Consider the following 144,179-nt stretch of genomic DNA (forward strand, 5'->3'; position numbering starts at 1 on the left):
AATACAAATAAGAACCTCGGGAGGACCATCATCTTAATTGCTTGCACCCTGCCCGCCAGCGATAGAGGCTGCATGTCCCACCTCTTGAAGTCCTCCTCCATTTGTTCTACCAACCGTGTCAGATTAAGTCTGTGCAAGGTTCCCCAGCTCCTAGCGATCTGAATCCCCAGGTATCGGAAGTTTCTTTCCACTTTCCTTAGAGGTAAGCCTTCTATCTCTCTACTCTGGTCCCCTGGATGTATCACAAATAATTCACTCTTCCCCATGTTTAGCCTATACCCCGAGAAATCCCCGAACCCCCTCAAAATTCGCATAACCTCTATCATCTCCCCCGCTGGGTCCGACACGTATAACAATAGGTCATCCGCGTATAACGAGACTCGGTGTTCTTCTCCCCCTCTAATCACCCCTCTCCATTTCCTGGAGTCTCTCAACGCCATGGCCAGAGGTTCAATTGCCAACGCGAACAACAATGGAGACAGCGGGCATCCCTGTCTTGTTCCCCTATATAGTCGGAAATACTCCGATCTATGTCGACCTGTAACTACGCTTGCCGTTGGAGCCCCATAAAGAAGTCTAACCCAGCTAATAAACCCGTTCCCAAACCCAAACCTCCTTAACACTTCCCATAAATACTCCCACTCCACCCTATCAAATGCCTTCTCTGCGTCCATTGCCGCCACTATCTCTGCCTCCCCCTCCACTGGGGGCATCATTATCACCCCTAATAGTCGTCGCACGTTAACATTCAGTTGTCTCCCTTTTACGAACCCTGTCTGGTCTTCGTGCACCACCCCCGGGACACAGTCCTCTATCCTCGATGCCAGTACCTTTGCCAACAATTTGGCGTCCACGTTCAATAATGAAATGGGTCTATAGGACCCGCACTGCAACGGATCTTTATCCCTCTTCAAAATTAACGATATCATCGCCTCCGACATCGTCGGGGGTAGAGTCCCCCCTTCCCTGGCCTCATTAAACATCCTCACCATCAACGGGGCCAACAAGTCCACATATTTTCTGTAATATTCCACCGGGAACCCGTCTGGTCCCGGGGCCTTCCCTGCTTGCATGCTACCCAGTCCCTTAATAAACTCGTCCACCCCAATCGGTGCCCCCAGCCTACCACCCCCCGCTCCTCCACTTTCGGGAACCTCAATTGGTCCAGGAACTGCCGCATCCCCTCCTCTCCCTCTGGGGGTTGAGACCTATACAGTTCCTCATAGAAGGTCTTGAACACCTCATTTATCTTTCCTGCCCTTCGCTCCGTGTCTCCCCTTTCGTCTCTAATTCCTCCTATCTCCCTCGCTGCTGCCCTCTTTCGCAATTGATGAGCCAACAGGCGACTAGCCTTTTCCCCATATTCATACCTCCTCCCCTGTGCCTTCCTCCACAGTACCTCCGCCTTTCTGGTGGTCAGAAGGTCAAATTCCGTCTGGAGTTGCCTCCTCTCCCTGTACAATTCCTCCTCCGGGGTCTCTGCAAATTCCCTATCCACCCTTAACATCTCCCCCAGTAATCTTTCCCTTTCCTTGGCCTCTGTTTTCCTTTTGTGGGCCCCAATGGAGATCAGCTCTCCTCTGACCACCGCTTTTAGTGCTTCCCATACCACTCCCACAGGGACCTCGCCGTCGTCATTGACCTCCAGGTATCTCTCAATACACCCCCGCACTCTTGCACACACTCCCTCATCCGCCATCAGTCCCACATCTAATCGCCAGAGTGTTCTCTGCTCCCTTTCCTCTCCTAATTCCAGGTCCACCCAATGTGGGGCATGATCCGAAACCGCTATGGCTGAGTACTCAGCTTCTTCCACCCTAGAGATCAACGACCTTCCCAAAACAAAAAAATCTATCCGGGAGCACACTTTATGGACATGGGAGAAGAAGGAAAACTCCCTAGCCCTAGGTCTAAGAAATCGCCATGGATCCACTCCCCCCATTTGGTCCATAAACCCCTTAAGTACCTTGGCCGCTGCCGGCCTTCTTCCGGTCCTTGAGCTGGATCTATCTAGCCCCGGGTCCAGCACCGTATTAAAGTCCCCTCCTAAAATCAAGTTTCCTACCTCCAGGTCCGGTATACGCCCCAGCATCCGTCTCATAAATCCCGCATCGTCCCAGTTTGGGGCATACACATTAACCAACACGACCTCCATTCCCTCCAGCCTGCCACTCACCATTACATATCTACCTCCGCTATCTGCTACGATGTTCTTTGCTTCAAATGCTACCCGTTTCCCCACCAAAATGGCCACCCCTCTATTCTTTGCGTCCAGTCCTGAGTGGAACACCTGTCCCACCCGTCCTTTCCTTAACCTAACTTGGTCCGCCACCTTTAGGTGCGTCTCTTGGAGCATAACCACGTCTGCCCTTAGTCCTTTCAAATGCGCGAGCACTCGGGCCCTTTTTATCGGTCCGTTCAGGCCTCTCACGTTCCACGTGATCAGCCTCACTAGGGGGCTACCTGCCCCCCTCCCGTGTCGACTAGCCATTACCTTCTCTAGGCCAGTCCCATATCCCGCCTCCGCGCTCCCGCTCGCTCCCCCAGCGTCGCACACCTTCCCCGCCCACCCACTCTTTAGCCATTTCCTTTTGGATTTCCGCAGCAGCAACCCAGTTGTCCCCCCCCCCCCCCCCCCCCCCCCCCCCGCTAGATCTCTTTCTAGCATGATTGCTCCCCCCATATTACTTCCGTAAGTCAGCTGGCTTCAACTGACCCCGGCTACTCCTCACTCCTCGACCCCCCCGTGTGGGGAACTCCCATCCGCCTTGCGCCTGTCTTCCCGCTTTATTCTTTCTGGCGTGGGAACATCCCTTTACCTGACCCGCCTCTTATGGCGCAGCTCCCTTTCCCCTTCCCCTCCCCTTCCCCATTCTCCAACTATGTCTCGTCTTTCCCCCCTCACCGGCGCCCACATTTCCCCAATGTCTCCCCCCTTCCCAATTTACTTCTCAATTAACTTCAACCATAACATTAACAATAACATTTCCTGCAGCATCAGTCCCTCAGTTCCGATCCAATTTCTCTTCTTTGATGAAGGTCCATGCTTCCTCCGCCGTCTCGAAATAATGGTGTCTCTCCTGATACGTGACCCATAGTCTTGCCGGCTGCAGCATCCTGAACTTCACCTTCCTTTTATGCAACACCTCTTTGGCTCGGTTGAAGCTCGCCCTCCTTCTCGCCACCTCCGCACTCCAATCCTGGTATACCCGTACCACTGCATTCTCCCATCTGCTACTCCGCACCTTTTTAGCCCATCTCAGGACCTCTTCTCTATCCTTAAGGCGGTAGAATCGCACGATTATCGCCCTGGGTGGTTCTCCCGCTTTTGGTCTTCTCGCCGGGATCCGATGTGCCCACTCCACCTCCATGGGGCCCGCAGGGACCTCAGCACCCATCAGTGAGCTCAGCATCGTACTTGCGTACGCTCCACAGTCCACTCCTTCCACACCCTCAGGGAGACCCAGTATCCGAAGTTTCATCCTTCGCGTTCCGTTTTCTAGGGCCTCGATCCTTTCAGTACACTTTTTATGAAGTGCCTCGTGCGTCTGTGTCTTAACCGCCAGGCCCAGGATCTCGTCCTCAATATCTGTCACCTTCTGCTCCACCACGCGGAGCTCTGTCTCCTGGGTCTTTAGTGTCTCCTTGAGCCCCTCAATTGCCTGTAGCATCGGTGTCAGCACCTCCCTCTTCAGCAGCTCCACGCACCGTCTCACAATTTCATCCTGCTCAGGCCCCCATGTCGCCTGTGCTTTCTTCGCCGCCATCTTGTACTTCTCTCTTTCTGACCCTTTGGTCGACGATTCCTCGCGCTGCAGCCGCCACCGCCGGTTTTTTCCTCCTTCGTTTGGGGGGGCCTCCCTTCTCACACACCCCACACCGGGTTGCGTCGTCGAAAAATTCCCCGTTGGGGCTCTTAAAAGAGCCCGAAGGTCCATCGGAGCTGGAGCCGCCGAAACGTGCGGCTAGCTAGGCATCACCGCAACCGGAAGTCCATGGGAAAAAATTCTGAGGGACAGAATTATTCTCCACTCGGGGAGGCAAGGATTAATCAAGGATCATGATGGCCTGCCTCACCGCGCCGAGGTCCCAGGTTCGATCCCGGCTCTGGGTCACTGTCCGTGTGGAGTTTGCACATTCTCCCCATGTTTGCGTGGGTTTCGCCCCCATAGCCCAAAGATGTGCAGGGTAGGTGGATTGGCTATGCTAAATTGCCCCTTAATTGGAAAAAATGAATTGGGTACTCTAAATTTAGTTTAAAAAAAGGATCATCATGGCCTTGACAAGGGAGATCCAAAACTATTGATTGCATTTTTCGAAGAGTTGACTCGGTGTGTGTGCAGTTGATGTAGTCTACATGGACTTCAGTGACGCTTTTGACAAGGTCTTGCATGGAAGACTGGTCAAGAAGATAAAAGCACATGGGAACCAGGGCAATCTGGCAAATTGGATCCAAAAATGGCTTAGTGGCAGGAGGCAGAGGTTATTGGTTGAAGGTTTTTTTGTGACTGGAAGTCTGTGTCCAGTTGTGCTCTGCAGAGATTAGTGCTGGTTCCTTTGCTGTTTGTAGTGTACGGTAATGATCAGGACATGAATATAGGAAGCATAATCAGTAGGTTCGCAGATGACACAATAATTGGTGGTGTGGTAAATAGTGAGGGGCAGCATGGTGGCTCAGTGGTTAGCACTGCAGTCTCACGCCGCCGAGGTCCCAGGTTTGATCCCGGCTCTGGGTCACTATCCGTGTGGAATTTGCACATTCTCCCCGTGTTTGCGTGGGTTTCGCCCCCACAACCCAAAGATGTGCAGGGTAGGTGGATTGAACACACTAAATTGCCCCTTAATTGGAAAAAATTAATTGGATACTCTAAATTAATTTTTTTTAAATAGTGAGGAGGAAAACCTTAGATTCCATGACGATATAGGTGGGGTGGTTAGAATGGCAAAAGAGTGGCAAATGAAATTTAACCTTGAAAAGTGTGAGGTAATTGTGAGTCCTTTTGGAAGGACTCACAAGGCAAGGGATTATACAATGAATGATAGATCATAGAACATACAGTGCAGAAGGAGGCCATTCGGCCCATCGAGCCCTCACTTCCACCCTATCCCCGTAGCCCAATAACCCCTCCTAACCTTTTTCTTTTGGTCACTAAGAGAAATTTATCATGGCCAATTCACCTAACCTGCACGTCTTTGGAAAGTGGGAGGAAACCGGAGCGCTCGGAGAAAACCCACGCAGACACGGGGAGAACGTGCAGACTCCACACAGACAGTGACCCAGCAGGGAATCGAACCTGGGACCTTGGCGCTATGAAGCCACAGTGCTATCCACTTGTGCTACCGTGCTGCCCAAGGACCCTAGGAAGTATAAAGATCAGAGGCATCTTGGTGTGCATGTCCATAAATCCCTGAAGACAACAGGGCAAGCAGATAAGGTGCTTAAAAAGGCATCTGGCATTCTTGCTTTTATTAACCAAGGCACAGAATATATGAGTTGGGAAGTTATTATGGCGCTGCATAAAATGTTGGTTAGACCACAGCAATTCTGGTCGTCACACAATAGGAAGGAAGTGATTGCACTGGAGAGAGTGCCAAGGAGATTCACCAGGATGCTGCCTGGGCTCGAGTGTTTCAGCTTATCAAGGGAGACGGAATAGGCTGGGGTTGTTTTCCTTGGAGCAGAGAAGGCGGAGGGTGGGCCTGATTGATGTGTATAAAATGATGAAGGGCATAGATTTGGTGGATAGGAAGGAACTTCTCCCTTTAGAGAAGGGGTCACTAACCTGTGGGCATAGATTTAAGGTAATGGGAAGGAGGTTCATAGGAGATGTGAGGCAAAACGTTTTCACCCAGAGAGTTTTGGGAATCTCAAACTCATTGCCTGAAAGAGTGGTAGAAGCACAAGCCTCTGCAAGATTTAAGAGATATTTAGATGCTACAGGCTGGAAAATGGGACTAGAGTAAATAGGTGCTTGATTGCCAGCATGGATACGATGGGCCAAAGGGCCTCTTTCCCTGCTGTAAAAACACTATGATTCCATGTCACGGGGAAATTTATCCAAAAGTGTTAGCCACACCCATATGACATCATTTAAATACAAGGAAGCAGTCTTCTGGCAATTCTTAAAAGGGACAAGCAAACGTTTGGGACAGTATTGATTGTCCGTTTTCAGGCAAGTTGATACTTCTGCCTCTCCTCAATCCAATTGACAGTCAGCAGGTAAAACAGTAGAAGACAATTTCAGGGTCCCAAGTTGAGTAAGCTGTTAGAAACTAAAATTCCAACAGAGTAATTGGCTCTCGAGATTTGATGATTGCAGTTGTTTATTGATATTTGTAAAGCAGACAGATTTATTCAACGAGGTAATGTTGCAAAGATTCATTTATCCCATTTTGAAAAAGCAGTTAAAGTAACATTTCTCATTTATTCTTGTGTAACATTTGATGAAGATAAATTACTTTTGAAAGATAGTTAGTTATGCATTGAATTTAGCTTGTGTGTTCAAAATCCAATTTGTTTATCAGGACAGATGTGACTTTCGCAGCCACATTGTGTGATGTCAGTATACTTGTAGATTTCAGTTCCTCCGTCCTCACATTCAAATTCTGTTCTCTTAGATTCACTTCCTTTTTCTCTGCAGCATTCACAAGTATGCTCAATCTTGCCTGTTACGGTGTTAAACCTGGAAATTAAGAGATTGTCTGTTGTAGTGAAGTTAATGTAGGAACAATGCAACAACACTACATAGTTTTGATAACAAGTTAAAAGAAGGTAGACTTTGGTTTTACACTGTGCCCAATTCAGTCTGAAATATCTAAAATGCTTCACAGAAGATGAATTGTGCAATGGCTCATGCTGATTTGAAGAATGTATTCCCACATTCAGAACATGTTTAGATGGCACATGTCATTAGGATAGCTTACAGATACTTTAGAAAGAAAAGATATTGAAGGTTCAGGGGCTTATTTTATTTTTAATTCCAGACTTTTTAAAAAAGTATTTCAAATTTCACCATCTACTGTGGTAGGATTTGAACCTTGGGTCTCAGGAGAATTATCCTGCGGACTGCTCGGCCATTGATCGTACCGCAATGTCACCACCACCCAATAATGCATCATCTGATAATAGAGGTCATCTGTTTCCACTGCAGTCATTGCTGGTTCCATGACATGACCAAACAGCTTGCATGGAATGGCAAAATGTTGCAAAAAATTTCCAAACAGCTTCCATTTCACCACTTGCATCTTCCATAAAACACCAAAATGCTACGATGAGAGATTGGAAGCTACCATTTTTGGCTCTGTGTTCTTTGGTTACAAGAGACTTGAAGAACGTCCTTTTGCCCAGTTCTCCAGCAAAGCACTCAACTGGCCAAATGGACACTCTGAGCTAGAGCCATGGGAATCGAGGAGCAAGAACTGACTGGCCCCTCTATAGCTGACAGTCTTCCTGCTCCCTCCCCAAGCACTGCCCAGACCAGTGAAGCACATACTGAGGTAGCATAGTTTGAGTCAAGGCCATCATGGTCCATTGCCGCTCAAAGATATCTGAGCTATCTGATATTGTAACCACCCAGCTCTTTCTTACCCACAGTCGGTCCTTCCCGCTCAGCTGGGTCTCCTGGGGGAAGATTATGTCAGCACTTAGACTTTTCAGATGGGCTATGTTTCTGCATCTTTTCACTTGGCCATTGAGTGCTTACACGTTCCAGGTGACTCTTCTGATGAGGGCTTCTGTTCGCCCCTCCCCCACTCCTGTGGGGTCAGGCATACTTACCTTGTGGGTGTGCCCCTGCACTCCGGGGTTTCCCTTTGTTTGAGGGCCCTCTAAGATGGCTGCTTGAAGTGCCATTGTTTCTGTTGTCGCCATGTGCGATCTGCCGTTGCCAGCGTTTTACCCCCCCTTTCCACTCCTCAATTTTCTTTTCCCTTGGACCTGTCCACCACACTCCCACCCCACCCTCCCATGCCCCTGCGGACCTTCCCCCTCAGCTTCTTCCCCCCTGTTTCCAACCCCCTACTTTCCCCCCTTTAGAGTTTTCTTCCCCCCTGCTGCCAGGCACTCTGTCCCCATCGGAAGTTATGCCCCGTTTCTTCACCCCCCCTTTTTCCTCTGCTCACCTCATTTTGCCCCCTCCGTTTTGAGATTAATAGATGAAGATGAGGCAGCTCTATCCCACACAATTAATCTCTTTTTTTGAAATAGAGGAAACCAGAGTTTGAGTTCACTGCTGGTGTCATTGCCTTCCCAGCCCGTGTTTACGAAAGACACCATCTGCTTCTGCTGGTGCCTGGAAAGTCACAGAGTTTAGTGGGGTACAGCATCCCAAACTATACCTGGCTTTTGTATCGGGCCACCTTGGCTGTGTTGAATTTCGCCCAGCGCTTGTCCTGGTCTGCCCCAATGTCCTGATATACATGGATCGAGTGTCCCTCCCACTTTCAGGACTGTGTGTGCCCAATTCAGGATCTATTTCCGATTATGGTACCGGTGCAGTTTTACAACGATGGCCCACGGCTGTTCCCTGGTTTTGGGTTTTGGCCGGAGTGACCTGTGGGCTCTGTCCACTTCTGGGGTCATGGGGAAGCTTGTCCTCCAATCAGCTTGCCCAGCATCTGGGCCACATACTCAGTGGGGTTCCTGCCCTCGGTACCCTCCGGTAGGCCCACAATGCGGAGTTTTTGATGGCGTGAACGGTTCTCTTGGTCATCGACTTTTCCCTTCACTGTCCCTTTTGTCACCACCAAACATGCCATCTCCGTCTCCAGTGAGGTGATCCTGTCGTTCTGGTAGGTTGCAGCCTTCTCCAGCTCCCTGTTTGTCGCCTCCTGTGTCTCCAGTTGCCGCCCAGCCTTTTCCAGTGGTGCTTGAAAGGGAATAAGTGCCTCCATCGCCTTCACTGCTGCTATCATTTCTAATTTGATGACCTCTCTGAGCAATTGGAGCTCCTGTGTTAGGAGGTCCATCCATTTGTTTATCGGGGGGAGGGGGGTAGCCCGGCATATGCCCTGGCAGCCCATCCCTTTCCGTTGCAGCCAATTCCTCGTCCCTCCGCGTGTTCGTCGTCGCCTCAATCTTCCTCTCCAGACTTTCACAGATTCTGCCATCCTTTTGGCTCCTCAAGTTGCTGCCTGGCATGTCTCGTTTGTTGTGGTTGTGTTGGAGGAGGATGGTTTTTTTTTTCAGGTTAAACGGCCTATTTTGGGGCTAAAAGTGCCTAATTTCAAGTTTCCAGGAAGAGAGACACCTTTCATGCATCCACTCAGCACATCCATGTCACCGGAAGTCCCTTAATATCCCATCTTAGCCAGCATGGAGCCTCTTTAATGCCTGTAGACTGAGGGGTCAATGTGGCAATGAAATAGCAACGCTCATATACTAAAGGGGTCACGTGTGGAGAGGATGGGAGTTTAACCCGGGTAAAGTTGGCAGAGCACCAACATGAATTAGTTACTGAAGAGGCTAATGCAGAATTGTTGTTCACAAGTCCTTGGTCATATCGTATTGTGGACCCACAATGTCTACAATGCATGAAATATCCAGGGAAAATAGCCAAAATATACAGAACGAAGAACGACAAACACTCTAAATAGGTGAACTACATCAGTTTGGTTATGCAATCACCTGGAAGTTGTCAGCATTGAAGGGCTACTGAAACAATTATTGAATAACTTGTCAATGAACAGTTTGGATACAAGCAGAACAAAATCAAGGTGAGCAAACTACTCAAATGTGCATTTAACAGTGACTTTTTCTGTGCTACTGTAGCCACAGGATTTATATTTAGCCATTTTTAGTTGCACATATTGTGCATAAATCTGTATTTGACCAAAAGTCAACCTAAATTATTGCTAAATATGTGAACAATGGGCTGGATACTCCGTTGGCGGCATCCACCGCTTTGCCGGTAGTGCACTCATGCTCGTGGATTTCCCGACGGCATGGGGGTGCCTACAATGGGGAACCTCATTGGCCGGCTGCGGGGGCGCGCCGCACCAGAAAACGGGTGCAGAGAATCCTGCCCAATGTTTCTTGTTCCAAACTCAGAAAATTCCTGTTCATCGCTATGAAACAATATTTAATTATTCTTACTTAAATCACAGTTAAAAACATAAAAATAAATACTCACTCAGCTGATCCTCCACAAAAGCCTTTACAAATGGTCAAACTAAGTTGCCCTGAGCATGTTCTATTGTTCAGTACTTTTGTGATATTGAGTGCACTTTGCAGCTTTTTGCAACTGGATCCTAGAATTAATAAAACAACACTGATTAAAACTTAAGCTACAATTGAAAATAGAAATTACACTTATAAATTTACAATGCTAGGAACCTGGATGGTTCAGGTGCTGGTCGGTCATACATTTTCAAAGATTCATCCTGACTGAGTTAATTTTAATTTAGTTATATCCTCCACAATGTCTGTGCCTGCACAGTAATTAATACCACCAATTAGCTCTCACTGAAACAAAGATAAACCATTCAAAAGAATCCGTAATAACTCTTTGGCATTAAACAGAAACATTCCATGTGATGTTTTTTTTGTTCGTTCATATATTGCCCATCCCTAATAGCCCTTGAGGGGGCACTTAAGAGTCATCCACATTGCTGTGGGTCTGGAGTCTCGTGTAGGCTAGACCAGGTAAGCATGGCAGATTTCCTTCCCTAAAGGACATTAGTGAACCAGATGGGTTTTTATAACAATTGACAATGGTTACATGGTCATCATTAGACTTTTAATTCCAGATTTTTATTGAATTCAAATTGCAGTGGTGGGATTTGAACCTGGGTTCCCCAAAGCAATACTCTGGCTCTCTGGCTTACTGGTCCGGTGACAGTACCACTAATCCATCACCTCCCCAATTCAATACAATTTAACACTTTTAAATGAATCCTTGTGCTGGAGGTGAGAGCCTAAAGGGTTGGGGAACAGTCAATATAGATAACATCCAGGTCAAGTATAGGATAGATGGATGGAGGCAGAGTGAGTTTCTTACTACTTTGTGCCAACAGTAATCCTCTACAACTGTTTACACCCTGCTACACAAGTGTGATATTTTCTATTTTATCCTTTTTACATCCCAGCATTTTAAGTAAGATGGGCAATTTAGAGTGCTAAATTCAGATGGGGTTTCAGACGTGGCGAACCCTCTGAAACTGATTCCATGACACCATTGAGGAAGAACAAGATAATTTTTCCAGTGCCCTGGCCAAAAATTATTCTTCAACTCGTATCTAAAATGGATGATCTGGCCAGTAATTTCATTGCACATTTTGGGGCATATTGGCCGTGGCATTTCCTACAATAGAACAGTTACCACATTTTAAAAGTACTTAATTGGTTGCAAATGTTTCAGGATGTCCTGAGATGGTAAAGGCCACCATATAAACGCAAATGTCTTCTTTAGGTTAGAAAACCGGATTGTTCTGGGTTGGATGAGCCCAGATCTTAGAGGTAAATGTTTCCTGTGTGATTAACTGCATCACACAGCTCTCAGCACCACCCACTCCTGAGGCTTTTTAAAAGAATAAATTTAGAGCACCCAATTATTTTTTTTCCCATTAAGGGGCAATTTAGCGTGGCCAATCCACCTAACCTGCACATTTTTGGGTTGTGGGGGTGAAACCCACTCAGACACCAGGAGAATGTGCAAACTCCACACGGACAGTGACCCAGGGCAGGGATTTGAACCCGGGCCCTGAACACCGTAGTCCAAGAGCTAACCGCTGCGCCACGTGCTGCCCCCTCCTGAGGCTTTTTTAGGCGGAGAGTGAATTATTTGGATCTAACAATGGGTAATCTGTCAATACAGGGGCTGTTTAGCACACTGGGCTAAATCGCTGGCTTTGAAAGCAGACCAAGGTAGGCCAGCAGCACGGTTCAATTCCCGTAACAGCCTTCCTGAACAGGCGCCAGAATGTGGCGACTAGGGGTTTTTCACAGTAACTTCATTTGAAGTCTACTTGCAGTAATTTTCATTTCATTTTTCAATAAAGATTGAAATTGGAATTTTGTCTAAATTTGAGTCCACAAATCCCCCCCACAAATTGAACACATTCCAAAATACGATGGCTGTTTCACATTGTACAATCCCCAAGAGAGGAAAAGCGAACTAAATGATTTTCAGAAGTACGGACAATAGAAAATTATCCACACAACTGGAGCACAAGTCAGAGACTCCAAACCAAATTTTAACAAAAAGAAACAAAGAAAGTAGAGATGAACTACAAAAACCAGGGTGGTAGTGGAGCTGCTATAGTTGATCTTGGCACATCTGAGCATGAGGGAAAAATCAACTGGGTTTCCTGCTCGTGAAGGCTAATTAGTGACCTCTACTGGAACAAAACAAGGATGGATTGTGATGCACACATCATGACTAATTTAACTGATCTGTAAAATTAAATTCTTCTCCAAAGGACTGTACAAAAGTTGGGCACAGTGGGGAATGTGTGTTTGGCTGCTGATGTCTGTGATCGTAAATAAAGTTTAATCTCTTCACGATTGCTCACACTCTTTTCCTAAATGCTCCCTTCAATTACATTTTCTAGGTTTTCAGACTCATTTGCATTCCAGTGTTCCTTTGATGTGCTAAACCTCTTCATATTGTCATTGCACTCCACCCACTGGTCTGTGATGGTAGCTGTTTGTAGCCAGAATACTTGATTACATTCTCGGATAACTCACAATGGACCAAAGCACCAATGGGTGCAACACGAAGGACGTGCACACCTATTCTGAGAATGCCGGTTAATATGATACTTGAAATACTTGTCTAATGGGGCATTTATCTGTATGTATAAAATATTTCTCTATTTTTATATCTGAAAAAAAATGTTAGCTCGAAAATCCTAGGGCGATTAATTGCCTCACCATGCTGGGCAGCACAGTTTATACAACCTGAAGAGAAATAACCAGCACGGATATAAGAAGGAAGGTCGTACTACAGACAGTAAAACCTTAAACTCTGCATTTTCTGACTGACATCCACATAGCCCAAGACAAATCTCACTTGGCGTGGGGGCGGAGAATGGGCATCAAACCCGAGATTGGGTCCACGCCACTTCCGCTTGGGAATCGCCTCGAATCGCGCGCGTGCAGTCTGCGCGGCGCTGGTCGGGGGCCATTGAAAGAGGCCCCCGCGGCGATTCTCCGCCAACAACTGGCCGAGTTCCCGACGGCGTGGGTCTCTCATGATTCCAGTCCACGGATCCTTCTCCGGGGTGGCCTCCAGGATGACCAGGGTTCTAATCGGGGGCCACCGATCCGCAGGTCCGTGCAATCTGGGGGGGTGGGCGCTATGTTGTCGGTGCCGGTCTGTGGTGTGGGTCGGCCATGTCGCGCCGCCCTGCCGACCGGCGTGCGCATGGGCGGGCCCCCGACCGGAAGTGCAGGGCTCCATATCAGCAGCCGGAGCCGCGAGGAGCACTCCGGAGCCCTGTTTCCCCCCTGCAAATCGGAGGATCACCCTGGACTTTCTCCAGGTAAGTCCAGAGTGATTCGCGCGCGTTTGTTCGCGGACGTGTGGACATCGCCCCATTATTGGAGAATCCCGCCCCTGAACTTTTCTTGATCTATGTAGATCAATACTACACCGTGTGAAGCTTGTCTCATTAAGGATCCTTACTTTTATTTAAATACTAACTCATTGGCCAGAATTCTCTGGCTGTTGCGTTTCTCTTTTCCCGCTGGCAGTGCACCCCCACCCACAGGTTTCCAGGCACTGGCGTAGCTTTAATGGAAAATCCCATTGACAAGTGAGAGGAAAAGAGAGTCCCGCCGCCAGTGAGTAACACGCCACCGAAAAATATGGGGCTGGGGGACCGGAGAATACCGCCTATAATATACAAATAGATGCTGATTCTAAGTAGTGGAAAAATCGTAGCATAACATTTCTGGTTGTAAAACCCACTGTCATTCTGGTCCAATGGAAAAGTTCATTTACAAAGTGTCCACAGTTTTCTGCAATACCCGTCACTTCCACAGGTTTGCAGCATTGAGGTTTTTCACCAGTAACAATGCCAACGCACTTTTACTAACTTACAGGCGGAGATATGTTTCTAGACCCACTCCTCTTCCTTAAGGTTCTTTTCCCACTTTGTCTTCTCCACCCCTCAATTTAATCATGATTAACCATGTGCAACAACACAAGAGATCAACTAATATATGAATATTTTTAGTGTAACATAATTAAATAGTTACCTTGATTTTCACATGTATGGCAACAACGATCAGCATCCCATATTTTTTTAGACTAAGCAAAGAGAATAAACAGTAAAAAGTTAATATCGTACTTACTCTTCGAATTTACAATAATATAACTTTTGGGGCTGTAAGAATGTAGAGATGGTTATACGTGTTAGTGTATGACTAAAAAAAAGAAAGAGTTTAAACCTCCCATTTGCTTACTCACGTTTTTCTGAAATGCCTCAAGCCACATCACAAACAGAATGCTCAAGTTAAAATAAATTCTATGAAACATTGGCAAATCACTATCTTTTTTAACTGAGAATATCCGGCAGTTGAGAATCTTCTGTTCCCGCCGGGAGTGCATCCGCGTCATTGGGAAAACCCATTGACAAACGGTGGGAAGAAAGAATCCTCGGTGGCTGCAGTGCCGAACCTCACCCCGCTATTCACAGGCACTTTGCCGATTTTGAGGGACTCGAGGAATTTTTCCTGTCGAGCCCAATTGTGGGTTCGACAGGGAAAAACTCCTCGAGTTCCTAAAAATCAGCAAATTGCCTGTGTATAGCGGGGTGAATCTCGGCATTGCAGCCACTGAGAAACATCCTGCCAAACGCGGCCGAAAGCGGACTCAGATTGATTTCCACTGAATCACGCCTGTTATTTTATTATGTAAGCACGAGTGCAGTCCATCAACAAATGACAAGAACCTGCAGTTCTAACATTTGTGGTAAGTATAACAATTCAAAGTCCACAAACTGCATGGATAGCTTCATGAAAATGAAAATCGCTTATTGTCACGAGTAGTCTTCAATGAAGTTACTGTGAAAAGCCCCTAGTCGCCACATTCCGGCGCCTGTTCGGGGAGGCTGGTACAGGAATTGAACCGTGCTGCTGGCCTGCCTTGGTCTGCTTTAAAAGCCAGCGATTTAGCCCAGTGAACTAAACCAGCCAAAATCACTTATTATCACAAGTAGGCTTCAAACGGAGTTACTGTGAAAAGCCCCTAGTCGCCACATTCCGGCGCCTGTTCGGGGAGGCTGGTACGGGAATTGAACCGTGCTGCTGACCTGCCTTGGTCAGCTTTAAAAGCCAGCGATTTAGCCCAGTGTGCTAAACCAGCCCCTAAAGAAAGTTGTGAAGGGAAATTGAAATGAAATGAAATGAAAATCGCTTATTGTCACAAGTAGGCTTCAAATGAAGTTATTGTGAAAAGCCCCATGGTACTCATAAACACTTTGCAGTTATTATACTTGGTATTGAAATATATTATTAGCTTGCCCTGAATTACAGTGTAAGATAACAGTTCTGCATTGTCATAAGCTGAACAGAAAAATCAATTTTGCATCTGACAGCAATGTTAATGCTGACATTGAAGCAATGGCAAAGTAAACATTTCCTTTTGGGATATCAAAACATATTGGGTAGGCTGACCAACATATGGTGATATAACAAATCTGCATTCTATACATCCATATTTTAAAATATCTATATAGTTAAAATAGAATGTTGTGATACATATTTTGTTCCAGTTGTTCAAATATTAAATGCAAAATCTCATGCTAAATTATTTGCAGCATTTAAAATTATTTCACAATATCATGTTTTTTCATCATGTATTGATGCCTCAGTAATATTCTCTGAACAAAGTCAGTTTTAATTGAACTACTTTATCTGTACTTGATCAGGATTCAAGATGAAGAAACATCTGATAAAAATGAACAATATACGGTACAAACCTCAGTGCAAACAGGCTGAGAGGCACAAGTCTTGTTATGTAATGCAATATAAGGCTCATGACAATCGTAGGAAATACAGTTATTGTTGGGATCAAGCCAACGTTCACCATCCTAGGAATGACAAATGCAACATAACAAAACAAGTAAATTCAATGGATGTTTCCAAAGCAAAATAGTACAAATAGTTTAATGTCACCAATTATTGCATGAAGGGGGACATTTGTAGGGTTTTCTTAATCATGATAGTAAATAATCTCAATATATTTTAAAAATATAATAGACTTGAGAGTCCACAGGGAATGTATATCCCACCAAGACTTTAATTGTTAATTCTACCCAAGTTTGCAAGTTTAGGGATGGATTCCTTCAATTCCACACTCTTGCCACTAGATGTACACCTTGAGCACCCAGCCACTGAGGAGAACGGAAGGTTTACTCGCTATGCGGAGAGTTTTATATGTACTAAAGCTCTTCAGAGTTCCAGACCATGATCCTGATCCCGTATCCACTGTTTGGAATACCTGCTCTCATCAGCCATGGTGGCTGCCGATCCTGTCCGGCCTGAACTCTGATGTATAAGGCCCTGCCTTATCTTTGATCTACAAGAGTGGTGTTCAGGCACCGTCCCTTTACAAGGCCCAGCTAAAACCTTTGCACTCGAATGGGATTTGGCATAGTGAATCACCAGTCTAACTTCCAAATCTTCCAAGGGCCTCCTGCTGTATTTACAGAAAGGATGCGGATTTACGGGATCAATATCCTGGTTGCACACATCACAGCCATGAACAACTATTCAGGAAGGACTGGAATTATTAACCTCAAATAGTAAAGCAGAGTTAAAACTGATAGCTCTGATGCAAACGACCTTTCATACAATTTAGCAGAAAATTCTGCTAAATTTAGGATAAAGGTTAGAGAGAAAAGCACACAATATTGTACTATGTCATGTTAAGGCATGTTAATTTGTGAACAATTATACCTGTTGGCAAAAGCTAAATATAATTTCATTTTCATGTTTTGTCTCTTTATTTTGTTGTACTTAAACCTAGAAGAAACTAAACTGAGACATGTAAAGACTTAAAGCAGCAAGATCCAGACATTTCACCTGCAGCAGGCTAGTTTCTAAATTACCCCAGGTTCTCTCACCAGATGATGTATCTTAACATAGACATATTAACATAGAACAATACAGCGCAGTACAGGCCCTTCGGCCCACGATGTTGCACCGAAACAAAAGCCATCCAACCTACACTATGCCATTATCATCCATATGTTTATCTTCTCAACAAATCTGTGTGGATCAAAACATTGCCAATCTAGGCAATAAGTCCCTTGGTCTTACAGAACTTGATTATTGCTGAAAAAAGAGACATTCTATTGAAGCTATCTGCTTTCATCAGCACAGATGCAAGAATGCCAAATTTAAAAGGAAACTGTATGTTGTACTGCACGAGAAAAGGGTCCTGATTGGTTGGCAAGTCAGCTCTGATTGGTTGTGATGTTGCCCTGGCAAATGCACCAGGGCGCTATTGTCCTCATGCTTTGTTTATTCACAAAAGGTACAATGTCTGCACATATTCATTTTGCCTCCAGAAGGTATGTCCCTGTATGAGAATATATACAGCTTTGAGCAAGCATAAGTGAGCTACATTGTGAGCCCCACTGATAAACTTAAATTGGTTGTTAGTGTAATTCTTGGCACACTCCGGGTTAATCAGCAAATGCTACCCAAACGCAGAATGACACGTTCAACATCATGTTCTGAGTTTTGCAAGCATGGATTGGTTGGTTATGGTCAGTACTCTGCTTATTGCAAACAACTGAGGAAAGGTGCTCGTTTGATATTATCTGTCAGTCATTGGAATATAGAGCCTACTTACCTGGTATCACACAGATACTGAAATTCATATATTCAATTACTCATTTGTGTGGTATAAGCTTTTTTTGGCTTGATGGCAGCAACTTGTTAATGGAAGACACCACTCCTGTTGCACTCCATAGAAGCAATGTGAAATAGTTAGCTTCACCTGTTGCTCTAATATTTGAGGTAATTATCCTTCCAGAGTAATCTGAAATATACTGCATATATTTCAGTTCAGAAAGTAGTGGCTTTAGGTCCAGTGAGCAATGATCTGCTCAGCATAACATTAACCCTCAGGATAACTACATCCAATGGTCAAAAGACACATTGGAGTTCCTTCAGCATCACTTGTTGCAGAATTCACCTTAACACCAACCTTGTGAATAGGGCCTGAGCCATTTGCTCAATGTACACGTTTGGCGGTACAATAGGGCACATCAAAGCTATCCTGAGGGATAATGTTGCTGATCGGACCATTGCTTGCTAGGCCTAAGGCCACTATTTTCTGACCTGAAAAGTGTCCAGTCTACATCAAGTTACCCTGGAGATAAGGTATCTCATAAATTTGAGAACAGATGAATCTACCTGCTTCATGCTGCTGTTTCGCAGTGGCAACACAACAGGGGTTTGGTATTGGCAAGATGCTGCTCTCAAGTCAAAAAGCATTCTTCCTATAATACAAATTAGTCAGCTGGAGTGCCAGTACAATGCCTTTTATGTAGGCCAGACATCCCAACACATGGATCGTGTCAACAAGCATGTCCCTTCAGCTGTTCGCAACACGCAGAGTACTGATTACTCTTAACCAACCCGTGCTTCGAAAACTCAGAACATAATGTTCAACATTAGATATGATTGCATAGAACCATAGAATTCCTACAATGCAGAAGAAGGCCATTCAGCCTATCGAGTCTGTACCAACCCTCTGAAAGAGGCACCCTACCAAGGCCCAATCCGCTACTTATCCCTATAACTCCATAACCAAGCTAATCTGCACATTCCTGGATATCAAGAGGCAATTTAGGATGGCCAATCCACCTAACCTGCGCTTCTTTGCACTGTGGGAGGAAACTACAGCACCCGAAGGAAACCCACCCAGACACGGGAGAAAGTGCAAACTCCACACAGTTACTATAGCCTGGAATTGAATCCAGGTCTCTGGTGTAATGAGGCAGCAATGTAAGCCACTGTGCCACCCATGATTGGCAGGATTTGTTGAACAATAGTGAGTGCTAAGAATTACGCTATCAACCAATTTAAGATTATTAACAAGTATTGGTTACAATACGCTTTCTGGAAACTACATGTATTCAGATACAGAGACCTATCTTCTGCAGGCAAAAGGAATATGTCCAGGCATTGCACCATTTTGAATAAACAAAGGTATGGGGATCAATAAGTCCCTGGCTCATTCACGTGGTGATGTCTCAACCAATCGGAGCTGACCTGACAACTAATCAGCATCCTTTTCTAATACAATATAAATAGTTATTCACTTTGAACTTGACGTTTTGGAGTCTGCTCTGATGAGTGCAAGAAAACTCTTCGCCAGCGTCTCTTTTTTCCAGCAATAATCCAGGCAATAATGATACATAAAGAAGGAGTGTTGTACATTTTAATATAAAGAATTTGTAATCCGTAACTCGCACCCAAGTTCTTGCATTTTGAAAATCAAGACAATTGCTGCATTGGCGAGACCATGCAGACGCTGCGACAACGAATGAACGGACATCGCGCGACAATCACCAGGCAGGAATGTTCCCTTCCAGTCGGGGAACACTTCAGCAGTCAAGGGCATTCAGCCTCTGATCTCCAGGTAAGCGTTCTCCAAGGCGGCCTTCAGGAAGCGCGACAACGCAGAATCGCCGAGCAGAAACTTACAGCCAAGTTCCGCACACATGAGTGCGGCCTCAACCGGGACCTGGTATTCATGTCGCATTACATTCATCCCCCACCATCTGGCCTGCAAAATCCTACCAACTGTCCTGGCTTGACACAATTCACACCTCTTTAACCTGGGGTTACCCCATCTCTGGATCTGTAAAGATTTAATTACCTGCTAATGCTCGTATTCCAAGCATTGTCTGGCATCTTTGAATCTGTCTATATATATGTTTCTGGAATATACCTCTTCATTTACCTGAGGAAGGAGCAGCGCTCCGAAAGCTAGTGAGATCGAAACAAATCTGTTGGACTTTAACCTGGTGTTGTAAGACTTCTTACTTTAATTTATTGAACATACGAGATATATCTTCAGGTCATTAACATATTAACATTGGTTAAATGTAATAAAATGACACAATTCCAAAATACAGATGTTTACTTTGAGTCTGTTTTCTCTTCCAAATGTATCCTCTGTAGCCAATAAAAAGTCCTCGATGTCAATATTCCAGCGGAAGCAATGGAATGGTGAAACAACTCCATTCTCTGATATGACAAGTTAATTAAATATATTCTGCATAAAGGAGGTATCAAATTTTGAATCACTTACCGCTCTCCGTGTTCCATTACTGTCCAGGCAACCTGGTTTACAAGGAAAAGTTTAATCAGTTATATGATTTTATGTGATCCAGGATAAAAGATATTCATTAATTCCCATTTTTATCTGACTACAAATTATCAAAAGGATTGTAGATGGAGTGAAGGTAAATAAACTGACATATAGAAAGACATATGGTTTTGACTACAGTTAGTTTCTGCCCAGATTGCCAAGGGAAAGCACCCAGTCACAGCACCTGGTCTTTCAATTAATGATTTCAGAACAGCGGAAACCCCAGCAGAAAAAAAACAGACAGAGCACCAGGTCTTCCTAGAATCTCTTCAGAACAAAAAACCAGCCTCTTTTAAAAAGAAACTATGGTTATAAACAACACCTGCTCAATAGAGGATGCTCTTCTGAGGTAATGGATCATGAAGAGCTATAAAATCAAACAAACCTAAACCTCCTTTGAAATAGCCTGGACCTGTCAATTAAGAGCCTTGCTAAAGTTAATGGACCCTGAAATTTAACGTAGACAATGCAGTTCAAAGCCTTTTTAAAAATAAATTTAGAGTATCCAATTCATTTTTTTCTCCAAATAAGGGGCAATTTAGCGTGGCTAATCCACCTACCCTGCACATCTTTGAGTTGCGGGCGGGGGGGGGGGGGGGGGAGGAATGTGCAAACTCCACACAGACAGTGACCTGGGGCCAGGGTCGGACCCGGGTCCTCAGTGCCATGAGGCAGCTGTGCTAACCACTGCACCACTGTGCCTCCCCAATGCAGTTCAGAGCTTTTAGGCTTCTCAGCAAGCGATGAGGCTTGAAAAGGCTTGAGGGGAATGAAATTGAATGTGAAAAAAGCATTTCAAATGTTTCCAACACATCAAAAAGAATACCTTTACCTTAATTTTATATATCTTTGAAGTTGACATGCGAGGAGAGAGTTTAAAGGTAAAAAGGCTACAGATAGAAAACCTTTTCCTTCATCTGACAGATCGTTGATATGGACACGCTCGGAGAGACATCAAGGTTTTAAGGCTACAGAGAGATTTTAAAGATTTTCAAGGCTGCAGAGGGAACCCTTGCCACATGACCCTCATCCCGGGAATGACCCCCGATCTGGACCCCTCCAGCCCTGCCCAAGCCCCCCCTCTGGCCCTCACCTCCCGTGAAACACCCCCCCTCAACATCACCGAGGTAAGTATAGAGAGGGCATGCACTCCCTTGCTCCCCCTCATGGTCCACAGTGCTTGGACCCTGCTTTCAAAGACCGATACTGATTGCCAGCCGCGGGACTTGCAGCTGGGAGGGAGAATCATGTAAGGCCGCAGCATTCCACTTTAATTTTGCTAATGGGATTGAAATGGATAATGAGTTCTGATCAGATTCTCACTGTTTCTGGGTGAGAACCTGGTCTCGCCAGGGGATCGGGCCGGGAGACTCACAGCAGGCTTGACATCTGGCGAGAATACCGATTTGGTCCTCTCGCCCAGTTCAAGGGGCCATTGAGAATCACGGTTGGGGTTAGCGGACCCAGAGAGTCCGTCCCAACATGACTAAATTGACAACTGATACGTAAAATTATATTTTTGTCCAAAGGCCTGTCCAACCTTTGGGCACTGCAGGGAACGCTATGCTTGACTGCTGACGTCTGTGATATTAAAATTTAATCTCTTCATGATTGTTCACATTCTTTTTTCTAAATGCTCCCTTCTATTACAATTCCTATGTTTTCAGACTTCTTCACTTTCCAGCCTCCCTTTCATATGCTAAACCGCTTCATATTGTCACTGCACTCCACCCACTGGTTTGTGATGGCAGCTGTTTGTAGCCAGAATACGTGATCAGATTCTCAGATAACTCACAATGGAAGAATGTGACAGGGCCCTAAAGCACCAATAGTCATGGGTCCAACATGAAGGGCGTGCACAACAATTTTGAGAATTCCTGTCAGTATGGTACTAGTAAGACTTGTCTAATGGGACAGTCATCTCATCTGTATGTATAATATTTCGTGAAGAGAAATAACCATCACGAATATAGAAAGGAAGGTCGTACTAGAGACTGTAAAGCCAATTAAACCCTGCATTTCCTGACTGACATGCACATCGACCAAAACTAGAACCTGAACTGTTCCTGATCTATATAGATCAATACCACACTGTGTGATGTTTATCTCATTAAGGGGCCTTACTTATATTTAAATACTGAGTCATTTTTCTCCTTAAGATTCAATATACAAATAGATGCTAATTCTAAGTTGTAGATAGATTATAACATTACATTTAAGGTTGTAAAACCCCCTGTTAATCTGGTCCAATGGAAAAGTTCATTTAAAAAAGTGTTCACAGTTCACAAGTCACAAATACTTGTCACTTCTGCAGGTTTTCAGCATTGAGGTTTTCTAGCAATAACAATGCCACAAGTCTTTACACCATGATACCGCAACTCATGCACAAACTGGAAGAAGTTGTTGCAAGTTCAGAAATTAAGACAGTCATCTTGGTTTTTGTTGAGGAAAGAAATAAAGGCCCTTTCAAAATTGAAATAGAACATACAGTGCAGAAGGAGGCCATTCGGCCCATCGAGTCTGCACCGACCTACTTAAGCCCTCATTTCCACCCTATCCCCATAACCCAGTAACCCCACCTCGCCTTTTTGGTCACTAGTGGCAATTTAGCATGGCCAATCCACCTAATCTGCACGATTTGGACAAAATACAAGCAATATTTGAAAAATCTGGACATATTCACTGAAAGAAAATCAGGATGTACTGAAAGCAAAAGAAAAAGGAGAATGTTTATATAAAATATTAAGTCCAGTTAAATAGTAGAAAACTAAAAGCCAGTTCATTTTTTTTCTTGGAAAGTCAGAGCAACACTCAGCCCCCAAAGCACGTTTACCGACACACAGGCTGAGATAGGTTTCTGGACCCACTCTTCTTTCTTAAAGTTCTTTTCCTACTTAGTCTTCTCCACCCCTCAATTTAAACATGATTAGTCATGTGCAGCAGCACAAGAGATCAACTAATATATGAATATTTCTTTAGTGTAATATAATTAAATGGTTACCTCTACATGTATAGCAGCATTTGTCAGCATCCCATATTCTGTAGGACTAAACAAAGAGAATAAACAGTAAAAAGTTAATATCGTACCCACTCTTTGAATTTACAGCAATGTAACCTTTTTACCTGCAAGAATATAGAGATGGTCATACGTGTTAGAATATGACTGAAAAACCTTCCATTTGCTTACTCATGTTCTTCTGAAATGCCTCAAGCCACTTCACAAACGACATGCTCAATTTAAAATAATTTCTACGAAACATTGCAAATTCACCACCCTTTTTTAAGAGCTATTAATTAGCAACTCATTTCTAAGAATCAGAATCTTCTGATGTAGTTACCATTTCACCACTTTAATGACATCTGTTTGTGATGTATGTTTGAGTCATAGAGAGTCCTAGTCTAAACCTCCTCCCACCAACTGACAAACAAAGCAAATAAAAAAATAAGAAAGGAAGTGCAAAGGACACAGAAAGCAGAGAAAAATGAAATGTTTGCACAGAGGATTAGTGAATAAAAAGTGGGTAATTTACTTTGTCTTTATGCCAATGGAAGATTTACTTTTGGTTGGGAGACAGAAGTCCCATGGTAACTAGTCAGTACTGCCTGCATTAGATGTACACTGAGGCCCATGGCGTAAAGCCGGAGATAAATGTGGATTCAAACATGTCAGACAGAGCGCCTTGTGGTTTACCAACTGTAGTAGTTTTGGGAGGGAAGACAGGACAAGAATTAGGGCCAATGTACGATAAGAATGTGTTGTTCTCTGTTTTGGGTTCTCTGCTTTACCTGGGTGGCTTGGATTTGTAATGATGAACAAAGAACAACAAGCTTTGTTAACTAACAAAACTAATTTATTGACACTACTGAATAAGATTCGTACGTATTCCTAAAGTATGAGGTCATTACATTAAACTATGCTATCTCTAACTGCAGAACTCTCAAATATACAACTGATCTACCTTATGCCTAAACATCTTTTACCCAAAATCCCAGAATTCACATGATATTTAAATGCCTGTTCAGTGGTTCCCTCCAGTGGTAAGAAGCATTAACATTAACTTGTTAACTCTTTACAGGCTAATATACATATCATGACAAGCAATACAGAGATATTGTGAGACACACAACTGAGAGAAGAGGTGAAGAAAGAGACGTTAATTTATTAGGTGAGCACATGCACAGTCCATCAACAAATGACAATAACCTGCAGTTCTAATGCTTGTAATAAGTATAAGTTATAAGTGGAACTCCTTTATGCTGGAAGTGATTGGGATGCCATTTTTACATCTCCCAACACCTCCCCCCCCCGACATAACTCCCGGACTGGGCCTGATCCCCATTTATGGGGCCGAGTACTGTACGGTGCACAGCTGGAGGGCTCTTCTGCGAGGATAGTAGAGGCCGGGTGGCCGTTAGATCCAGCCCGAGCACGGCTAAGTGGATTCTTAAACTCACTTAGCCGTGTGAGACTGGGACCCACCCATTGTGGACAGGAGCCGGATCGCGACGCCTCAAGAGATCTGGTTATATCTTGCGAGGTGTAACAGCCTCCTCCAAGATCTACCGACAGTGTCGAGCCCTGATTCGGCGGGACGTTGCCGGTAGATCACACCCATAGCTAAAATAGAATATTGTGGTACAAACTTTGTTCCAGATTTTCATAAATTAAATTAAATACAACATTTCATGCTAGATAATTGCTGCAGTTAATATTGTGTCGCAATATCATGCTTATAGTAATATCATAGAATCACTACAGTGTAGAAGGAGGCCATTCGAATATTGGTCTGCACCGATCCTCCTAAAGAGCACCATATTTTGGCCCACTCCCCCACCCTACTTCTGCAACAGCATACCCTAACCTGCACATCTTTGGACTGGAGGAGTAAAACCAGAGCACCAGGAGGAAACCCAGGCAGACATGGGGAGAAAGCGCAAACTCCTCACAGTGACTCAATTGAACCTGGGTCCCTGGCACTGTGAGGGAGGACTGCTAACCACTGTGCCACCATATCCTCTGAACAAAGTTAGTCTTAATCCAACTACTTTATCTGTACTTGATTCGAGATGAAGAAACATCTGGTAAAGATGAACAATATACGGCACAAACCTCACTGCAAACAGTCTGAGAGTCACAACTCTTTGTCTCTGTTATGACAATAGAGTGAACACATCTGTAGGAGGTACAAGAATTGCTGGAATCAAGCCAGTGTTCACCTTCCTAAGAATGACAAATGCAACACAATAAAATAAGTACATTCAACGGATGTTTCCAAAGCAAAAATATCACCAGTTATTGCAATCAGGGGACATTTGTAGGATTTCATAATCAGCATGGGAAATGATATCAATATACTTTTTATTTGTAATTGGCCTGAGAGTTGACAGGGAATGTACAACCCTCCAAGACTTTCGTTGCTAATTCTACCCACATTTCCGTGTTTAGGGATGGATTCCTTCAGTTCCACACTCTTGCCACTAGAGGTACACCTTGAGCACCCAGCCACTGAAGAGAACGGAAGGTTTACTAACTGAAGAGTTTTTATATGTACTAAAGCTCTTCAGATGTTCCAGACCATGATCCTGATCCCATATCCACCATTTGGAATACCTGCTCTCATCAGACATGGTGCTGTAAGGGGGCTTGGGGGAGCCTGAAGACGGGGGACCCCCAGGGATCCCATAGCGGGATATCTTCACTTGGGGGGTGTGGGGTAGTGCCCATGTTTTTTTTGGGGGGGGCATTGCCAATGGGTGGGGGACCCAAAAGCTCACTTAGAGATCGGACCACCCTTTCAAAATGGTGGACTGATCTCTGAGTTCAGCTTCCGAGTGCTAAAAAATATTCTGTGGGCTAAACTGGTGAGAAACTCACCAGGGCCAAATAAGTGACTAAGTGTCATTGAATAGCGCTAGGGAACTCGCCAAACTCCCTGAAAAGCCCGCCACAAATGAACTTAGAAAATCTTTGGGAGAAAGGGCACCCTACATGTATTCAGAGGCAGAGACTACCTTCTGCAGCCAAAAGGAATATGTGCAGACATTGCACCATTTTTGAATAAACAAAGGCATGGGAACAATTACTCCCTGGCTCATTCACCATGGTGAAGTCTCAGCCAATCAGAGCTGACTTAACAACTAATTAGCACCTTTTTCTAATGTATAATGACCTCCAATTGGCATTATTGGTTGGCCAATTGGAGTATGAGCTCCCTCAATGATAGCTCATTGAGGGGGCCCATATAAGCACCTGTGTAGGCTTTGTGAGGCAGTCTTAGGTTGACTGGAATGCTAGCAGCACTGTTTGGAGCTGCTGTTGTATAATAAGTTATTGCAAATAACTACTGGTGTGGTGACGGAATCCCTGCCTCCTGTGGATTATTACATAATGCAATATACATTGTTATTCCCTTTGGAACTTGATGTGGTGTCTGCTCTGATGAGTGCAAGATAAAACTTCGTCAGCATCTCTTTTTTCCAGCAATAATGATACTTAAAGGGGGAACATAATACATTTTGAAAATCAAAACAATTGCTGCATTTAACTTATTGAATGTACTAAGTGTACCTTCAGGTCATTAACATATTACATGTTAACACTGGTTAAATGTAATAAAATGACACAATTCCAAAAGGCAGATGTTCACTTTGAGTCTGTTTTCTTTTCCAAATGTATCCTCTGTGGCCAATCAAAACTCCTCAATGTTAATGTTCCAGCAGAAGCAATGGAATGGTGAAACAACTCCACCCTCTAATATGACAAGTTAATTAAATATATTCTGCATCAAGAAAATATCAAATTCCGAATCACTTACCGATCTCCGTGTTCCGTTATTGTCCAGGCAACCTGGTTTACAAGGAAAAGCTCAATCAGTTCTATGATTTTATGTGATACAGGGATCAAAGACATTCATGAATTCCTATTTTTATCTGACCACAAAACTGATTGCATATTGAGTTGAGCTAAAAATAAACCTTACATGTAGAAACACAATTCTTTTTGTCTTCAGATAGCTTCTGTCCAGGTGGGCAAAAGCAACCTTCTTCATAAGAGGCGAGCATCATCCCCGGTATCAGCTTACTAAAAATGAGAATGCAGCCATTAGTATTTTAAAGAGTAGCCAATAATGGCCATACTTGTATTTAGGTCTTAACCCAGCAGTAATGCTCCAGCACTGACCCTGCTATATGTTGTGTGTCTGGTGGGAAAGCAGTAAACCTGATGGGTTACCACGGACATCTATATGGCACCTGCCTGTCTTCTATTAATGAAAGGTGGGTGCAAGTTTCTCATGCTCCTTGCTGTAGGCCTATTAATACATGGTAGTGGTTCTGGTCCTCACATGGTTGACCAGGAATTCTCAGAAATGGTGGCGTCCCAGTGCAGCCCGGAATTACATGCAGTTTCTTGTGGAACGTCTGAGGAAATTTCACTTTTTTTTTCATCTTTATTATTGTCACAAATAAGCTTACATTAGCACTGCAATGAAGTTCCTGTGATAATCCCATAGTCACCACACTCCAGCGCCTGTTCGGGTACACTGGGGGAGAATCCAGAATGTCCAATTCACCTAACAAACACATCTTTCGGGACTTGTGGGAGGAAACCAGAGCATCCGGAGGAAACCCACGCAGACAGGGGGAGACTGTGCAGACTCCGCACAGACAGTGACCCAAGCCGGGAATCGAATCTGGGACCCTGGAGCTTTGAAGCAATAGTGCTAACCGTTGTGCTACCGTGCCACCCAAATTCAGACCAAATTAAAATGTTAACCTGTTAAAGATAGCTTTTTAAAAATTAAATTGGGGTTCACTAAAATGTGGTTGTCGATCAGTGTTTGTACTATATGCATTTCCTGATCTAATGTCCGAGTTAAATTGCACACTTGGCATGATTGTTTGGATTTGTTGCCAATGCAAAACTACTTGGAAGAATTGGTATTGTACTTTGATCGTGTTTTTCAGTTTTAATCTAATAAGTTAAATTTTTGTGCTTGTTCATTCAAGGGATGGATCACTGGCAAGGTCAGCATTTATTGTCCACTATTAATGGCCCTTGAGCAGGTGGTGGTTAACGGCCTTCTTGAGCCACTGGGTGCTGTGGACACACCCATTGTAGTGTTGGGGAGAAATTTCCAGGATTTTGCTGCTGTGAAGATGAAGGAGTGACATTACAGTTCCAAGACAGGTAAATGACTCAGAGAGGAACTTGCAGGTGGTGGCATTCCCATAAACCTATTGCCTGTTCTTGTAGATGGGGGAAAAAGTGGGTTCAGAAGCTGCTGTCGATTAACTCCGGGAAGGTTTCTGTGGTGCATCTTGTAAATGGTACTACTGTGCACCAGTGGTGGAAGTGGTGAATGTTTAAAGTGTAGGTCAAGTAAGTTGCTTTGTCCTGCATGGTGACGAGCTTCTTCAGTGTTTGTAGAGCAGGACTCATGCAGACAAGTGAAGGCATTCCATCACACTCTTGACTTATGTCTTGTAGTTGGTGAAAAGGTTTTAGAGAGTCTGAAAGTGAGGCGACACCTTAGAAAACCTAATCTCTGACCATCTCGTAAAGCCATGTTATTTATATACCTGATCAAATTAAACTTTTGGGTCAATAGTAACACCTCTCCTTATATCCCAGGATGCTAATAGCAGGTATTTGGTGGTGGTGAGGCTGTTGGATGTTAAAGGAAGTGTATGACTCAGACCAAGCCTTTGAGATTGGCCAATTGGAATACAAGTTCCCCGATTAGTGGCCCAATCAGGGAAGCTCTTCTTTGTATATAACAGGGAGTGTCAGCTCCTCTGCACTCCCAGTGTAGACAACAAGTGGAATGCACCTGGTTGTCTTGCTGTTGTTAATAAAAGGGATTCTGGTGAAGGGACTTTTGCCACCATGTACTTATTACAGGAAGGTGGTTACATATTTTCTTGATGGATGTGCTTGTTGCCTGCCACAAATGTGGAATGGTAGTTACTTGCCACTTATCAGCCTAAGTGTGAATGTTGTCCCAGTCCTATTTGATGCAGGCATAGATATCTTTATTTTCTGAGAAGCTGTAAATTGAACTGAACACTATTCAGTGAACATCCTCACTTCTGATCCTATGATGGGAGGGAAGGTTATTGATGAACTTTCTGAGGATTGTTGGACCTGAGCAACTCCTGTGGTAATGTGCTGAGGCTAAGATGATTGGTCTCCAACAATAATGTTCCTTTGGGCATATTTCTGGCCTGTATAAATTTTTCCCCCTAGTATTTCCATGCCTTGGATTTCTAAGAACACAGGCCATATGATTGGTCATTTGAGCCTGCTCCATCATTCAATCAGATTGACGCATCACTTTGGTCAACTGCACCTTTTCACTTTATCCCCATAGCCTTGATATCCCTGTTATCCCAAATTATTGACCTTAATTTGCAGGTTTGGCTGAGCACACAATTTTCGTCCTCGCCGGCAGCGGTGGTGAGGCGGACTTGGCAATGGAGAATCCCACCCCACATCTCATTCTCCCAAACTCTCAGAAACAAAGGCCTAGTCTACTCAGTCTCTTTATATCCTCACGAACTCCAGAAGACATGGACTGTAAATACAAGCTGTGCAGGGTGAAATGAGATTCTCATTGCCTGTTGTGACCAAATTGATGAGGGAAGGGGAAAGGTCAATTTTGATGCTAAGCTTTTGTAATGGGCACACGATAATATATAAAACTTAATCAAACTGAAATTGCATGCAAGAGACTATATCATACTTACTTGTTTTCGCAATAATCGTCTCTCTTCCTTTCGCAAGGCTTATAAACGAATGTTGCAGTGCAGTTGAAAGCTATTTAAAAAGTGATTAAAAAATACACAAGCAGTCAGAGAAACCATCAGAAATGAAAGAATTCCTGACCTAATTTTAAATGAACTGAAACTAGTAATACCATTCCCCTGAGCCGAACATTTAAAAAGAAATATATATATTTATTAAGAATTTTAACACAATTTTTCACCCTTCCAAACCCGCCCCCGCCCCCCCCCCCCCGTAACAAAAAGAAAGAAAGCGCACATAGCAAGACATGAACATGGTAAATCGATATGATACAGAGCTTTGTACATTGGATTCCTCTCGAACATGTCAGTTTTCCAGATCCTTCATGTATTTTCTTGCTCAAATACCCCCCAAACAAGCCCCCCTTCCCCCTCCTCCCTCCCCCCCCCCCCCGCCCCCGCAAGACATCCCCCCCCCCCCCCCCGGGTTGCTGCTGCTGACCGACCTTCATCTAACGCTCCGCGAGATAGTCTAGGAATGGTTGCCACCGCCTGTAGAACCCCTGAGCAGACCCTCTCAAGGCAAACTTTATCCTCTCCAATTTGATAAACCCTGCCGTATCATTTATCCAGGCCTCCACGCTGGGGGGCTTCGCCTCCTTCCACATTAGCAAGATCCTTCGCCGGGCTACTAGGGACGCAAAGGCCAGAATGCCGGCCTCTTTCGCCTCCTGCACTCCCGGCTCGTCCACTACTCCAAATAGTGCTAGCCCCCAGCTTGGCTTGACCCGGACTTTCACCACCTTAGATACTGTTCCCACCACTCCCCTCCAGAACCCCTCCAGTGCCGGGCATGACCAAAACATATGGACATGGTTTGCCGGACTTCCTGAGCACCTCCCACATCTGTCCTCTACCCCAAAGAACTTACTCAGCCTCGCCCCCATCATGTGCGCTCTATGAACCACCTTAAATTGTATCAGGCTAAGCCTGGCACACGAAGAAGAGGAATTAACCCGACTTAGGGCATCAGCTCATAGCCCCTCCTCAATCTCCTCCCCCAGCTCCTCCTCCCATTTACTCTTCAGCTCCTCTACCAACGCCTCCCCCTCTTCTTTCATCTCCTGGTATATCGCCAACACCTTGCCCTCTCCGACCCATACACCCGAGATCACCCTGTCTTGAATCTCCTGTGCCGGAGCAACGGGAATTCCCTCACCTGTCGCCTCACAAAAGCCCTCACCAGCATGTATCTGAAAGCATTTCCCGGGGGAGTAGCCCAAACTTCTCCTCCAGTGCCCCTAGGCTCGCAAACGTCCCATCAATGAACAGGTCCCCCATTCTTCTAATCCCTGCTCGATGCCAGCTCTGAAACCCCCCATCCACCCTCCCTGGGACAAACCTATGGTTACCCCTGATCGGGGACCACACCGAGGCTCCCATTGCACCCCTGTGCCGTCTCCACTAGCCCCAGATCGTGAGCGTTGCCGCCACCACCGGACTCGTGGTGTACCTTGTCAGCGAGAGCGGCAGCGATGCCGTCATCAGCGCCCCCAGGCTCGTTTCCTTGCAGGACGCCATCTCCAACTTCTTCCATGCCGCCCCCTCTCCCTCCATCACCCACTTACGGATCATCGCCACATTTGCTGCCCAGTAGTAGCTCCCTAGATTCGGCAGCGCCAACGCTCCTCGGTCCCTACTGCGCTCCAGAAACCCTCTCCTTATCCTCGGGGTCTTATTCGCCCACACAAAACCCATAATACTCCTGCCTACCCTCTTAAAAAAGGCCTTGGTGATTACAATTGGAAGGCACTGGAACACAAAAAGAAACCTCGGGAGGACCACCCTTTTGACCGACTGCTCTCTACCCGCTAGCAAGAGCGGCAACATGTCCCATCATTTGAAGTCCTCCTCCATCTGCTCCACCAGCCTCGTCAGATTAAGTTTATGTAGGGCCCCCCAACTCCTAGCTATTTGGATCCCCAGGTACCGAAAACTCTTTTCCGCCCTCCTCACCGGTAGACCATCTATCCCCCTTTCCTGGTCTCCTGACTGTATACAAAAAGCTCACTCTTCCCTACATTAAGCTGAAAGCCCGAAAAATCCCCAAACTCCCTTAGAGTCTGCATGACCTCCACCATCCCCTCCACTGGATCCGCCACATACAGCAACAGGACGTCTGCATAAAGCGATACTCGATGCTCCTCTCCCCCTCGGACCATCCCCCTCCATTTCTTAGACTCCCTTAATGACATGGCCAAGGGTTCAATTGCTAATGCAAACAACAGGGGGGACAGGGGGTACCCCTGCCTCGTCCCACGATACAGCCGAAAATACTCCGACCTCCGCCGATTCGTAACCACACTCGCCACCGGGGCTCTGTATAGGAGCTTAACCCAACAAATAAACCCTCCCCCGAACCCAAACCTACGCAGCACTTCCCAGAGGTACTCCCACTCCACTTGGTCAAAGGCCTTCTCCGCGTCCATAGCCGCCACTACCTCCGTCTCTCCCTCCACCGATGGCATCATTATTACGTTTAAGAGCCGCCGCACATTGGTGTTTAGCTGCCTACCCTTTACAAATTCCGTCTGGTCCTCGTGGATCAACCCCGGGACACAGTCCTCGATCCTCGTAGCCAGCACTTTTGCCAGAAACTTAGCATCCACGTTGAGGAGCGAGATCAGCCTGTACGACCCACATTGCAGTGGGTCCTTGTCCCGCTTCAGGATTAAAGAGATCGTCGCCTCCGACATTGTCGGGGGCAGGGTCCCTCCCTCCCTTGCCTCATTAAAAGTCCTCACTAGCAACGGGGCCAACAGGTCTACGTACTTCCTATAGAACTCAACCGGGAACCCGTCCGGTCCCGGGGCCTTCCCTGCCTGCATACTCCCCAGACCTTTGATCAGCTCCTCCAACCCAATTGCTGCCCCCAAACCAGCCACCTCCTGCTCTTTCACCATCGGGAACCTCAGTTGGTCCAAGAATCGTCGCATCCCCTCTTCCCCTGCTAGGGGCTGGGATCTGTACAGCTCCTCATAGAAGGCCTTGAATGCCTCATTTACTTTCGTCACACTCCGCACCATAGCTCCCCTTCCATCCTTGACTCCACCTATTTCCCTCGCTGCCATCCTCTTACGGAGCTGGTGTGCCAGCATCCGACTCGCCTTCTCCCCATATTCATATGTCGCCCCCTGCGCTTTCCTCCACTGTGCCTCTGCCTTCCCGGTGGTTAACAGGTCAAACTCTGTCTGGAGACGTCGCCTTTCCCTAAGTAGTCCCTCTTCAGGGGCCTCTGCGTATCTCCTGTCCACTCTTAAAATCTCCCCCACTAACCTCTGCCTTTCCATGCCCTCTATCTTCTCCCTATGAGCCTTGATGGAGATTAGCTCTCCCGTGATCACCACCTTCAGCGCCTCCCATACCACCCCCACCTGCACCTCCCCATTGTCGTTGGCCTCCAAGTACCTTTCAATACACCCCCTCACCCTCCCACACACCGCCTCATCTGCCAGCAGTCCCACATCCAACCGCCACAACGGGCGTTGGTCCCTCTCCTCTCCCAGCTCCAGTTCCACCCAGTGTAGGGCGTGATCTGAAATGGCTATGGCCGAATACCCCGTTCCCTCCACTTTCGGGATCAGCGCCCTGCCCAGAACAAAAAAGTCTATCCGGGAGTAGGCTTTGTGCACGTGGGAGAAAAAAGAAAATTCCCTGGTCTGCGGCCTGGCAAACCTCCACGGGTCCACTCTCCCCATCTGATCCATAAACCCCCTAAGCACCTTGGCCGCAGCCGGCCTCTTTCCGGTCCTAGATCTGTAGCGATCCAGTGCTGGGTCCAACACCGTATTAAAATCCCCACCCATTATCAAGCTTCCTATCTCCAGGTCCGAAATGCGCCCCAACATGTGCTTCATGAATCCGGCATCATCCCAGTTCGGGGCGTATACATTTACCAATACCACCCACGTCCCCTGCAACTTACTGCTCACCATCACGTATCGACCTCTATTGTCCACTACGATATTCTTGGCGTCAAACGACACCCGTTTCCCCACCAATATTGCCACCCCTCTGTTCTTCGCATCCAGCCCCGAATGGAATACCTGTCCTACCCATCCCTTTCTTAACCTGACCTGATCCGCCACCTTCAAATGTGTCTCCTGAAGCATGACCACGTCTGCCTTCAGGCTCTTTAAGTGCGCGAGCACTCGGGCCCTCTTTACCGGCCCATTCAGGCCCCTCGCATTCCACGTTATCAGCCGGATTGGGAGGAAACCCACACAGACACGGAGAGAACGTGCACACTTCACACAGACAGTGACCCAAGCCGGGAATCAAACCTGGAACCTGGCACCCTGAAGCAACTGTACTAGCCACTGTGCTACCGTGCTGCCCTTTTAGAACTTAAGAACTTTTGTAGGTGAAAACTAATTAAATAGTTTAGGCACATGAAATAAAGAAGAGCCATGGAGAGTGATTTGGATCTCCGAGCATAGGAGATGAACAGAGCAAAAAATCATTAGTCAGGGAGATGGAGCAAGGAGAAGTCAATTATTGGTTGCATGCCTTGTCCCGTTACATCTTTATCCTTCTCCACCCTTCCTACAGGAAGGAGACACACAACTCTATGTTCATCCTGCCATTCTGCAGACACCACAGAAGATACTGGCATTGTCGTTTCCAGATCCGACATGACGGCCAGCAGTGGAGAAGGTGAGCCTTGAGATGGGGTATTGTGAGAAAGTCATGCCTTATTTTAACATTGGTTTCATTTACTTAGTGGGCTGAAATCACTGGTTGAGTTTTAAAAGACTGAACAACAGCAATTCAGTGACTCAACACAACAGCTTCTTAGTGGGGTGGGTGTGGGGGGGGGGGGATTGTGAGGGGCAGGGGTTGGGGGGGGGGGGGGACAAACATATGCATAATGCTACCTTTTAAATTCCAAAACCGTTAAAATGGTGTCGGGCTGTCTGGAAGAATCTATTAAAGATAATCACCTTAGAGGAATGTGAATAACCACATCTCCCGACCCATTCACAAAACTTTCAGACAATCACCTGCACCTTTAACTGGAGGGGGAAACATGCCAGTCGATAAAATTACTTTAGGCAATGGAGCCTAGCTGAGAAAGGAAAACTCCCAGCCATAATCTAATAATGTTGAAACCAAGGACCTGGACTCAACTTGCTGACCTTGTTTGGGTCACTGGTCAGATGGTGGGAGGGAATTATGTGGTTTGTCAGCTAACCTTTTTTAAAGTTTTTGAAGAACTGCTTTTTTTCCCCCCAAGCCAGAGAGCATAGGAAGGAGGACCTTACTGGATACTATCGCTCTCTCTATCCATCCTACAACCTCCCCTAGCTGTTGTTTGACCATCCAAACAGCGTAGGCAATGTTTTAAGAATCATCCTAGCAGCTGCTGACTCAAGAAGGATATGTTGTGCCCAATTCTCCCATCGGGAGACCAAGTCCCGACGTCGGAGTGAAAACTGGAGTGTTTCACTCCGGCGTCGGAGGCCGTTCCCAGCCCCCTATTCTCCCGCGCCCGGGGGGGCTAGGAGTGGTGCCGTGTCATTTACGCGCGCCGGGCCTTGGCGCCACGTAAAAGCGGCGGCGCGTAAATGACGTCATCCGCGCATGCGCAGGTTGACCGGCGCCAACCCGCGCATGCGCTGTTGCTGTCCTCCCCGTGGCTGCCCCGCAAGAAGATGTCGGATGGATCTTGCGGGGCGGCGGAGGAAAGGAGGTCCTCCTTCAGCGAGACCGGCCCGCCGATCGGTGGGCACCGATTGTGGGCCAGACCCCTTATGAGTCGTCCCCCCCGGTGCAGGAACCCCCCTTCCTCCCACCCCCTCCCCCCACAGGCCGCTCCCAGCATTCCCGCGCTGTTCCCGCCGGCAGCGACCAGGTGTGGACGGCGCCTGTGGGAACCTGTCGTGTTGGGCAGGCCGCTCGGCCCATCTGGGCCGGAGAATCGCCGCTCGTCCGTTACGAACGGCGAGCGGCGATTCTCCGAGCGGCCAGCCGTGATTATCGCCGCGCCGGTTTGGAGGGGGGGGGTAGAATCGCGTGCGGGTGCCGGGGCGGCGTGGCGAGACTCGCGCGGCGCCCTGGCGATTCTCCCACCCGGCGTGGGGAGGGAAAAGTCCGCCCGTTATCTGTGCGCGATTCAGTGGATTTGAGTTCAAATCTGCTGAATGGTGCGTTCAGCAGGCTGTTTTTGGGCACCTGCAGTGCACTTAGAATGATTACTTGCTGGCGAGCTTCAGCTGGCCAACAGGAAAAGCTGATCACACATCCATACGTTTTCTCTGACTGAACTTCTCCTTATCAACCAGGCAATTGTTGCTTTCTGCCTGTTTCAAGCTGCTTACTGGGGCCCAGGCATTAACATGCCTCAGGCTGAAAATCTGGGCTAGCAACTTGTTCCATTCTTCCCACCAATACAACTCACTCAAAATCCACACGGTATAAAAATTGTCCCCAAATTCTCACATTTATTAAAATAAGCTATTGATTGAATCAAAAGAGAATATATATTTTTCTTAATAATGTTTGATTTAACTACTTTCTCAATGCAGTGTACTTACGACATTTATCTGTAGAAGACCTCCAGTCAACACATGTGTTTTCTCTACAGCTGTCAGCAGCAGCTTCTACATTTTCACAGGTCAGTTCTATAGATTTGGTTAGGCAGTAGTCAACTCTACAGCTTTTACGGTAAGGCGTAAGCTCACTGATGCTACAGTTTTCGAATGGCCTGTGGGGGGAACAAAAAAACTCTGAAGAAAAGCCTCATGACCTTCGACAATATATTCTGAAATCTCAAATTCTATTTTTAGTTAATCCTAATCACCAATGTGATGCCTAAAACAACAAGGTTCGTTCAAATGATAACTAAAATTACGCTTCCAAATTATTGATAATCAAAACATTAGAGGAGTGAAAACCACCTCCCTATTTTAGGGAATATTAACCTGCCTATTCCTTAAGTATTTTTACAGGTGCAGTTACAAGCTAATATATTGCTACAAAATCTCTCATTGTTTTTCTCATTGTAAAGATGGGGAGCTGCAAGAGGTGGAGCAGATTAAAAAGTGCAAGACACAGGGTGAGCTGGTGAAAGAAAGGTTTAGAAGCCAGGAAAAACTGTTTCTAGAGCACTGGTAGATAATGGCCGGGATACGCCGGCTCCTGCAATTCAATTTTCCTGACGGCAGCGCACCCCCACCCGTGGGTTTCCCAGCGGTGTGGGGTGTTTACAAAGGTGAATCGCAGCGGTAAGCGGCAGGAGTATAGCATGCTGCTGCCAGCAAACAGCACTGCCAAGAAACACGCGGCTGGGGAATCGGAGAATTCAGCCCAATGTATGCTGACGCACAGAGGCGCAAGTCTCTGAATACCGAGCAAAATTCTCCATCCCGCCGTGCCACATTTCTGCCCCGAACCGCCGGCGGGATGCTCCGTTACACCGGCCGGTCAATGGGATTTCCCATTGTGGGGCAGCCCCCCACCGTCGGGAAACCCCCGGGCGCCGGCAAAACGGAGACTCCCGCCAGCGGAGAATGGCGCCCCCCGAGTTGACATTCAGCAGAATCCTTCCATCTGATGAGACGGCGGTTCTCTCCTCCTCCACCCCCACCCCTTCAAACCACAACATCACAACTGGGTTTCCAAGTAGAGCGAGTTAGGCAGATGGCCTATCCAAGTTAATGGGAGCTTTTATTTTTCAGAATCAACCCCAGAGAGCAACCTGCTAGTTGTATAAAGGTGCAAGAAATACATTGACTCATGTTCCATTAGGCATGGAAGAGAAGAACAGGTTGAGCTCAGCCATCATTATCTGTCATTTTCTCTACAACTCTATAATAAGAACATTTGGATTTACAAAGCAGGGAATTTCTTCCAAAGGGCAGCGTCTGTTATGAAGGCAAATGTGGTAGTTATTTTATGCAAATAATATCCAACAAACAGCACTGCGATGACTGATGAGTTAATGGAAGGAAGATGATTTACACCTTGTCACTTCAACCCAATGGGCATTGTGAGATTGGAAATCACCATTGAGGGGAATATAAAGGTACAGATTGTACCTATAAAGGTACAAGTTTTTACCTAATGAATTAGCCAACAAAAGTAACCTTTGAAATGATTCCACAGGTGGACCTGTTGTGAGAACTGGTGCTCATGAAGGGTGCATGTTACTTCACTCCCTGGGCATCACAAGATGTCCTCCTGTTCTTTCAGCAAGCATCACACCCTAATCATCTGATGGAGAATATCTGACTGCCTGAGGAGGTGGGATCTGGGGCGAGATTCTCCGGAAACGGCGCGATGTCCGCCGACTGGCGCCCAAAACGGCGCAAATCAGACGGGCATCGCGCCACCCCAAAGGTGCGGAATGCTCCACATCCTTGGGGGCCGAGCCCCAACATTGAGGGGCTAGGTCGGCGCCGGACGAATTTCACCCCGCCAGCTGGCGGAAAAGGCCTTTGGTGCCCCGCCAGCTGGCGCGGAAATGACATCTTCGGGCGGCGCATGCGCGGGAGCGTCAGCGGCCGCTGACAGCTTCCCACGCATGCGCAGTGGAGGGAGTCTCTTCCGCCTCCGCCATGGTGGAGACCGTGGCGGAGGCAGAAGGGAAAGAGTGCCCCCACGGCACAGGCCCGCCCACGGATCGGTGGGCCCCGATCGCGTGCCAGGCCACCGTGGGGGCACCCCCCGGGGCCAGATCGCCCCGCGCCCCCCCCCAGGACCCCGGAGCCCGCCCGCGCTGCCTTGTCCCGCCGGTAAGGTAGGTGGTTTAATTTATGCCGGCGGGACAGGCATTTTAGCGGCGGGACTTCGGCCCATCCGGGCCGGAGAATTGAGCGGGGGGGCCCGCCAACCGGCGCGGCGCGATTCCCGCCCCTGCCGAATCTCTGGTGCCGGAGACTTCGGCAACCGGCGGGGGCGGGATTCACGCCAGCCCCCGGCGATTCTCCGACCCGGCGGGGGGTCGGAGAATCTCGCTCCTGAGGTGGGTGACTCCATGATTTAATCCTGCCAGCCCGCACGCTGGTCTCCCATCTCTCACCGGGCCATTTTCAATCAGGATTGGGGTGTTTTGAGGTTGGTGATGGCCACCTGCCCACAAAGAGGGAGTGGTCTATGAGGCCAATTAACTAGCAGTTTAATTCCACTCTACAGGCACCGGCAGGAATTTTCCAGTTGGCATGCAAGTCCCCCAATTGAGGTTGAAATATGCCTGAGAAATTGAGGTGCCCCCACCCCACCCCCCAAAGAGTAGCAGAATGGGAAAGGGAGAGAGAGTGTCTGTCCAGTTAGGAGGCACATCCTCACTACCCAACATAACCATAGAGCCACAGCTGGAGGGATTCGCAATGCAGATCTGGAAGCTGTGGCATTTTGGAATTTTAAAATAAATTCTAAGGCTCTTCAGTGAGCTCCTCCATCTTGAGGTGCCCACGCTCTCTCCTGTCTACATTGACAGCCAGTGGTGCGGCCATTGGAGAGACTCCCGTATATTGCCTCCCACCTCAAACGCCCACATGCCATTTCCTACTTGGATGGTCAGCATTCACACCAAGGCCACCAACCGGCCTGCTCATTACAAATTCTGCCAGGTCCCAGCAAGGGAGTCATGACCTGGAAATGCTCCTGGCCTCAGAATCCCAGCTCCAGAAGGACAATCAGCCTGTAGACATTTGAAAATTATATCGAAATACAGATAGAGCTGGTTTAGCTCGGTGGGCTAGACAGCTGGTTTGTAATGCAGAACAAGGCCAGCAGCACGGGTTCAATTCCAGTATTAGCTTACCCAAACAGGTGCCGGAATGTGGCGACTAGGGGCTTTTCACAATAACTTCAGACTTGTGACAACAAAAGATTATTATTATTAAGTTAGAATTTAAGGTTTTACATACGTCTGTGAAATGATGTCACACACAGGTGTCCCAGATACGTCAGGAGGACAAGGCGGTTCAGTTACCGATACACAGGACTGATTTTGAGGTTCTGCATAACAATGGGGCTTACTGGCGTCATCAACCTTCCAGTCAAGCGCTGTTTGGTGGCAGCAATCGGAGGGCTCTATTTTTCCATTGGGTCTCATACAATCATCAGTGGAAGTGCTTGTGCAAGAGCCTGAGACAAAAAACATAAAACATTTGCCCTAGTTGCATGACCAATATCAAGCCACCAGCATCTTTACTCTGCAACGAGTCATAAATATGGCAAACAAAATAACATGAAAATGTGAAATCACATACCACACTGTCCTTGCGTATTATTGTAGAAAAACCTTTCTGCCACCATGATTTTAAAGTTGTTCAGCGAAGCAATGATTGTTGTTTTAATTTCACTGAAATAAATACGCATAGACCTGAGGTTCTGTTGAGTGACACTTATGTCACCTACTGTGTGGGGGATTTCTTTTTGACTTCCATCAACTGTGAGCTGTAAGATTTAAAACACAGTTTTATTGAAAACATCCCGAATGAGCAAGCGGCCTGTCACATCTTGGAAGTAAATTTGGACATTGTTATCTACAACAAAAGCACAATATTGCGGATGCTGGAGATTTGAAACAGAATTTGAAAATGCTGGAAATACTCAGCCTGGCAGGTATCGTCTGTGGAGAAATAAACAGAGTTACTGGTGAGAATTGTACCAGGCCCGCATGCTGCAGGAATGAGGCGGGGGTGCTGGTAAAATTGCAGGGAACCAATGCTGGTTGACTCCCTGACCATGTCCTGATGGTGTTTTACAGATGGTGGAAACGGACAGGCTTATAAGACAATAAGATCATAAGACATCGGAGCACAATTGGGCCACTTGGCCCATCGCGTCTGCTGAGCCATTCAATTATGACTGATATTTTTCTTATCCCCATTCTCCTGCCTTCTCCCCATAACCCATGAGCCCCTTATTAATCAAGAATCTATCTGTCTCTGTCTTAAAGACACTCAGTGATTTGGCCTCCACAGCCTTCTGCGGCAAAGAGTTCCACAGATTCACCACCCCTTGGCTGAAGAAATTCCTCCTCATCTCTGTTTTAAAGGATGGTCCCTTTAGTCTGAGATTGTGTCCTCTGGTTCTAGTTTTTCTACTTGTGGAAGCGTCCACTCTATCCAGGCCTCGCAGTACTCTCTTTTTATATACTATAAATATTTGTTTCCCCTGACATTGATATTTTCTTGTGAATTGTGCTGATGAGTTCAAAATGAAAAGCACAAAAAAATTCTATTTTTTTTAGCAATACTGCCATAAAGCAGCTTTAGTTGCACCAAATGGAATTTTCCTGTAAGAAGGCTGGCCTTGCTGGTGCTGAAATACAGCCAATGAATGTAGTTGGTCTCTTGAGAGATCAGATGACAGTCCTCATGAGACATTTAAAATGTGCCCCAAACCCCAGTCCTGGTGCCAATGGGGAAATATCTCTACAGCTGCAGTCACAATCCCACCACTTCCTCAGGCACATGTTCCGCCGGTACAATGGATACCTGGCAGCCAATTCTATTTTTGAACATTTTAAAAGTGCTGAGAGGCCTCTGCCTAGAGGTACTGTCATTCTCCTGTACATGCACCAGCAAGCTAATGCTCTCTCAGTGCTTGATGGTCTCCTCTTGATCCTGCAGTGTCAGGAACACATCCCATCATCTTTAATTGGACATCCAGTATACCCACAGCCATGAATTGGCCATTCCTTCAAAAGTCGTGTTGAACGATTATTTCCGACACGTTGTGGTTTGGGACTTGGACATTCTCCTAACACTGGGTTCCCAATCACAATATGAAAATCTAGATGATGGGACCCAATTATAGTTCCCCCACCACGCAAACTGGCGCAGCACAGACCAGTAACTGTTTGGCCTGTATTTTTTAACAGTTCATTACACAAGGACAGCATGGTAGCACACGTGGATAGCACTGTGGCTTCACAGCGCCAGGGTCCTAGGTTCGATTCCTCGCTGGGTCACTGTGTGCAGATTCTGCACTTTCTCCCCGTGTCTGCGTGGGTTTCCACCGGGTGCTCCGGTTTCCTCCCACGGTGCAAAGACGTGCAGGATAGGTGGATTGGCCATGATAAATTGCCTTTAGTGACCAAAAAGGGTAGGAGGGGCTATTGTGTTATGGGGATATGGTGGAAGTGAGGGCTTAAGTGGGTCGGTGCAGGCTCGATGGGCCGAATGGCCTGCTTCTGCACTGTATGGTCTATGTTCTATCCAAGATGTGCAAGTCGAAAGATGTGTATGTTAGTGGAGTGGCCATGATCAATTGCCCCTTAGTGTCCAAAGATGTGTAGGTTAGGTGAAGTGGTTATTGGGATAGGGTGGGGAAGTGGGCTTGGGTGGAATGCTCTTTCAGAGGGTCGGTGCAAACTCGATGGGCCGAATGGTGTTCTTCTGCACTGTAGGAACTCTATGTATGCATTTGGATTCAATCAGTTATTGCTCTTTAAATGTTCAACTGATATGTAGATGATTTGATTATTTGGCCAGTTAATTTTACGTAAGCAGATGCTGGACAATATTAGTAAAATATTAACTACAAAATACTTGCCTCAAAGCCTGCATTAGTTGAAATAGTCATCCGAATGCCTTTATAAAAAATATTTAGTGCCTTTGGACAAGAAAAAGGGAACGAAGGAATGCATTGGTAATTATCCACTAGAACCGTGAAGTTGTATTTTGGATCTCGTTCTTCAACAAGAATGTACGTGCAATCCTTGAAGAAATCATAAGTCAGCCCATTGAAGGTCAAGTAGTGTGGATCTCCCCATACACGACATTCACCTAAAAAAGTAAGCAGAATATGGTTTTCAAGGTTATTTTGTGATGAGGGAAATGCAATAAATAGTTCTAATGATTCAGCAATGATTCGATCAGACAAGAGATACTAACATCCACATTCCCAAGACGGGCAGCCACATTCATTTATTACTTCAATTGGCTTCAAATGATTAGGACACGTAGGCTTTTCTTGTGTGCATTGTTTTATAGTGACAATTTTTCCATCCACACAATCTTTTATAGCACAGTTTTCAGTCCATGGTCCACGGCGCTAATGAAAGAAAGACTTACAATTAAGAGGTGTTTTTCATGAGCACCAGAAATGTCAAAGCACTTTATAGCTACTGAAGTACCTTTAAAGTCTAGTCACTGATGTAATGTAGGAATTGTGGCAACTAATTTGAATACAGCAAGATCCCTCAAGAACAATGCATTAACGAGGGGATAATGTGTTTTTGTTACGTTGATTGTGGAACAATTGGCCAAGGTACCTGGGATAACTCCCCTATTATTCTTTAAAACAGTGCCATATGATCTTTTATATCCACCCGAGCAGGCAGATGGGTTCTCCATTTAACAGTTTGTCGGAAAGATAGTCTCTGACAATATAGCACTCTCTTAGTACTGCATTGCAGTGTTAGACTTGATTTTTGTGCTCAGATCCGGAGTCTGCATTTTACATGCCCCTGCTGTTGGGTGTGGTGTCCAGTATGCGGAACGTAAAATAAGGGAGGACCTGACCCATGACCGTCCCATCCACTTATAATCTATGGCGGATGGAAGGGAGGGAGGGGTTGCGGGGAGGTGGGTGTTTAGCCAGCTAATCAAGAGTCAGTTAAACATTTTACAAGCCAATTATCCCTGAAGAACAACCATTGATCAGGACACCTGGGATAACTGCCCTGCCATTGTGTAGAGTAGTGCTATGTGGTCTTCTACATCCCACACCATAAAACATGTAGTGCTCAGTAAGCTGGGAGTGGGCAGCCTGATTTTAGAAACTACATTCGCCATAGGCTGGGAAGGAAGCTGGGAGTGGTTCGATCTTCAGCGGCAGCCCTTTGCAGATTGTAGCGCACAAAGACTCACGAGAGACGGATAGAGATGAAGTCGATGAGGCTTTATTAAGCGTGACTTAGTTCCCCGCAGTTCAGTAGCTGACTGGCCTGCGGGGGAGAACTCCAGGTTCTTATACTCCGCCTTCAGGGCGGACCTAGAGGTTAACAGCCAACCAGGACCCGGGATCTGCCAGCCAATGACATCACGGCTTCACAGTCCCACATGACCCCTAATGCATACTACCACACAGATTAAGGGCAGTTCACCTAAAATGGAGCCCCCCTTCTTCCTACCCAACCTTACCCTCCCAAGACCCGATTTCCCCCACCCTCCCTGGTAAATCACAGACTGCTGTGATGTATTATTCTTGTTGAGTAGGAGAAATATTTTTTCCTTCAAGGAGGAAGAAAAATTATGAAGTCCTTTTTTAAGAAGAGCAATGTATTCTAATCTATTACAACATACGTTTTATAAAAATTCTTACCGAGCAAACTGTCGTGGTGGAGATTGTAGAAGTGGTTGTGGGGGTGATGGTGGAGGTGGTCGTGGGGGTGGAGGTGGTTGTGGGGGTGGAGGTGGTCGTGGGGGTGGAGGTGGTTGTGGGGGTGGAGGTGGTTGTGGGGGTGGAGGTGGTTGTGAGGGTGGAGGTGGAAGTGGTCGTGGGGGTGGAGGTGGAGGTGGTCGTGGGGGTGGAGGTGGAGGTGGAAGTGGTCGTGGGGGTGGAGGTGGTTGTGGGGGTGGAGGTGGAGGTGGTCGTGGGGGTGGAGGTGGAGGTGGAGGTGGTCGTGGGGGTGGAGGTGGAGGTGGAAGTGGTCGTGGGGGTGGAGGTGGTCGTGGGGGTGGAGGTGGAGGTGGTTGTGGGGGTGGAGGTGGAGGTGGTTGTGGGGGTGGAGGTGGTCGTGGGGGTGGAGGTGGTTGTGGGGGTGGAGGTGGAGGTGGTCGTGGGGGTGGAGGTGGAAGTGGTCGTGGGGGTGGAGGTGGTTGTGGGGGTGGAGGTGGTTGTGGGGGTGGAGGTGGAGGTGGTTGTGGGGGTGGAGGTGGAGGTGGTTGTGGGGGTGGTTGTGGGGGTGGAGGTGGAGGTGGTTGTGGGGGTGGAGGTGGAGGTGGTTGTGGGGGTGGAGGTGGAGGTGGTTGTGGGGGTGGAGGTGGTTGTGGGGGTGGAGGTGGAGGTGGTTGTGGGGGTGGAGGTGGAGGTGGTTGTGGGGGTGGAGGTGGTTGTGGGGGTGGAGGTGGAGGTGGTTGTGGGTGTGGTTGTGGGGGTGGAGGTGGAGGTGGTTGTGGGGGTGGAGGTGGGGCTGGTTGTGGAGGTGATGGTGGAGGTGGGGCTGGTTGTACTGACTATTATACAACATACTCTAATTCTGTAGTCAAGACACATGGGACTAATATCGGTAGGTGGTGGGGTGCATTTGAGGCCTCGTGAATCACATGTCACTCTGTCATTTGTTTGTGAGATTGGCTGATTGGGCCTTTTAAGAGCTTCGCAATGAACGTTATTAAATGTATCAGTGGAACGACATAGGTTCTCTGGTGACTCATGATCTCCTCTGGCTGTTATATTTGGTGTATTTCTATTGCTCCATTCTGACCAATAACCCAGACAAGGCTCCACTGCAAAATAGAAAAGAGAAACATTTATCGGCTTATATAAATGCAAAATAAGGAAAGAAAGATGGAATTGGAATTTACAATGCTTTCATAACCTCGAGACATCTGAAAAGCGCATTACAACTAATGAAGTTATTTTTTAAATGCAGTCACCGCTGTACTGTAGGAAAGACGTCACCACATTTGGCACACCAAGATGCCACAGAGATTAAATAAGTGGCCAAAGACAGGGTCAGTATTCCAGGTTAATTTAGAATACATCACATTCCTCAATTATTCCATTGTTCATCATAAAAGCTTTTATTTCAACTATCCACAATGCATAATCAGCTTCCTACTCTTACTGATCAATTTGATTCTCTTTGAAGCACAATCCTGTTATCAGGAGATTGCTGGGTAGGAGCTAGACGTTCTTTACGTATAGTATTCTGTGTGTGCCTTCTACCATCCAGTGCGGTTCCTGTGCACCCCTTTCTAATGCTTTCTTCTGCATTAATGATTTGTACATAATAATTGCAAGATTTTAGTTTGCTAACATGAGCACAAAAGCAGAGTCCTTTGAAATCACTGTTCCATTATTTCTGAAATGTTTTCATTTCATGGGGCAATCATGTGCAGACATATTTCAAAATGCAGACAGGACTCTGACTATCACTTTTGGCTGGAAATGGTCAAAGTGATCACCAGTCACAATTCAATTGGTTCCGTTTTCAATGGAGCAGGAAAGCTTTTCCAGGCGCCTCAAAAAAAATCAACACCGCAGTCATCACAATACCCCAGCTGTCCACAATTCTGCCCCCCCCCCCCCACACCACCACATCCACCACCCCTTGCCCCACACTTACATGTTGTGGTTGAAGTGGTCGTAGTTGTTGAGGTTGGGGATGTTGTGGTTTCAGATGTTGTGGTTTCAGATGTTGAGGTTGGGGATGTTGTGGTTACAGATGTTGTGGTTTCGGGTGTTGTGGTTGGGGGTGTTGTGGTTTCGGGTGTTGTGGTTTCAAGTGTTGTGGTTTCAGATGTTGTGGTTTCAGGTGTCGTGGTTGGGGATGTTGTGGTTACAGATGTTGTGGTTTCAGATGTTGTGGTTTCAGATGTTGTGGTTTCGGGTGTTGTGGTTTCAGATGTCGTAGTTTCAGGTGTTGTGGTTACAGATGTTGTGATTGGGGATGTTGTGCTTTCAGATGTTGTGCTTACAGATGTTGTGGTTACAGATGTAGTTTCGGGTGTTGTGGTTATAGGTGTTGTGGTTTCAGATGTTGTGGTTACAGATGTTGTGGTTGGGGATGTTGTGGTTTCAGATGTTGTGGTTTCGGGTGTTGTGGTTACAGATGTTGTGGTTGGGGATGTTGTGGTTTCAGATGTTGTGGTTTCAGATGTTGTGGTTTCAGATGTTGTGGTTACAGATGTTGTGGTTACAGGTGTAGTTTCGGGTGTTGTGGTTACAGATGTTGTGGTTGGGGATGTTGTGGTTACAGATGTTGTGGTTTCAGATGTTGTGGTTTCAGATGTTGAGGTTGGGGATGTTGTGGTTACAGATGTTGTGGTTTCGGGTGTTGTGGTTGGGGGTGTTGTGGTTTCGGGTGTTGTGGTTTCAAGTGTTGTGGTTTCAGATGTTGTGGTTTCAGGTGTTGTGGTTGGGAATGTTGTGGTTACAGATGTTGTGGTTTCAGATGTTGTGGTTTCAGATGTTGTGGTTTCGGGTGTTGTGGTTTCAGGTGTCGTAGTTTCAGGTGTTGTGGTTACAGATGTTGTGATTGGGGATGTTGTGCTTTCAGATGTTGTGCTTACAGATGTTGTGGTTACAGATGTAGTTTCGGGTGTTGTGGTTATAGGTGTTGTGGTTTCAGATGTTGTGGTTACAGATGTTGTGGTTGGGGATGTTGTGGTTACAGATGTTGTGGTTTCAGATGTTGTGGTTTCAGATGTTGTGGTTTCAGATGTTGTGGTTTCAGATGTTGTGGTTGGGGGTGTTGTGGTTACAGATGTTGAGGTTGGGGATGTTGTGGTTACAGATGTTGAGGTTGGGGATGTTGTGGTTTCAGATGTTGTGGTTACAGGTGTAGTTTCGGGTGTTGTGGTTACAGATGTTGTGGTTGGGGATGTTGTGGTTACAGATGTTGTGGTTTCAGATGTTGTGGTTTCAGGTGTTGTGGTTGGGGGTGTTGTGGTTGTACTTGTCACGCTTGTACTTTCTAAACAAAAAAATAACAATAGATCATTAGATCAGTACAATACATTTTGAATTGAGTATCAGCCATATTTAGCAATGAGATTACAGAAGTACAATTTCACTTTCTTTCAAAAATATAAATTAGCACTGCAGCTTTTGAATCCAGTGCATTGATGATAGACTATTGACTGCTCATGCTCTAGGCTAATTTAAAATATGTGCAAAGCTGAAGTAGTTACTGATGCCATCAGGAAAAAAATTGTTTTCTCGTGTTTACTGCAAAGCTTGTGCCATTAAAAGCTATCGACGTATATTAATTACAATATATTTTGGAAGGAACAAACATCTACAGGAACTGGTTGCAAACAAAATAGCAATACAGAACATGTACATTTCCAAACATAAGAACATAGCAAATAGAAGCTGGAGTGCAATGTGCCTCCTTGAGCCTACTCGACCATATAACATGGCTGCGTTGCCTCAACTGTACTTTTCCAATTGCTTCCCATATATTTAAATCTCAGAGACCAGGGCTTAATTGTATGGCCTTGTCACAGTGGGGTGGAGGGGGGGGGGGGGGGGGGGGGGGGAGTGCTCGTGTAATTTAATACTAACGTGTGGGAACACATTTGGGATTTTAAATTGCCAATTGGCTATGTCTTGCTGTAAAACGGATAGCAACTATTGAAAGCAACAGAGAACAATGGGCGCTGGATATGCAGCACAGCTGCCTGTTTCAGGCTTAAATCAGCTCAAATGTGCAGTCTGGAAGCCAATGGCAATGGGAATCTGCAGATAAAGATTGGCTGCAGGTGCACACATCCTGGAGAACCTGGCAAAAAAAGTCTGGTGGAATAGATCTGTGCTCAATTTCCCCTCCAGAGCATGCATTATTCAAATGCTAATTGAACATTAAGTTCAGGAAAATGGAAACCATGAAATTATCACAATTTGTTGTAAAATCCCCATCTGCTCCACTAAGTTCTTTGGGGAAGGAAATTTGCTGTCTTTATCTGGTCTGGCCCACATGTGAGCCACAGCAAATGTGTTTGACTCTTAAGTGCCTTCTGAATTGGCTGAGCAAGCTGCTCAGTTGTCTCCCCACCAGTCACTGCTCTGGTGGTATTCTGCAGGCTAAATTCAGTTTTTGTTTGGAAAATTTTTATACTGCCTACTCTGTCATCTTCCCAATGTCATTCAATATCCTGGGATTCACGCTATCTTGTCCTGGTGACCTTGGTACTTCTAGGCCCATTCATGTCAGGAATTTATTTTTTGTACATTTGCTTCCAATCGTAACTCTATCACATCCTCCTTATGATTTGTTGAAGTGCTATGTTCTTGTCCCTTCATAATGTGGCAAAATTTTACTTAAAATTCTTGGCATGTATAAGAACTGGTGGCTCAGTGGGTAGCACTGCTGCCTCACGACGCCGAGGACCCAGGGTCGATCCCGGCTCCAGGTCACTATCCGTGTGGAATTTGCACATTCTCCCCGTGCCTGCGTGGGTCTCACCCCACAAACCAAAGATGTGCCTGGTAGGTGGATTGGCCACCTAAATTGCCCTTTAATTGGGAAAAAAATAATTGGGTACTCTAAATTTATAATAAAAAAATAATTAAAACTTGAAACAGAATTATAATTTGTAGCTATTTTCACAAATCCACATAGAACATAGAAAAATATAGCAAAGAACAGACCCTTCGGCCTCAAATAGCAAAGAATGATGTTCACCTGTTGAAGTTGTGATTGAAGTTGTGGTTGGAGTTGTGATTGAAGTTGTGATTGGAGTTGTGGTTGGAGTTGTGGTTGGAGTTATGGTTGAAGTGACGATTGAAGTTGTGGTTGGCTCTGTAGAGGAAGAGAAGTTATTTTATTTCCTTACATGGCAATCACATTTTCTAATTTTGAGTATCACCATCAGTAGCAGTTTCATTATTAGGAATGAAGCTCATCTTTTACAGGATGCAGTAGAGGAGGTGAGGTATGTAACCGCTTCAGCTTTTGCGACTAATGTTTCAAAACATTACCATAATTACTTGAAGCCGCTGCACCATTGCAATTTTGTGATAATAACAGGGTCAGCTACCCTTGAGAATGTCTTCAGGTCACATACTCAATTTGGCATCAGCTACAAAACTGCACTTAAAATGTATTCCCATTAAGTTTTCATCCATAATAAAATTAGATATTTGTCACTCTACTGTTTGCTTGATTTAAGCGCCATTATTTCAAAAAAGTCAAGAGTTCCACAGGAGTAAACACGGGGCAACATTTCCTACTGCACTTCCATGTTTCCTTCTGTCACATCACTAACTTGCCTGGTGGTGTTGCTATACTACTTGTGCTGTAGGTGCTCCTACTGTCTTGAGAACCCACTGGAAGTTCTTAATCAACGGCAAATGCTGAGGCGGTTTGTTAATTAGCCACTTCCCAGAACAGTCCAACTGTAGCATAACTCTGACCTGCGCAGGGTCGGGCATACAATTCCACCCATTGTTAAACAGATGTGAAAAGTCTTCACGCACAGTGACTGATACCAGTATTTGCCTTTATTTTGATTTACCATGGTGTCTGACTTACTGAAAAATAAAGTTTACTTACCACAGATGACTTTTCCTTCAATGCATGTGCTGTAAAATATTAAATATTCAGATGATTTATCTTAGGAAATTAGCTTTTTTTAAACCCTCAGTCTTTATGTACACTATTACACTACAAGTCCTTGTTAGAGACTGATACATTGATAGAACAGGGAGAAGTAAAGGTCCAGAGCTGTACTGCCACATTCTGGTGATGGAAAAATACAACTTTTTTGAAGTCTCCCCTCTATCCAAAAGTCATTAAAATTTCTCCACTAAGAAGAAAATATTTGCTTTCACCTGACATTATAAATATTAAAAATAACCTTAAAAAATTGCATTACATGGATAGATAGCATGTGTGTACTTTGAATTATTCTTTACAACAGTTTTATTTGTATTCTAACGAATGTAACACCAAAGCAGGTGAAGGTTTATGAGGATAGAATAATATTAGCATCACTCTGGAAAGCCAGCAAAGGAGAGGAATTGGCAGTTGAAGCTTCTCTTTATGTTCCTCTTTTTTCTATTATCTGGCACTGTCTTTGTTCCCACCAACCAAGAGTGGAACAGTTTTCAAATAGTCACAAATGATTGACTCACCTTCTTTTAAACATTTTGGTTTCCTTAATAAAGACACAGTCAGTCACTTAATCAATAACACATCCTTTTTGGCTCATCTTTATAAATGAAGTTGCCATTCAATGTGAAAATGGTGTTTGGTCATTTGCCCATTTTAATAACTTCCTGATTTTCATTTATATTGACTTCAGTCAAGCAAAGAAAACAGGCAGAGCATGAAACAGACCGCTGATTTATTATCACTGAGGGATATTTTTATATCGTCCCACCAATATTTCAAATATTATTTAGAGTGGCAATACTTTGGTGATAGATTCTTTTTTGAAGTACATTAAAACTTGAAATTGGACATTTTTGAGTCAATTATAAATATGTGTTATTCTATTCATGAATTTAGATGTGTAATTCATTTCATGTTTAAAATATTGTGAAATGCATACGAACTTGCATTCAAAATAATGGGACCAAATTAGGCAACTTAGCAATGTTTATCATGAAACTACATCCTGGTCAGAATCCTGAATCAATTTAACCATCCACATTTGGAATAATTGTTGATAATAAATAGAGTCCTCAAATTTTGATCAAGTACATCGGAACATACTAATTGTAAAATTATAACATATGAATAAAAGGATTTTCCAGATTTAAAATAATTGAAAGAACCATACAGCAATAAAAAATGGCCGAAATTCTCCGGCCGTTACATTCATTTTTCCTGCCAGCAGTGCACCCCACCCGTGGATTTCCTGGCGGCGTGAGGTGTTTTCAGTGGGAAATGCCATTGACAAACGGTGGGAGTATAGAATCCACCAAACAGTGCGCTATCGAGAAACATGCGGGTGGGGAACTGGAGAATCCAGCCCAGGGCAGGATTCTCCAGACCCCAGCCGCGTGATTTCCCGTAGCATGCTGTTCGCTAAAGACGGGGTCCTATACTTGCAACGCTTGTAAATGGGATTTCCGACTGAAGCTGCCGCATGCTGCCGGGAAACCCACAGGTAGGGTTGTGCTGCCGCCAGGAACAGAGATTCCCAACGACTGGAGAATTTCGAACAAAGAGACACCCACTGAATCAGTCATCTCTAGGATTTTGTTTTAAAGTGACATGATATTTGGCAGAAAGACGTAGAAGTTCATTGCATTTGGCACAGTGGCACAGTGGTTAGCAATGCTGCCTCACAGCTCCAGGGAACCGGGATCAATTCCGATCTCTGGTGACTGTCTATGTGGAGTTTGCACTTTCTCCCCGTGCCTGCATGGGTTTCCTCCAGGTGTTCTGGTTTCCTCTCTCAGTCCAAGGATGTGCAGATTAGGTGAATTGGCCATGCTAAATTGCCCCTTAGTGTCCAAAGGGTTAGGTGCGGTTACTGGGATATGGGGATAGGCGTGGGCTTAAGTAGGTGGGCCAGTGCAGACTCGATGGGCCGTATGGCCTTCTTCTGCACTGTAAACTCTTTGATTCTATGTGGTGTGTGCATTTGATTCCATTGACTGTCATGGGTACTGAACATTAGACACTGTGTAAAGCTGGTTGCTAATCTCCTGTCATCCATCCTGCTCCACTGCTCAATACAAATCTCTACCCTAATATTTTGCATCAGATCTGGGCCGGAATCCTCCGGCTCTTGGGATTCTCTGTTCCCGGACAGGGAGCAGGGGATTTGCCCATTGGAGGTTTAAACTTCCTGGACAATTCCCACGTAGGCCCACACATCAGGGGCTGGATTCTTCACCCCGCCGAGCCACATTTCTGCCTCGACCCGCCGGCAGGATTCTCCGTTACGCCAGCCAGTCAATGGGGTTTCCCATTGTGGGGCAGCACCACGCCTTCGGGAAACCCCCGGGCACCGGCAAAATGGAGAATCCCGCTGGCGGATAATCCCACAGGACTTTCACAGGGTCCCAATGCACAACTTTGATTGGACATTTGGTAACCGATGATTTGCAGACAGGAAGATTCGGCACATCATTGTTTTCCTGACACATTAGTAATAATAACTAACAGTAAAAATAAATATTTTAGATTATTTACCAGTCTCCGCAGGCAGGTACGTTTTGATTTGGTTGATATATTTGGCCATTGTAATAACAGGTACAATTATCTTGGCGGACACATTTCATTCTATTTTCATCCAGATAAGGAGCACTCGTCGGGCATTTTGGATAGCATCCTGATTGTTGGAAAAAATGTGAACATTAGTGTGAGGTGCTTATCTTTATCTATTATCATAGTTTTTTCTTATAATTATATAACACTAAATAATCCGATTCATGGCAGGTCTGGAATTTCGTTCCTATTTTGTCGATCTTCATTTTTCTCTTAATAATTCATTATTTGAAACTCAGCAAAATAAATAAACTATGTAAACACTACTGGGAGGGGCGGCACGGTGGTGCAGTGGTTAGCACTGCTGCCTCATGGCACCAAAGACCCGGGTTCAATCCCGGCCCCAGGTCACTGTCCGTGTGGAATTTGCACATTCTCTCCGGGTCTGCATGAGTCTCACCCCCACAACCCAAAGATGTCCAGGGTAGGTGGAGTGGCCATGCTAAATTGCCCCTTAACTGGAATTTCTTTTATGTAAAAAAGAGATGGAAAAATAAATACAACTGGGCAATGTAAATTGTGTGCATAATTTAACTCATGCAGATGCCTCACTCAGTCCCTAAAATTACGAATTTCGATTCCCCAGAAAATAAATCTAATTTTTATTGGACTAATGGAATAAACGTAGAAACCTGAAATTTTCAGCCCTGTGAATGCTGTTTTTGGAGTTATGCTTGGGCTTTCATTATGCTACATTCAGTCAAAAGTTGCCTTGTTGTCAAGAGCAGTCACTCTCACCTTGACTCTGGAGTTCAGCTTTTTTGTCCATGTTTGGACCAAGGCTCTAAAAAGGGTAGAAGTTGAATAGCCCTGACAGAATACAAACTGAACACCAGTAAGCAGGTTATTGCTGTGTAAGTGCGCTTGATAGCACTGTCAACGGTAGTAAGTTTACTGATGGAGTAGTAATTGGCTGGATTGGATTTGTCCTGCTTTTCAGGAGACAGGGCATAACTGCAAATTTCAGCATTGTCAGGAAAATGCCAGTGTTGCAGCTGCAATGGAAATGAACAAGATGCTCCTGACCTCGATTACTTAAAAAGGTTAGTTCTTACAATGCGTTTTGTTCTGGAACATTGATGTGTCTTTTTTATCCTTACATGAAAAGTCATAATTTATCTCCTCTGATGTATCACTTGTGTCCGTCAATAAAATTGTTGAACAATGCTCATATCCAGTGCCACAAATTCCTACAGGTAACTAAATAAATTAATGGACTGGATTTTACAGGATAAGAGAATGCTCACGCACCCCAGAAGGAAAGTCGGCCAGCAGTCAATGCACCAGAAAGAGGTCCATCCCACCACTGGCAGCAGGCAAAACTAGGAGAGCTTGGCCCTGCCACCCCTCAGTAGGAGAATGGGACTTCTGCCGCTGCTCAGTCCCGCCCCCGAGAGCTGCCGGCAAATGTGATTGCCCAGCAACTCCAGCAGTTCCAGCACTGCCAGAGCTCAGTAGTTGGCACTGCAAGGATGAAGAAAGAAGAGTGATGGCTGCGGTAGAGCTGGCAGCTAATCCTAGGTTTTTAAGAGTGGGGAGAAATCGCACAGAGGGAGCCAAATTTTGGCATGCAGGCAGTGAGGAATGAGGGGGGTGACATCTTGGTTGGGCATACCCCTGATGCATATGATTTGCCTGTCTTCCTTTCACAACCTGACCGCAAAAAAGTTCTACCCCTGCCAACGATTTTATGGTGTCGGCAGCAGATTATCCCAGTCAATTGTTTTGGTAAGATAATCAATTGACCAGCAATTATTTATTTAAATATGATCGTCAGGCTACCCATCTACCATATTATGGGAGACAACTTGGGGCTATGCATGAAGATAGTGGGCTGAGCATCCCTTGTATTTCACATATGTCCCCATTAAAAAGTTGCCCAGCTAGGGGTCTCCAAAATCAAGCCCAATATCTCATTAGTTCAAGCTAACCTCAATCTTTGTGTACACCTTCTCTAAATTGTATTTCAAGCACAATTATTGCAGATTATTTGTTTTAAACTTCCTTCCTGTTTGCTGAGATAATTTCACACTGTCAACTCCCAGTTATCCCTCCCAAAAGAGAATATTTGTCTTTAATTTTCGGCATTGCATATTAACAGTCTTTTTCAGAGTGAGGAGACACCACAGTTGAGTTGGATTCTATCTTCACCTGCCTTTCACACACATTTTTTTTTAAGCAGAACCTAACTTGTTCACTCAGGAAACTGAGAACCTGCCACTCTTACCTTGGCCATTCTACATGCAAGGACATGCAAGTCCGGTCAAGTCGAGATTGGTTGGTAAGTAGTGCCTAAGCAATGTCACACACATGCCCAAGGCAATCAGCCAGCGGGTAATGATCAGGAATGATTTTTCGACTCACTAGCCCTGGCCGGTTGAGGTAAATGTTGTATGTAATCCTACATCTCCTGATGCTAATCTGACTTTATGACAAGCACAAGAAGAAACTAAAATGGGAATCTTGACGCAGATGATTGAACATCAAATGGGATTGTTAGTGGTCATCGATAAAAGGCCTTGCCACCTGCTCTGTATTAAAATACATAGACAGAAAACTAATAGAGAAATGCCTTCTGGCATACCTAAACTATGACAGATTTATGAAATAATACCACCTTCAAGAACAGCAGAGAGCTTTTTTCGGACAGTATGGTCACTGCATGTTTTTGCTGTCAAAGTTCCACATGGCTGATAGTGCCAGCTGCATTCATCAGGTCTGTTATAATAGTCACAATACACAGCTGCAATGTAAAATAGCAACAGTTAATAGGAAATCATCATCAATTGCTTCAACATTCAAATGAATACTTCATATGAAAGTTAATAGTTAGAATGTCTCCAAAACCATGCTACAGTTGGCAGATGAATTATTTCATCAGAGCAGAAAGATTAACGTCCAAGGTCGGTGTAACATATCACTAAAAGCTAACTACTCAAAAGTCTCTGATTCAGACAAATCAGCATTCCAAACATAAACACATGCCAGGCAAGTGCCAAAGATGTGGGGTATGATTCAGTGGAAAACAATTGAAGTCGGCTTTCGAGCGCGTTTAGCACTAGGTGCCTGGGTGGCACTGCTAGGGGGCAGGTTGGCAGTGCCAAGGTGCCTGGTGCCAGGGGGAGTGCCAGATACTAGCCTTCCCTGTTCCCGACCACCCGGGGGTCTATAACAACCAGCGAGTCCCCCCGAGGTGCCATCACGCCTGGTCCAAGTTTGTGAAAACCAATGCTAAACAGGACCCAATTGAGGTCTTGCAGGCGCGGCCATTGTTACCTGGATGAAAGCGGCGTCCGGGTATTTAAATGAGCCAATTATCTGGATCATGCCCATTGAGGGCAAGTTCCAGATCGCACCAGGCGCAGCAAGTCAGGTGACTTGGCCTCTCCCGGGATTCACCCGGTTCCACGTCAGGCGCAACCCGGTGGCTAAACCCGCTGCAAGAACTTTGGAAAAAGCCATTAAGGTAGTAATGCAAAATTAAATATCAGAAAACTGCCAGTTTACTTATTATCTTCACCCAGAGAATCTTATCTTCATTAAATCATGCAATTTTAAGATGACCCAACAAACTCTCTTGCATTTACCCAAAAGTTTTGGTTGGCCTTTCTAATAAAACAAAAAGATTAGACTTACGACATCGTTCTGGGTTTCTCCAGCGAACACAAACGTCAACTTTATTACAAGCTTCTGCATACATTGCTACAGCTGTACAGAAACCCAGATATTTCCCTTCCAAATCACAGGCACAAGCTTCCTTAATGCAAGCATCATAGTATGGTTCTGGGTTCACCTGATAAAAGATGCCACGACACAGTGTCAGAAAACATGGAAGTTTAACAATACATCAATTTTTAAAAAAAGAATGTTAACTGCAATGTTTATTTTCCACGTTAAAGACACAAGCAACACCTTCCAAGTGAATAAATTATCCAGTCTTGTACACAAGTAGAATAGATTAGTAATGCTCCAACCAACAGTAACGTTCTGTGTATCTCTTATTCGTTTGTTTCCTTGTTGAGACTAATCTCAACATCCAATGTTACAAAACACTGCACAAGCAGTGATTTTAGCCTCAACCCAAGTCCCCACTCAACCTGACAACTGAATTAGTGCCCTTTAGAGACAATTGCAAGCACTTAATAAGAAATATCAGTTCAGCTTAAGTAGCGTAACCATTATATTACACTCCAAACATTAACTACCTGGTTTGGGAGTTTTATACCCCACCTGCTGCCCTGCTCTTGCAGACAAGTTGGTGGAATAGTATGTCCACTTAAGCTTCTGGTCAATCTTGATAACCCAGTTAGTTGCTGGTGAAGAATTCAATAATGGCGCTGATGTTGAAAATGAAGGTTAGAAGGAGTTGGCTGGGCCTGCTCTGTTGGCAATAATCACTGCCTTAGGGGGAGAAGGTGATGTAATAATAATTCCCATGGTCATCCAGAGGCCCAGGTTTATGCCCTCGGGGCATAGGTTCAAATCTCATTGTGGAATTTGAAAATCTGGAATATGAACCTAGTCTCAGCAATGGTGACCATGACAACTATCGTCAATTGTGGCAAAACCCATCTGACTCATTCATGTCCTTTAAAGAAGGAACTCTGCTATCCTTACTGGATCTAACTTACGTGTGACGTCAGACCCACTGCAACGTGGTTGACTCTTAATTGCCCTCTGAAATGCCACTAATTTCAAGGACAAATAAGGATTGCAACAAATGCTGGCCTTGCCAGAGACATTCACATCGCAAGAAAGAATAAAGAAAAGAATGTCAAACAAATGTTTCCTGTGACCAAATCAATATTCCACATAATTTTTTTGTTTTGCACAGGCAGCTTTGTCAATGCACAGCACCTTTAAGAATTCTTGCACAGCTGTATACGGATGGTATTTAACCTGGAACATGGGGCGGTATTCTCCCCCCCCACCCCCACGCCGGGTGGGAGAATCGCCAGGGCGCCGTGCAAGTCGCGCCATGCCGCCCCGACCCCCGCATGCGATTCTCCCACCCCACCCCGAAACCAGCGCCGCGAGAATCGCCGCAAACGGCGAGCGGCGATTCTCCGGCCCGGATGGTGAACCGCTCCAGCACCGTGCTGGCCCCTTGTGAAGGCCAGAATAGGTCGTGCCCGGGCCCTGTTCGCACCGTCGTGAAACGCGACGGCGTTCACGAAGGCGCTAACACTTGGCCTCAATTTCGGAGAATCTCGCCCAAGGTCTTCCTGGGTGCAGCTGCACATGTGTGTAGTTTAGTGGACTGTTAGCCTCGTCCTGAATGTATCATGTCCTGCTGTAGACTGGCAGCGGCTGCTTCATTATCAGAGCAGTTGTGAACCGAACAACAATGACCAATGAACAACCCTCTCTTCATAATATGATGCAGAGAAGGTTACTGAGCAAGCAGCAGAAGATTATTGGGACTGAGGAAGTCCGACAAAGATATCTTGAGTCTCCAGTGGTTGGCGTCCACCAAAAAACAATTGCCTTACGTTGTATCTAGCAAGGCTCTCATGAGTATTCTCCTCCTGGCTATTACTGCTCTCAGTGTGCTGGAACACATTGATGCAAAATTGGTGAAATGTTGCCTTCATTCCCCTTTGGCAGTTACTCTCACATTTCCTCTGGCATTCAGTTCTCATATAATAATAATCTTTATTGTCACAAGTAGGCTTACATTAACACTGTGGTGAAACCACTTGTATGGTGCTGCCACAGTGGTACGTGTTGTATAGTATTGCTACTATATTACATGTATGGTTTTGGCTCCTCCCCCTAGGGCCTGGGTATATAGGCTGCCAACCTTTCTCACTGCCTCATTCTGGGGCACACTGCCAGTTCTGTTGTAAGTCAATTAAAGCCATAGTTAAATCACTCTGCGTTCTCCATCTTAATTGATGGCATATCACACTGCAATGAAGTTAACTGTGAAAAGCCCCGAATCATCGCATTCTGGCACCTGTTCGGGAGAATTCAGATTGTCCAAATTACCTAACAACATGTCTTTCGGGACTTATGTGAGGAAACCCATGCAGACACAGGGAGACCGTGCAGACTCTGTACCGACGGTGACCCATGCCGGGAATCGAATCTGGCACTGTGAAGCAACAGTGCTAACCGCTGTGCTACTGTGCCACCCATATTGATGCCTCAGGAAAGGTTGCGATGAGAAGTGAACTGCAAGTGAATTATTGTTATAGAATTTGAACTGTATGCATGTTAATGAGCAGGTTATGGAAGCGGGAGCTTGGTGTTGTTTAATGGCACGATTGGTTAATCCTTTCATCGACTTCATTCAGGAGACCAATAAGGTAATTTTTGGCTGGAATAGATTGTCCTGTTTTGGTGAATAAGATACATCTAGGAAGTTTTCCACATTGTTGCGTGGAAAACAGTGTCAATGCAGCATTAGAATAGTTTGGCTGAAAAGGCAGATGGTTCTGAACTCAGGTATGCAGTATTACAGACAGTATGTTGTCAGGACCCATAGACTTGGCTGTGTTCAGTACACTCAACCACTCCTTAAGGTCAAGTGAAGTGAAGCATATTGCTGGATAATGGCATCAATGGTGAAGGGAACCTCAAGCAGAGGCAGAGGAAGATCATCAACTCAGCATTTTTTGCGAAAGGTGTTTGCTGACATCAGCCTCGTCATTTGCATTCACAGGCTGTATTTCAGATAGCTGAGGGTGGGAATGCACATGGAGCCTCTCTCCCCAGTTAGTTACCTTGGGCTGGATTTTAAAAGGTGCTGTGGTCTACGTCCTCATGGTGTAGTGCCACCTAATGTTAATTAGTGCCCGCAGAATGTTAATGCCAGGAATAGTGTTAATAACATTCAGGAGCCCTGATAAATCAAGGGTTGAGGGGGCGCGGGGGCGGGGGGGGGGGGGGGGTGTTGGGAAGGGTGAAAGGCCAGTTTCAGTGACAGAGCAAGGGGTAGGGGGTGGGAGGATTAATGGGAAGGCTATAACTTTGGTGGGGCAGTACTTTCGACAGACCGAGAGCCTCCAAGAAGGTCCGTCCACTTGCTGAACACGGCCCATTCAGCTAAAGATGCCGGGCATCTCACATGGCATGAGCCCATCCTGACGTGGGTAAAATACTGGCGGTAGCACGATGGGCCCTTCAGTGGCCATTAATTGTCTCAATAAGCCCAAGGGTAGATGGATTTCCCTGATGCATTGTAATTTTTCAGACATATCTGGCCAGGCAGGTAGATAGAGTCAAGGTCACCTCCTGGATTTTATTTGCCCCCTTCCAGTCTTCAAACCCACCAGGTGGAGATTGCCAATTCCAGCTCCCAGCTTTCTTTCCCATTCGTGAATAGTTGTGTTGAACCACAGGGTTTGGTTTTGATTTGCTTCCTGCAACTCCATCCACACCCTGTTTACTATTTTTATTTGCACGAGAACTTCATTAAGTTGGTCCTTCATGCTTGGTTCTTTGTGGAGTGCTGCACCCAAACACCCTTCCACACCTTCCATTGAATCAGGGTTACTTTAATTGTTATTATTTTGCTTAACCTCTTTTTTTTTGGACAATAAAAAATTAATTTACCAAGAAAAGAAAACAGTGGATAAAGAATGCACTTTAAAAAAAAAAGGCATTTTGAGTGCTGTATGAAGAAACAAAAAGTTGCACATGTTAGTTGGGGTCAGATCATTAAATTACTTTGGCCAGAAGGTTCCATTTCTAAAATGTGTTTCTATAGAACATAATGAAAGTTGGTTGCTAGAATAATAACATTAGGGCCATTCAGCTTTTTTTCTGTGACAGTAGATAGGCGTGATTCACTCTGAAATAAGCACTCTTGTCTTTTCTTATTCAAATTATTTTGTTTTCATGGCTTTCAGCATATCTGTCAAAGTTGTAAGGATACACTTGGAATAAAGTTTCTTACCTTATTGTGACATTTTTTAAACACTTCGTTTGCATCTTTAATTATGGCACATTTTCTCTGCGCCCATGGAAAACAAAATGGGTTTCTATCACAAGGATATGTGTGATTCACTGAATTGGAGCAGGACTGTGCAGATTTCCAACTGTTTCCAAATTCAATGGGGTTGGTCACCAAGGAGTTAGATTTTGTTGTTAGATCATCTTCAGTGTCATCGTTGAAATTTCCACAGAGGCCACATACTTGGTCCTGTTGTAAAAGTTACAAATAATCAAAAAAATTAAGGATACTAATCTGACATTTCAAAGTCAATCTTCAGAATAGACTCATTTGGCTGATACTCTCTGGAGGTCAGAACTACCTGTCTATGGATGAACACTATTAATCTGAGAAATAATTTAATCACTGTGATCTTTGCATTATCACTTACCTTTGCTGAGGTAATTCATCTCAGCTGACATGGCAGCAACGTGGGGAGGCAGTGGCGTAGTGGATGGACTACCAATCCAGAAACCCAGAGTCACGCTCTGGAGACCTGGGTTTGAATCCCGCCATGGCAGATGGTGAAATTTGAATTCAATAAAAATCTGGAATTAAAAGTCTAATGATGACCATGAAACCGTTGGCGATTGCCGTAAAATCTTGTTCACTAAGACCTTTAGGGAAGGGAATCTGTCATCCTTACCTGGTCTGGCCTACATGTGACTCCAGATCCACAGCAAGGTGGTTGACTCTTAAATGCCCTCACGGATGGACAATAAATGCTGGCCCAGCCAGCGACACCCACATCCCATGGATGAACAAAAAAGACATGGGGCTGAATTCTCCGCTGTCAGGATTCTCCGTTTTGCCGACAGCCCGGGCGTTTCCCGACATTGGGAAACCCCATTGATCATCCAGCAAAATGGAGAATCCCGACGGCGTGCCGCACCAGAAGAAACCCGCCCAGGAATTTTGCAGTGCTGGGGTAGGCAATGGGACAGGGAAGACTATCAAGTCGAATTCTCATTATCAACTATTAACTGGTGGCCACAGGTGAAAGCACTGGCAGGACAGGATTGGACTGGCTGACAGACCTGTGACCTCTATTCTTTATGGTCTCCTTTAAAGAATGACCTGTTGGCCAAAACATTCGACAGGAACCAGTCCATCTGTGACACAGTCCAGCATCTTTGGAAAAGGAAGCTGGGAAAAAAATATTCTCCATGAGCTAGGTCGTTGCCAGCTTGCACTTGTGGGCCCTTGACTGGAGGTAATAATACACTGTTACCTATTCATTATCACGTTGTTTTTTTCATTCTAATCTGCAAAAATCTGACTCCATGTGGGTTAATGTACTTCTGAGAGGGTGCAAGAAATTTCAATGCACAGAGTTATTTCTTTCGCCTCTTCTGAGCTTTAGCTGACAATTTACTTCTCAAATTTAGTCTGGTCATTAATGTTATTCTCTGTTCCCCATCATACATTGGAGTATAAGAGTCGGGACATTATGTTGCAATCATATAGGGCTTTGATGATGCCACACATGGGGGACTGTGTGCAGTTTTGGTCTCATTACTTGAAGAAGGGTATACTTGTCTTGGAAGGGATGTCATGAAAGCTCACTAGATTCCTGGGGTGACGGGTTGAGTCAAATTGGTCTACATCCTCTGGAGTTTAAAATAGTGTGGAGTACTCACAGTGAATGTATAACATTCTTAGAGGCTTTGACAGCCAGGCTTCCCTGATTGGCGAGGCTAGACTAGTGTTATATTCTCAGTATAAGAGCTGGGCCATTTAGAACAGGAATAAGAAGAAATGTCTTCATTCGGAGTATTGGAAATCATTCAGATTCTCTATCTCACATATTTGTGGATGGGCTCAGTCATAGATACAACTTGAATATATGAATCTATTCAAAACTAAGATCAAAAGAATTTTGGACATTAAGGGAATCAAGCGAACATGGGAATAAGATGAGAAAATGGAGACGAGATAGAAGAACAGCCATGAACCTCTTGAATAGTGAACCAGGAGTAAGACCCATATTGCTTTCCATTTCTCCTATACTGTGTTATTTATAAATAGAATATACTAATATTGTCGAATTGCTGGAATCTTTCGCTAACGAATAAAAGAAGTGGATAACTTTGTATCCCAACCAAGGTTCCAAGACTTCTGAAGTGATTTTAAGGAATGCCAAGTACTTCATGGAAAAATATTTTGTTACCTATTATAATTCACTGCCATTTAGGACTGACAAAGACCCTAGTGCGATGTTGACTACCTTGCTGTCTTCTTTCTGAATGTTTCATGGTTGCATTTACTGGTCATGTGACACCAAGTTCTGGATCATTATCCAGTCACAGAGATGGCTAAATCAAATTAAATTTTTCCAGATATATGGGGCGGGATTCTCCGATATCGGCGCGATGTCCGCCGACCGGCGCCAAAACCGGCGCAAATCAGTCCGGCATCGCGCCGCCCCAAAGGTGCGGAATCCTCCGCATCTTGACTGGCCGAGCCCTCACCTTGAGGGGCTAGGCCCACGCCGGACTGATTTCCGCCCCGCCAGCTGGCGGGAAAGGCCTTTGGTCCCCCGCAGCTGGCGCGGAAATGACATTGCCGGGCGGCGCATGCGCGGGAGCGTCAGCGGCCGCTCACGGCATCCCCGCGCATGCGCAGTGGAGGGAGTCTCTTCCGCTTCCGCCATGGTGGAGACCGTGGCGAAGGCGGAAGGAAAAGAGTGCCCCCACGGCACAGGCCCGCCCGTGGATCGGTGGGCCCCGATCGCGAGCCAGGCCACCGTGGGGGCCCCCTGGGGCCAGATCACCCCGCGCCCCCCCAGGACCCCGGAGCCCGCCCGTGCCGCCATGTCCCGCCGTCCCAAAGGTGGTTCAATTCACGCCGGCTGGGACTTCGGCCCATCCGGGCCAGAGAATCGTCAGGGGGGAGGGGGCCCGCCAACCGGCGCAGCGCGATTCCCGCCCCGCCGAAAATCCGGTGCCGGAGAATTCGGCAACCGGCGGAGGCGGGATTCACGCCAGCCCCCGGCGATTCTCCGACCCGGTGGGGGGTCGGAGAATCGCGCCCCATGATCCTCCTTTTTTTTCACTCATTTTTACAGGATGTGGGTATCACCGAATAGGCCATTATTCATGGCCCATCCCTAATTACCCTTAAGAAGGTGGTGACAACCTGCTTTCTTGAACTGCTGTTGTCCATGTGATTTTGGTACACCTACAATCATGTTTGGGGGGATTTCCGGGGTTTTGACCCAGCCACAGTGAAGGAATGTCAATATATTCCCAAGTCAAGATGGTGAGTGACTTGGAGAGGAACGTCCAGGTGGTGATAATTCTATGTCTGCTGCCCTTGTCCTTTTAATTGATAGAGGTTGTGGGGTTGGAAGGTGCTGCGAAGGAGACTTGATGAGTTTCTGTAATGCATCTTGTAAATGGCACACACTGCTGTCATTGTTCGTCGGAGTGAGTGAATGTTTGTGGCAGTGATGCCAATCAAGTAAGTTGCTTTACCCAGTATAGTGTCAAGCTTTTTGAGTCTTGTTAGAGCTGCATTCATCCAGTCAAGTGGAAAGTATTCCACCGCTCTCCTGGCTTATGCATGGCAGACAGCCTTTTGGGAGTCAGGAGCTGAGCTACGCGCCACAGGATTCCTGGCCTCTGACCTGCTCTTGTAGCCACAGTATTTATGTGGTTAGTGCAGTTCAGTTCTGGTCAATGGTAACCCCCAGAATGTTGATAATGGGGATTCAGCGATGGTAGTGCATTCAATGTCAAAGAGTGATGGTTAGGTTCTCTCTTGTTGGAAATGGTTATTCCCAGGCACTTGTGTGGCACAAATGTTAATTTCCATTTGTCAGCCCAAGCCTGGATTTTGCACAAGCCATCCTCCATTTGGGCATGGACTATGTATTAACTTGTGCGATAGATGTGGATATTTAAGTGATTGTTTCAATACAGTTTCAGCACAATGTTTCTCTATTTGCATCACTCAGGTACCTAATTGACTGGTAACTCTTGCTCGATTACAATTTCCATGTGACTAATTGTCTGCTTTCAGAAATGATGAAGAGTCAAAAGCATATGAAAGAGAGAATATTTTAACTCAAAACAACATTTACCCTCCATCGTGCATCCAGTGTGACTGAGAGTCTTGTGTGTTTGTCCCAAATCACAGTGACCCCATTAGAAAATGTGAGGATCAGAGAGAGCCCAACAGTGTGGAGTAAATAGGAATCTTCTGTGCATCTTGCTCTCTGACTTGTATCTTTTGAAACAGTTACTTTGCCATCTTCCAAATTTAGTTCTTTATCCTATAAAAGACAAATGGATTTGAAAACAGGGTGCTTTATAATGTGCGCAAGTATTAATGGTACCAAATGAAATATGTATTTTGAAAACTCTTGCTAAATTGGCAATCTAAATACCTAATAATTTTAAATTTGAAAATATACCTGAAATAAAATTTTAATATTTCTGGAACATGTCACTCCATCTTCACAGCAGGCAACATTTTCTATTAGCACTTGGAATGTACCATTCTTTCCCTTGCATTGGTCCTAAAAAGAAGGTAGCTTTAAATAAAATTGTCCAACCAAGTATATTTAGCACAATTGTAAATGGTTCAAACACTTCAACAATTAGTATTACTGCATTGTATAGCAGTACAGAGAACGGTACGCAATACAATTTCAACAACAATCCGTTGCTATATTTTAGTACACACAGAAATCAAACTAATTGTCACTCTGCCAGTTTTTAAAGTGCAGAGCTCCGATTTAGGAGGCGCAATTTGCAGTGCTCACTCACTGTAGAGATGCCACTGAAGTCCACTTAAAATAGATGTAAGGCTCCTTATATATGCTAATCTGGAACTGAAAGCTGTTAAAAAGTATTTACCTGGATGTAGATCCAGGAAAAGCAGATATGCCCTTCACAGCTCCATAGTCTCCCAAACTCATCTCAGCTAGTGTCTCAGACAGCCAAATGCCCTCCCACTCCCCTCAACTATTTACTGATCCGTTTGTAATAACATTTTTTATTTTTGTGTCTGTACCATGTCATTATTCAGGTTTCAGGAATGAATCTTCAGAAATATATAATATCCTAGGTGGCACGGTGGCGCAGTGGTTAGCACTGCTGCCTCATGGAACCGAGGACCCGGGTTCGATCCCGGCCCTGGGTCACTGCCCGTGTGGAGTTTTCACATTCTTCACCTGTCTGCGTGGGTCTCACTCCCACAACCCAAAGATGTGCAGGGTAAATGGATTGGCCACGTTAAATTGCCTCGTCATTAGAAATTTTAAAAAAAATGTAATATCTGTTTAAGATCTTAACTTATCCTCAACCAAAATCAATGCAAAGACGTAACTCGTTTCCTACTCATAGCAGGTCAGGTATTTAGCCACAGTAACTTACCTGAACAAATATATATTCACAGTTACCCTCATAGGTGTATCTTCTCTCATCAAAAGTTGTGTAATGACCTTCACCATAAACCTGGCAGGTTTTTGAACATTGTTTCTGAGTACAATTCCAGGTTCCACCCCGACAGGTGCTGCAGTGTAAAGTGCAGAGACATTAGGTTCTTTAATGTTAAGGTGCTTTTAAAACGTGTGAAATTGATCAATGTTGACCTGCATTGAATCTCACCATTTGTTGCAATCATTTTTGATTACTTTTCCTTCTGTATGACTCTCTCCTTCAAATAAACAGGGGCATTTTTCACTCAACACACAGTTTCCTTTTTCATCTTCAGCTTTACCTTCAGGACAGAAGCAGCCAGGAACACATTGATCTGGCTGTTACAAAGGAGACATTCTTCAGTCACTCCCCTAAAATTGTTTAACATTGATGCTAAATGGCATGGAAAAAATCTAAACTTAGGCTTATCAGTGTTACCATGCTCAGGTAGTAAACGTAAAGGTGCCATAGTCCCAGATGGCCATAAGCTTCTTTACCCTTTGACATAAAATGAAAATCGCTAATTGTCACAAGTAGGCTTCAAAATGAAGTTACTGTGAAAAGCCCCTAGTCGCCACATTCCAGCGCCTGTTCAGGAAGGCTGGTACGGGGATTGAACCGTGCTGCTGGCCTGCCTTGGTCTGCTATTTAGCCCAGTGTGCTAAACCAACCTCTTTGGTTTACATGGAGCACTGACTGGTGGTGCTTTCACCTGAGGATCACCACACCTCACGCGAGGGGCAAGGTTGAGAAGGCAGGACCTTCGTGAATGACCTCAGCTGGTACAGGAATTGAACATGCGCTGCTGGCCTCGCTCTGCATCACAAATTAGCTGTCCAGCCAACTGAGCTTCTATGTTGTATGCAAGTAAGCATATTTTTTACAACCTTGTACCATTGGATGTCACTTACACATGGTAAATTCAAGCTGTTGCATTTCTTTCCACAGTAATTCCGATTTAAGTTTCCACCTCCCGAACAATTAAAATATTCCTTTTCCCCAACGCATTCTAATGGGCAAAAAAGATGCAGAAAGTTGCTTCGTACAGTTTCTAATTCATGCTTCTAGTACTGAGAGCTTTAAAAGATAACAATAATTTACCTGGGCTTTGGGTAGTGGAAACCTTTTGGGGGCACGCAATGAATCCACCTACACAAAAGCTGAAGAGAGGAAAGATAAGGGTCTCCTTTCATATGTTTAATGATACAACATCAGTACCCTGTGACAAGTATACTTACCAGTCACCTACACTCTCTCCCGATTCAAGATACATGCCATTGTGGTAACATGAGCAGTCGTCTCGATCAACACATAAGCCATTTTTATCCATGTACTTTCCCTGAGGACAGCCACATCCATAAACTGCAACATCGTTAACACTACAGGTGAAGTCAGTTCTTCCCAGTAATTTGCAGCTCCGCCCGCAGGCTCTCATGTCATTGGCAAAAACCTGGTTCTTTTCACAAGTTCTATCTAGAAACAGAAACCACTAGTATCAGATTACAGTTGAATACTGATGAAAGCAAGAGTTAATACAGGAGCATTCTCCACATTGCACAGCCAGAAGTGTCGAGTCGATGATCCATTTCAGCTTCCTCCTGAGGTCCCCACATTCACAATCAATAGCCAATTTGATAATTTCTCATGATATGGAAAAATGACTGAGCACATAGTATACAAGTTGGCACTGCCAAAGCACACTTCCCAGGCTTGTCCCACTCCCCCAGAGGCTATAATTCCCTGGTGTCATTGGTGGGTTCCTCTCAACTTATTCCATTTATATATAGCTGTAAACCTCACCGATGTGAGTATGAATATTCAGTGAGGGGGGGACCATGTGGCTGGGAAGCCCTCGAATGACGTTGAAATGTTTTGAAATATATTGAAATGAGGTTATTACCCTTTCTGGGAGGGAGCCTCGTTACATCATTGGCGAAGGGTGGGGAAAATCAGGAAATGAGATCTGGCTGGCAAGAATCTCGCTTCCCGACTTTCATGGGATTTTAGGATCGTGTTGCCATTTACAGTGACGGCAAACGTGTTCAAAATCACTCACGATGAATGCGCAGTGTTCAGTTTAATCTGAAATTCCTCAGACAATGAAGCAGTCTGTGTCTTCAAGGACACCATTTAGGTTGAGCGGATAAGGGGCAAAAATATTTACTTCATCCAATTGACCAGCAATGACCATCTCCAACAAGAGTGTCTAACCTCACCTCCTGACTTTCGATGGCATTATCATCATTGACTGCTCTCCCATCAACATCCAGAACATCACCTTTGACCTCAAACCTAACTGGGGTCAGCCATGTGAAAACTGTGGCTGCAAAAACAGGTCAGAGGCTGGGAATTCTGTGGCGTGTTACATCTCCTGATTCCCCAAAGCCTGCCCACCTTCTGCAAGGAACAAGTCAGAAGCATGGTGAAATATTCACATGCCTGGATAGGCACAGCTAAAACATTATAGAAACATATGAATTAGGAGCAGCAGTAGACCACTCAACTATTTGAATCTGTTCCACCATTCAGTAAGGTCATGGATGATCTGATTTTAACATCAACTCTAGATTCCTACCTACACTCATGCCAGGATGAACAAACAGGCCAGCTTGATCTGCACCCCGTCCAACACCTTAAAAGTCACCCCCGCCACCATTAGCACATAGTGACAGCAGTGTGTACTATCTCCAAGATGCATTGAAGTAACGTATCAAGGCTCCATTGACAGTGTCTTCCGAACATGCAACCTTTCCTGCCTAGCTATACAAGTGGAGCAGGTGCTTGAGAACACCAAGTTCCCTTCCAAGACGTACACCATCCTGGCATGAAAATAAATCATCATTCATCCATTGCCTGAAACTCCTTATTGAGCAGCGCCGAGGGAGAGCCTCACTATAGGGTCTACAGGGGTTCAAGAAGGTGCTTACAATCACCTTTTCAAGAATACTAATGTGAACCTGTGGAAGGGCTTTAATTTCTAGGTGAGGTCAGGGAACTCACTCCCCCATTAATTAAGCTGTCTACTAATTTGGTATGTGAAGATCTCAAAGCCATTTGAGTCCATCATGGATGAATTTCTTAGCAAATTGGAATGCATTTTCACCAAAACAGAAATAAAATTTGCAGCTATAGAGCTCAGCATCAATCTAGAACAGTATGGACGTGGTCTCTGTGCATCAATAAAATTATATTCATTTGTAACTTTTATAAATTGTTTTCAAGCAACTGATTCTGCCGACAGAAACTGGTGCAAAATTCTATGAAAGATAAATATCTCAACTTACTGCAAACTCTTCCAGCCCAGTTGCTCAGGATGATACCTCTTTCTGCACATGCATGAACATAGGCCCCGAGTGCTGCACAGATGCAGCGATCAACATTCTGACAGGTGCAGATGGATTGCTTACACATCTTTAAAAGCAAGTACAATTAAAATGATAATGTTTTTTTTTCTTTGATAAGTTGATGTATATTTGCAAATCTCTAAAGTTAACTGAATTGCGGAATATCGGAACATAGGAGGATCCAAATAATTTTAAAAAGCATATGGGGTCAAATTCCACTATAGGCCAACCGAATGTTAGCGAGCACTGGTCGTCTGTCCATTCTGCCACGTGAGAAGGTCCCCATGGTTCTGAGGACCTGGCCTCAGCTACATGTTCCAGGAGGTTGCTGGGTGCCAAACAGGCGGCCTGAAGCAACTTACCAATTTGCGACTTTATATCAAGCTGTGATGACTGCTGCAAGATGTACTGTGGGGGCATCATGTTCGCAGAAGGTAGGATGCCAAGGCAATAGCAGCCCAGATTATTTTTTGCAAGAATTTGAGCTGACCAGGGGCCCACAGAAGTAGTACAAATCAGTGCCGATCTCCACCAGTCCTGACTTAATACATTAATCGGGATCCTATTAATGCCATGAGAATCAAATTTGTTACAAGGAGCCTTTTGCTTTAAACATATGGGTAGTCCTGGCAATAGGCTCTTCTGTTTTATATCGGTTATTTTAGAGAGTTTTGATCACTTCCATTCTATTCTTCCTCACAATACAACCTGGTTCAATGGGTCAACAGGTGACATTTGTTTTTTGTATCAGTATAATTCCATTTACCATAAAATTCCAAATAACATTGTCAAGCGACGAACAAAACATGTGTGATTAAATTGCATTAGATTTATAATAATAATGAATAATTTATTTTAACTTCCTTGCACACTTTGAAATTTTATAACTACTGCAGCTTTGGTGGTTTAAAAAACTAATCTTTGAAATGGAGCCCCTAATTTTTAGCTCAGTATCTGTCCTTATAGATTCCTCTATATGAGTTACCTTAATATCTGAGCTATTGTTTCTGCATCAAAGCAGGAGTAGTACTAGTTCAATGTTTTTTCCCACTTCTCTTGCACAATTCCTTAATTTATTTAATCGCATCCTCATTCAATTGTAAGTGTATATATCCATTTTCTATATTTGTAATCAAATATTCTATTAACTCTGACTAATATCCTAATAATCATCTCAAGAAGCCTTTTTGTCATTTTTATTACGAAATGATTTCATAACGGACCTAGTCATTGATCAATACTACATTAATGCACTGAAGGAATATTCTCTTTTATACAAATGCTATTTTTGTTTTTATACATTTCACGGCTTGTGAGCTATCAAAGAATTATCGGGCCATATTATATTTTGCTTAATCCATGTCCCTATTAGGCGTTCCACACTTAATCCGCATAGTGGAACAGTGGTTAGCATTGCTGCCTCACAGCACCAGGGACCCAGGTTCAATTCTGGCCTCGGGTAACTGTGTGGAATTTGCACATTCTTCCCATGTCTGCATGGGTTTTCTCCAGGTGATCCAGTCTCCTCCCACATTCCAAAGATCTGCATGTTAGGTGGATTGACATGATAAATTGCCCCTTTAGTGTCCAGGGAAGTGCAGGTCCGGTTATGGGGTTACAGGGATAGGGCGGGTGAACGAGCGAGTGGACATGGGTAGAGTGCTCATTTGAAGGGTCGGTGCAGACTTGATGGGCCGAATGGCCTCCTTCTGCACTGTAGGGCTTCTATGACTCTATGTTAAATATAGGCTGTGCAGCTTTACTTGACTTTGATTCTGAAAAATTTTCACTTGCACATTTTAGCAAAATAGTTCCACTTACCTCATAATATTTGTCGTAATCTACTGCAGAATGGCATTTAGCAAAAACGCCATTGTAGTTTATCAGCTCGGAGCAATGTTTTTTTGCATAGATATCTGTAACAAAGATGAGGAAGTGATTGCTTATACATGAGCAAGGAATACATTGAATTCAGATAATGTCATCAACTTAATGTAATACAAATATAGCGATAATAAATCATGCCTCAGTCAACAACATTTGAGGAGATCAGCTGACATCTTGAGTTATGGTTTGGAAATTCCACTGTTAACTATAAATGCAACCCAAAGCATGCTTTCTTCGTGCAATTGGAACAGTTGTGGGTGTTTTGGAATGGATTGCTTTCAAATATTTGTTTTTTGAGAAAACAATTTTAATGAAAAATGAATGAAAATGAAATGAAAATCACTTATTGTCACAAGTAGGCTTCAATGAAATTACTGTGAAAAGCCCCTAGTCGCCACATTCCAGCGCCTGTTCGGGGAGGCTGGTACAGGAATTGAACCGTGCTGCTGGCCTGCCTTGGTCTGCTTTCAAAGCCAGCGATTTAGCCCAGTGTGCTAAACCAGCCCCTGGATTGTAATCGTACAATATAAACTTGTCAGTCAGAAAATAAATAAAAATTCAGCCATTCGGCTTCAGTGCACAATTGGTGGGGAAAATGTCTGAACGCCTGCTGAGCAAAAGCTGTCAATGCTGTTAATCACAAGAAAGGAGAAAACTTAGGCACTGCTCCTCACCTATGCCAGTACATCTGTTGCCTGGAACAATATGTGCTGTGAACTGTCTGCCTGCCTATATCCTCTGTGCTGCCAATGCTTGCTACAATGCAATAATTAAAACCTTGAATGCTTGTTACATCGCGAGGTCTCTGACTGCTGTGATAATACATCTCCTCTTTAGTAAAGCTCACAGGCTAGGTCAGACATGAAGTAATTCAACAAAGCATTTTGTAAATGTGCCATTTTGTCCCGTTCTTCATGTGTTTTTCTAAAATGCTTGATTTCATGGTTCAGAATGCTTTGAACACTACCATGATCATAAACCATAAAGTACTGATCAGTCAGTCACTTACATTCTGGGTACAAGAGACAATTTGTCCAGTTTCTCTTAGAAATTGAAGCTACTTCCCTAATCATCATGAGTATTAGGTAGGTTTGACTCACTGCAATGGATATCAAGCACGGTGGGTGGGGTCGTTAAGCCCTCCCCGTTGGAGGGATCAGAAGTGTCATAATATCCACTCATGTATATAATGAGATGCAGACAGGCAATGGTTGACACATAGGATGACCAGTAAGCATACAACACAGCACAGCCAATCACCAGACAAGACACTACCACTATAAAGCCAGAGGGCACTAGGTTTCCCGCTCTCCTGGGACCCAGCTACTGAGACAGTCAGAGTCCATGAGCTAGCAAGCACAAACACCATGCGGTAGCTAGTAAGTCTGGTCAGGCTACTACAAGGTCACTGGTCAGATCAGTATAGTGTCGACCCACAGCTGACTATGTACAGCAGTTCATCTAGTTGAATAAAAAAGTGTTGGATCTTCTCCTGTGATCGACGTCTGTTTCTAACTTCCCTGTATCGAGTGCAGTCCACATCGAACCAACCTGCCTAACACATCAAGAAGGTCCCGCCAAAGACAACCCCCAAGGTGGGTTCCCCGACAGTGGGATGAGCTAGCCATGCAAGATGCAGCAGACATCGGCGGGACCGGAATATCCTGCCGGCAGCCAATGGCGGGCTCCCTCCATTGCTGGAAAACACCTACCGGGGGGAGGGGGGTCCCACCTCTTACGTGCAACTGGATCTGTTGGATGCACCTTTGTATTGTCCTTGTAGTCTTCCAGGTACCTTAAACATGGGAATTCCTATTGAGGAATGCATTGGTACCAGTTATTGCACAAGGGGAGGGAGAGTAGGAAATTCACACAAAGCCTTATGAGGACCTTGGTTGCAGAAATAGCTCGAAAGCTACTGGATCATTTATTTACTGTACCCTTGAGGTCAATTACTATTCACAACTCTTTTCCCTAGCAACCTTCTTCACATGGGTGTCATTTGGAACAAAAGGCCTTGTGTGCAAACAGTCCCGGTATTTTTTAAATAAACACCCTCTCCTGTTAAATGTGGGGATTCCATTTTCAATAAGCATCAAATGACTTGGTAGGGAGTCATTAACCATAAGCTTTTATGTTATGCCTCACGGCATCTTTCTCCAATGGCTATTCCGTCACTTTTATCACCATCGCTGGCCAAACATATTTCTGCTACAATAGGAAAAATCAGCTTAGTCGAAATTAAATACACCTTAGCCTTAATCCGATTGAATAGGAAAACTGATTCAATGGGCAACTTAAATTTCCACCTTCACTCTGACCTGTAATCAAACTGTTGAAACTGAGTAGTGGTGTATTCCAATAGGTGTATTCAAATACATTGTTAATTAATTGCAGTAAAGCATCCCAAGGACCAATTAACAACAAATGGAAATTCATTACTATTAATCCAGAGTGCATGCCACATGCACCAATTTTTTGAACTTTTTCTCTGACAAAGGGCTAGCTGACAATATTCAGGAGGAACTTGCATGTAAACAAAAATTAACAAGGCAATTTCAACATCCGGTGACGGGGATGTGCTGAGCAGGCATACATCAGGTGGCTCTCCTCCTATGAACTCGAAAATAGGCTCTTTAACGCAAAATAACCCGCTAATACAGGGAAAAAAGTATCCCCACACCTCAACCAACACCAACGCAAACAGAGATACTGAGCAACAGCAACTCGATAGGCCGAAAGGAGACAAGAAATGGGAAAAACCAGGAGAAGCAAGTGACTGAGCCGGCAGATGCACGAGGCGATGAAACTCGGGCCTCGCCAGAGCGAGAAGGACCGACCCGCCGCACGAGGAGCCCTCCCTCACCAGAGAGTTGTTGGAAAATATTTCTCTCAAGGGAACTGAGAGAACACAGAGAGGAGACAAAAAACGGCATACAGGTGGAGGTCAGGGTGGTGACTGCGGTAGCTCTGGTGACTATGCAGGTGGCCCTGGGCAAGGTGAACAGGCAACTGGAAGCCCAGGAGAGCACCATAAAGGATCTAGTAAAGGCCCCAACAGATCAGAATGATCAGATCGCCACTCTGGATAAAGAATAACAAGGTTGGTCGCGACACAAGGGAGTCTGAGGCGGAAGGTAGAGGATCAGGCGAACCGCTCAAGGCTGCAAAGCCTGCGGATAGTGGGTCTGCCAGAAGGGATCGAAGGCAGGTACCCCATGGAGTATGTGGCCCAAATGCTGGGCAATCTTGTGGGAACGGATAGCCTCCCCAAACCACCACAAATAAACAGAGCCCACCAGTTGCTCCGTCCAAAACCCAAGGCTGGAAGACAACCGAGGGCTATAATCGCTAAAATGCATCGATATCAATACCTGCGCTGGACGAAATAGATGAAAAACTGTAACTGGGAAGGTCACCTGATCAGGATATATCAGGACATGGGGGCTGACCTGGCCAAGCCCAGGCAGAGTTCAACAGGGAGGAAGCAGCTCTGTACAAGTGGCTGTATCCGGCCAAACTCTGAGTCAGATTCCAAGGCAGGAAGCACTTTTTCATGGCCCCTGCGGACGCGGACGTATTCCTCCCAGAGAACGAGCAGGAGAAATGGCAGCAGGGACAGCAGTGAAAAGAGCAACCAAAGAGACTTTATTTATTTACTAATTTAATGAAATGTCTCGAAGGACACTTTGTGCGGGACTGCATTGCCTTGTTCTGAGGATGGGGAGATGCAACAGAGGAAGGAAAGAGCAAGGGCAGCAGAGCGCAGGAAAAGGTGAGGAAAACGGCTGGTAGGGAGAATAGACAGCGGCAATGGGGGAATGCATAACCGACCCTGGGAGGGGGCCAGCACACTAGCAGGAAAGCTAGCACCAGGAAGAATAAGCGTGAAAGGGGCAATTCCCTCAAGGGAGAGAGAGGACCTGGCAAAGGGGGGATGGGTACACGTCAGCATCAAGGGGAAGAAACACGGAGAAGGGAATGGGGCGGGAGAGACAACAGCAAAAATAGTAAGGGCATTAGGCTGGCTGCAGCAGGGCCACACGTGATGACTTGGAACACAAAGGCACCGCAAGCAGCCACTTTGGAGGGTCCCTGAACAAAGGGAAACCCCGGAGTGCAGGGGCTCACCCACATGGCATACACACAGTTGCCGGCCATGTTGGGTGTCCCCTGGACAAAGGGAAGCCCCGGAGCGCAGGGGCCCAACCTCAAGGGGGAGAACGGTGACTGTGGCCATTTTGGACGGCTCCCTAACAAAGGGAAACACCGGAGTGCAGAGACGCGTCCGCCAGGTAAGATTGGCTGATCCCGCAGAAGGGGGGGGGGGGGCGGGAACCGATCAGAATAGTCACCTGGAACGTCAACGGTCCAGTGAAAAGATCCAGGGTATTCGCCCACTGAAAAGTATGAAAAAGACACACCTGAGGGAGAAGGACTGACTGTGGGAAGACCTGGGTGGGACAGACCTACCATTCCTGCTATGGGACAAGGACCAGGAGCTAGCCTTACTGTTAGACAAGAGGAAGATATTTACTGCGACGAGGACGGTTATAGACCCAGGGTGGCAGTATGTCATGATCAGCGGTGTCCTGAACAGGGCACTGGTAATCCTGGTGAACTCCAACTGGGATGACACGGAATTTATAAAGAAGACCACGGCGGAAATCACTGATGCTGACATGCACCGGTTAATCATGGGGACGGGGGGACTTTAATTGTGTGCAGAACCCACGGATAGACAGGTCAAGCCGCAAAATGGGGAAGACCTCCAACAAGGTGAAAAAATGTGATTTATTCATGGAACAGATGGGGACAGTGGACCTCTGGCAGTTCACCCACCCAGGGGAGAAGGAGATCTTCTTTTTCTCCCAAGTACACAATGTATATACATGGATTGACTGATTTGTAGTGGGGAAATCACTGCTTCCAGGGTTAGTAAGGACGAAATATTCCACGATTGTAATCTCTGACCACGCTCCACATTACATGGATGTGAGGTTGGAGAAGGGCAATGACCCCTATGGAGGTTGGACATGGTCCTCCTGGCCGATTAGGCATTTTGCGAGAAAATATCACAGGCCATAGACGAGTACATTACTGATAACCAGAATGGGGGCATCTCACCCTCCAAGTTCATGGAGGCGCTGAAGATGGTGATCAAGGGTGAAATCTTTGCTTACAATGCACGTAGAGAGAGGGAAGAGAGGGCAGCTAGGCAACAGCTAGTCGACTCCATACTGGAGGTCGACGGTAATACTCCAAGGTTCCAACCCTAGAGCTCCTAGCAGAGAGGAAAAAGGTACAAAAGAACTTTGATCTGCTCTCCATGAGGAAAGCAGTGCACCAACTCCGACATGCACAGAGGACCCTGTACGAGCATGGAGACAAAGCCAGCCGCCTCCTGGCTTACCAGCTGAGAAAGCAGACAGCCACGAGGGAAATAGTTCAGATTAGAGATAACAAAGGTAGGTGGCATGTGGCGCAGTGCTGCCTCATGGCAATGAGGTCCCAGGTTCGATCCCGGCTCTGGGTCATTGTCCATGTGGAGTTCGCACATTCTCCCCATGTCTGCGTGGATCTCACCCCCACAACCCAAAGATGTGCAGGGTAGGTGGATTGGTCACGCTAAATTGCCCCTTAATTGGAAAAAATTAATTGGGTACTCTAAATTTATTTGAAAAAAGAGATAACAAAGATAAACTAGTAGCAGAGCCAAATAAGATCAATGAGTCATTCAAGACCTTCTACCAGGGGCTGTACACCTCCGACCCCCCCCCCCCCCCCCCCCCCCCCGCAAAGGGGAACTTGGGGATGTTCCTCGATGGAATGAGCATGCCAGTTGTGGGGGAAGACAGAAAACGGGGACTGGAAGCACCACCATAACTGGGAGAAGTCACAGGGAGTATTAACTACATGCAGGCGGGGAAGGCACCGAGACCAGATGGTTTCCCGGCGGACCTCTACAAAATATTCACGGTGGCACTGGCCCCGCACTTGCGGAGATGTACATGGACTCACTAGCGAGGGGCAACTTGCAACCTATGCTAGCATAAGCCTCAATCTTCCAGATACCCAAGAGAGACAAAGACACAACAGATTACTGTCCTACAGACCCATTTGGCTGCTAAACATAGACGTGAAACTATTGGCCAGGATCCTTGCCAGGCGACTGGAGGACTGCGTACCAGAGGTGGTAGCAGAGGACCATCTTGTCAAAGGTATGATGTGGAGGTATGTCGTACCCACGATCACTGTTGTCAAAGGTACACAACGAATACTGAACATCAGGCACCTGTTGAACATGATAATGACCCCATTTAGGGACAGAACACCAGAGATGATCATCTCCCTGGATGTAGAAAAGGAAGACAAACTTAACCTGAGCAAAACTGAGATCTTCCCGTTGAACTCGCAAAGGGGAGGGGCAAAGCTGGAGGAGCTGCCATTTAAACAAGCCTATCACAAATTCTGCTACCTGGGGATCCAAATCGCCATGACTGGACAAGGATTCACAAATGGAACCTGACCAGCCTGGTGGAGGAAATAATACAGGACCTGCAGAGGAGGGACTCATTCCCACTCTCCCTGGCAGGGAGAGTGCAGACGATCAAGATGAGCATACTGCCCAGGTTCCTCTTCCTGTTCAGATCCATCACGATCTACATCCCAAAGGCCTTCTTCAACTCATTAGAAAAATTGATCCCCAAAAAGGTGCTGCTGCAGAGAAAGAGAATCATGGGGGGGCCTAGCTGTCCCAAACCTGCAGTATTACCACTGGGCTGCAGCTGTGGAAAGGGTAAGTTGGTGGATGAAAGAGCCAGAAGGCGTATGGGTGCGAATGGAGGAGGGCTCCTGCATGGGGACCTCCCTTCGGGCACTGGCCTTGGCGACGCTCCCATCCTCAATGAGCCCAGTGTTGATTGCAACACTCTGGTCGTAGAACCAACTTTGGATTAACTTAAATGTCCAATAAAGCCCCATCTGCAACAACCACAGGTTCAAGCCAGCCATAATGGGCGCCACCTTCAAAAGGTGGAGACACGACAGGTGGGACGTTGATAGTTACGGGGTTTCTACACAGATAACAGACTGACAGAACTTGAGGAACTAACAGCGAGGTTCTAGCTGACAGATGGTATTGAGCTACGAGACATGCAGGTCAAGAACTTCCACATAGGGAACAAGAACGTACCCACGACCACTGCAACAATCGCTGTTAGAGGACCTATTGGATGTGGACATACGAGGGAGAGGGAACTGAGGCGACCTGCATGGGTGACTAATAGGTAGGGTAGGCACACCACTGGACAAAGACCTCAGGTTTGAAATAGGGTGAAGACTCTGGAGCGAAGCACTGTACACAATCAATTTCACTTCCACATGTGCACGGCTAAGCCTAATGCAGCTGCAAGTGGTGCACAGAGCACACTTAACCAGAACCCGAATGAGTAGGTCTTCCCGGAGGTGGAGGATAAACCACATGTTCTGGTCTTGCCGCAGACTTGTCAGGTTCTAGACAGTTTTCTTTGAGGCAATGTTCAAGGTGGTGGGATGAGAGTGGAGTCGTGCCCGAGAGTGACAGTCTTTGAGGTATCAGAACAGCCAGATCTCTTCATGGGGAGGAGGGCCAGTGCCCTCGCTTTTGCCTCCCTAATTGCCCGCTGGAGGATCCTGCTTGGTTGGTGATCAGCAGCACCACCCAAAGCTGCAGATATGGCTGGCCGACCTATCGGAATTCCTCCAGATGGAAAAAATTAAATTTGCCATCTGGGGGTAGGAAGAAGCCTTCCACAAAACATGGGTGCCATTCACCCAGTTGTTCCAAGGCCCGCTTGTAGCCAACAGCCAATAAGCCAGAGGAAGGGAAAGGGATGCCACAGAACAACAACAGATGCAAACAAAAGTGGGGGGGAAGGGGAGGAGGGGGGTGAATAAAGAGGCGTGGTGTTAAACCATGCCCAGAAAGCGACACAATACATGGCGTCACGCCAACTAAACAGAAACAGGGCACAAAAACTGATGAGGGAAGAAGAGCAGAAGGGAAGGGGGGTCAGGAAGAAAAGGGGGAGAGGGAGGCAGGGGACCCAGCTAGAAAGGAACGCCTTCTGGAGAAAGTAAAACAAGAAGCCGTAGCTATTGTAAATAACGAAAGTAAACTGATGTAAATAATTAAACGTGACCGATGTGTATATATTTCTCTTTTTTCTTCTTTTGTTCTTGATGTGTGGTCACGCTGGCCTTTATTTTGTACAATATGAAAAATCGTTAATAAAAACATTTAAGAAAAAACAAGGCAATTTCAACACAAATCTGCAATGTTCCTATCTCAGTGGAAAATGCTTGCCAGAATTTGACTCTGTAGATCAAACACTGTGTGCCAGCAGAATGATCCAAAACAGATGGAAGGACACTTACAAAACAAAATGAAGACAATTCTATTGTGGCTGAAACGGAGCATTACCTTTTTCTGAACTAACACAAGTGGGATCTACTGTTTCAGGAGGTTTGCAGCTTGGATTGAGTTGCCATGATTGAGCAAAATTGACAACTGATTGTTCCACCACGTTCTGTGAAGAAGTGAAGTCATCAGCAGCATTGTCATTGAAGGTTCCACATAAGCCTGGAAATTAAACAATTACATGACATCACAAAAATGTAATGATCTGATTTGGTTGAGCAGTTGTTTTAACAGTCACATCGTCAATAGTTCATTCCAGGGGACGGTGGGGGAAAGGATAGAAACAGCTGGGATAGACAACAGGGGTGGGGCCTGGATTTTCCAGCACTACAGCAGGGCTGGTGAGGCATTGAAATCTCTGTTGACATCAGCAGGACTGGAAGATCCCATAAAGGGTTGGAAAGTTTGGACCATAGAAACTGATTGTTAACATAATACTGACTTATCAATGCACAACATCAGGGACGGGATTCTCCGTCCTGCCAGTCCCCTTTGCTGGCACGTCCGTTCGCAGCGCTGGCCAATAGGGTTTCCCATTGTGGTCAGCCCACAGGAATCCCGCCACAGGAAATGCAGGGGCATGGATGCGCTGCCGACGTGCAGAAGATTCCGCTGACAGAGAATCCTGCAGCAGCTCCTTTGGCCTTTGGCAAGTTTTAATGTTACACTCCTGGACTTCCAGGACAGTCTGCTGTTGATATCCAGCCTGGTAATACCAAAGTGGGACTCCAGGCTGACAACAAAGCTAGCCTCAAATCTAAACCACCCCGAAGCCTGGTTCTCTGAAAGATTCATGTCATTGCCTGTAGAGCGTACCAGGCTCGGTATTCTAACCACATCTTGGTGCGTCATCAGCAACTTTGAAGAAATACAGTGGCCAACATTTTCTGACCATTCCCAGAGTGGGATCTTCCAGTCCTGCCAATGGTGAACCCCCCCCCCCAACCCCCCACCCCCCTCCACCCCCCACCACACCCCAAACCCCACCCCACCGGGTAGAAACAAAAAAAAACATTGACACTGGAGGGAGCAGAGAATCCCGCCATTGGCCAATGACGTGCTGCCTCTGTCGCTACAAAACATGCCACGTGGAAAACCAGCAACTTCTGCTTTCACCTCGCTGAACCTGCTTGAACTTCAACTCGTCAGTGAAGGAACCCCCAATGAATCTGATGTTCCAGACTCCAACATTCACACAAATTAATATCTATGGGTGGGATATTCCAGCCCAGTCCACCACCAGGGATGTCCTATCTGGCCACAAGCCAATGGGCAATAGGCAGTTACTGTAACCCCTGTGGTGGGCCCCACAATAATGGACCGGATAATCCTGGCATATATATTGGATGTTTTTGTTTGAAGTCATTCCTCGTTGTAATAGCCTATTGTTTCCTATTTCCTTCTTGTGTTCCTATGTGTGTGCAGTACTTTTTGTTTTATAAATTTAGAGTACCCAATTATTTTTTTACCCCCAATTAAGGGGGCAATTTAGCATGGCCAATCCACCTAACCTGCACATATTTGGGTTGTGGGGGTGAAACCCATGCAGGCTTGGGGAGAATGTCATGTGAGAGTACCTTTAAAAAATGGGTGTTTCTCAATGGGTGTGTATATAAATAGCTGTAGTGAGAGTACCTTTAAGAACTGTGTGTTTACTACTGCAGTGATGTCAGAGAGTGGGTGGAGCTGGGCTGTCTGTCAGCTTTTTACTTTCATTTTAGACAGTTTGCTGCAGGGTGTGTTTTAGTTTTGCTTTCAGTGTTGGAGCTGAAGCCAGACAGAGCAGGTGTTCTGTTGATCTCTCTGCCATGAAAAGACTATCTCTTGATCATTTGGTGAATTCAGAATTATAAATGTTCTCAGTAGTGAATGTAAACCTAATGTGCTTCTGTTAAAAGGTGATTCTTTTGTCTTCTGGATGTTGTTTGGGAATTTATTAAGGATTACTTAGTGTTGTATTCTTTGGGGGTTGTATTTGAATTGATGGTTGCTAAGATGTTCACTGTATGTTTTAAAAAGGTTAACTTGAGTTCATAAAATAAACATTGTTTTGCTTTAAAAAAATACTTTTCCATTTCTGCTGTACCACACCTGTAGAGTGGGCCGTGTGCTCCCCATACCACAATCTATTAAAAGTTGTGGGTCAGGTGAACTCCATGGGGAAGTCCACACTTTGGGGTTCTCTAAACCCTGGCCCATAACAAGAATGTGCAAACTCCATACAGACAGTGACCCAGGGCTGGGATTCGAACCCGGGTCTTCAACGCCGTAATCCCAGTTGTAACCGCTGCGCCACATGCCGCCCTTATGTGTGTGCAGTTCTGATGACCATGCCCAGGATATGAGTATATGAATAAACAATGCTTCTGATTGAACTGTAAAAAATTTTGCTGCAAGTCATTTTAAAATTGACTTCACAAACAGAGGATGTGATCTTCCCAAAAGGGAATAAAATCCCCTAGCGAGTACATTTGGCCACTTGTTTCCCGGCAGTCGCAGTGCTGAGAAACACTTGGTTATTCAATGCTACTCGTGTTGAATAATAATCTTATTGTCACAAGTGGGCTTACATTAATACTGCAAGGAAGTTACTGTGAAAAGCCCCTAGTCGCCACATTCAGACGCCTGTTTGGGTAAACAGGGAGAATTCAGAATGTCCAATTCACCCAACAGTACATCTTTCGGGACTTGTGGGAGGAAACCGGAGCACCCGGAGGAAACCCACGCAGACACGGGGAGAAATGAGCAGACTCCGCACAGACACTGACCCAAGCCGGGAATCGAACCTGGGACCCTAGCACTGTGAAACAACAGTGCAAACTACTGTGTACCGTGCCGCCCCTGAAGGGGAGCTCCACTTGCCGGAACTGCCCGTTGTAGCTAGAGATCAGGTCACCATTTTTAATTAATGCCTTCACACTTTCCTCCTAGATCTGAGTGACTGCTTAAAAATCCCCCATAATTGGGCACCCAAAACCTCCTCGCCCCCAAACCTCCAACCCCCACCCCCACCCCCAACAAACACACACCACACCCTCAAAGGTCCATTTCCAATTATTTAGCAATACCTTTAACAGTTCCTTTTTTGTTTTCTTCCAATGAAATGTACAGCTGCATAGTGGGAGATATTTGCACTTGCATTTTTAGCCCAAACGACGTTGCAAATTGGATGAACTGTGAAGACTGTTCAAATATGATTACTCCACCTGTGGAATTTAAAAAAAAGGTTACAATTAAGTTTGAACAATTTTAGCTTTCTGTTTAAGAGGAGGAATAAATTTTCTTCAATTTTGATTTTACCCATGTCATGAGGAAGTTTAATTTGCTCTCCATCAGAGTAAATGTCACCATTGTTGCTGAATTCGTAGGTGACCTATAATGAAAAAAATGTCAATTTTTCTGGTATAATTTAAATAAATAAAGAAGCGGTAAAAAATAATCAAAAATACTTACCCTACTGTGAAAATATACAACACGTCGTAAACAGATCTGTTGAACTGCACTTTGACATACGCGCATCTCAATTTGTATTACCCAGAATTGTCCCTATGGGGTTTAAAAAATAGAATTTTAAAATATTGAAACTAAAATCCTGCCAACAAGGATTGATAGCATGGATACCGTCTATCACAACTGTAGCAAAAAAATCTCACGTACTGAAACTGCAATGTAATTGCAATCGCCTCTCAAATTATACTGTTTCCCATCAAAAGTTGAAATGTGTGTTCCTTCTTCTACTTTGCACCTTCTGGTACAGTTACGGTGACCGCACTCCCATAGTCCACTCTTACAAACACTAAGACAGAAGAGGCAAATGTTATCAGTCAATTAATTGACAACTTGGTTGTTGAGTATTCAGACGTGAGATGAATGAGGAACCATTACCATGTCTGGCAGGAAGTGTTTCTTTGGTGCCCAACATCATAAATCTTTCCACTGTATATGCAGGGACAATCTGCTTTTCTGATGCATTTGTTGGTACCTCTTACGTTATCAAGAACAGTGCCTGAAGAAAAACACTGGTGTAAGTGCATTGAAATCCACCTAATGCAAAGTTTTCATGTATAATTGCAGCATTGAAAACCTGGTTATGACACAGAGCTGGATTTTCATAACCAAGCTGGGTCGCAGGAGTCAGGAAAATTCTCACCCACCTCAGGAAAAAGTGCCTGCAAAAGCAGAATCTTCATTGTTGGCTGGTGGTGTGGACTAGAATTAGGCCAACCAACCCGGGAAAGAGGGACTGCCACGTGCCAAGGCAGGCAGTTTCAAAGACTTGCCTCAGCACTATGGGAACTCATTTCAGATAGGATAAAAGTAGAAAGGTCCTCCCCAACCTTACCTCATACCCCCACACACTCTTCATACCCACTCATGCCACCAGACGCATCCCACTCAACCCCCATGGCTCCTCAAGCATCCCGCCCCATGCCAAGCTACGGCACTTCCATACCCATTGATCCACTCACTATCCACTGTATAGAACCAATGAACCTTGGGGCTCAGGTGTATCAACACGGGTAATGGATTTCTGGGCTCTCGGTCAAACTGACCCTAACCCTAACCCTAATTATGGAATTGGGATCGTCCCACCATCTTTGAAGGACACCAGAGTCATCCCAAATTGGCAACATCCACTCCAAAGTCGTTTACCTGGAACTGAAATTTTGGTGTAGTCGCGTATTTCCAATCTTAATTGACAAAGGATATTTCTAATACTAGAAGATAAGTTGCAACCTAATTGGCATGGTCATCAGTTGTTGTCATCCAGAGCCATTCCCAATTTTCCAAGGAACTCAGAGGGGAATTTCCCAAAGCTTTTCCTGAATGGGTCACAGGTTGTTTCTCTGTTCTTTTATCTCCTCAGGAGATAGCGTAATTGAGGGGTGAGTGAAAGGTGTATACTCCCTCTCGATTGGATGGACAGATTCAAATGGCCAGAGGGCCTGATTATGTTCTTTTAATTTCAAATCTAATTGGGTTCCTTGGTACTGTAAAGAAGATTCATGAAATGAACCTCTTGACTTTGCAGATGTTTAAATGTCAACGTTTAGAAAGCTATTGTGAATATTCAAACTTGCATGATCAGATGCTGCCAATCAACTATACAAAGACATGAATGAGAAGCAAGAGTAGTCCACTTGGAAATATTGCATAAGTGATTGGGGGCTAAAGTGAACTTTTTGATTTTAGTCCAAACTGTTACATGCCACTCCTAAACTGGTAATGTTCACAAACAGAATTATTGTTCACAAATTCATTAATCTACAAAGAGGCAGCTTAGAGTTTATCAAACTTTTCATCCCGAGGTAAATATATGGACCATGTCTCAGCAATGGCACTACTTGAATGCAGAAGTTGGCCAATTCTAGTACCAACAGCAAATGAATCGAAAAGGTAATTGGATCATTATCTGAAAAGAAAATTCATTACATGGCTATAATCCCAACACCATAATCCCAACCAAGTTCTGTTCAAAGCTCCAAAACCTAGGACTTGGCTCCTCACTCTGCAACTGGATCCTCAACTTTCTGATCCACAGACCATAATCAGTAAGAATAAACAACAACACCTCCTCCACAATAGTCCTTACTACTGGAGCCCTGCAAGGCTGCGCACTTAGCCCCCTCCTCTACTCCCTGCACACACACGACTGCGTGGCAAAATTTGGTTCCAACTCCATCTACAAGTTTGCTGACCACACTACCATAGTGGGATGGATCTCGAATAACGACGAGTCAGAATACAGGAGGGAGCTAGAGAACCTAGTGGAGTGGTGCAACGACCACCATCTATCCCCCAATGCCAGCAAAACTAAAGAGCTGGATTGACTTCAGGAAGAAAAGTACTGTACACACCCCTGTCAGCATCAACGGGGCCGAGGTGGAGATGGTATACAGCTTCAAATTCCTAGGAGTCCACATCAGCAAAAATCTGTCCTGGTCCACCTACGTCGACACTATCACCACAAAAGCACAACGGTGTCTATACTTCCTCAGGAAACTAAGGAAACTTGGCACGTCCACATTAACTGTTACCAACTTTTACAGATGCACCATAGAAAGTAAGACCGCAAGAAACTTCAGAGAGCCGTGGACACAGCCCAGTCCATCACACAAACCTGCCTCCCATCCACCGACTCCATCTACACCTCCCCCTGCCTGGGGAAAGTGGGCAGCATAATCAAAGACCACTCTGACCCGGCTTACTCACTCTTCCAACTTCTTCCATCGGGCAGGAGATACAAAAGTCTGAGAACATGCATGAAGAGATTCAAAAACAGCTTCTTCCCCTCTGTTACCAGACTCCTAAACGACCCCCTTATGGACTGACCTGAGTAATACTACACTCCTGTATGCTTCACCCGATGCCGGTGTCTATGTATTTACATTGTGTACCTTGTGTTGCCCTATTATGTATTTTCTTTTTATTTTATTTTATTTTCATGTACTTAATGATCTGTTTGAGCTGCTCGCAGAAAAATACTTTCCACTGTACCTCAGTACACCTCCAAATGGGGGAATAGAAAGGGAGTGGCACATTGTGAAGTGCTCCTTCAGAGAGGACCAGCAGAGATACGATTGGTTGAATGGCCTCCTTCTGTACTGTTACCATTCTGTGATCATATGATTGTGTTCTCAAACAGGCAACCACTTAGAATCTATTGTTTTGCTTTAACAGAACAATACTAAATTGTTTATTTTCCTGTAAAATGCTATTCTCGCAATTTGGAGACAATGACATAATAATCTCACTGGATATCCTCTTTGATCATTAAGCAACTTTATGGGATGTTTCAAACTATTCACAATTTTGGTTTAATAGATATACTATGCTGTGATACATGAAGCCATTGCCACATGCATATGTCCTTTAAACTACATTATAGATTCCATTCCTGCTAAATGGCATTTATATTCTATTACAAGAATTGAACAAATAAAGTCGACCTTCATGCAAATAAACCTACAAGGTACTGTTAGTCTTGCAGTGCCCTTAACTAACAACCTTCAAAGCAATTGCGTACTTCAACTTGAAAGTTCGAATTGAAATTACTGCTGCCAACCTGGATCGTGTGAACCAGTTTGAAATTTTAATGTGAATCCCCAAAAAGTTCTAAGGTTACTGATTATTTTATTGATACTTATGGAAGGTGAACAAAATTAAGAATCGGCTCCAGGAGCACAGATAGGATCACCAGGAAAGAGTAGAACCCATTATTATTTCATTAAAATTTAGATCAAGCAGGATTTGGCATGCATTGCACTTTTTTTTTAAGTGTAAGTAAAGCAGCCCCTGGCCAGTGCAATTTAGCAGTGGGATATCCTGAACAGGCCTTGGCCACATTGCCAAATTTATGGGCACAGTGTTGAGGTTTTTCCACGCTGATCAGCAGCAGCAGCAACATCATCTCAATTATTAAGGTGAGACCCAAGGACCATTTTCAATAATTCCTTGGGACCCTGGCTTCTCGTGTGTTCAGCTTTCATAATTCTGGGTCTAGGCTCGAACACAGGCCCACAGAAATTCAGACCTATTTATTTCTGCACACAAGACTAACATTCTGATTTATTCAGGCCCTGCACAGAGAAACAGCTGCCATGAGATGCTTCTGTTATAATCAGGTCTCTGCTCATGGGGGTGATAATATAAATTGAAACAAAAAAGAAAATGCTGGAAAATCTCAGCAGGTCTGGCAGCATCTGTAGGGAGAGAAAAGAGCTAACGTTTCGAGTCCGATGACTCTTTGTCAAAGCAAACAGACAGAGAAAGTGGGAAATATTTATACTGTGGAGTGAGAATGAAAGATGAGTCATAGCCACAGAAACCCAGGGAAACCGGGCGCTAATGGCCACAGAAACCAAGGGGAAAGAAGAAAGAATGCAGTCCCCAGAGAGTACAAGAGATGTGAAAGGTCAAACAGCAGAGAAACTAAATCAGAGGGTGAACTGCAGATGTGGGGGGAGGGGGAAGCAAAGAGGAGAAAGGTTAAGGAAAGGTGGATAAGATTGGGGGGGGGGGGATTAAATATATATTAAGAAAGAACAAAATGGTAAAAGACAGTTAAAATGAAATGGGATGAAAACAAATGGGTCGAGGTGGGGTAGTGCTGATCATCTGAAGTTGTTGAATTCGATGTTCAGGCTGTAAGGCTGTAGTGTGCCTAACCGTAAGATGAGATGTTGTTCCTCCAGTTTGCGTTGAGCTTCACTGGAACATTGCAGCAGGCCAAGAATAGACATGTGGGCATGGGAGCATGATGCGGCACCAAAATAGTCATCAATGTATCAGTAAAGGAGTTGTGGGAGGGGGCCCGGATAGGCCTGGAACAAAGAATGTTCCACATACCCCATAAAAAGGCAAGCGTAGCTAGGATCCATGCGGGTACCTCCTCCTCTTCGTCTTACCTTCCTCTTACCTCCCCCTGGACCATGACCAGACCACTGAATATCAAGCCATTATCTCCAACACCATTAACGACCTCATTTCCTCCGGATGACTTCCCCCTACGGCTTCCAACCTCATAGTCTCCCAACCCCGGATAGCCCACTTTTACCTACTTCCCAAAATCCACAAAAAGGACTGTCCCGGCAGACCCATTTTGTCAGCATGCTCTTGCCCCACCGAACCTATTTCCTCTTATCTTGACTCCATCCTCACTCCTCTGGTCCATTGCCTCCCCACCTACATCCGGGATTCCTCTGATGCCCTGCGTCATATTTACAGCTTCCAGTCCGCGGGCCCTAACCGCATTCTATTCACCATGGATGTGCAATCTCTCTACACCTCCATCCCACACCAGGATGGCCTGAGAGCCCTTCGCTTCTTTCTCGAAAAGAGGCCCGGCCAATTCCCATCCACCACCACTCTCCTCCGCCTGGCTGAACTCATTCTATCTCTCAACAACTTCTCCTTTAACTCATCTCACTTTCTCCAAATCAAAGGTGTAGCAATGGGTACCCGCATGGGTCCTAGCTACGCTTGCCTTTTTATGGGGTATGTGGAAAATTCCTTGTTCCAGGCCTATCTGGGCCCCCTGCCACAACTCCTTTACCGATAGATTGATGACTATTTTGGTGCCGCTTCATGCTCTCGCCCGGACCTGAAAAAGTTCATCAACTTCGCTTCCAGTTTCCACCCCGCCATCACTTTCACCTGGTTCATCTCAGACACTTCCCTTCCCTTCCTTGATCTTTCTGTATCCATTTCCGGCAATAGACAATCCACTAATATCCACTACAGGCCCACTGACTCCAACAGCTATCTGGACTATAGCTCTTCTCACCCTACACTCTGTAAGGACTCCATCCCTTTCTCTCAACTCCTTCGCCTCTGTCGCATTTGTTCAACCGTGATTTCCCACCTACAGTTGTGGACAGGGCCCTCAACAGTGTGCGGTCCATCTCCCACGTCACTACCCTCGCCCCCTCCATTCCCTCCCAGAACAAGGATAGAGTCCCCCTCGTTCTCACATTTCATCCCAGCAGCCTCCCTATGCAAAGCATAATCCTCCGCCATTTCCGCCAACTCCAGCGTGGTGCCACCACCAAACACATCTTCTCTTCACTCCCTCTGTCAGCATTCCGCAGAGACCGTTCCCTCCGAGACAATCTAGTCCACCCCTCCACCATACCCAGTACCTCTCCCATCGGCCGTGGCACCTTCCCATGCAATCACAGAAGGTGTAACACCTGCCCCTTTACCTCTTTGATGCTTAACATCCCAGGCCCAAAACACTCATTCCAGGTTAAGCAGCGTTTCACTTGCATCTCTTCCAATTTGGTCTACTGCATTCGCTGCTCCCAATGTGGTCTCCTCTATATCGGAGAGACCAAACGCAGACTGGGTGATCGCTTTGCTGAGCATCTTCGGTCTGTGCGTATTCAGGACCCTGACATTCCTGTTGCTTGCCATTTTAACAAAAGACCCTGCTCCCATTCCAACATGTCTGTTTTTGACCTGCTGCAATGTTCCAGTGAAGCTCAACGCAAGCTGGAGGAACAACATCTCATCTTCCGGTTAGGCATGCTGCAGCCTTACGGCCTGAACATCGAATTCAACGGCTTCAGGTGATCAGCTCTACCCCACCTCGGCCCATTTGTTTTCATCCCATTTCATTTTAACTGTCTTTTACCATTTTGTTCTTTCTTAATATATATTTAATCCCCCCACCCCCATCTTATCCACCTTCCCTTAATCTTTCTCCTCTTTGCTTCCCCCTTCCTCTCCCCCCACATTTGCAGTTCACCCTCTGATGTTAGTGTCTCTGCTGTTTGACCTTTCACATCTCTTGTACTCTCTGGGGACTGCCATTAGCATTCTTTCCCTTTGGTTTCTGTGGCCATTAGCACCCGGTTTCCCTAGGTTTCTGTGGCTATGACTCAACTTTCATTCTCATTCCACAGTATAAATATTTCCCACTTTCTCTGTCTGTTAGCTTTGACAAAGAGTCTTTGGACTCGAAACGTTAGCTCTTTTCTCTCCCTACAGATGCTGCCAGACCTGCTGAGATTTTCCAGCATTTTCTCTTTCGTTTCAGATTTCAACATCCACAGTAATTTGCTTTGATTTAATATAAATTGAACATTGTGTGAATGTTATCCTCTATTGGAGGCAGTTTTTAAATTCTCCATCAAGTCTCTAATAGACTTCATTTTATTTCATGCACGAAACAACAAATGGGATGGTGATCATCAAAGTCCTCGCACCAATGGAAAGAGACAGATTTTGCAAACCATACTATTGTGCTTACCTCCAATACAGTCTTGGTAGAGGAAAGATACTGAAATGGGAAAATTCACCCGCAGCTCTCGCGTGCCTCCTGGCTGCCAACCACAGCAAATTAAAGCCTACTGAGAATATTATTGACAGCCAACCATTCCCCACTCCTTGCCACAACCCACATCCACCAGCAAAGTGAAATGCTTAACTCCTGTGAATTTGTGATCCTGCCTTAGTAGCATTCGAACAATATTTAGATTTTCAACACCCCTCACCCTATATGGAACAACGTTTCAACTCTGAGCACTCGAACACAACAAGTCCAACCCTACCCTAATCATTCCCCGCCCCCGTGATCAAGAGGGTAGCCTTCATTTTCCTCATTGGGTGCTGTTCAATTGTCACTTCTTTCAAATCCCCACAAACACATTTCCCCCTATCTCATTTTCTCTCAACTTTTACACCAACTTCCTCCCCGACTGCATTTCCCCTCCACGGAATCTCAATCTTCATCGATTCTATTTCTTCATTAGCTGATCATCGCATGCCTCTTTTCTTCCTCTAACATTTCTCTCACTGCTTTCCCTGCCCTCTGCTCATGCGTTATCCATCCACCGTCTCAAATCGGTTCCCTCAACCTCCAAACCAGGTCTGAAAAATCCATGTACAACACCACAGGAGGCTGGTTTAATCCATAAAATTGGATCCATAACAAGAAAGATAATAAACCTGTCTCAGTCAAAACAATATTGTTACCTGCCGGACATTCACAAGTATTTACACAGACGTCTTTCTTCTGCTGAGTGTTTGGATCAGTACATGTTGGAATGATGTCTGAACCACAATCCTTATAAATCTGATTCTCAGGACAAGAAGGGTTTTCTGGAAAAGAGAAATCATATGTTTTGTATTATAATGAGTACAAATACACAAATATCATTGCAGGCGAAGAGGTAACGTTTCAGGTTGATAATCCTTCATCAGAAGGTGTTCTAATGAAAGGTCATCGACCTGAGATATTACTTTGGATGGATTTCCAACACCGAAGGCGGGTAGCGATAGGAAAAGTCCGAGCTTCCCACGCCCGTCTCAGCAGAAAGTGTCCACAAAGAAAGAGTTTTCATGGGTGTTGGGGGGGGGGGGGGGGGGGGGGGTGGAGGGTGAAGGCTGCAGTCGGGCCAGCCAATATGGGAAATAAAAAGGTTGGCGGCAACAACAGGACCTGCCAGTTGCCAAGGCGACTTGTTTCAAAAGCCTGCATTAGTTCTGTGGGACTTTGACCAAGTTGGAATGAAAGTAGTAAGGCTCCCTAGCCCTCATTTCTTACCCCCCACAAACTCCCAAGGTCCTATCCATGCCACCTCATGTCCCCAATGTTAAGCTATGCCTCTCCACTCACCCCCATGGCCTACATGCTGCTACATGTCAGGCTATTCCTCCTCCCCCCCCCCCCAGCCCACTACCCATCATTCCCCATGCCAGGCTATGGCATTTCCATGCCTATTCACTGTATGAACTCTACAGTGCTAAATTTCTAATGGGAAGAAACACTTTTAAAAAAGGACATTCATTCATTACTTTGACTGTTAAATATTTTTTATTTAGGGTAATACATGTGTCAATCATCCAGACCCTTTAAGCATTATTAACATGAAACTGCAAATTCTTGAAACCTCTGAACCTTGCATAAATAGGAAATTGTCAGCAGAGATCAGGGAGCTTGAGCTTTCAGTCAATCAATGTTTTCTCTTGGTTTCCATTGTTTCAACTGAGTAATAGATCTCTGAATTCTCAGTAAATAATGCATAATGAGGCTTGCTTGAGTGTCCAGAAATTCAGTACTCTGTTGAAACACTTGGGTGGGGTGCTCTTTCCAAGAGCCGGTGCAGACTCGATGGGCCGAATGGCCTCCTTCTGCACTGTAAATTCTATGAAAACGATGAAAACTTGAGCTCCAGAGAAAATCTGCTTGATTGACAGCTTTACCCCTCTGATCTCTTTTGTCAGGTACACAATTATTTACACAAGGTTAATATGTTTCCACTGCTTGAAGTTTCTGCTACTGATACTTTCAAATGTCTGGATGATTGACACTTTCATTGTCCTGTAGAAATAGGACTTTTTAAAATCACAATTACAATAATCACTGGGGGTGGCATGTGGCACAATGGTTAGCATTGCTACCTACGGCGCTGAGGACCAGAGTTCGAATCCCGGCCCTGGGTCACTGTCCGTGTGGAGTTTGCACATTCTCCCCATGTCTGCGTGGGTTTCAACCCCACAACCCAAATATGTGCAGGTTAAGTGAATTGGCCACGCTAAATTGCCCTTAATTGGAAAAAAAAATAATTGGGTACTCTAAATTTATTTTTAAAATTATGACTGAATGACTGTTCCTTAAGATTTTTTCACACATCCTTGTTACTCTAAGATATATTGGTTCTATATAGAATAGAATGTGTCAATGCGCTTGGAAGTGCCATGATTTGGTCAGGGGGTATGAGAGGGCCCTTTTGAACTTGCCTTTCATATTGCTCCGCCTTGCATTGCAGGGTACACAATGCCCTGTGGTGCCAGAGGAATTATCGAATCCCTGCAGCGCAGAAGTGCTCTGAAAGAGCACCCGACCTAGGCCCACTCCCCCATCCAATCCCGGTAACCTCATCTAACCTTTGGACACAAAGGGGCATTTGGCATGGCTAATCCACCTGACCCGCACAACTTTAGACTGTGGGAGGAAACTGGATCACCCAGAGGAAACCCACACAGACACAGAGAGAATGTGCAAACTCCACACAGATAGTCACCCAAGGTCAGAATCGAACCCTTGTCCCTGGCGTTGTGAGGAAGCAGTGCTAACCACTGAGCCACCATGCCGCTGCATGAACAATAACACTTTGAAAGCCCAATTCCATGAAAATCGTGGAGGACCACAACATGACCGTCCCAACGATGGATCTGGCAATGTCAGAAATTCAAGGTTCTGGGCTAGTGACCAGAATCAGCCCACATCCTTACAAGGAACTCCTGAAAACTGGAAAGCTGGGACTGGGGCCAGGTATACTGGAATCGGGACCTGTCTGTCATTTTTATAGCGCTTCCAAATCATTACAACTTGTGAAAATCCAGGCCATTAACTCTGTTTCTCTTGACAGATGCTACCTGACCTGCTGAGCATTTGCAGCATGTTTTGTTCAGATTGTTCAGAAATTCAGGTTTCCACGATTTGTTGTATTTTGTTTTTACAGAGATATCTTCTCTTTCAGAGTAAAATTACTGATGAGCTTTAAATGTGAACTATTTACTGGTTTTATTTTCTAAATAAGCAGAAAAAGGTACCACATCTTGCAGTTTCCCTCCAACCAGGATGAAGCGCTTCTGCCCCACATTCGTGTGCAAGTTCTGTTAAAGTGCGACAGTTGACCTGATCTTCGCTTGGAGAAGAACAGACTTCCTTCAAGCAAATGCTGAGATACAGGGGAAAACTTTTGCACTGAGTGAAATGATTTGATATTGGCTTTATGCAGCTCTGATGAAAAGAAACACAACAATGGAACATTACAGATATGCAAACCCAATCTGAATCCTCAAGCTGTGAAATCTACGACAATTGAATGTCTCCAATTAAGCTTGAATACCTTTTGCATTACCGAGTGATTTCCAGTTTTCCTGAAGACAAGTTTATCCCTTTAGTCAGGGAGATTTTTTAAGGGGAATTTTCCACCCCTGCTTTCAATGGGCGGGAATGGCAAAGGGGGTGGAGAATCGAGGGGGAGTCTCAAAACAGCTATTATGTCAGCGGGATTTCCCCACTTGACTGCCCCCACCCTTGACCAGTGACATAACAGGGTTCCTGCTATGCAATCGGTGGGAAGTCCATTGAATTAATTTAAATATAATTAATGGGCCTTCTGGCTGGAAAATCTCGCCAAGTAAGAAAGTCCATCCCCGACAGTGTGATGTCACGCCACCGGGATTCCGACAGGCTTTTACAAATGGGAAACTGACGAACAGAATCCGCCGGGGATGCAGAGGTAAGTTAGGACCTCAGGGAGGAGAGGGTAAAGTCCAGACAGTCAGTACCCTGGCTCTGCCCCTCGCAGGATTCTCTCTTCCTGCCGCTAGTCAATGGTATTTCCGATTTAAGCCACACCATGCTGCTGGGAAACCCTCCGGGGTGCGCTGTCAGTGGAAAACATTAATCGTGACGGTCCTCGGATTTCGGCTGGGATATATTCTGTGCCGTACAGAAGGATGAGAGGTGATCTCATTTCAATTTACAAAATTCTTAAAGTCATTCACAGGGTAGATGCTACCTGGAAGTTCTAGAAAACTAGAGATCAAAATCTCAGAATAAGGAATCGGTCATTTAGGACAGAGGTGAGGAGAAATTTCTTCACTCAGCGTGTGATGAATCTTCGTTCTTCATTACAGACATCTCTAGTTGCTCTATTGTTACCTACATTCAAGACTGAGATCAATGCAGTCTTGCCCACCAGGGAAATTGAGTGATATCAGAGTAGGACAGAGGAATCGAGTTGATGTAAATGTTCAGCAATGTTGTTACTGAATGATGTAGCAGGCTCAAGGGGCCACATGGCCTACAGCTGCTTTTATTTCTTATATTCCTATAATGGAGTAATCTAATTATTTCACCTCTGGGAAGATATTTATTTGTAATTTGTAGCTCAATGTTCTGTCCCATTGGATCAATATATTTTATTTACTGGAACCCAGATCAGGTTCAAATTGTACTACATTGATTTGTGTTTGCAGTAATACAGCACCCCCTGGAAATAAATAACTTACAGGAAATCCTTCTGAACAGTGTAGATCTCCAGGTACTTTGATAGGACAGCTACCATGTGTAATAGAGTGTGTACGGATTGAGATGGCATCCACTAGAACAGAGAGAAAGAGAGAGGGTGACACTCCATGCTTTGCAATCTGGTTAACATCATTGGTACGATTTAACGAAAAAGTTGCTAATGTGTGATATACCCAAATGGGAATAGAGTCCGATGGCGTGCATGATTAGCCAGGTGTTTCCCAGTGCTATCTAATGGCCATTCGGGTAGATTGGGAGCCTCAGTGGGGAACACGAGGCCGAAGCCACACGTGGTCCCATTTTCTGCACTGAGAAGCTCTGCTCGCTGGAACTCCTCAGTTCAGGGAGAGATCGGGACGCCATTTTTAAATGGTCTCCCGATCTCCTGACTCCTCGATGCAACCAACAAGTGCCGTTTAGTCCAGGTTTCTACAAGATGGGGACCAGACGGAATAGCACTCGTGGGGGTCTCCCAGGAGATTGGCGACCCCCAGGTGCATGCCCTATGGTAGGCTGGTACCCTGGTACTGCTGGTGCCACCTGGGTGGCAGACTGACATGACCAATATGCCCAGGAGGCACTGTCAGCTGGCAGGCGCACTGCCAGGCTGGCACTGTCAAGGTGCCAAGCTGGCATTTTTTGTGCGGTGGCAATTGGGCAGGGGGTGCCCTGTGCGGGTGTTTGGGAGGTGCAAGAATGGGCCCGGGGACCCTCCCATAGTGCATTGGGGCTTGGGGGGGTCAGAGGTTGCTTCAGAGGCTCCGGAGATCACGTGTCACGATATCTCGCTACACTGAGGAGCCCCTCATAGTCTTATACACCTCAATCAGATCGCCTCTCAGTGGCTTCCAGTTATTAAAGCAGCCGTCTGTCATCACGCTCTGTTTCCCACAGCTCAGCCAGCTTTGAATCCACCTTATCAAGTTCCCCTGTATCCCATGTGCATTTGCCTTCTTTATAAGTCTCTCATGTGGGACCTTGTCAAATGGTTTGCTGAAATCCCTGCAAACTACATGGCAGTGTCATAAAAACTCCAGCGAATGGAGCTCCTCAGTGCAGAGAATGGGGTTATGTGTGGCCTCGGTCAAACGTTCCCCGCTGAGTCCCCCATCCAGCCCATGTGCTGTTTAATAGCTTTGCGTTTCTCGACGTTGCGAGTGCCGGGAAGCACAAGGCTATACACGCTGTGGGATTTTGTTCCCATTTAGTGAAATCCTGCCCAGACGTTTTTCACCACTGAGAGCTGAACTCGCTGACCAAACCGGTCCCTCAGACATCGGGCCGCCATTTTGAAAGGTGCCCCAATCTCTAAGTGAGATGAGGGTCCCCACACCCCTCCACCCACAGACAATGTCACCCTCCCACACACACACATGGACCCCACCCCACACACCCCCAATGAAGACACTGCGTTATGGAGTCGTTGAGGGCATCCCCTTTTCAGGCCTTCCCACAACTCATTCAGGCCCCCCCCCCCTTTGAGGACCTCCACCCTTCATCCTTTCAACCTTTCAGGGCCCCTTCATACTGGCCCTTCAGCCCCCCACCCTTCATACCCCCCTCATCCCTTTTATTGCAATGACTCCCCCTCAAGCCCTGATGCTTGGCATGCCACCCTGGGCACATGGACACCCTCACACTGCTACCTGGCACCCTAGCAGTGCTCCTGCCAGCCTGACAGTGCCATTCAGGCACCTTGGTAGTTCCAGGGTGGCAGTGCCAACCTGGCAGTGCCAAGGTGCTTGTTTGCCAGAATGAGAGCCAGGGTGCCACCTACCCTGTCCTTGATCACCCAGGGACCTCCAATGGCCAGGGAGACCCCCCGATGCAGTTCCAGTATTAAATTGGCACCCGGCTGGTATTTCCTTGGGGAGGCACGGCGCCAGCATGGCTTACCCACTTAACTGTGCGAGACTGGGTCCCGCCCTTGGTGCCCTGGTTAGATCTCATGAGGCACAACGGCTGTCGGGAGTCCCGGGGAGGCCTCTCCCAGCTCTCCATGTATGTAGTAAATCCCCCAGTGCACTTGAATTGTTTAAATACAAAGTTAGAACTAAAGTTCAAGATGACAATAGACAGCTACATACAGAGTTTTTAGAAGGGCTGAAACTCAAAAACATATCAAGAAGCCTTGAAAATCAAGAGGTAATAGAGAATTAGGAACTTTAAACAATCACAATCACTGGGAAAATACATTGGAAAGCTATTAGAACTAAAGATTGTCAAGTCCTCTATAACTGATGGCCTGCATCCTAGGGTGTTAAAAAAATGGCTGTGCAGGTAATAGATGCATTGGCTGTGATCTTCCAGAATTCCTTAGATTCTGGAAAGATTCCAGTGGGTTGCAAAATTGCTGATATAACATGTCTATTCACGAAAGGGCAGAGCTAGAAAGCAAGAAAGTATAGGTCAATTAGTCTAACATCTATCAGAGGGAAAACGCTAGAACACATTATTAAGGAGGCAATAGCAGGATGTTTAGAAAATTATATTACAACCAGGTAGAGTCATCATGGGTTTGTGAAAGGAAAATTATGTTTCTTAATTGAGTGTTTGATATAAAGGAGAGAGATTTTGTGCTCCTGTTTTCGGGGGTTGGGGGTTGGGATCAGCGTGCAGGGGTGGACAATCCTGTGGGAGTCCCATAAAGCATTTTATGCCAATGGGATGAATCTTGTGAATGTCCCCATCGCTCACTAATGATGTAACAGATATCCCAACGTTGAACACCTGGATACACATTTGAATATATTTAAATATCATTATCAGGCCTTTACACCTGATAGTCCCCCCACATTAACTAATCCATTCAAAACTGCGTGACTCACGACAGGTCCACAAAGACATGCACCTGGTGACCAGAAACCATCGCACGTGCACAGGTGAGTACAGTCCTGAAGGGGGAGAGGGTCATGTTGGGGCAATACATGGCACTGCCACCTGACACTACCTGGACAGTGCAAGGGATTAGTGCCAGGGAACAGTGCCTGGGCAGTGCCGGGGGTATTTTGTTGTAGGGTGTGTTCTGTGTCCGTGGTGGGGGCTCTGTGGTGGTGATGGGTGTGGTGGGGGGGGGTGGCAGGGGGGAATTTATTGCTGGGTAGGGGGACAGGGTTGGCATGCTGGAAGAATGCTCTATGTGGGTTGTTTCTATTTTTCTAACTTTTTCAGGGCACCCTTACCTTTTTTCTTCACCCATTGCCTAACAATATGGAGGAGGAAACTGTTATAACCCGCACGAACCTACGGGGTTGGAGCAATTAACCTCTCCATGAGTCTCGCCGAATACGAGCTCCCCGCTAATGGGGCGGGAACCCTAAATTATCCATAGTTAAGTCCTGTATAATGTCGGCTAGGTGTGGCACCGATAGTTCAGACCCGTACATATTGTAAATACTAGCATGTCTTAATAGACCAAATTTTCTTAAATCTACTTGGTCCGGCCTCATTTGTGGTCTCCAAAAGGAACCATCCTCAGGGCTGGGAGATTCCAATTTGCTTTTCCTGTCCCCTGTGCAGAAAAATGAGAAACATTTCACCCAAAGAATCTACAGAGAGATTAAGTGAGAGGCAGAAATTTGGCAGATAGAGCATAATCTGGGAGAGCATGAATTTAGGCAGAGTAGAAAAGCAATATTTTGTTTGACCAGAGAGGGACTACAGAACTGTACAGTAAAGACTCAAAGGATCTGTACGTCCTGGTCGCTGAAATGTTGGTAAGCAGATGGGGCAAGTGATGAGGTGGGCAAATGAAGTGCTAACGATTTTTTTTGCAAGCGGGAATCAGGGATAAAAGTTGGAAAGTGCCACTGCAACTGGGGCGAGGGTGGACAACTGCCCTTGGCCCAATAACATTTCAGACTGGTTGGTGGTGGGCAGAAGGAATTTTACTAGCTAATACCCCCACCCCCGCCGCCTTCAAATCTGACAGCAGTGGCCCAGAAAGTTCTACAATAGGAAATAATGACATGTCAATCCAGTGTTGAAAAACATATCAAATTCAGGAGAGAAAAGAATTAAAATCGACTGTGAATTCAATTTAGACCAGTTTTGCATTATTTTGAAAAATTACCCATCCTGCAGGTGAGATACGAGAAAAATGGTAAGACCTGGTAGGAAAATGGGTGTTTACTTAAAAAAAATTGAGTGTTTATTCTTACTGCTTTTCATTTGGCTCTTCACATTCCCTTTCTTTTCAAAGTTTCCACAAAGCCCACAAACATTTCCACTGTATCTCGGGTGAAGTTTTAGCTGAAAAAGAAAATGGATGCAATATTTAAATAAAGGCGAAAATAGTTATCTTGTTTGATCATTCGGAAAAATTATTTTCGTATAGTTTCATCCTCAGGCTAAATCATCGATAGCTAAATATTCAATGTATTCTTTCTTGGCCATTTGCACACCTTTCCACGCACAATGTAGCCCAATTAGTAATAATGAACTGTTTAGGACATACTAATAAAATCACATCAAATTGACAGTTGCCATTATTACAGAAGTACTTCAGGATAATTAAAGTGACGGGCTTGCTCGAATCATCAGCAGGCAAAAGGAGAATAGGAAGTTAAATAGCCAATGGTTTGGATGAACAGATGCTGGATTCTCAAATTTCAAAAAAATGGAGAGGGCCTATATAGCGTAGCCAAAATAATGCGGAGAGCCAATTCTGGAAATCCCACTCCTAAACCCAGCACCCACCATTTTCACCGAGGGGGAATGGGGTGGGTGGAAGTTTGCGTATCGTTACATTTTTCAGGAAAAGGTCTAAAGTTGCTGGAGTTTATATGGAGAGGTAGGGTACCCTTTTAGATAGGTCCATGGACACCTTTTGCAGAGGTGGTGCCCTTTCATAAATGACAAGTTCTATGAAATTATTAAAAGTAAGTGCAAAATGCATAAAATGTGGCTAAACCTAGTAGAATTATAAAGCTGTCAAGACAATTGAATCTCATTGCACTGTTGTGCTAGAAGGCGCTTAAATCTCCTGGCCTTCAAATGCTTCTTAAAAAATGTGCAATTAAAAAAAAATCTATCCTTGCCATTTGACTCTAGTGGCATAAGCCTGAGAACTATCATTGTATAATTTGTGCTGCATGACTGATTTCACAATTCCAATGGGAGTGTATGTCAGATCATAGTTTGAGTGACAGCTCCAACTGGTTATAAAAAAATTGATGTGGGATTATAAATGCAAATATTTATTTTTATCTGGGATTAAGCACTTGAATGAAATTATTTTTGGGGAAGGATTATGTAGTTGAAGGAATGCAAATGTTGTGAATGTTTTTTTTATAAATGAACCATGGGGATGGATAGAGGGGGAGAGGTTGCCATGAGGGTATGAGGAGTATTGGGGTGGATACAAAGGCATAGGTTAACACATCAAGTATAAGGGGCCACAGGACATGAGGTGGTACTAGATTGGCATCAATGGGGCATGGGGAGGTGTGACAGGGTGAGGGTTTGTAAGGGGTGAGGGATGTTAATTGCCTTATGCTTTTTATAGCTGGGATGAAGTCCCAGATCACCAAGGCTAGCCTTTTGCACAGCCTGTCTCTGCATTTGGCAAACACTGTGTCTGTCCCTGAGCTATTTCTGGGCAATGTTGGTCCAACTCCTGTTTGCACCCATCCATATCCCTCTCTCCAGAATGAATATTGGATCATATGAGACACTTTCTAAAATAGCTATTGTTATTCGTCAAAATAAACTTCAACATTAATCCCAAGAAAACATGCAGCAGTTACAGAGGGAAAGGTTCACCTTCTCTGTTATCAGGGTATCAGGGGCCAAATTCTCAATTTCTGAGTCAAAGTGTTGACGCCAATGGAGAATCCGTGGACTTACACGTCAGAAAAATCGGTGCCAAATCCGCACCAATTCTGCTACCGGTGAGGGGCTAGCACCAGTGTCGCGTGGAACACCATCGAAACCAACGAAGAATGGTGTGGGAATCGGCGGGTCCGTGATGGACACTCGTAGGGCTTATAGGCTGCAGCTGCGCTTAAACAATACACCCCCCACACACACACTGATCGGGGCCGAAATGGGACAGGGTATGCTGGAGCATTCATACACCTGGTGGATTCGCTGGGGCCAGAGGGCACCCTGGGGGACATCGGGGGGGGGGGTCACCTATATGACCCAAGGCACCAGGTTTAAAGTGGGCTGTCAATGGCATGTGCAGCTGCATGGCCGCCTTGCCAGGTGGTGCGTACCCATCCACCCTGAACCTACAGCCCAGTGGAAGTTTGCATCTATGCTTAGATGTAAGAAAAAATAATTTCTCAAAATGTGCAATATTAAATACCAAAAATCCTTGAAATTGATTCATAACATTTCTCTGATGATGCACAGAGCCAGTTTCAAGAAATATTTGACCTACAGGCATAAACTTTTCATCTTGAGAACACATAATACACATTCACAAAAGAAAGTCAAATAAATAAAAAACAGCACTAAAAAGCGTGGAGTGAAGAAGAGTAAAATGAAAAGGAATATTACACTTAAAAAGCATCTCACCAGCAATGCATTTTTTTGGTTCCAGATCAGGGATACAGAATGCTTCTTGTTTGCAATCTTGATGTTATCTGCATTTCTCCGAATATTGACTATCTTGTCATCATATGGCAAATTTCTTCTATAATAGTCATAAGGGAATTAAGTGGAAAAATTGGTGGAATATTTCTTCAAATAATTTCTTTGATCCATGCTAATTATCTCTCCGTTCTGTGTCTGGTAATGCAGTAGTTTTGTCACCAGATTATAAGACGTGTCTGTGGGTGTGTGTATCATTGTGGAATTGGGTAACTCAAGAGTATAGTAACCATGGAACTGCATTTGAAGAATTAATGTAAGGATTATTATCTCTAAAACGTGTGTTGTTTTTCAGGTTCCCCCTTTAGTTTCTGAAATCAGGTTTAATTATTGAAAAAGAAAAGGCGTAAAACATCTGTGTAATCTCAGAGAAGTTCAGTAAATCCAAAATCCATTTTTGTTTTTAAAATAACTGTAATGCAAAGACAAAGCTGTGGATTCTGACTTAACTAGGAAGTTACCAAAGGCACAGTAAATCCATAATTCCTCACATAGTTCATGAACAGCACTTTAATGGGTCTCGAAGGTAGTTCAAAGGTTTAGCTTGAATAAAGAGCTTTTCTGACATGAAGTTCATCACATTGCACTCTACCCACATAGAGTCATAGGTTTTTTGTAGAGGGAAAGAGGCCCTTCGGTCCGTCATGTCCACCCTGGCCATCAAGTACCGATTTACTGTAATCCCATTTTCCAGTTCTTGGTCCGAAGCCTTGTATGCTGTGGCATTTCAAGTGCTCATCTAAATACTTCTTAAATGTTTTGAGGGTTCATGTCTCTACTATCATATCAGACAGGGAGTTCCAGATTCCCACCATAGTCTCAGTGAAAACGTTTTGCCTCACATCTCCTATGAACCTCCTGCCTATTAATCTAAGACCCCTGGTTATTGACCCCTCTGCGAGGGGAAAAGGTTCCTTCCTATCCACGTTATCTCTGCTCTCACAATTTTATACACCTCAATCAAGTCCCCTCTCAGCTTTCTCTGCTCCAAGAAAAACAACCCCAGCCTATTCAGTCTCTCTTGATAGTGGCACAGTAGCATAGTGGTTAGTACCGTTGCTTCAAAGCGCCAGGGTCCCAGGTTTGATTCCTGGCTTGGGTCACTGTCTGAACGTTCTCCCTGTGTCTGCATGGGTGCTCCATTTCTTCCCACAAGTCCCGAAGTGCTATTAGGTAATTTGGACATTATAAATTCTCCCTCCCTGTACCCGAACAGGTGCCAGAATGTGGCGACTAGAGGCTTTTCACAGTAAATTCATTGCAGTATTAATGTAAGCCTACTTGTGACAATAAAGATTATTATTATTACAGCTGAAACACTCCGACCCAGGCAACATCCTGGTGAATCACCCCTGCACCCTCTCTGTGCAAAAACGTCTTTCCTGTAGTGTGGCAACCAGAACTGCACACAGCCCTCCAGCTGTGGCCTAACCAGCATTATATACAGCTCCAGCTTAAGCTCGCTGCTCTTTTATTTCATGCCTCGGTTAATAAATGGAAGTATCCATTATGCCTTCTTAACCATCTTATCTACTTGTCCTGCTGTCTTCAGAAATCTATGGACATACACACCAAGATCCCTCTGATCGTGTGTACTTCCTAGGCTCCTATCATTCATTGTATATTCCTTTGCATTGTTAGTCCTCCCAAAATGCAATACCTAATGTCTTTGAGGGTTAAATTCCATTTGCCACTGTACTGTCCATCTAACCAGCCTGTCTATATTGTCCTGTAATCTAAATATCGACTTGTAATCTACACGCTTCAGTTACTTAAAACACCTTTTCAGATTAAAATCATGACTCCTTTGCCTTCTCCTCATCTCCAATACTTGAGTAAAATCTTTTTGTGTTGCAGTGGTTAATTCATGATGAATGAAAATGGGATCTTCAGATAATTTTATGGCAAAAAGGGAAAAGGCACCCAATAATTAGAATTGGTGACCAAATGAACTGGAGTTTGTGGGTTTAATCCACCTTTAGTATATTTATTATTAGGCAAAGAAGCGCAAAATATTGTAAGAGAAACATAGTAGAGAGGAAGCATTCTGTTAAAGTGAACTGTCCTTAATATTGAAAAATATTCAGCTCTGCATAATATGATTGGTGATCAGGTATAAACCTCGTAAAAGTGTTCCTCTTGCTAAAACGTTCCAAACTCATAAAATTTTCAAAACACTATGCCTCAAAAAATGTGATGCCACAACATTTCAGTATCTAATTTTCAGGATAGAAAGGCAATATTTAAAAAAAAACTTTTCAACAAACAAGAGAGAAATGTCCATATTCTACCAAGCTTCAAAAATCTAGGAATTTATGGTTGAAAGTCAATATGAATCATCCCTAGATGAACAGTATCGTTATTAGATAGCGACTGATTCTGACAATTATGTAACTGCACTTATATTTTGGCAATTGCTGTTCCTGTCTTCCTCTTAAAATTCTTTTCCTAATTTAGCATAGTGGGCCGCATGGTGGTGTGGCATAGTGGCTAGCGCTGCTACCTCACAGCTCCAGGGACCGGGGTTCGATTCTGCCCGCGGATGTCTGTCTGTGTGGAGTTTGCACATTCTCCCGTGTCTATGTGGGTTTTTTGCTTGGTGCTCTGGTTTCCTCCCACAGTCCAAAGCCGTGCAGGATTGTCCATGTTAAATTGCCCCTCAGCCTATGTGTGTGTGCCCTTTGATGGACTGGCATCCCATCCTGGGTGTACCCTGCCCAATGCCAATGTCTGTCAGGGTGGAGTCTCAGCAACCCTGAATTGGAGTAAGCTGTTCATGAAAGTTGAGTGAATTTAGCATAATTATACTTTCTAATCTATTTGCCTTTCACACAGTTGCACTGTCATTCTATGGTATAATAAATAAGTCAATGCCCACATGATATATGTAAGTAAATTGGAGATCCATTTTTTTGTTGTTGGATAGCCTGTTTCAATATTCTACAGCTTTACACAATTTAAAAGAAAAGAATATTTTGTAATATTGCATTAAGTATTGATCACAAAGTTACCCTATTTTATTTTTTAAAAAACGTTATATTTTTTAAAGAACCTACAAACTAGCCACTGTATCTTCTGACAGAAGAAGTGTTCTATTGTTTCCTATTTTGAAAGGATTTCCCATTTTCTTGCTACAGCGTTAGTGTTACATTGAAGTTAAATGCCAAATATATTAACAGGTTAGGTGCTAGGGCAGGGTGAGCTGAAAGTATGTAACAAGTAATAGTTGTCTCAACGATTTTAAAGAATACCAAAAGCAAGCCTGCAGCATTTAACTTACATCTGGCCTTTAACCTGAATTGACCCATTTGTCAAAACAATATAGGTGGTTTCAATTTTGATGATTACATGATCCAGATTTCCATTTGATCCTCTGCGGATTTTCACAGAATAATCATCAAGCTGACCTTTGCAAAGCCTGCTCATGATAAACTCACAGCTTGACGTGAAATAGAACATTTCACCATCAAAATTCTTGAATGCTCCAGCTCCCCATGTATTGCAGGTATCTGGAAGAAAAGGACAATTCCCTCCGTTACAACATTTGAGGATTATTTATTTGATAGGTTCAGCTTCATCGCATGCCTGTCTAATTGCATTTGGACTACTCAACATAAGGCACTCACGATGATTTCGCAGTGATTGAGGAGGACCATCCAGTGCCCGCTTGAAGTCTTGGATAGTAGAAGCCTGGTTCTGATCTAATGCAAAAATATAGTTTTATATCCAAGTGAATTATGAATGGAAATATTTCTATGCTTATACAATTACATTTCTTTTTTTTTAAATTAAGCATGATAATAGAACCTGTGACATTAAACACTATAATGTAATCTCTACAGTCCGGAATCCAAAATCCACAAACACTAGGGCCAGAATTCCCCCTTCAGAGACTAAGTGCTAACGCCGGGACTGAATTGCATGAGTTCTACAGCCCCGAAAGCAGTGCCGGTCCCGGAGCAATTCAGGACATGTTACTGGGCTAGCACTGGCACCATGTGGAACTTGTGCAATTCCAACGATTGCTGGCGTGTGATTTGCCAGGGTGAGGATTGCCACTCGAGAGATTGACAAGCAGGAGTTGCATATTGGTACTCCACTCTCCATACACCCTGATCTCAGCCAAGAAAATGGCACTGGTTGCCTTGGAGCACACCCACCTTGTTGATGGGCCGGCTGGGGCCAGATGGTACCTGGTGGGGTGGCCCAGGGTGGTGCCCATATGACCAGTGGTGCTGTGTTGAAAGTGGGCAGTCAGCAGCGTGCGCAGCAGCATGGCTGCCTTGAGGGTTGTGGCAATGGTGGTCCGTGCCCATTCACTCCGACCCCACAGCCCACTTCCTGCGTCCCCTCTCCCCACGAGCACACACCCCCCGTACTGCCCCCGGCCCTGGCAGAAGCACATTCTAGCGATGTTGGACAAACCTCGCCATCAGTAATGCCTCCTAGCGGAGGAGGAGCATTGCGGGGGGCCCGGAAATTGCCGGGTTAGGCCCGTTAATGATATGCCAACGGTGTTCAACTGTACAATTGGCATGCCCAAGCTGGCCTGCAGCATGGAATGCATTCACGCCATTGTCAAGGCACCGGAGGATAAGCGGCCAATGCTGGCTTTGATTTTCGTCTGACGGGCGATTCTCCGCTCATCCCACTTCCCGATTCCAGCGTCGCTGGGTGGAGAATCCTGCCCCAGTTGTCTGGACCTTGATTTTTGAAAGGCCCTGCAATTCACGTACTCACAGCCGCAGCACTGCAACAAATCATGATTCAGGAGAGAGAGGGCGAGAAGTTGAATGATGTTGAAAGAAAAATTGGTTATTGGGTTGGAATTGAATTTAAAAATCAAAGTCTTTCACAATGGTAGTATATCTCTCTGGGAAAGGAATTATTCTCAGTTTAGTTTTATACTGAATGTCTATCATTACCCTACATTTGGCTTCTGCCTGGTTATGGTGCTAATTTTGGATCCTGTGTTGCATTCTGATCTCATGCTGCTTTTCCCCACACTACAGTCATCGTGTTACTTATCATCCTTCACTTTTTGCCCTCAGCCAGCTTGCATCAGTACCTTTTGAGCAAGCCAAAAATAAACTGGTATTGTTTTCTTTTTAATAAAATTAAACAGTTTTTATCGTTTATTATATTTTATAATAACTTGTCACCTTTTTATGTCTCAGGGGTGCAGGTTTATATCTCGTTCACATACTTGTGGTTAAGGGTTCAAATGTTCTTCAATCATCCAGAAAATTCCAAAATCCAGAAATGCCTCGGTCCTAAGCACCCGCTCAGGAAAGGATACAACGTAAGGTGGGATTCACCTGTCCCTCAGCCCCGGGAAACCGGGGACGTGGTGTGGCTCCAATGGGAAACCCACAATTGATCCTTAGTTTCTTACAGACACTAACAGAACTAAAAATTTAAGGGAAGAGTAAAGGGCCCGAGGGGTTTGCAGAGATTTTTTTTGAAAAGTGTAAGGTCATGAAGACATTTAAACGGAGGGATGTGCATTTTAAATTGTAAATCAAACTCATAAATGAAAGAGCTAAGAGTAGGAGCTTGGGTACTTATCATTGTGTTTTTTTCCAAGAAGCAAATTAAGGCTCGATTACGCTTTATGAGAATATGCCAAGCGACAGTTTAAGCAAATAAAAAGCTTAGAAAAGTTAACGACAGTTTCTTGTTAGTTACGCTGAACTTTAATAATACATTTAATACCTAGCCTTTCAATTTAGTTGAATTTACTATATTATCTTTTCGGCAGGAATTCAGCTGTTGGAGTGGACGGAGCTATAGAGTCGAGCGGTGAGTATTTAAACTAGCTGCTTCGCGGATTCGAGTCTTTTCAGCGGGAATTCAGCTGTTGGAGTGGGTAGAGCTACATAGTAGAGCGGTGAGTATTTAAACTAGCTGCTTTGCAGATTAAACAGCGGCCAGAGGGTCTTTGGGGATAAATTTGAAGAGTGACATCACAGCAAAGCAGTGACCTGATTGGCTGGTAAGGAAAGTGCTCCAATTAGCAGTAGCTAGGAGAAATTTAGCTCTTCATGTGTTGGTAAGTATTGTGATTGGTAAGTAAAATCTTTATTCCTTTCACTTATTCATTATTTGATATTATATTTGTAATCAGTTAAGGTAAATGATATGGGTAAAGAAATGGGATGAGGTCCTACAATCGGAATTTAGGGAGTTGGGAGATAATTTAAAAAGCAGGACCTCAAAGGTAGTAATCTCAGGATTGCTACCAGTGCCACGAGACAGTCAAAGTAGAAATTCAAGAATAGTCAGAATGAATACGTGGCTTGAGAGATGGTGCAGGAGGGAGGGGTTCAGATTTTTGGGACATTGGAACCGGTGCTGGGGACGGTGGGACCATTACAAATCGGATCGTCTACACCTGGGCAGGACTGGAACCAATGTCCTATGGGGTGCTTTTGCTAACACTGTTGGGGAGGTTTTAAACTAATGTAGCAGGGGGGTGGGAACAAGATTAGGAAGTTAGAGGTCAGTAAAGAGGCAGCAACTAAAGCCAGTAAGGTACTAGATAATAAACTCATTGTGACAAAGGGGAAGAGTAGACAAAGAACAAAGAGAACAAAGAAATGTACAGCACAGGAACAGGCCCTTCGGCCCTCCAAGCCCGTGCCGACCATGCTGCCCGACTAAACAACAATCTTCTACACTTCCTGGGTCCGCATCCCTCTATTCCCATCCTATTCATGTATTTGTCAAGATGCCCCTTAAATGTCACTATCGTCCCTGCTTCCACCACCTCCTCCGTGTTCCAGGCACCCACTACCCTCTGCGTAAAAAACTTGCCTCGTACATCTACTCTAAACCTTGCCCCTCTCACCTTAAACCTATGCCCCCTAGTAATTGACCCCTCTACCCCGGGGAAAAGCCTCTGACTATCCACTCTGTCTATGCCCCTCATAATTTTGTAGACCTCTATCAGGTTGCCCCTCAACCTCCTTCGTTCCAGTGAGAACAAACCGAGTTTATTCAACCTCTCCTCATAGCTAATGCCCTCCATACCAGGCGAAATTCTGGTAAATCTCTTCTGCACCCTCTCTAAAGCCTCCACATCCTTCTGGTAGTGTGGCGACCAGAATTGAACACTATACACTATACTCCAAGTGTGGCCTAATACAGCTGTAACATGACTTGCCAATTCTTATACTCAATGCCCTGGCCAATGAAGGCAAGCATGCCGTATGCCTTCTTGACTACCTTCTCCACCTGTGTTGCCCCTTTCAGTGACCTGTGGACCTGTACTCCTAGATCTCTTTGACTTTCAATACTCTTTAGGGTTCTACCATTCACTGTATATTCCCTACCTGCATTAGACCTTCCAAAATGCATTACCTCACATTTGTCCGGATTAAACTCCATCTGCCATCTCTCCGCCCAAGTCTCCAAACAATCTAAATCCTGCTGTATCCTCTGACAGTCCTCATCGCTTTCTGCAATTCCACCAACCTTTGTGTCGTCTGCAAACTTACTAATCAGACCAGTTACATTTTCCTCCAAATCATTTATATATACTACAAAGAGCAAAGGTCCCAGCACTGATCCCTGTGGAACACCACTGGTCACAGCCCTCCAATTAGAAAAGCATCCTTCCATTGCTACTCTCTGCCTTCTATGACCTAGCCAGTTCTGTATCCACCTTGCCAGCTCACCCCTGATCCTGTGTGACTTCACTTTTTGTACTAGTCTACCATGAGGGACCTTGTCAAAGGCCTTACTAAAGTCCATATAGACAACATCCACTGCCCTACCTGCATTAATCATCTTAGTGGCCTCCTCGAGACAGGGAAGTGACGATGAACGCAAAGGGACAGGTGGTCTGAGGTGCATTTGTTTTAATGCGAGAACTGTAGCAAGTAAGGCAGATGAACTTAGGGCTTGGATTAGTACCTGGGAATATGAAGTTATTGGTATTATTGAGACTTGGTTGAGGGAAGGGCAAGATTGGCAACTAAATATACCAGGGTATAGATACTTCAGGAGGGATAGAGAGGGAGGTAAAAGGGGTAGAAGAGTTGCATTACTGGTCAGAGATTATATCACAGCTGTGATTAAGGAGGGCACTATGGAGGATTCGAGCACTGAGGCAATATGGGTAGAGCTGAGAAATAGGAAGGGTGCAGTAACATTGTTGGGACTTTACTACAGGCCTCCCAAAAGCGAGCGTGAAGTAGAGGTATAAATATGTAGACAGATTATAGAAAAATGTAGAAGCAATAGGGTGGTCGTGATGGGAGATTTTAACTTATCCAACATTGAATGGGACTCATGTAGTGTTGGAGGCGTAAATGGAGCAGAATTTGCAAGGAGCATCCAGGAGAGTTTTTTTAGAGCAGTATGTAAATAGTCCAACTCGGGAAGGGGCCATACTGGACCTGGTATTGGGGAATGATCCCGGCCAGGTGGTTGAAGTTTCAGTCGGTGATTACTTTGGGAATAGCGATCACAATTCCGTATGTTTTAGAATACTCATGGACAAAGACGAGAGTGGTCCTAAAGGAAGAGTGCTAAATTGGGGAAAGGCAAAGTTAACAAAATTCGGCAGGAGCTAGGGAATGTGGATTGGGAGCAGCTGTTTAAGGGTAAATCCACATTTGAAATGTGGGAGTCTTTTAAGGAAAGGTTGATTAGAGTGCAGAACAGACATGTCCCTGGGAAAATGAGGGATAGAAATGGCAAGATTAGGGAACTATGGATGACGGGTGGAATTGTGAGACTAGCTAAGATGAAAAAGGAAGCATACATAAGATCTAGCCGAGTTAAAACTGATGAAGCTTTGGAGGAATATCGGGAAGTTAGGACAAATCTCAAACGCGCAATAAAAAGGGCTAAAAGGGGTCATGAAATATCTTTGGCTGACAGGGTTAAGGAAAATCCCAAAGCCTTTTATTCGTCTTTAAGGAGCAGGAGGGTAACTAGAGAAAGGATTGGCCCACTCAAAGACAAAAGAGGGAATTTAGGCATGGAGTCAGAGGAAATTCTTAATGAGTACTTTGCATCGTTATTCACCAAGGAGAAGGACATGACGGATGTTGAGGTTAGGGATGGATGTTTAAATACTCTAGGTCAAGTCGGCATAAGGAAGGGGGAAGTTTTGGGTATTCTAAAAGGCATTAAGGTGGGCAAGTCCCCAGGTCCGGATGGGATCTATCCCAGGTGACTGAGGGAAGCGAGGGACGAAATAGCTGGGGCCTTAACAGATATCTTTGCAGCATGCTTGAGCGCGGGTGAGGTCCCGGAGGACTGGAGAATTGCTAATGTTGTCCCTTTGTTTAAAAAGGGTCGCAGGGATAATCCAGGGAATTATAGACCTGTGAGCTTGACGTCAGTGGTAGGCAAACTGTTGGAGAAGATACTGAGGGATAGGATCTATTCACATTTGGAATAAAATAGACTTATCAGTGATAGGCAGCATGGTTTTGTGCAGGGAAGGTCATGTCTTACAAAGCTAATAGAATTGTTTGAGGAAGTGACAAAGTTAATTGATGAGGGAAGGGCTGTAGATGTCGTATACATGGACCTCAGTAAGGCGTTTGATAAAGTTTCCCATGGTAGGTTGATGGAAAAAGTGAAGTCGCATGGGGCTCAGGGTGTACTAGCTAGATGGATAAAGAACTGGCTGGGCAACAGGAGACAGAGAGTAGTGGTGGAAGGGAGTGTCTCAAAATGGAGAAGGCTGACTAGTGGTGTTCCACAGGGATCCGTGCTCGGACCACTGTTGTTTGTGATATACATAAATGATCTGGACGAAGGTATAGGTAGTCTGATTAGCAAGTTTGCAGATGATACTAAGATTGGTGGAGTTGCAGATAGCAAGGGGGGCTGTCAGAGAATACAGCAAAATATAGATAGATTGGAGAGTTGGGCAGAGAAATGGCAGATGGAGTTCAATCCAGGCAAATGCGAGGTGATGCATTTTGGAAGATCCAATTCAACAGCGGACTTTACGGTCAATAGAAGAGTCCTGGGGAAAATTGATGTACAGAGAGATCTGGGAGTTCAGGTCCATTGTACCCTGAAGGTGGCAATGCAGGTCGATAGAGTGGTCAAGAAGGCATACAGCATGCTTGCCTTCATCGGACAGGGTATTGAGTACAAGAGTCGGCAGGTCATGTTACAGTTGTATAGGACTTTGGTTAGGCCACATTTGGAATACTGCATGCAGTTCTTGTCGCCACATTACCAGAAGGATGTGGATGCTTTAGAGAGGGTGCAGAGGAGGTTCACCAGGATGTTGCCTGGTATGGAGGGTGCTAGCTATGAAGAAAGGTTGAGTAGATTAGGATTGTTTTCGTTGGAAAGACAGAGGTTGAGGGGGAACCTGATTGAGGTCTACAAAATTATGAGAGGTATGGACAGGGTGGATAGCAACAAGCTTTTTCCAAGAGTGGGGGTGTCAATTACAAGGGGTCACGATTTCAAGGTGAGAGGGGGGAAGGTTTAAGGGAGATGTGCATGGAAAGTTTTTTACGCAGAGAGTTGTGGGTGCCTGGAACGCTTTGCCAGCGGAGGTGGTAGAGGCGGGCACGATAGCATCATTTAAGATGCATCTAGCCAGATATATGAACGGGCGGGGAACAGAGGGAAGTAGATCCTTGGAAAATAGGCGACAGGTTTAGATAAAGGATCTGGATTGGCGCAGCTGGGAGAGCCGATGGACCTGTTCCTGTGCTGTAATTTTCTTTGTTCTTTGTTCTATCTAAATGGTTGTGTTGCTTTTTGACATCAACTCACCAAAAATGGAATACGAATAGTCATAGTTAGGCAAGTCGTCAGCATCAAGACCTGTGATGGAAAGAGACCAAGTTTACTTAATAAAAGAAGCAAGGGAAATCAACTCATTTAGAATATAATTTGAGCCTTTCTTTTCCTTTTCCACAAGTCATCTGTGGGATTTACCACCTTTGCATTTTTGTCACCTCTCTAGATCCCTTAAAAGAGTAAAGAATCATTTGAACATGCAATGACCTGGCAAAAACCATAAATGTTGGATAACTAATATTTTGCAAAATGCCTGCTCGGGTTCATTCAAATTAAGATGAACAATATAGAGAGATTATTTCCCTTGTGGAGTGTTCGCTATCTACTGCTGTTGTTGCAAAATGTTTCCTTTGTTAAAATTCCACTGAATAAAATTCATTCCTTGCTAGTGTTCTTGTACAGTAATTACAAAAATGTAAATACATGACAGGACATGAAATGCCGCTGCCATAACTACTGTAACTGCAATCCTTGGGGCAATCCTTGATCTCCTGGTGGGTCCAATACTGGACAAAGGGAAAGTCCAGTTCTTTCTTGAGCCCTGTGGAAGGAGATGCTGGTCGCAGGGATGGTGGGATGGTTGACAGGAGAGTGGTCCAATCTCTTTTCCCAGCAGAAGGTCTGCATCAGCTAGGGTTGCAATCCGATCCTGGGGGAGTTCGATCTGATGGTGCTGGTGCTTTCAGAGCCAAGAGGAAGCAGTATTGCTTCTTTCAGCCTTTCACAAGGAGTGCTCCCTGAGTTCGTCCTGTCTCCCAAAATCCAGGAAATCCAGCTGTGTACAGTTAAATATGCAAAAAATCTCAACATGAAGCCCCCGATCTCATTAACATATTTGAAATGTTAACGCATCTCTTGGCTGGTTATAACCAACTTCATGGCACATTTCAATGTTCTGGCCATTTAACCAGGCCCTCAACAGCCACTTCAACGTAACAAACTGTCTCTTATTTGACAAAATCGTCCTGTATTTTTTAGCAATTGTCCTGTGTCTCTTACACAAGACCCCGGAATGCCATTCGTCCCTTGTTTTCTGCAATCTCGCCAGACTAGAACTCCAAAGTTCAGAAACACCAGAGGTTGTCCAGAATTTTTTCAGCTCAACCTGTAGTTCGTAAGCTTGCCATGGTTCAATTTGCAGCAACCCAGGTCTGAATCAATGTCAGGGGGGTAATGCGGCTGCCTCCACATTTTTGTTGCGCGTGGGGGATAGGAAGGGGGGGGATCAATTACTGTGTGTGAGGGGGGAGGGGAATAATTAGTGTGTGAGAGAGGTGAATAATTTCTGTGTGTGTGAGGGGTAGAGGGGAATAATTAGTGTGTGTGAGAGAGGGAAAGGGGAATAATTTCTGTGTGGGGGGTAATTTCTGTGTGGGATGAATAATTTCTGTGTGAGAGGGGGGAGCGGAATATTGAGTGTGTGTGAGGCAAGAGGGGAATCATTAGTGTGTGAGGGGGAGAGAAGGGGAATAATTTCTGTGTGGGGGGGGTAATTTCTGTATGGGGAGAATAATTTCTGTATGGGGGGGAGGGGAATATTGAGTGTGTGTGAGAGAGGGAGAGGGGAATAACGAGTGTGGGAGAGGCAAGAGGGGAATAATTAGTGCGTGAGGGGGAGAGAGGGGAATAATTTCTGTGGCAGAGGTGAATAATTTATATGTGTGAGGGGGAGAGGGGAATAATTAGTGTGTGAGAGGGGGAGAGAGAGGAATAATTTCTGTCTGTGAGGGGAATAATGAGTATGGGAAAGGCAAGAGGGGAATAATGAGGGTGTGAGGGGGAGAGAGGGGAATAATTTCTGCGCGAGGCGACTGACTAACGTGCTGCTGCGCTCCCACCTTTTCTCTTTTGCGCGGTACATCCCTTCTGGCGACCACAAGCCGGAGAGCAAGCATTGGGAGAAAGGAAGTGCTGGTTTGTACATTCCTGTTCTTTCTCTTCGCAAAGTAGGATTCCTCTCCATCCCCCCTTCCTCACAACTCACAGCCTCTCATCCCCATTCCCTCTTGCTCTAAGCCCCCACCACCCCAATCTCGCCCCCCCCCCCCCACCCCCAAAGCCCTGCCCTCTTGCTTTCACCACCTCTCTCTTGAACCCCCCTTTCTTGACTCTGGCCCCACGGTCGAAGTGTCCATAACTTTATTTCACGATTGGCCATCATTGCCCCTCTCCTCCACACACGCCCCATTCAATTTTTTCCGCTACCCAATGTGTCAAAGATAACATAGAGGTATGTTAAAAATGATTAAAATCATTCTGAAAAAACTAGAACAAATCTCTAGCCCATCCCTAATTTAGGGCTCTAACAGTCAGTATTGATCTGGAACGATAGCTTTATTTACTTTAGTGTCAACATCTTCAAATCATATTGTAGGTCCAGACTGGATAACTAACACAACTATATCATTCAGTGACAGCGTCACCTTTTCTCTTGTGGGCATTGGTTGCTCACTATGCCTGGTTAAAATTGGTTTCAAAGTCATGGGGATATCTGGAAAGGACAGCCTTGTCCCTGACATAAACCCAGCAATGGAAAGCAGATTCGCTCAGCTTGCTGCTTCTCAGATTGTAATTGGTTTGTTTTTCCATCAGCTGACTCTAAGAGCTGTGGCATTTTTGTACTTGTTAGTTGTGCTCGAGTCATACTGTATCACAGCAAATAACTTTGAAGTTTAGCAGCTGGCCCGTCCCGCTGCCTGAACTTCACTCTAGAGTGAAGCATTGCCAACAATTCAGGTTTCAGAAGAACATTACTTGGTGTTTTAAACTTTCCAACGTATTAGAATTAAATATAATCCACATTGTCAAGCAAACAAAATTAGAAAATGCAGAACTTTGTACTCCAAAAATGAAAAACTGAAATTTCACTCTTAAGTGAAACAAAATTGTTCAACCTATGAAACATTCGATGAATTCAATTTTCTATTGTATGGCAAGAGATTTTAGAGTTCTTTTTGTGTAAAAGGCTTGGCATCGACAGTCTTTTTTTTCTAAACTTCTACCAAACCCAATGCATTTCACCCAGACCCTGTCCACTCTGCTCACTGAAACATAACTTACAGTTAAAAGAAAATCGAAGAGTGAATTTCAGAAACTCTTTTCAAAAAATCCTTAGTGAATAAAAGTCCACAAGATTTTCTGCTGCCAAACTCTCTTTACATCCATCCAATAATTCACATTAATTTTAAGTTACTTCAAAAATCTGAATCATAATTTAGAATAAGAAAATACCATTGGAACTTGAAAACGTAATCATTTTGGTTATAATATGAACATAATTTATGTCATATTAATTGAATCATCTATATTTTATTGATTGAAATAATAAATTCATTACTACCACAAAGTACCCACCACTTAGAGTGGGTATGTTGGTGTCATTGTATTTTGTCTGCTGTACACAGTGGAAAGTGTAACCAGGAAATTTAAAAAGAGTGTTTTCCTTTACATTTGTCACCAGAATAATATTAGTTTTGGTTGAGACCTCTACGAGCAACTTTATCTTAGTGTGTATATTGTGGTGCAAAAATGTCCCATGCCTCACTCCAAAAGTAAAATTAGTGCAAAATCATTGAAGGTCCTCAAGGACTAGTTGAGATCCTGGCAACATAGCATGGGACAGCAGTCAGGTATCACCCCCCATTTGCCACCACCTGCTATTTGCAGGATTTTAACACACTGGAAAGTATGACTTGTAGCAGGCGCAGGAGTTCCAGTGGTCAGCAAGGTGGAGAGGAAAGGGAACTAGAGGCAATGGACCTGCCTGAACTAAATTACAGAGATTGAGATTGGTAAGGGGCTTGAGACAGACATATCACTCAGGTAATCGCACTTCAACAGGATGCAAACAGCAAACTGGCAGCTGCTCCAGCTGCCAGCATTAGTCTGAATCTGTAATAAGTTATCAGCAGTATTTCTGTCATTAACATCTCTGCCAAAGGTAGATGACAGGCACCATTTGCCCAATGTAGGTAGCCACTCAGGTTAAGTATAAAAAGTGTCAGGAACTGTACTGATTTTCAATTCCCATCTGCAATATGTTTTTGCATATCCACCGGCAACTTGGCAGTAAGTTATAAAAAAATAAAAAACACAATCATTACACACAATGATTCAATGAGAGTATAGAAATATCTGGGACAAGCAAAATGTGCAAAAATTCAGAAATGTCAAAGAAGGTCTTACCTCTAATGAAGGCAAGAGTCCAGAGCGCTATCAATATAGACTGCTTCATTCTGTTGGCTTGAGGCTAAACTAGAAATTTGCTGTCATTCTAGTTAGTGCTGCTATTTACTGAGGTCCCTGTTTTTTATACTGGAGATCAGTTGCAAATTATTTACATGGAATGAGGAAACAAAAATTAAGAATGGAGGTATTCGGTAACGAGAATTCTGCCAATCATGACAGACTCGTACGACAGGTCTAAAAATATTTTCTTATTAACATCTAAAGACAAATGTTGCGAATTTCTATGCATTTATTTTTCAATTATTCTTGTGCAAAACTCCTATCACCCTGAAGCTGCTACTTGGAAGCAGTGCTTTTTATATTCATAATCCAAAAACGAAAGGCAATATAAGATTCATTATTTTTCTCTATTTTAGTAAGAATAACTCACTGCACATCAAAATAAAATCACTAACTAAAGAAAGCTTATTTTGTCATCAGCCATAAACTAGAATGGGCATCCAATTGCTAAGAATCGTGTCACTGTGGTTATGCAATTACACCCTATTTCTAACTGCACATGAAGAGCTGAAAAAGCTGACTGAACTACCTAGAAGAAATTACATTTATCTTTTCTGAACCAACAAAATTTCACGTCATTTATTTACCTAAATAATTTTGTACTTTTTAAAACACAATGGAAAATGGCATTAATGGACCATGAATTACCAAAGTAATCAGATAATGGCAATCAGTCATTTTGAGACTGCCACACTACCACTACCAGGACTAAGTAGAAATATACTACACATGGTGGGAGAGAAACAGAAGTTTACCCATTCATGCTAAAATGCTAAGCTAAAAAGGGGAACAAACATTTATCCATGTATTCTGGAGTACATCAGTGCAGCACTGGAGTACTTTTGAACATGTTAAGTTTCCACTTATTTGTCAACCATGCCAGACAATTTAAAACATTTATATCACATTGGTAACTCCCTGAAATGACCAGTCAATGAATATGAGAATTACTAAGTTAAGATTTCACACAGTAAGATAGGGTGCATTGTAACATTGGCCCATTAAACGTCAGCATCAACTGCTCATCATAGTCGCAGCAGAACCAAATATGTCCATCTCCTGTACCAGGGACTCTCTTATTCTGCTGCCCAAAATAATCTTGCGTCCCTACCATCACACCAACATTTCCCAACAGATTATGCCTCAATTGTCACTGGGTTCAAAAGGATTTTTTGGCACAATTCAAGAGGGTTTTTTCACCTCCCCACTCCTTCTTCACCAAAAGTGAACCTCTGTGCTTGTGCGTTTCTCCCCTCACTCCTTCCCTCCTTCCCAGTCATACGTTTCTCCCCAAATGACTGATAAAATAACTGAAATCTGAACTTTGCTTAGCCTGATTATTCACCTATGTCTGTATTTCAGCAGCTGTGGATTCTGATTGAAACAATCCAGGATAAATAGCTTGTCAACTAATTGGAAAAAGAAAGCAGAAACAAAACTGAGGTACAGGCTTACTAGCACATGGCAGACAAACAGTGACAGGTTCAGTCTGGGGATTAGATTACCAATAGGTGACTGGATGTAGCGGTTGGCTATACAACTATGGTATTTACATGAAAATCACTGGATTTTCTTGGGGTGCTATACACCTTATATATTTCAGCTCAGGTCTATTACATGTCCAAGTTGGTGGATGTTCTGGCGCTTCTTTGCAACTTATCTGTTGCTTGTTTTGATAATAAAAAATGAAATCAAGAAAACTGACACAGACGAAAAGTGACGTGGAAGAGAAAAATCTTTGGTATACATTTCCCATGGGGATAGGCAATAAATACTGGCCTTGCCAGAGATGCCCACATCCGTGAACCGATGTAAATAAAAATGGACGATTTAACACTTTGGTACAGCTGCATTTCAAGTATGTGTACTGTTTTAGTGCCAACACATTGCAAAGGATAAAAATGACACCCAGTCTTAAGATCTTTTCTGAATTCTATGCACTAGGGGGCACTGGTGTAGCATTATATTCATATTTATTACAGATGATAAAAATCTTCTTCAAGAAATACCTTATCAATGAGGGCCAATTTGCAGAACATTCATAACCTGACCAACAGGTCTTGTTAAGTGATGATTCATCCAAAAGCCTGGACTAATGATTCTGAGTCACTTGTTCAAATTCAGTCGGTGCAGATGGTGAATTGCTAATCTGTTTATTTAATAAATCGGGAATGAAAAGGTAACGCAGGGACCAGTGACCATAAAACTACCAGATTCACGACTATTGTTACTCGTGCTGCTGTGTTCTGCTGGAACTTCTTTGGTTGTTTTCAAGGGTCAAGGAGACTTTTTCAAAATGTTTATTTAATTGAAATCAGAAGGGGCCTGAAGCAACCCCTGAAATCTGGCACCGGTGTCACACCCACTCAAAATAATGCAGCCAGAAGTAAAATTCATACTGTCTGCAAATTTTAATAACTGTGGTGTTGTAATGACGCATGTTCATAGGCTTCATTAGAAACGGAAACGGTAGTGATTAACAGAAAAACTGAGGCCTGCTGCCCTAGAGCAGTCCACCAGTTACTCAAGTCCTCTACATGTTCTACATGTCTTCTAGATGTCTTCTGTCGAATAGAGGACTCCACCACCTGGCGTGATTACCCACTCTCAGTCCCAATAGGTCCCCCAAGGCAGGTGACCCTCTTCTGCTGTGTTGCCCTCAAAAGGACAATCACTACAGGTATGCAATCCAGCATTGAATGTACCGCTAAATGGCCACCTGCCTTAGCAAGACCTTGGTCTGTCTTGCGTGAAAATATTCCACAAGTAGACCTTAACGTGAGCAAAAGAAGCAATCTATTATGGCAGAGCTCTGGGAGAAAGGTCCGAGACCCCTTGATCTTGCCGGCACACTTTCCCGCTGAACTGTGGCTTAAACTGGGTTAATATACACTTTCAAAAGCAGAATTAGTTTGCCTTCTCATTTACATACCGCCAATCAATTCTCTTAGTATCGCAGTTCATTCCATATATAGTTATCAGTTCTTTTCACAGTATGTTACATTCGTACAATCCATATGTTGCACGCGTGATTACATAAGGTCATAACGTTATGAGTTGCCAGTCATAAGGTCATGAGTTGCCAGTCCTGGATTTGATCCCGGGACCTCTCGCAGTTGTTTTGACAGCTTAGAATAACAGCTCCTGCAGTCCGTGGAGCACTGGTCACCACTAGTCCATTGTCTTTGGAGGATACATCTGTTAGAGTCACTCTTAGTCCAAAGTTCACTGCCTCAGCATTTGTGGCAATTTGAGAACAGGCATTAATTCATATAGCCAAGTATGTTACCAAAGCAGAAAGTTTACACCAACAGTCTGTACAAGGCTGGCACCACTTAAATCTAGCCTGCACTAAGTAAACTAAAGCAACATTTAGTGGATGCTGGAAATTGGAATTAAAAACAGGAAATATCCAACAGATTCAGTGGCATCTGTAGAGAGACAGAAAGGTTTCAGGTCAATAATCTTCCATCAATAGGTTGTTTCAGACCTGATCGCAATGTCACTAAAAGTTTAATTACCCTCATATGCAAGGTCAAGGAATGCATCATCACGTGCCTTATCCGACAACTCACTACACTTCGCACACACTGTTCTATTCACCACATCCCCTTCATACATCTTACAAAATTTTAATCAACTACAACTTGTACCTCACACTCATAGCCTCGCCTCACCTTCACATGCTTGGCACTGTTGCGAGCATCTTGCACGCAACTCACAGCTTTCACACATTAATAGATATTCAACTGTAGCAAGTACTCATCCAAAGCACATTGTACCACACCCACTGAAACACTTTCCTTCAATTGCAAGGCAAGGTAGCCCATTATCAAAGGCAGTATCTGCTGACCATCCCCATGATGTACATAATGCTGAAAATCATGAGAGCCATCACTGAGGCTGTGGCCAACAGCAGTGCTGAAACCAGAGAGGAAGACTATATGCTCCTGTATAATGCACCTTCTCAAATCCCACATCAGCTTCACCCTGCAACCTTCTAGATTTACTCTTTGCAAATAGTGTAACCAGGTAGTCTTGGTTCCCTGCATCCCCCACTACGCCACCCAGCCCCAATCATCCAAATCACCCCAACCCTGCCATTATGCTTTCTGATTCACAAGCTTGGCCTGACCAGTCATTGGGTTGGAAGGTTGAAGTCCAAGAGAAAGAAGAAGCTGGTGAAGAAGCACACCACTCAAAGTTATGGATGCCAGTCACTGCACAGAGCTTAACACTTGCATTTTCAAAACTGATTCAGCATCAAATGTAACAGTAAAAATATTAAACACATAACGCCATCAGACAAACAGAACCATCCTAACAATTCCTCCATGTAAGTTTTGGTGTAAGAATGTGGTATGTGCTCAAAGGTCCAAACAAAAAATGTATAAATTATATGCATGATTATGGGGGCTGATTTAGCTCCCTGGGCTAGACAGCTGGTTCGTGATGCAGAGCAAGGCCACCAGTGCGGGTTCAATTCCCAATACCAGCTGAGGTTATTCATGAAGGCCCCGCCTTCTCAACCTTACCCCTGCCTGAGGTGTGGTGATCCTCTGGTTAAATCACCACCAGTCAGCTCCCCCCTCAGAGGGGAAAGCAGCCTATGGTCATCTGGGACTATGGCGACTTTACCTGACATATTATTTATGTTTATTATATTTAGTATTACGATTATGTATAAAATATGTTGAAAAGTGAAGTGTTTTAATACAACGCTTATCCATTCTGTCAAACCAGTTTATTTTCACTTCCTTCTCGGAAAACCTTTGCAGAATTAATTATAGTTCTATATGTTTCTGGTTTCAGCAAACATAATTAAACGCTGCCCGCAAATGTGCATATCTCCAAAGAAACATTGAAGTAGTTTTGCAATCTATGGGCGAAATTCTCCGTTATCGGCGGAAAGTCCGCCGATCGACGCAAAAAACGGCGCAAATCCCACTTGCGTCACGTCATAAAAATGGGCCGATAGTCTCCGACCCGAAATGGGCTAGCAGCGACGTGACGGGATCTGCGCTTGCGCATTGGTTCACGCCGTGCAGCGTCATACGCGCTGCACGGCGTGACAGCTCATAAGGCCGCGCAGCTCCCCCCCATGCGACCGGAACACCCGACCGCAACACCCGACTGGATGGCTGGCCGTCGCTCAGCCCCGAGGTTCGAGCCACGCGATGTGGAGGCGCTCCTGGACGCGGTGGAGCAGAGGAGGGACGCCCTGTATCCCGGGCATGGCCGCAGAGTTGCCCCACGCCACAGCCGGCGTCTGTGGAGGGAAGTGGCAGAGGCCGTCACCGCTGTGGCCCTAACACCACGGACAGGCACCCAGTGCCACAAGAAGGTGAACGACCTCGTCAGAGCAGGCAGGGTGAGCCTCCCCATATCCCCCATATCCCCCCTCCCCATATCCCCCCTCCCCCATATCCCCCCTCCCCCATTTCCCCCTCCCCCATATCCCCCATATCCCCCCTCCCCCATATCCCCCCTCCCCATATCCCCCCTCCCCCATATCCCCCATATCCCCCCCTCCCCCATATCCCCCCTCCCCATATCCCCCCTCCCCCATATCCCCCCTCCCCCATATCCCCCCTCCCCCATATCCCCCCTCCCCATATTCCCCATATCCCCCCGCCCCCATATCCCCCATATCCCCCCCTCCCCCATATCCCCCCTCCCCATACCCCCATATCCCCCCTCCCCCATATCCCCCCCTCCCCCATATCCCCCTCCCCCATATCCCCCCTCCCCCATATCCCCCATATCCCCCCTCCCCCATATCCCCCTCCCCCATATCCCCCATATCCCCCCTCCCCCATATCCCCCTCCCCCATATCCCCCCTCCCCCATATCCCCCCTCCCCCATATCCCCCAGTGAATCCAGCCCTAACCTTAACCTCTGCAATGCACGCGCAACCGATGGCGTGCATTCATATACCTGCCTAACACTGTTGCCTTTTACCCCTGCCACCACCCCCCCCCCCACAGGAGAAGCGCGCACACAACAATAGGGAGCATGTGAGGACTGGAGGAGGGCCCGCTGATGAGAGGCCACTGACCGTACACGAGGAAAGGGCCCTGGAACTGGCTGGCGGACCTGAGGACCGGGAGATTGCTGATGCAGAGGTCGGGGCCCCACGAGCAAGTGAGCCACCACTAGCCCGTCCCCATATCCCCCCTCCCCTATATCCCCCTCCCCCGTATCACCTGATCACTGCCTGATGTCTAACCATGCATGCTTCATTGTGTATCGCAGGACCAAACGTCCAGGCACCCATCCCCGCAGATGCACACCGCCCGCAGGATGCCCCTCGGAGACCACAGGAGACGGAGAGACCCGCACCCTCCAGCATGCGACGCCCGCAGGATGCCCCTCGGAGACCACGGGAGACGGAGAGACCCGCACCCTCCAGCATGCGACGCCCGCAGGATGCCCCTCGGAGACCACGGGAGACGGAGAGACCCGGGCCCTCCAGCATGCGACGCCCACAGGATGCCCCTCGGAGACCACGGGAGACGGAGAGACCCGGACCCTCCAGCATGCGACGCCCGCAGGATGCCCCTCGCACACCACGGGAGACGGAGAGACCTGGAGCAACAGGGAGACGACACCCCCGTCACGTGCGGGAGCGACCACCCAGCGATGAGGGGGGCAGCCACAGGCCCCCGTCACATCCGAGCCAGGACACCACTACCCAGGACACCACTATCCAGGACACCCCTACCCGGGACACCACTACCCAGGACACCCCTACCCGGGACACCACTACCCAGGACAACCCTACCCGGGACAGCACTACCCAGGACAGCACTACCCGGGACAGCACTACCCGGGACAGCACTACCCAGGACACCCCTACCCGGGAAGACGAAATACCGGACAGTGACACAGAGTGGATGGGTGGAGACGAACCCCCACCCCAAAGTGCCATGGACTCAGAGTGGGACGAAGAGCACGACACAACGCCACTGCTGTCACCAACACCCTCCACCATCGCAGAAACACTCACCACAGTTGGGCACTTTAGTGATGAGGCGTCTGGTACACTCACTGGTGCGCACAACACAGCCGTCCCGGTACAGCAGGTGGAGGTAGGAGCAGCAGAGGGACCGGGAGGTCGGAGGGCAGCCCTGGCCAAGCGAACATCTGCCGCCCAGATGGATCCCGGGTTCCTGCAGTTACCACACCCACACATAGATCCGATGCAACCACCGACACGGAGACGAGCGAATAGGGTGACGGGTGGCTTGCGGCGGCTGCGGTCGCAGGTGGAGGAGTCCACCCGCGTCCAGGAGCTGGGAGTGGTCCCGGTCATGCGTGCCATCAAGGCTGATACCGCACGGGTGGCGTCCGCGGTGGAGGCAATGGGTGCGACGGTGTCAGACATGGGGAACGGTTTGCGAGGCCTGGGGCCTTCCGTGCAGGCGGCGTCTGTGGCCCAGGAAATGGCTGCCCTCTCACAGGAGGCCATGAGCCAGTGCCAGCGCCAGATGGCAGAGGCGCTCAACGCCATAGCCCAGTCTCAGCAGGCCATGGCCCAGTCTCAGCAAGCCATGGCCCAGTCTCAGCAGGCCATAGCCCAGTCTCTGCAGGCCATGGCCCAGTCTCAGCAGGCCATCGCTGAGGGCATCGGCGCCAGTGGCCATGTGCGAGCCGGCGTCGCACTGTCACAGACAGGGTTCGACAACCCCCTGGGCTCCATGGCTGCAAACCTGCAGACCCCTGTCGATACCAGCACGGGCCTCCAGGACTGGCAGCGCCAGATGTCGGGGGCACGTCGGATGGCCAGTCCGTTCGCATCCCCCACCCATGTAGAGGCCTGGGGGCCATCGGGCACCCCGGGGGAGGAGGAGGTGGTGTGGTCCGTCCCGGCTCCCTCTGTAGGGGAGGTCCCGGTACACCGCGACACCTCGGACTCCCCCCCTTCCGTCCCAGGTGCATCGGGTGGGCAACGGGCAGGACAGGCTGGCAGCTCGCCATCCCAGTCGCCCGGGCCGCAGCCTGGCCCATCTAGGCCAGGACGCCCCAGGAAACGGCCGCCAAAGGGATCCAGTGTCAGAGGGCAGGAATCACAGGAGTCCACCTCCAGTTCTGCTGTACCGTCTGGGGAACCACGTAGACGTAGTCAAAGGGCCCGTAAGGCCAAACAATTAGACACTGAGTAAGTTGGCACGGGTGCAGGGCACAGATGAGTTTTAGGGGCTAGGGCACGTGCATGAACTCCTTTGGTTATTAAAGTCAATGTTACACCTACCGAAGCTGCCTTTGTGCTCTGTCCAAAGTGTGCGGGCGTGTCATGTACGTTGAGCACAAGTGTGTGTGTGACGGGTGGTCTTACCTCAGCCCCAGGTGAGTCCGCCCCCTTCCCCCTGGGCCGACCATCAACATCCCCCGGGCAGAGGACGGGACCGTGCGCTGCAGTGTCACAGCCGCATGCAGGGATGGTCCGGGTGGATGGTGGTACTGTGGCCATGGGTCAGACATAGTCCAACGATGTAGAGCCAGGAGCTCATCGGAGGCGGGTTGTCATCATCCTCCATGGCCTGCGATAGACACGCGTCCACCCGCAACTGGGTGAGCCCGGCCCGTTGTGCCGCCGGTGGATCGGCAATTGGGGGGGGGGGTGGTGTGCATGCGGGTGGGGTGTGTGGGGTTGGGGAGGGGGGTGAGGGTGCTGGGTGGGTGGATGGGTGGGGGGTGTGGGTGGTCGGCTGTTGTCATGGTGTGCGGTCTGTGGCCATACTACCCGATTCCCACGCCCATCTAGTCAGTGAAGCGGGCGTCTATCAGTCTGCCCCGTGCCCGCTGGGCCAGCCGGTAACGGTGGACAGCCACCCGCCTGTGTCTACCCCGTCTGCCCTGACCATTGCCCCCATCCCCCTCATCTGGGGAGGACTGGGCCTCTTCCTGCTGCTCCTCCACTCCGCCCTCCTCTGCCTGCGGCACATCGCCCCTCTGCTGGGCTATGTTGTGCAGGACGCAGCACACCACAATGATGCGGCCGACCCTATCTGACCGATACTGGAGGGCGCCCCCAGAGAGGTCCAGGCACCTGAAACGCATCTTCAGCACGCCAAAGCACCTCTCGATCACTCCCCTTGTCGCTACATGGGCATCATTGTAGCGGTTCTCCGCCTCATTGCGTGGCCTCCGTATAGGCGTCATCAGCCACGATCGCAATGGGTAGCCCCTGTCGCCCAGCAACCAGCCCCTCAGCCGGGGATGGCGTCCCTCGTACATGCCGGGGATGGATGACCGCGACAACACGAATGAGTCGTGTACACTGCCTGGGTGACGGGCGCAGACGTGCAGGATCATCATGCGGTGGTCGCAGACCACCTGTACGTTCATTGAATAGGTCCCCTTCCTATTAGTGAACACGGCCCTGTTCTCTGCAGGTGGCCGCACGGCGACGTGCATCCCATCGATCGCGCCCTGGACCATGGGGAACCCGGCCACGGCAGAGAAGCCCACGGCCCGGGCATCTTGGCTGGCCCGGTCCACGGGGAAGCGGATGTAGCGGTGCGCCATGGCATAAAGGGCATCTGTCACTGCCCGGATGCACCGGTGCACCGATGTCTGCGATATGCCGGACAGGTCCCCACACGGTGCCTGGAATGACCCCGTTGCATAAAAGTTCAGGGCCACCGTAACCTTGACGGACACGGGGAGAGGGTGTCCCCCGCCAGTGCCACGCGGTGACAGGTGTGCCAGCAGGTGGCAGATGTGTGCCACGGTTTCCCGGCTCATCCGGAGTCTCCTCCTGCATTCCCGGTCCGTAAGGTCCTGGTATGACTGGCGGGGCCGGTACACACGGGGCGCCCTCGGGTGCCTCCGTTGCCGTGGGGCCGCGACGTCCTCCTCCCCCTCCTCGTCCTGTCGGTCAGGTGTCCCTCCAGCCTGGGCGGCTGCCGCCTGCCCCTCTGCGGCAGCCTGCGCCACCTCTCTGGCACGCTCCTCCTCCTCCTCCACCTCCTCCTCCTCATCCAGGGCAACATAGACATGAGCGGCTGCCACCACGGCGGCCAACATCGCTGGATGATCTGAAAACATGACGGCCTGGTGGGGGGGAGGGGAACGACGACATGTCATCATTGCCCATATCCCCTCCTCCCCCCAGCCAGGTGGCATGGACCGCATGGGCCCAACTGTTGGAGGCTGGCACCTGGCCAGGTGGACCAACTCATTTGCCCTCCCATCACCCTCCTCGGCACGGACCCCCTCCCCAACCTCCACCCCGGCACGGACCCCCTCCAACCCCCAACCTCCACCCCAGCACGGACCCCCTCCAACCCCCAACCTCCACCCCAGCACGGACCCCCTCCCCAACCTCCACCCCAGCACGGACCCCCTCCAACTCCCAACCTCCACCCCAGCACGGACCCCCCCCCAACCTCCACCCCAGCACGGACCCCCTCCCGGCACTCCCCCGGAGCCCAGCCTACTCTAACCACCTCCCCGCCCCGCCGCACACACACACACACAAGCCGAGACACACCTCTCCTCACGCAATCAGTCTGCGGCCACGCCATTTCCTGCCCAGAGCCAACCCCCCAGGCCGTCACTCACCTCCTCGCTGGTCGGCGTGAGCCTGGAGCACCGGGTCACGCCGATGAAAAGGAGGTTTGATTCACATCGACATGAACGGTCATCACGTCGACGGGACTTCGGCCCATCCGGAAGGGAGAATATCGGCAGGCCGAAAATCGGCTGCCTTGCGCAGACCCGTGACATTCTCTGCGGCAGCGGCGCCATTAACGCCCCGCCGACTTTTCTCCCTTCGGAGACTTCGGCGGGGGCGGGGGCGGGATTCACGGCGGCCAACGGCGGGGGGTCGGAGAATGACGCCCTATGACTATTGATCCTGAAATTGCAGTAATGGTGGATTGGAGTGGAATTCTCTAATTTGGCTTTTCACAGGAACTTCATTGCAATACTAATGTATGCCTACTTGTGACAACAAAGATTATTATTATTATAATTTGACATTTCATACTCACAAAATTCCATAATTCAGACTGAGGGGTGGGATTCTCCGCCCCCCCCCCCCCCCCCAGCCGGGCCGGAGAATCGCCGGGGGGTGGCGTGAATCACGCCCTGCCGCCCCGACACCGGAATCCGGCAGCCGGTTTTTCGGCGGGGATGGAAATCGCGTCTCGCCGGTCGGGGTCTGTTGGCAATGGCCCCCACGTCGATCTCCCGCTCCGCGATGGGCCAAGTGGCCGCCCGTTTTCGGCCAGTCCTGCCAGCATAAATCAAACAATGTTCCTACCGGCAGGACCTGGCTCTGCGGGTGGCCTGCGGAGTCCTTGGGGGGACGCGGAGGGATCTGGCCCCGGGGGGGGGCCACGGTGGCCTGGCCCGCGATCGGGGCCCACCAATCCGCTGGCGGGCCTGTGCCGTGGGGGCACTCTTTCCCTCCGCGTCGGCCGCTGTAACGCTCCACCATGGCCGGCACGGAGAAGAACCCCACTGTGCATGCACTGGGATCACTCCAGAACACGCTGCGCTCCCGCGCATGCGCCAACCTGTGCCGGCCGGCGGAGGCCCTTCGCCGCCGGTTGGCACGGCGCCAACCCCGCCGGCGCCGGCCTAGCCCCTGAACGTGCGGAAGATTCCACACCTTCCGGGCGGCCCGACGCCGGAGTGGTTCACGCCACTCCTCAGCGCCGGTATGGCCCGCCCCGCCGGATACCGGAGAATCCCGGCCGAGGTGTGGCAGTGAGAGAGTGTGTGACTTGCAACTTCTGAACATACCTTGGGTGCGATTCTCTGGAAAGAAGTGTGGTAGTGAGCGGGAACTGCAGTGTGACCAGGAGGACTGGCCCCCAGTGCCGTAAGAAGGTGAACGACCTACACAGGGCAGCACGGGTGTGTTGACACCAGCGCCAGCCCCCCCGCCCCACCTCCCTCCCCCTTCACAAGACCTTTCCTCCCCCACGCGAGCATCCACTACTCCCACCCCACCCCAAACAATTCATGCGGCCCCCAACCCTCCTGAGTCAGCAGTGTATGTTTTTCATGGCCCTGAGATGTTTCCGCAGTGAATGGCTTTGCAAAGGGGACATCACCTGCAGATACCGCTTGCAGCAAGCAAGATGACACCTGCATGACAGGAAGCACACTCCGACTCTTAATTTTCAATTCCCACAATACAGGTTTTCAACAAACAATAAATTGGATATATCCATTTCACTGACATGACCTCGTGTGACGCCTTAGGAAGCATGAGTGGCTACTGAGGACTACAATGATGAGGGCTCCTTGATGATGCCTTGGAGAGAAGTGGTGGAGATTTTCAGCATCTACTCAAAGCACAAAAGCAGTTTTTCTTTTAGTTAAGTGGGGTAGGTAGGTTGGGTGGTTCCTGGCCAAGAGACTGAAGAAGAGGCATTCTGACCTTGCCATTCCAATATGGCTCCAGTCTCTGTATGGCCTGCACGCAGCTCACTGTGGGAGACTTGGGTGGGGTTCTCTCCTCATGGTGTGAGAGCTCCTTTGTTGGGGCAGATTTGTTTGGTTGGGGAGCTTGGTCCGTATCCCCCTTCTGGGTTCCAGGCAACCTTGAACATTAGATGCTAACCTGCCCGTCGGGGAGAAAGCAAAGAACATGAGATGGATTGGTTAGGGCGTTAAGTTTCTTTTCAGGCACTGGAGTCTTCCTTTCAGCCAAATAAAAGTTGTTAGGTTCATCAAATTGGAAAGGGTTCCACAGCATTATTGTTTACGAGCTTTTACGTCCTGTCTTAAGCAAACCAACTATACACCAGTAACCGTCCCCCATTTAAATAAAAGCAAACATCATTTGTACTTTGAATAGAATTCAAAAATAACCACCAAGGTGTTGATGTCCTCGGTGATGCTCCTCAGTGATTGGGCCATGCTCTGCAGTGACTTGGCAATGCCCTCCTCTGACTGGGGCAAGCTCCGCAGCGCCTTGGCCATTTCCATCTGAGTGCGGGACATGCCCTGCACCACATCATCAAGGTCACATCCCCCAGTGGGTCGGGCATTCCGCCGACGCCCTCAGCCATGGCTGTCACCGACTGCGTCATGCCTTGGACACCTTCACTCATGCTGCCGATGTTATGCACCAAGCTCTCCACTGTGGTCGCCACCTTAGCAGTGTTGGCCTCGGTGTCGTGCATTGCCGGTGACATCACCTGCACCCGTAGCCTCTGGGACTCCTGCTGGAGTGATGCTGACATCACCTTCTGAATGTCCTGGCTGCTCCCTAACGTCGCCATCAGCTCTGGGTAACCCTGTGCCAGAAGCTCAGCATCAGGCTGGAACGCAGCTGGGACCTAGGATCCATCAGACCTCCAACTGCTGTCTCACCTGGGGGTTCCTGCCTCCACCTGATGTACATCAGCAGCTGTGTAGTGCTCACATGATTGTGCCCCAAATGCCAGTCCACTAACGTTTCCCACCGAGGTGTGCGTCTCTGCGCTGGTGCATGGTGGGGATGACAGCTGTGACATGCCGATCATGGCATCCTTGGAGCTCTCCTCTGAGGTGTTCTCCTGGGAGGCAGGGGAGGGGTCACCTGGGATGGGCTGACGCCGTCGGCTGGATGACTTGCGAGAGAATGGGCATGTGGCCAGTGGGGGGGGGTGGGTCAGTCAGTAAAGCAAACAACAAACATGGGACAGGTCCTCTGGGTGGGGCCCGATGAATCCTCAACTCTGTAGCATCCGCCATCCTCCGCATTGGTGACTGCCCTGTCCTTGTATACTCCTGCCACCTCCAGGGCCAGTTCTTCGAAGGTGGTGAAGATTCGTATGTCCGGCATGCCTCTGCCAGTCTGGGCCCTCTCCTGGTGATTGTGGGAGAGCTTCTCCTACGGAGACACACAGAGAGCGTCATTAGCCACATGCATGGTTCACAGTGGTCGGAGGGAATTGTGAAGGAAGGGTTGGGAGGGTTGAAGGGCGAGGGGGTGGAGGGGGAGTTGGGGGCCACGTGGAGGGTTGGGGGGGTGAATGCTCACGTGAGGGCAGAAAGGTCTTGAGGGGGGGCATGGTTGTGTCAACTCACACATGTGGCTCGGTGTAGGTCATTGACCTTCTTACGACACTGGTGGCTAGTCCTCCTGGTCACACATCCCAAGCTCACGGCCGTCGCCACCTCGTCCCAAGCAGCAATGACTACCCTGTGGCTCACCCTCCGGGGCCCTCAGGGGAACAGGACATCCCTCCTTGCCTCCACTGCATCGTGGAGTCTCCCCAGGTCTAAACCCACAAATCTTGGGGCCGGCTATCTCGGCGCCATGGCTGCGAGCTTAGTGGAGTTGATGGTGTAAGTGCTGTTTAAGTACTGCCGACCTTGTTACTGGAGGGTGAATGCGGTCCTGGCGAATCGGCTGGCTAGCCTTAATTTGCGTCAGGAAGCCCGTGAGGGCTCATTACGTGGACCAATTTCAGCAGGAGACAGTTCAGGGCACAGAGCTCACAGCAAGCCACTCAGACATTCACCATGTGCTGAGTGCCTCTCCAAGATAGTGTGAGGGCTGGGTCCACAGGTTAAAGGGTAATGAACGAACCACAGTAACAAGTTTACAGATGATGTTATTGATAGTAATAAAACAGAGTTGTACCATCTGCAACCATGTTGGTTCGTCTGTGTAGCAGAGCACCCAACATGACAAACAGTTTTGCCAGCCTCATCGGGCCCCGCTCACTACCACACTTACAAATCTTTCCAGAAAATCGCACCCTCTGTCTTGGTAAGGGTGTATTTATTCAGCATGAGCAATTTTGATGTAACTCATGTAGCTCTTGGATTGCAAGGAATAGCTTTGGAGGATTTGAGGTTAGATATCTTGCTTAAAGAGTTCACTGACATTTTCTTTTTGAGTTGATTGATGTGAAGTGTTTAAGAATTGGAGATGATTGGGTGGAGTCTTACCATATTTTTTCAAAGTGTCAGGCTCATACTGGAAACCGGAGTGTAGCTCTCCAGCTGCACAGACCAGTTTTATCTCAAGGTCCTGAGCTTCTTTAAGTAAAACAGGTGAATGGGTGTGGTTTAAGCGATCACTCTGGCAGGGCGGGGCCTGATAGAGTGGGCAAGGCCGGCTCCACAGAGATCGGAGCGCCATCTTTAAAGGGTGACCCGATCAGCACTAAAGTGGAACTTCACCCCTCCCCCAACCATGGAGGTATAGGGGACTCCCCCACCCTGGACAATCATCAGGGACTCCCACCCCCACCCCGTCCACAACCTCAGACGTTTCACTGCCTGCTGCCCACCATGCCTGCATGTTCCCTCCTCACCGCCACATTCCCTCCCACCGCACATAACTGGACACCAACCACTCCAGTTTCAGGCCGCCCCTAGCACAAGTTGCCACAGCCAGGTTGGCACTGTGCAAACTAACCACTGCCAACTTGGCATCGCCAACCTGTGACAGGGAGGCAGTGCCAGGGACTATCTGGACATGTCCTCCCCCGGGGGCGAAACGTACCTTTGTGCCCCCCCTCCCACCCGAGGGATCCCCATGACAGAATCTCAGCTTTCAAAAGCAGCTGTGAACCACATTGGCGTGTGAAGTGTTGGGTACTCTGCTACACAGACGAACCAACACGGTTGCGATTGGTACAGTTCAGGTTTATTTCAAACATCTATTTACAGTGGTAAACTGTTTACTGAGGTTGGATCATAACCCTTGAATCTGTGGACCTATTCCTAATCCTATCTTGTAGTGGCACTCAGCACATGGTGGATGTCTGAGTGGTTTGTAATGAGCTCTGTGCCCTGAGCTGTCTCCTGCTCGAGTGCCAAGGAAGTGTCGTGTTCCCTGTTTTGTACTGTGTATGCTCTTGCCTGTGATTGGCTGACATGTTGTGTGTGTGTTGATTGGTCCATTGATCTGTCCATCAGTATGTATGTATGTAAGTGCTATGATGTTTACCTGAATATCATGACATCCCTCCTTTTTTACAAGAACATGTGCCTATGTGGTCATAAGTAGAGATGTGTACTGAGTGTAGCTAAATGTGTGTGTGTGCAATATCTACAGCATGTACATGGGGCTAAACTATATACAAGGGGCGATGTCAGGTGCGACATAACAACGAGGTTGTACCATAAACAAAGAACGGGGAAATGTTGAACGACAAAACGAATTCCTGTAACGATAAGAACAGAAACATATTAACACAGTGGTAGTATGAGTTCAATGTACAAACAGTCTCATAAGTCCAGTCTAGTAGGTGGGCGACGAATTCGGGTTGACCGCCTCAAGGGTGGGTCTGGAACCACCGGCTGAGGAATGGGCCTGGCCACGGATGACGACGGAAGGGGCATGGTGGCAGGCAGTTTCAAGAAGTCGATGTCAGGAACAACAGGAGGGCGCGGTGTCGGTGTAAGTTCTCGTAGCGAGCGTGGAAGTAGGCGAAGAGCCCGGCGATTGTGCCTACGAATGGATCCATCGGGCATGCCAACCAGGAGCGAGCGGGGAGCCACGCGTTGGAGAACATCGTCAGGTGCTGACCAGCCACCTTCTGGTAGGTGGATGCGGACTTCGTCTCCAGGGGCCAGGGCGGGAAGATCAGTTGCCCGTGTGTCATATGCCCTCTTCTGGCGAACGCGCTGCTGTTGCATTCTGTGTAGTACCGGAGCATGGTTGGTTGTGGGTGCCAGAATGGAAGGCACAGTGGTCCTGAGGGCGCGACCCATCAACAGCTGGGCTGTTGAGAAGCCAGTGGCTAGTGGGGCCGAGCGATAGGCCAGCAGGGCTAGGCAGAAATCCGATCCGGCAGCAGCAGCCTTGCAGAGGAGCCGCTTGACGATGTGAATGCCCTTCGCCGCCTTTCCATTGGACTGGGGATGCAGAGGGCTTGACGTCACGTGTGTGAAGCCATACGAGGCAGCAAAGGATGACCATTCCTGGCTGGCGAAACAGGGCCCATTGTCCGACATGACAGTCATTGGAATGCCGTGGCGAGCGAAGGTGTCTTTGTAGGCCCTTATGACAGCTGACAATGTCAAATCATGCAGGCGTATGACCTCTGGATAGTTGGAAAAGTAGTCAATGATGATGACATAGTCCCTGCCGAGCGCGTGAAAGAGGTCCACACCCACCTTCGCCCAGGGCGACGTCACCAGCTCATGGGGCAGAAGCGTCTCAGGAGGTTGCGTCGGTTGAAACCTTTGGCAGGTGGGGCAGTTGAGCACCATATTGGCAATGTCATCACTGATGCCCAGCCAGTATACCGCCTCTCGGGCCCTCCGTCTGCACTTCTCGACCCCCAGATGGCCTTCGTGTAGTTGGTCAAGGACCAGCTTGTGCATGCTGTGCAGAATCACAATCCGATCCAGCTTTAGAAGGACACCATCAATGACGGCCAAGTTGTCTCGGACATTGTAGAACTGCGGGCACTGCCCTTTGAGCCACCCTCCCGTCATGTGGCGCATCACACGTTGTAGACGGGGGTCGGCCGCAGTTTCTCGGCGAATACGGGCCAGACTGGATTCGTCAGCTGGCAGATTTGGCGATGTGAAAGCCACCTGCACCTCGACCTGACAGACGAACCCCTCCGAATCTGGCGGTGTGCTCACTGCTCTAGATAGGGCATCCGCAATGATAAGGTCCTTACCCGGGGTGTAGACCAGTTGGAAGTCATACCTCCTAAGTTTAAGTAGGATGCGCTGGAGGCGAGGGGTCATCTCGTTCAGGTCCTTATTTATGATGCTGACCAGGGGGCAATGGTCAGTCTCAACGGTAAACCGGGGGAGACCACACACGTAGTCATGGAACTTGTCTAACCCGGCTAGCAAGCCCAGGCACTCCTTTTTGATCTGCACGTAGCGCTGTTCCGTGGGGGTCATGGCCCGCGAGTCTTAGGTGACCGGGGCCCATGACGCAGTGTCATCCCGCCGTAGGAGCACCGCCCCAATGCCGGACTGGCTGGCATCAGTCGAAATTTTAGTGTCACGAGATGTGTCGAAAAACGCCAATATCGGTGCTGTGGTGAGCTTAAGTTTGAGCTCCTCCCATTCCTGCTGGTGTGTGTGCTGCCACTGGAACTCCGTGGACTTCTTGACGAGGTGGCGCATAGTTGTCGTGTGGGAGGCAAGGTTGGGAATGAACTTCCCCAGGAAGTTGACCATGCCTAGGAAGCGTAGCACTGCTTTCTTGTCTGCCGGCTGCGGCATGGCTGTAATGGCGCTCACCTTGTCTGCATTTTCAAAACTGATTCAGCATCAAATGTAACAGTAAAAATATTAAACACATAACGCCATCAGACAAACAGAACCATCCTAACAATTCCTCCATGTAAGTTTTGGTGTAAGAATGTGGTATGTGCTCAAAGGTCCAAACAAAAAATGTATAAATTAGTTACATTATATGCATGATTATGGGGGCTGATTTAGCTCGGTGGGCTAGACAGCTGGTTCGTGATGCAGAGCAAGGCCACCAGTGCGGGTTCAATTCCCAATACCAGCTGAGGTTATTCATGAAGGCCCCGCCTTCTCAACCTTACCCCTGCCTGAGGTGTGGTGATCCTCTGGTTAAATCACCACCAGTCAGCTCCCCCCTCAGAGGGGAAAGCAGCCTATGGTCATCTGGGACTATGGCGACTTTACCTGACATATTATTTATGTTTATTATATTTAGTATTACGATTATGTATAAAATATGTTGAAAAGTGAAGTGTTTTAATACAACGCTTATCCATTCTGTCAAACCAGTTTATTTTCACTTCCTTCTCGGAAAACCTTTGCAGAATTAATTATAGTTCTATATGTTTCTGGTTTCAGCAAACATAATTAAACGCTGCCCGCAAATGTGCATATCTCCAAAGAAACATTTAAGTAGTTTTGCAATCTATGGGCGAAATTCTCCGTTATCGGCGGAAAGTCCGCCGATCGGAGCAAAAAACGGCGCAAATCCCTCTTGCGTCACGTCATAAAAATGGGCCGATAGTCTCCGGCCCGAAATGGGCTAGCAGCGACGTGACGGGATCCGCGCTTGCGCAGTGGTTCACGCCGTGCAGCGTCATACGCGCTGCACGGCGTGACGGCTCATAAGGCCGCGCAGCTCCCCCCCATGCGACCGGAACACCCGACCGCAACACCCGACTGGATGGCTGGCCGTCGCTCAGCCCCGAGGTTCGAGTCACGCGATGTGGAGGCGCTCCTGGACGCGGTGGAGCAGAGGAGGGACGCCCTGTATCCCGGGCACGGCCTCAGAGTTGCCCCACGCCACAGCCGGCGTCTGTGGAGGGAAGTGGCAGAGGCCGTCACCGCTGTGGCCCTAACACCACGGACAGGCACCCAGTGCCACAAGAAGGTGAACGACCTCGTCAGAGCAGGCAGGGTGAGCCTCCCCATATCCCCCATATCCCCCCGTCCCCATATCCCCCCTCCCCCATATCTCCCCTCCCCCATATCCCCCATATCCCCACCTCCCCCATATCCCCCCTCCCCCATATCCCCCCTCCCCCATATCCCCCCTCCCCTATATCCCCCATATCACCCCTCCCCCATATCCCCCCCTCCCCCATATCCCCCCTCCCCCATATCCCCCATATCCCCCCTCCCCCATATCCCCCCTCCCCATATCCCCCCTCCCCCATATCCCCCCTCCCCATATCCCCCTCACCCATATCCCCCCTCCCCCATATCCCCCATATCCCCCCTCCCCCATATCCCCCCTCCCCCATATCCCCCCTCCCAATATCCCCCCTCCCCATATCCCCCATATCCCCCCTCCCCCATATCCCCCATATCCCCCCTCCCCCATATCCCCCCTCCCCCATATCCCCCCTCCCCCATATCCCTCCTCCCCCATATCCCCCATATCCCCCCTCCCCCATATCCCCCCCCCCATATCCCCCATATCCCCCCTCCCCCATATCCCCCCTCCCCCATATCCCCCCTCCCCCATATCCCCCCTCCCCCATATCCCCCAGTGAATCCAGCCCTAACCTTAACCTCTGCAATGCACGCGCAACCGATGGCGTGCATTCATATACCTGCCTAACACTGTTGCCTTTTACCCCTGCCACCACCACCGCCCCCCCCCCCCCCCCCCACAGGAGAAGCGTGCACACAACAATAGGGAGCATGTGAGGACTGGAGGAGGGCCCGCTGATGAGAGGCCACTGACCGTACACGAGGAAAGGGCCCTGGAACTGGCTGGTGGACCTGAGGACCGGGAGATTGCTGATGCAGAGGTCGGGGCCCCACGAGCAAGTGAGCCACCACGAGCCCGTCCCCATATCCCCCCTCCCCTATAACCCCCTCCCCCGTATCACCTGATCACTGCCTGATGTCTAACCATGCATGCTTCATTGTGTATTGCATGACCAAATGTCCAGGCACCCATCCCCGCAGATGCACACCGCCCGCAGGATGCCCCTCGGAGACCACAGGAGACGGAGAGACCCGCACCCTCCAGCATGCGACGCCCGCAGGATGCCCCTCGGAGACCACGGGAGACGGAGAGACCCGCACCCTCCAGCATGCGACGCCCGCAGGATGCCCCTCGGAGACCACGGGAGACGGAGAGACCCGGACCCTCCAGCATGCGACGCCCGCAGGATGCCCCTCGCACACCACGGGAGACGGAGAGACCTGGAGCAACAGGGAGACGACACCCCCGTCACGTGCGGGAGCGACCACCCAGCGATGAGGGGGGCAGCCACAGGCCCCCGTCACATCCGAGCCAGGACACCACTACCCAGGACACCACTATCCAGGACACCCCTACCCGGGACACCACTACCCAGGACACCCCTACCCGGGACACCACTACCCAGGACAACCCTACCCGGGACAGCACTACCCGGGACAGCACTACCCAGGACAGCACTACCCGGGACAGCACTACCCGGGACAGCACTACCCAGGACACCCCTACCCGGGAAGACGAAATACCGGACAGTGACACAGAGTGGATGGGTGGAGACGAACCCCCACCCCAAAGTGCCATGGACTCAGAGTGGGACGAAGAGCACGACACAACGCCACTGCTGTCACCAACACCCTCCACCATCGCAGAAACACTCACCACGGTTGGGCACTTTAGTGATGAGGCGTCTGGTACACTCACTGGTGCGCACAACACAGCCGTCCCGGTACAGCAGGTGGAGGTAGGAGCAGCAGAGGGACTGGGAGGTCGGAGGGCAGCCCTGGCCAAGCGAACATCTGCCGCCCAGATGGATCCCGGGTTCCTGCAGTTACCACACCCACACATAGATCCGATGCAACCACCGACACGGAGACGAGCGAATAGGGTGACGGGTGGCTTGCGGTGGCTGCAGTCGCAGGTGGAGGAGTCCACCCGCGTCCAGGAGCTGGGAGTGGTCCCGGTCATGCGTGCCACCCAGGCTGACACCGCACGGGTGGCGTCCGCGGTGGAGGCAATGGGTGCGACGGTGTCAGACATGGGGAACGGTTTGCGAGGCCTGGGGCCTTCCGTGCAGGCGGCGTCTGTGGCCCAGGAAATGGCTGCCCTCTCACAGGAGGCCATGAGCCAGTGCCAGCGCCAGATGGCAGAGGCGCTCAACGCCATAGCCCAGTCTCAGCAGGCCATGGCCCAGTCTCAGCAGGCCATGGCCCAGTCTCAGCAGGCCATAGCCCAGTCTCTGCAGGCCATGGCCCAGTCTCAGCAGGCCATCGCTGAGGGCATCGGCGCCAGTGGCCATGTGCGAGCCGGCGTCGCACTGTCACAGACAGGGTTCGACAACCCCCTGGGCTCCATGGCTGCAAACCTGCAGACCCCTGTCGATACCAGCACGGGCCTCCAGGACTGGCAGCGCCAGATGTCGGGGGCACGTCGGATGGCCAGTCCGTTCGCATCCCCCACCCATGTAGAGGCCTGGGGGCCATCGGGCACCCCGAGGGAGGAGGAGGTGGTGTGGTCCGTCCCTGCTCCCTCTGTAGGGGAGGTCCCGGTACACCGCGACACCTCGGACTCCCCCCCTTCCGTCCCAGGTGCATCGGGTGGGCAACGGGCAGGACAGGCTGGCAGCTCGCCATCCCAGTCGCCCGGGCCGCAGCCTGGCCCATCTAGGCCAGGACGCCCCAGGAAACGGCCGCCAAAGGGATCCAGTGTCAGAGGGCAGGAATCACAGGAGTCCACCTCCAGTTCTGCTGTACCGTCTGGGGAACCACGTAGACGTAGTCAAAGGGTCCGTAAGGCCAAACAATTAGACACTGAGTAAGTTGGCACGGGTGCAGGGCACAGATGAGTTTTAGGGGCTAGGGCACGTGCATGAACTCCTTTGGTTATTAAAGTCAATGTTACACCTACCGAAGCTGCCTTTGTGCTCTGTCCAAAGTGTGCGGGCGTGTCATGTACGTTGAGCACAAGTGTGTGTGTGACGGGTGGTCTTGCCTCAGCCCCAGGTGAGTCCGCCCCCTTCCCCCTGGGCCGACCATCAACATCCCCCGGGCAGAGGACGGGACCGTGCGCTGCAGTGTCACAGCCGCATGCAGGGATGGTCCGGGTGGATGGTGGTACTGTGGCCATGGGTCAGACATAGTCCAACGATGTAGAGCCAGGAGCTCATCGGAGGCGGGTTGTCATCATCCTCCATGGCCTGCGATAGACACGCGTCCACCCGCAACTGGGTGAGCCCGGCCCGTTGTGCCGCCGGTGGATCGGCAATTGGGGGGGGGGTGGGTGGTGTGCATGCGGGTGGGGTGTGTGGGGTTGGGGAGGGAGGTGAGGGTGCTGGGTGGGTGGATGGGTGGGGGGTGTGGGTGGTCGGCTGTTGTCATGGTGTGCGGTCTGTGGCCATACTACCCGATTCCCACGCCCATCTAGTCAGTGAAGCGGGCGTCTATCAGTCTGCCCCGTGCCCGCTGGGCCACCCGCCTGTGTCTACCCCGTCTGCCCTGACCATTGCCCCCATCCCCCTCATCTGGGGAGGACTGGGCCTCTTCCTGCTGCTCCTCCACTCCGCCCTCCTCTGCCTGCGGTACATCGCCCCTCTGCTGGGCTATGTTGTGCAGGACGCAGCACACCACAATGATGCGGCCGACCCTATCTGACCGATACTGGAGGGCGCCCCCAGAGAGGTCCAGGCACCTGAAACGCATCTTCAGCACGCCAAAGCACCTCTCGATCACTCCCCTTGTCGCTACATGGGCATCATTGTAGCGGTTCTCCGCCTCATTGCGTGGCCTCCGTATAGGCGTCATCAGCCACGATCGCATTGGGTAGCCCCTGTCGCCCAGCAACCAGCCCCTCAGCCGGGGATGGCGTCCCTCGTACATGCCGGGGATGGATGACCGCGACAACACGAATGAGTCGTGTACACTGCCTGGGTGACGGGCGCAGACGTGCAGGATCATCATGCGGTGGTCGCAGACCACCTGTACGTTCATTGAATAGGTCCCCTTCCTATTAGTGAACACGGCCCTGTTCTCTGCAGGTGGCCGCACGGTGACGTGCATCCCATCGATCGCGCCCTGGACCATGGGGAACCCGGCCACGGCAGAGAAGCCCACGGCCCGGGCATCTTGGCTGGCCCGGTCCACGGGGAAGCGGATGTAGCGGTGCGCCATGGCATAAAGGGCATCTGTCACTGCCCGGATGCACCGGTGCACCGATGTCTGCGATATGCCGGACAGGTCCCCACTCGGTGCCTGGAATGACCCCGTTGCATAAAAGTTCAGGGCCACCGTAACCTTGACGGACACGGGGAGAGGGTGTCCCCCGCCAGTGCCACGCGGTGACAGGTGTGCCAGCAGGTGGCAGATGTGTGCCACGGTTTTCCGGCTCATCCGGAGTCTCCTCCTGCATTCCCGGTCCGTAAGGTCCTGGTATGACTGGCGGGGCCGGTACACACGGGGCGCCCTCGGGTGCCTCCGTTGCCGTGGGGCCGCGACGTCCTCCTCCCCCTCCTCGTCCTGTCGGTTAGGTGTCCCTCCAGCCTGGGCGGCTGCCGCCTGCCCCTCTGCGGCAGCCTGCGCCACCTCTCTGGCACGCTCCTCCACCTCCTCCTCCTCATCCAGGGCAACATAGACATGAGCGGCTGCCACCACGGCGGCCAACATCGCTGGATGATCTGAAAACATGACGGCCTGGTGGGGGGGAGGGGAACGACGACATGTCATCATTGCCCATATCCCCTCCTCCCCCCAGCCAGGTGGCATGGACCGCATGGGTCCAACTGTTGGAGGCTGGCACCTGGCCAGGTGGACCAACTCATTTGCCCTCCCATCACCCTCCTCGGCACGGACCCCCTCCCCAACCTCCACCCCGGCACGGACCCCCTCCAACCCCCAACCTCCACCCCAGCACGGACCCCCTCCAACCCCCAACCTCCACCCCAGCACGGACCCCCTCCCCAACCTCCACCCCAGCACGGACCCCCTACAACCCCCAACCTCCAACTCAGCACGGACCCCCCCCCCCCAACCTCCACCCCAGCACGGACCCCCTCCCGGCACTCCCCCGGAGCCCAGCCTACTCTAACCACCTCCCCCCCCCGCCGCACACACACACACACAAGCCGAGACACACCTCTCCTCACGCAATCAGTCTGCGGCCACGCCATTTCCTGCCCAGAGCCAACCCCCCAGGCCGTCACTCACCTCCTCGCTGGTCGGCGTGAGCCTGGAGCACCGGGTCACGCCGATGAAAAGGAGGTTTGATTCACGTCGACGTGAACGGTCATCACGTCGACGGGACTTCGGCCCATCCGGAAGGGAGAATATCGGCAGGCCGAAAATCGGCTGCCTTGCGCAGACCCGTGACATTCTCTGCGGCAGCGGCGCCATTAACGCCCCGCCGACTTTTCTCCCTTCGGAGACTTCGGCGGGGGCGGGATTCACGGCGGCCAACGGCGGGGGGTCGGAGAATGACGCCCTATGACTATTGATCCTGAAATTGCAGTAATGGTGGATTGGAGTGGAATTCTCTAATTTGGCTTTTCACAGGAACTTCATTGCAATACTAATGTATGCCTACTTGTGACAACAAAGATTATTATTATTATAATTTGACATTTCATACTCACAAAATTCCATAATTCAGACTGAGGGGTGGGAAACTCCGCCCCCCCCCTCCCCCTCCCGCCGGGCCGGAGAATCGCCGGGGGGTGGCGTGAATCACGCCCTGCCGCCCCAACACCGGAATCCGGCAACCGGTTTTTCGGCGGGGATGGAAATCGCGTCTCGCCGGTCGGGGTCTGTTGGCAATGGCCCCCACGTCGATCTCCCGCTCCGCGATGGCCCAAGTGGCCGCCCGTTTTCGGCCAGTCCTGCCAGCATAAATCAAACAATGTTCCTACCGGCAGGACCTGGTTCTGCGGGTGGCCTGCGGAGTCCTTGGGGGGACGCGGAGGGATCTGGCCCCGGGGGGGGGGCCACGGTGGCCTGGCCCGCGATCGGGGCCCACCAATCCGCTGGCGGGCCTGTGCCGTGGGGGCACTCTTTCCCTCCGCGTCGGCCGCTGTAACGCTCCACCATGGCCGGCACGGAGAAGAACCCCACTGTGCATGCACTGGGATCACTCCAGAACACGCTGGCGCTCCTGCGCATGCGCCAACTCGTGCCGGCCGGCGGAGGCCCTTCGCCGCCGGTTGGCACACCTTCCGGGCGGCCCGACGCCGGAGTGGTTCACGCCACTCCTCAGCGCTGGTATGGCCCGCCCCCGCCGGATACCGGAGAATCCCGGCCGAGGTGTGGCAGTGAGAGAGTGTGTGACTTGCAACTTCTGAACATACCTTGGGTGCGATTCTCTGGAAAGAAGTGTGGTAGTGAGCGGGAACTGCAGTGTGACCAGAAGGACTGGCCCCCAGTGCCGTAAGAAGGTGAACGACCTACACAGGGCAGCACGGGTGTGTTGACACCAGCGCCAGCCCCCCCGCCCCACCTCCCTCCCCCTTCACAAGACCTTTCCTCCCCCACGCGAGCATCCACTACTCCCACCCCACCCCAAACAATTCATGCGGCCCCCAACCCTCCTGAGTCAGCAGTGTATGTTTTTCATGGCCCTGAGATGTTTCCGCAGTGAATGGCTTTGCAAAGGGGACATCACCTGCAGATACCGCTTGCAGCAAGCAAGACGACACCTGCATGACAGGAAGCACACTCCGACTCTTAATTTTCAATTCCCACAATACAGGTTTTCAACAAACAATAAATTGGATATATCCATTTCACTGACATGACCTCGTGTGACGCCTTAGGAAGCATGAGTGGCTACTGAGGACTACAATGATGAGGGCTCCTTGATGATGCCTTGGAGAGAAGTGGTGGAGATTTTCAGCATCTACTCAAAGCACAAAAGCAGTTTTTCTTTTAGTTAAGTGGGGTAGGTAGGTTGGGTGGTTCCTGGCCAAGAGACTGAAGAAGAGGCATTCTGACCTTGCCATTCCAATATGGCTCCAGTCTCTGTATGGCCTGCACGCAGCTCACTGTGGGAGACTTGGGTGGGGTTCTCTCCTCATGGTGTGAGAGCTCCTTTGTTGGGGCAGATTTGTTTGGTTGGGGAGCTTGGTCCGTATCCCCCTTCTGGGTTCCAGGCAACCTTGAACATTAGATGCTAACCTGCCCGTCGGGGAGAAAGCAAAGAACATGAGATGGATTGGTTAGGGCGTTAAGTTTCTTTTCAGGCACTGGAGTCTTCCTTTCAGCCAAATAAAAGTTGTTAGGTTCATCAAATTGGAAAGGGTTCCACAGCATTATTGTTTACGAGCTTTTACGTCCTGTCTTAAGCAAACCAACTATACACCAGTAACCGTCCCCCATTTAAATAAAAGCAAACATCATTTGTACTTTGAATAGAATTCAAAAATAACCACCAAGGTGTTGATGTCCTCGGTGATGCTCCTCAGTGATTGGGCCATGCTCTGCAGTGACTTGGCAATGCCCTCCTCTGACTGGGGCAAGCTCCGCAGCGCCTTGGCCATTTCCATCTGAGTGCGGGACATGCCCTGCACCACCTCATCAAGGTCACATCCCCCAGTGGGTCGGGCA

At 47.1% G+C, this 144,179-nt stretch overlaps 1 protein-coding gene across 5 annotated transcripts; it reads right to left on the minus strand.

Annotated features, from left to right (window-relative positions):
• Window positions 1-6,306: 6,306 nt before the first annotated feature.
• LOC140388049 (uncharacterized) lies at window positions 6,307-117,255 on the minus strand. 5 transcript variants are annotated; one of them, XM_072471643.1, is made up of 48 exons: window positions 117,173-117,255; window positions 112,961-113,011; window positions 105,826-105,900; window positions 105,480-105,708; window positions 102,125-102,242; window positions 99,763-99,853; window positions 95,584-95,675; window positions 94,114-94,303; window positions 91,531-91,656; window positions 83,938-84,058; window positions 83,710-83,848; window positions 83,506-83,598; window positions 83,353-83,425; window positions 83,121-83,258; window positions 80,056-80,214; window positions 71,526-71,620; window positions 69,645-69,771; window positions 67,599-67,833; window positions 67,462-67,520; window positions 67,272-67,369; window positions 66,550-66,698; window positions 66,316-66,454; window positions 65,352-65,456; window positions 65,019-65,210; window positions 60,899-61,144; window positions 56,632-56,788; window positions 55,613-55,738; window positions 52,921-53,059; window positions 50,326-50,354; window positions 49,456-49,572; window positions 47,503-47,742; window positions 46,393-47,382; window positions 44,424-45,550; window positions 42,992-43,151; window positions 42,651-42,883; window positions 40,358-40,544; window positions 40,013-40,232; window positions 36,677-36,846; window positions 30,084-30,153; window positions 27,317-27,417; window positions 27,152-27,183; window positions 25,447-25,557; window positions 23,338-23,383; window positions 20,277-20,308; window positions 15,925-16,035; window positions 14,201-14,252; window positions 10,131-10,248; window positions 6,307-6,683 (listed from the first exon to the last, which is right to left on the minus strand). In XM_072471643.1, exons 1-48 carry the CDS (start codon window positions 117,219-117,221, stop codon window positions 6,503-6,505), a joined length of 7,938 nt encoding a protein of 2,645 aa, XP_072327744.1. In that variant the 5' UTR covers window positions 117,222-117,255; the 3' UTR covers window positions 6,307-6,502. The 5 variants fall into 5 exon arrangements, with proteins under 5 accessions (XP_072327744.1, XP_072327741.1, XP_072327743.1 ...); XM_072471640.1 differs by having other exon boundaries at window positions 47,413-47,742; XM_072471642.1 differs by having other exon boundaries at window positions 46,393-46,788; window positions 46,879-47,742.
• Window positions 117,256-144,179: the final 26,924 nt, after the last annotated feature.

The sequence above is a fragment of the Scyliorhinus torazame genome, chromosome 13, assembly GCF_047496885.1.
Source record: "Scyliorhinus torazame isolate Kashiwa2021f chromosome 13, sScyTor2.1, whole genome shotgun sequence".
Classification (NCBI taxonomy): domain Eukaryota; kingdom Metazoa; phylum Chordata; class Chondrichthyes; order Carcharhiniformes; family Scyliorhinidae; genus Scyliorhinus; species Scyliorhinus torazame.

Excerpts from the sequence above, each read along its gene's own strand:
- LOC140388049 (XM_072471638.1), bottom strand. The coding sequence starts at position 117,221 with ATGAAGCAGTCTATATTGATAGCGCTCTGGACTCTTGCCTTCATTAGA. Across the intron at positions 105,709-105,825 it reads TCAATCACTGCGAAATCATC|ATACCTGCAATACATGGGGA; the intron begins GTGAGTGCCTTA and ends CTTTTCTTCCAG. Across the intron at positions 27,418-30,083 it reads GACGATTATTGCGAAAACAA|TAAGCTGATACCGGGGATGA; the intron begins GTAAGTATGATA and ends TCTCATTTTTAG.